Source organism: Poeciliopsis prolifica, unplaced genomic scaffold (assembly GCF_027474105.1).
Source record: "Poeciliopsis prolifica strain line A6 unplaced genomic scaffold, Auburn_PproV2 SCAFFOLD006, whole genome shotgun sequence".
Classification (NCBI taxonomy): Eukaryota; Metazoa; Chordata; class Actinopteri; order Cyprinodontiformes; family Poeciliidae; genus Poeciliopsis; species Poeciliopsis prolifica.
Window position 1 is genome coordinate 16,809,457 of NW_026562381.1, and position 124,538 is coordinate 16,933,994.

General features: G+C 36.9%; 3 protein-coding genes and 1 long non-coding RNA gene across 9 annotated transcripts in view; 1 reads left to right on the forward strand and 3 right to left on the reverse strand.

The window, feature by feature from the left end:
- LOC129360303 (glutamate receptor 2-like) overlaps positions 1-28,006 on the reverse strand; it is a 43,301-nt gene extending 15,295 nt beyond the window's left edge. For 2 of the 4 annotated variants that reach the window (XM_055030432.1, XM_055030433.1), the window contains exons 1-6: positions 27,570-28,006; positions 27,294-27,434; positions 8,697-8,936; positions 1,636-1,832; positions 447-500; positions 157-315 (exon numbers count right to left, since the gene is read on the reverse strand). In XM_055030432.1, the coding sequence (XP_054886407.1) occupies positions 157-315; positions 447-500; positions 1,636-1,832; positions 8,697-8,936; positions 27,294-27,434; positions 27,570-27,654 (876 nt within the window). In that variant the 5' untranslated portion in view covers positions 27,655-28,006. The remainder of the gene's footprint in view (positions 1-156; positions 316-446; positions 501-1,635; positions 1,833-8,696; positions 8,937-27,293; positions 27,435-27,569) is intronic. The other 2 variants (XM_055030434.1, XM_055030431.1) reach the window with 1 other exon arrangement.
- Positions 28,007-35,835: 7,829 nt separating this feature from the next.
- LOC129360721 (glycine receptor subunit beta) lies at positions 35,836-58,084 on the reverse strand. 2 transcript variants are annotated; one of them, XM_055031101.1, is made up of 10 exons: positions 57,732-58,084; positions 54,696-54,834; positions 52,868-52,974; positions 49,288-49,355; positions 45,516-45,742; positions 45,115-45,197; positions 44,793-44,933; positions 43,789-43,941; positions 38,336-38,628; positions 35,836-36,878 (listed from the first exon to the last, which is right to left on the reverse strand). In XM_055031101.1, the coding sequence occupies exons 2-10, from the start codon at positions 54,815-54,817 to the stop codon at positions 36,585-36,587; spliced, it is 1,488 nt and encodes a 495-aa protein (XP_054887076.1). In that variant the 5' UTR covers positions 54,818-54,834; positions 57,732-58,084; the 3' UTR covers positions 35,836-36,584. The 2 variants fall into 2 exon arrangements, with proteins under 2 accessions (XP_054887076.1, XP_054887078.1); XM_055031103.1 differs by lacking the exons at positions 49,288-49,355; positions 52,868-52,974; positions 54,696-54,834; positions 57,732-58,084 and adding an exon at positions 48,583-48,597.
- Positions 58,085-64,861: 6,777 nt separating this feature from the next.
- Positions 64,862-105,356, forward strand: LOC129360781 (platelet-derived growth factor C-like). 2 transcript variants are annotated; one of them, XM_055031185.1, is made up of 7 exons: positions 64,862-65,293; positions 65,436-65,636; positions 92,304-92,496; positions 95,629-95,809; positions 102,837-103,044; positions 103,265-103,482; positions 104,319-105,356. In XM_055031185.1, exons 2-7 carry the CDS (start codon positions 65,465-65,467, stop codon positions 104,430-104,432), a joined length of 1,086 nt encoding a protein of 361 aa, XP_054887160.1. In that variant the 5' UTR covers positions 64,862-65,293; positions 65,436-65,464; the 3' UTR covers positions 104,433-105,356. The 2 variants fall into 2 exon arrangements, with proteins under 2 accessions (XP_054887160.1, XP_054887159.1); XM_055031184.1 differs by having other exon boundaries at positions 64,862-65,636.
- On the reverse strand, positions 90,601-94,449 carry LOC129360782 (uncharacterized). The gene is made up of 3 exons (XR_008606092.1): positions 94,325-94,449; positions 92,338-92,477; positions 90,601-90,712 (listed from the first exon to the last, which is right to left on the reverse strand). It is a non-coding gene; the product is annotated as an uncharacterized LOC129360782 (long non-coding RNA).
- Positions 105,357-124,538: the final 19,182 nt, after the last annotated feature.

Consider the following 124,538-nt stretch of genomic DNA (forward strand, 5'->3'; position numbering starts at 1 on the left):
TGAATAATTTTGCATCATTATTTATTTGTTCCATTTGTAGGGAACACTTTTCAAAGGTAAAAAAAAAAAATAAGAATGTTTGTTAACAAATACATTTCAATAGAATCCTGTAAAATGAAATCAGATAAAATAAAACAGTCAAATGCTTAAGCTGACCCGTATTTTGCTGTCTGCTCCTGGATATTCCTTCTCCTCCAGTGCTTCCCATCGTTGGTTAAACTTTGAGACCAAAGGTTCTTCGAAATCAACAATCTGGAAGCCTGACACATTAGCTCCACCATACTGAATTTTGGAAAGGTCTCCGTCAACAAAACCCTGAAAGTAGAATGGAAATCATTTATTCTGGGATTGTTGTCTAAATGTAGGGAAACAAATTGATTTAAAAAACTATGCGGTAATATAAAGGAGGAACATTATACGAAATGGATAAACATGTTTAAACTCACCAGATTAGCAATGATGTAGTGATAGCCTTTAATATGTTGGCCAATTTTGATGACCTATGGGGTCATAAACATATATATTACATGGAAGAATTCAGCACATCATATTATTACAGTGACTATGACTTTATATGGGATAATTTGAGAGAATGTGTTGTGACTAAACACAGTAAATACAACATTTATTTTTTAAATAATGGAACTATTATTCTTGTTTTAAATGGCTAATTGTCATTCACAAAAAACAAATGTAAATCATGTCATATATAAAACACTACATACCTACAGTAAAGAAAAACAAATATTTCTAAACACTGATGTACACTGGGTAAAATACGTATTGAACCATCACCATTTTTAATTGTAAAAATATTTCTAAAGGTTTAATTGACAATAAGTTTTCACCAGGTGTTGTTATAACCAAACTAATCTATACATAGAAAGAAGTCAAAACAAGTAGGTTCAGAAATTAAGGTGTCTAATAATGGAAAATAACAAAAGGGAAAATTATTGAACACAGGCGAGAAATAAAATATTCAGTGATTAATGAATGAAGGAAATCTGCAACTTAGAGACTACAAAATAACGTCTAAAATAAATACAATTTTTGCCTGAACAGATTCTCTTAAGAGGCGACTGGCTGCAGACACTTGAGCCAGTGATTTGCTAAAAAGATGTTTCCAACCACTAATGTTAATCAAAACCTTTCTATAATGAGTACGAATTTAAATAAAAACACCTTGTTCATCTTCATTTGTATCATCTTTAATTGAAGTTTTGTTTACAGACTAAACATGCAATCAGTATAATTATTCTGGTTCAAATTTAAATCAGTGGAAGGTTCTAGTTCATCAGGAATTGTTTTTCTGAATGGGTTTATTATTACTGAATGTAATTTCTGGTCTAATGGGTAATTTTGCTATAATTGAGTTGTTATTGTTCCTTGCTTTAAAGTTTTTTTCTGTACTTGTTTTAATTATTGCATCCATTTCCACATTACTGAAATATTTCAATTAAATTGAAGGTCGAAATTCACTTAAACAGCAAGCAACAAAGAACCATCATGCTAAAGTTTCTGTAGTGGACTCATAAATAAGAATCACTACACAATTCATGATTATACCACACGCTGTTCAAACCTATTGCACACACTTGTCTGTCCACAGAGCACATTTAGAAAACTGCACAGCACCTGCTCCATGATGTCTTTCACTTTGTCCTGCTCGCAGTCCAGGATCACCCTCCTCTCTTTCTTGCTCTCCAGATCTTGGAAGAGTGAGCGGTAAGCTTCGTCCTTCTTCTCATCTTTGAGGTTTCCCACATTGATGGCTGTCACATGCCACTCCTTTATTGCTGCGATGTCCAGAACAACCTGCAGAGTTGTCAGACCTGGAGAAAGAATTAGCAGAAGATTATTTAATAAATTTCAGGCTGTGACGGAAACATTAAACAATTGTCTAAAGGTAATGTATTATTTTCCAAAAAGCTCTAACCTGACAAAAAAGTGCATGATTTTTTACCTGAAAGTATAACCGACCCCAAATCAACTTTTTTCAGGTGAACTGTCTAAATTGACTTGAAAGAGATCTACCGTTACATGTTTGTACAAATGTTAACATTTTTGTGTAAATTTGTTTAGTTCTGTGATATTTTGCCTAAAGCCGTCTCAGTGCTGCCCTGCCGGGGTTGAACGGTGGCCACTGCGGTTGGATTCTACAGCACCACGTTCGGTTATCATTTGGGTCCACATCACCCAAATGCGGCAGCTGAAAGAGAAAACATCTGACTGCAGCTGAATTCTGAGGATTTTAATTTCCCTCCTATCCACCACATGTGTAGCACCAGAATAAAGTGGCTTTTTAGGGCAACTGCCAAAATAAAGTAGAGACAGATATACAAACACCATCACCTCATGGTTCATGGAATGAACTCAGAAATAATGCTGATCAGAACCAACGCAGTAACCTGAATGCTTCAGTGTTCTGCATTACAGTATTTGTCACAAGTTCACTTGCACACAATGGCAAATATATATGGAGAGAGACTTGGTTCATCACTTCTAAAACCCCTATGGGATTCAATCTTCTGCAGTCAGACACATTTCTACTCAAGTCTTACCCCTCTCTGGATAAATGACTGTAATTATTCACAGTATGAACTCAAATTTGAAGTGGAGATTTTGCAATGGTTCCTTTTTGTTTTGTTTTTTTATGGATGTGTTATGTGTTGATGTCTGAGTTCAGCATTTGAAGTGCAGCATCTCTTTCACACCGTAGCGACTCTTCTGGAACTTTTCTTTGCTTCTTGTACATTTTATCACAGAGAATCAGATAATAAACTTTATGCATCATTAACTACAACTATCAACAAGACGTTCTCAAAAAATATACAGTGACTCTTTGTATCTTCATGTGAAATATAACATTAAGATTTTCATAAAAAAATAAATACTGAATAAAATGGCTGTTGATGTTTTACAGTCGCTTCCTAACTTATGTAAATGGCTCTGTATGATGAGTCACAGTTGCTCTGCCATGTACCTGAAAAACATGTGGGAGGAAAATGGCTGCAGCAAACAATGCACTCAACTCCATCAGTACTGCTGATGTCTGATAAGCCAGTATGTTTTTTCTTTATTTGCTTTGAAATGAGTTGCTTTAACAGTTTATTTGACTGTGTAATGCATGCCAAATGAATCCCAGAGGATCAACTCATTCCCTGTGATTTCACCTCAGAGACTTCTTAAGAAAGGAAACCACTTCATTTCTGATCCGCGTAATCATTTCACAAGAAAAGAGAAATTTTGTTAATGTAACATAAAAAAGATAACTGTTTAGAGACATATACATAATCAAAATAATAAAAAAAACTTAATTTCAGTATACATTCACTGAACAGAATTCATAAACATATATTCCTATCAACAACTAGTTTCCTTGGTAAATCTTTGCTGGTATTGACTGTTGGCCAACAGGGAGCAGTTAGAGAGTGGTTTGATGAAGGGCTTGGCCGTTTCACTCCAACTCACCATGGTGAGGTGAAATACAGATGTAATCAATTTCATCCGATACAGCCATAAAAGCGTGGCATTGGTGAAGAAAACTGAGGCTTGCAGTTTTATCTGAGAGGGCGGTACATCATGGTTACCGTGGGGTCATCATGGTGTAGTTAAATTTGGCAGTTTTATTAAAGCTTAAAAATGTGGTAATTACAGTTCAGAATGACTTACAGAAACAATAATAAAAACAAGATATTAGCAAAGGTTTAACACCACATTAAACCTGGATTGTAATTTTAGATAAATGTTGTGAGCGTGACTGAGAGAGGCGAAGTACATCCTGGTCAGCTCCCCATTCCTTCACAGAGCATCAAAAACATTATTTATAGAAAAACTGAAACGTCTTTGTTGCAATTTCTCATGCAATGCCGTACAGTATTTTGCAAAAATGAAATATTTGAGTTACTTGTATAAAAATACCTCAAATACAAACATCACTTCTTTATAACTCCAAATATTTAAAATTTTAATTCTTCGATTTCATGAATGAAACTCTTTGTAACTCAAAGAAATGTCTGAAGACACTCCAGCCAGTTTCATAAAAACACTTAAAGCCATTAGTTGGTCAGCTTCAAACTATTGCTGTGTGATTTTTGAAAGGACTGACGTGTCAGAGAGGGTTACAGTCAACCCTCTACTGTAACATCTCCATGTGTAAAGTCGAGCAACATGGCAGGAGCCTCCCACCACATCAGAATATATTTCAGTTTAAAACATTCAGATGTCAGACAGGAAACTTAGCAAACCTTCTCCAAACAAACATGGCTGACTGGGAAGAAGCAACATTTCAATATATTGTTAGATTTGTCTTTGGAGATCACCAAACATCAAGCCAAGACAATCCAGTATGTTGGATATTTTCTATTTCAACGCCCGTCCAGACAGACCAGATCACTGAAATCATCTGACAATATATCGCGCATCGAGACACCCTTAAGATTATCAGAAAGGAAAATCTGGCACAAAAAGTTTGCCATACAAACTAGGTATTATTTAATATTGAAAAATCAAGACTGTTAAAATATTTTACTAAATATTCCATTGCAATGTTAATATTTAGAGAAATAACATAATCCATACCCAAATTAGCTGTTGATGTATTGATAAAAACTCTCAAACAACCAAATACCATTTTAATAAAGCCATGTGTTTTCCTATATCAAAAAGTAAAGTAATAGACACGCATATGGATAGTAACATCTTGTGCATGTCTTTTGCTCTCCCAGTTTCTGCACAGCAGAACTGTTTAATGAGCTGGGAACAAGAACAAACTGCAACTTCACTCACTAGCAGTAAAAACCATCAATTTGTTAAGAGAACATTCCAGCAAAGAAACTGAATTATGAATTTATCCCACTCTTACTTTGTCACACCTGTTTACTGGAATGCTTTTGCAGATGGCGTTACCTCCATATATGGTTATTTGAGAGTCAAAGAAATTTAGAAAAAAAAAAAACCCTGAAGCAAAAATGATTTAGTTCATCCATTAGTTGGGAAGTGCAAATCAAATTCATCATGACCTTTAGTAACTCCAATGCCTCCTCACTGTTTTCTTGAGAAACACCCACACGCAGACACGCTCACTTCATTTACCAGCCGGCTCGGCCACATACAATCTCCCTCTGTCGCTCTCTCTCCTCCTCTCTCGCTACACTTTGGTTGCCATGGGAATGAGAGGATCACACTGACCTAATTAGACAGCCATGCACTGATGAAATATGCACAACAGGCTCCTTAGTGCTTCCTTGGACATACAGTAGGGAGATCAGGTCATTGCTAGCATCAGCTTGAGAAGATCTAAAACTGCTTGTTCCTCTGATTTTAGAGCACAGCTGTCTGTGATCCTCTGTTAAGTGGAAGGTAGGCAGCCAGGGAAGACACTCAATGAGAACAGAGGAGGAAAAGTACCAGAGAGACTAGACAACAAGCACAGGTTAGGAAACAAAAGGGCTTTACTATGTTCAATAAAAGGAACTCAAAGACTCTAAGGCGATACGTCTCAGTGGGAGAATTTAAGTGATGTAAATGATAAAGATTGTAAGCTGATCCCTCCTAATCTGTCTGCAGCTCAGTGAGCTCCATTCAGTCTCCACATGTAGCAATACAACTTGTGAGAACTGATTTTCCTAAACTTACCTTAAGCTACTGATGAGGGAATTCAGGAAGCAGGACCATCGCCTGCATTTCTGTTGATGTTTTGCTGAATCCGTTGTTTTATTTGTACAAAGGATTCACAAAGCAGTTTGAACTAATAACAAGAAGATGGGAGCAATTAGTGTCATTTTTTTGTACGAGGCCATAGTTCTACCCTCCTCTACAGAGCTGATAAAACATTTTCTTTTTAATTGTAATAATCCACTCAGGATTTTTAGGCAATTATTATTATTATTATTATTGCATGACATCGACTTTGCTTTGTAAGCAAACATTAAAACTTATAGAGTTGTATCAGGAAAAGAGAGACGTGCGCATAATTACAAACAATTGATTTTCGTTATGAGAAGCTGTGGCTGCCGATGTGTCAGCTCTGGTATAACCGAGACGGCGATTCACTACTATCTTGGCTTCACACAACTGAAATGTTATGCTTTATTCCAGATTCACTCTCCAATTAATCATTTCACAACAAAGAATGGAATTTAATAAAAGAACCCTTTAGATAATAATGATAATAGCGTTAAATTCAATATAAAAATCTCCGTCTACAGTTACTAACATAAAGGAGAAATCCATATCAACGAATGAATATTCCCATCACCAACTGGTTTCTGTGTTAAATCATTGGTGATATTGATCACAGGTCGTTAGAGAACAGTTATGAAGCCATTAAATGTGGACTGAGTGTTGCTTGAAGTGCTTTTCAGAACAGATCTTTCTTTATGTCACATTTCTGAATTGGAAGCATTTGCACATGCAGCAAAGGCATGTGAAGCCTGCAGCAACGGATATACAACGGCTTTGTTTGGTATTTACGGCCAAACAAATCCACCTTTATTTATTTAGTAGGATTTTGTAAGATATGCATTTTGCATATTGTGAGATACGCATTTTTTCAAAAACAATCCTGAAACATTTTCCTAACAAACTAAAAATAACCACTTTCATCTCTGTAATAAGAAGCACAAAACCTGGGAAAACCAAAAAAGAAAAGTGCAAAGAAACTAAAACTCAATGTTCTCCACAAGAACAGAACATAAATTAAGTCTTTATTCAATGTTTCTTATCACAGTAGCACTGTCAAAAAATGACACTATGTATGCAAATGAGTTTCGCTTTTTATTACAGGCTAGTCGGTCTTTACTAGAGAAGAATGTATTTTTCTGCAGAAGAATTAGGAGATGGCAGCAGAAAATGAGTTGCATGACGCAGTAAAGTGAGATAACTTACTAGAGCAATTTTTCTGTCATCTTTATTACAGGTTATTATGTGCAGCTTTCTTACCCATTCACTTTTTGTATTCTCTTGTCTTCTTTGTATTATGTCTTATTTCTAGTGGGTTTAAAAAAGATTCAGTCGTTTCAGCCTACAAAAGCCTCCTCTGTCTGATAAACCTTTCAAAGAGTGTTCAAAGAAATCCAATCTTACTTTCAGATTTTGACACAATCAGTGTGAAATAAAAATCAACCTCTGATGAAAAGGATCAAAGAATAGTGCCAGATTTGATCTATATATCAAATAACTCTGGATGTTAGTTTGAAGGGAAATTTCTTTTCATCTACTTTAGATATTCAATCTATGATCTTATTCAGGTCAGTAACCTCAGGTACACCTGCTTCTGACGGAAGTAGTTTGATTCATAAATATAGATTTATTTTGTGTGAATATTGAGTATATAACTGTTTTAATCTACCACCTTATGTAAATGCAAGCTGTTGGAATATAATTCACACCAGACTGTCAGCAACAATCCAAGTAAAACACATACAAACACAAAGTAGTACACAAATTAATTTGAAGGTATAAAAGATGTGTAAAAATGTCTAGAAAGCCAAGAAATCAGCTGACATCAGGCAGTAGTTTGAAAGAATCAATGCTGCTAAGTGCAAATCAATATCAGCTGGTTTAATATTAATAATCCACAAAAAGGTTTACAATGAAAAGTTAAGAAAAAACAACAACTTTCAAATATGATTTTAAAAAGCATGCTAATGATTAAGGTTACTAATGATTTTCTAAACACCTAAATGTGTGAATGCCACTGAAAACTAAAATGAAGATAATTTCACCAAAACAAAGCCAAGAGCCTCTCAAATGATTTTCTTACAGAAAAAAGAATAATCAAAGGATTCGAAAGAATAATCAAAAGACTTGTCCAAGACACACACAGATCTTCAGAGAGCACTGAACATAGCATGTTCAGTTATTCCTGTGACATCAATAATGGTACTCAAGTCATTAATACACATAATAAACAGGTTGGACCCATTACTGAGCCTTGTAGGACACCACAGGTAATATTCAAGTATGCTGAGTTGGACTGAGTAAACAGATGCTTCACATCCAGAGGGATAAGAACTCAAACATATTTCCAGTGAGGTGAGAGAACGGACCAGAGAGAGGACAAACAAAGAGGAATATTATGCAAATAAATCCACCTTTATTTATTAAGTAAGATTTTCTGGTTTGCAGGCTTTTTGCTCAGTCTGCTTCATGAATCTTATGAAGCTGTACAAAGTAAAGCAAACAGCAGTCTCCAAACAATTGTAATGTAGGAGGGAGATTGCATTTTTTTTTTTCATTTTATTTTACCATGAAAACAGGCTTTTGTGGTGAAAGAGCATGTTCACTTTATATACAGAGGAGATGTAAACAAATGCCACCGTTTGGAGCAGGTATGGAAATAAAGAGCTGCAGGTCATTTTATCTCCACTGTGTGGTATCAAGTCTCTGGCTGCACCTCTTCACCCACGTTACATAAAAACACCCTAAAACACATGACCTGCTGTAGCTGATTACACTTGACAAGCTGATTATCAGGATCCAACATGCCCTTTAGCTTCACCCTTACAGTGTTTGTTGGATTCTTAAGTGTTTTCTTCAGCAGCTGAATTGTTGCATATAATCATTGCAGCAAATTCCAGTCACTGAACTGGGATTTGCTTGAACCAATTGTTTTTGCTTCAAGCCTTGAACCAAAAACAATTCTGAAATAAATCCCTCAAGTTGTTCTTTAAGAGTTTTTGTTTGAGACTTACCTCGATCGCTGTCATACAGATAGGCGAACTTGTCCCACTTGTAGTACTCGATCAGGCTGAGGAGGGGCCCCTTGATATCAGGCCGCATCTGGATGACGAACTGCTGGTTTCCGTCCAGAGGGAAGCTGGGCGTTATGAAGGACACATGTAGCGTGCCACAAAACGACGTGATGGTGTTGACAGACTTCTTATCATAAAATCCAAAGATGGCGTAGACACCTCTTGAGAACTGTGAACAAACTGAAAAAAGCAAAATCACGTTAAGACATCATTTTTTTGTGAATTTTTAAGCAAACTGATCAATTTAATTCCTGCTGTAACTCAAAGTGATTTACATGGATACTTTTTAACCTTTTTTGTTTCACAAAACCAAAATCATCTGACTCAAGATTTCTTTTAACAGTAATCTAGTTAATTCTAACCTTTTCACCACTAAATGTGCAAAGTAATTGTGCCAAAGTCTGTTAAATATAGTCTTTAGCACATCTCTGAAGACAAAGAAACTGTGCTCTCTTTTTTGTAAGGACTTTTAATGCACCAACCCAATATTTATTCTGTCTTGCTTTATCATGTCATTGTTACCAGACTGTCATTCTGGTGACCTACCAAAATCAACTCGGGGATAAAAGCCACAGTACAACGTTTCTGGCCACTGGTATTTATCATGCAAAGACAATAAATATCTCATGTAAACTCATGTCAAGAATAAACTGCTCTTCTGAGTAATCCAGAGACTGCTGTTTCTTCAACACTGCACTCTGCTCAGTAAATTGGTATGCTGCCTGTAAATGTATATTGATCAAATCTGGAATAAGTTAGTGTTATTGATGTAGACATGTGTCTTGCTGGGTAATCAATCTAATGAGCAATTTCCTCTAACAATGGTCCAGAGAAGTTTTCAAATTTCTTGTCAAGAGTGAATTTTTTAAGAAACTGGAAGTCATCTCTTAGTTCAGGTAAAGCAATAATGAGCTGTGGTAAACAGACTGAGATTCTTCCAGAGTTAAAAGCAGGTATAGAAAATAGATGGATGTCTCCTGGCATTATTGTAAAGTATTTTTCTCAGATTGTCTTTAGTCAAGCAGTTCTATTCTTACCTTTTGGGCTGAATGTAGTAGCAGCTGATTAAATTTTATTTCTGGTTTTTAAGGTGACAATCCTGCAGTAAGATCTAACTTTGTTCAAGCTCAACTGATTTGGTTGAGTTTACTCCAAACTAAAACAAAAATGTTTTACTAGTTACTAGAATGTGCTAAAAGATGGTGTTGCCATGCCGTTGCTGTCCATCGATATTACCAGAACTTTCTCTGATGATACTTTTGCTGGTTTGCTTCCTGGCTTTGCCCAGGATTAAAACTCTCTAAGCTCATGCTTAGAGACTGGATATCCCCACGACTATGCTGTAGCTTATGCCAGAACAAACTCTGACAACATTTCATTTTATTGACCAAATATCGTATTTCACATTCATAATCAATGTGTGCATGCAGCAAGGGTTCTGGTGGTCTTTCTAGGTCTGACTGAGTCTGAAGCAAAATGTCAAAGACTTCTATGTATGATTTGTCAATGACAAATTCAAAAACTTTTAATTAAAGAAGAAAAGCTAAGCACAAACAGCAAATCATGAAAATAGTGAAGACTGCAGAATGCCATTAAGCTTCTGTTACATCTGACAGAAGCTTGTAAGACAATGATGACATTAATGCATTAATTTTCTTTTCACTGAAACTCAATATTCATTCTTAGAAATCTCACTCCAAACAGAGAACAAATAAGAGAGTGGCTAACTCTCTGTTTCTCCTGCTGAAGAGGTCACCCTAATTAGGCACAAAGAGAAAACTGCTGAAAAAAGACCATTCTTTCACTCTCCTGGGTCTGTTAATTGCAACAAAGAGGCTGTTTTTCAGTCTCTACTTTAAAGATTAAAACAATCCAACTGTTTAGGGAAAATGTGGAAAGAAGATAAATTAATTTGTAATCCCCCAAAAATACAAATGCAGTATTGCAGTTTATTTAATTTTTTCATGCATTTTTTTTTAAAGCAAGCCTGGAATTATGTAAATTCACATAAAATATCAAATATGTTTCATATTTATTTTATGTTTTTAAAATCTATCTCCCGGTGTCATCTAAAACAAAGCAAATAGCTGCAACAAAATAACCACTTTATGTATGCAATGAAGTACGATTATATGCTGCTGACCAAATTCAGTGGCACCCCTAGTAAAGAGTACTAAGATCTTTATAAGGTCAAACATTTATCTTCTTTTTATTTTTGATTGCAATACATTAAATTTTTGCTGAAGAACGACAGCAAAAAGTGAAATTCTGGGGTCAAAAGGTCAACAATAGCAGTCATTAGATGAGACCTTTACATTAGACCAATACTTGACAAAAGCTTTTTCTGTCCTCCTGTCGAATGAGAAGTGTGCTACAGTCTACTGGGACTTGGACTAGGACAGTGTTACTGTGCATCAGCATGGAATAAAATTCTGGAGAAGTTAACCAGTAAAAGTGAAATAACTGGATATATCAAGTAATTTAATGATTAGTGATTACTAAAAAGATAATGATCTTTTTGTAAGACAATGATGACATTAATGCATTAATTTTCTTGCCAGCCACAAAGTATACATTTTTTTCCATGGCCTTCCAATCCTAACCCAAGTATTGTAGAGAAGTTGTAGAATGAAGTCCAAGAGATTGCATAAACCAGAATGTTCACAGACCTTTTTGTCTGTCCTACAAGTCAAAAACTATACATGAAAACGATAGGATTATTCTGAAATACTACCTTCAGAATAGTGTTGCTACAATAAAAACTACAATAAAAACTTAAATTATTTTAATAACTTATTTATGCATCTTTATGAGGAGTGTCAACAACTAGGGCTGGAAATCTTTGAGAGTTTGACATCTTTGTGATCAAGCCAAAATCTATATGCTGACCCTGAGTCGATGCAGAGCTACAGTGAACAAATAAAGCCACGTTTTATTTGTTTGCCTTGATTTGTCTGAATATTTGTCTGACCACCTAATCATTGGGTCATTTATTTTATTAAACTATAGTGGGGTCAGCAATAAACCCAAAGTCTATGGTCATCACAAAGATGTAATGAACTCATTACACTGAGCTTTCTAAATCTGTTGCAGCAGTGACTCCTGCACCGAGTATCACCACCCAAGGAGAGGGTGTACCCTGCTAAATATATTTAGCTGTCCCAATTAGATGACCTCATTTTCACCATTATTGCTCCGCTGCTTTTCCACTGTTTACATGGGGGCTCCATTACTGATCAAAGATTAAACCTGCACCAATTAGCGGTTAATAAAACCAGCTTGTGTTAAATATCAGCAAGAATGAAAGACACTTAACTGCAAAGTCAGCTGATATTTGCTCCCGGCTGACATCCCAAACTTTATATGAGAGAATGAACAACTGCTCAGTGCCAAACTAGATGTAGAGCTTTAAACTTTTGCTGCGTGTTTTCATTATTTTTTGGAAAACAAACATTTACACTTGTCTTTCTACTGAAATACAAGGCAAAAGATGTGGTTCAAGTATCATATTTTTGTTTATTTTTATGGAATGCCTAGCTAATACAGAAGGAAATCGGAAGCCCAGTACATCAGTAAAACAATGAATCAGTGTGCAACACAAACTTGCATTCACACTCTCCACATGTCTCTGTGGTGATGATCATCAGCAGTCCAGTCACAGCTAGCAGAACGTGACTGTTACATATCTCATCCTCCCCAGCAGCAGCGTTCTCACCAAGAGGAAACGCCTCGAGACTTTGGGGCGTTTTATGTAAAACTGATCTGTCACTAGTCGGTGCGGCAGCTTAAAGCCACCAGCCTTTCTGTCATGCTATAGCCTGAGCAGATTTGTCACAACTATAATTGTTGAACAAGCAAATTTTAACCTTGAAAATCTAAAGGAAAGGATTGCTTCAAAAACAAAGTTGAGCAGTCCTGCCACCTCAATGTAAAAGCTGGATTTCATGAGTAAAAACTGTTTTTTTTTTTTTTTTTAATATTTTAACCAGATTTTTTTCAGCAATGCAATTGTTCATGTAGTTTTTTTTTTTTTTTTTTTTTGCAGTATTAAAGCTGCTTGGTCAAGATCAGATTTCTTGGTCATTCAGAGTCACTGGCCTCTAAGTAGGACATGAAAGTTTTTCCTCAGCTGGGAGATCGAAGTCAATGAAAGTAAAGATGGAGCTTAAATATGGGACAAAATAAAGGAAGAAAACTGGGGGCTCGAGTTCATCTTCCCTAAACATGAAGCTAGAGTCACAGTGAGATAGTTTAGAAACAAAAAATACTTAAAACATTTGATCCCAGTCATCTAGTTCAAAAGTAAAGCCGAGGAAATGTGTGTAAACTTCTGATTAGCAAATTGATCACTTCCATATTTCTTCTTTCATTGTTGTGGTAATTAGCAAATAGAAATTATGTTTGTAGTTCTAACAGACCTGAATCAAGAGAAAGTTGGTCTGATTAGCTTCATTAAGAAAAAAAGGTCCATGTGTTTTTTTTGTTTATGTAAACTTTCACTTTTAACTGCATATGCAGTTTATATGATTTATCGACTGCGTTTTGTCTCAAGCTAACTCTGCAGCATGATGTGGTCTCGTTCTGTCTGGGGACTGCTGCAAACGTCTATTTTAGTAACGTTCTTTCTGCACACTGAGGAAACTGTTCACCTGTGTCACATAACTGCATATGTTGAGGCTTGGAAATGTCACTTTTTCTGAAAACTAGAATGAGCGGACTGCATTTTAACTTGTTTCTGTTATCGTTATTGATTTCCTTTTTGCACCTTTAAATGTCACAGTCGAAAGTACTTCTTGAATGTGGACCAACGGCATTTTTTTTTAACTATGTAGACTAATGCCATGATTATGAAATGCAGGCATTTATGTCTGAAGCACATGCAGCAAAGCATTGGAGCAACAGCCCGGTCATGCATCTGAATGGCTGACTGGACTGTGAAAGGTTTTTTTTTGTGCACCCTTGAGCAGTTCTTCCGGCTGTTCGTTTACAGCGGCCCAGTTTTTATCACCTTCTGAGCTTCACTTCTCTCATTTCTCATTCCACTTTCCTCCGAGTCTTTCTCTCCTCTCTTCCCCCCTCTGGTTTTATTCACTGACCTGTATCCAGGAGGCTTCTCTATAGTGGAGGATTTAAATGCTACCAAAACAGAGTTTGCTGAATGCACATGCATTCAAAACCTCAGTATTAACATTTTAGATTCAGCTTCAATCTTCTAAATGTGATTTTTGTGTTTAAACTTTTCCATAAGGTATGCCTTCACAAGGATTTAGATGAACCTGGAAGCTGAGCCTCAGAAAAGCTACTTGCTCATTGATGGAAGAAAAATTAACTTTCAGAGCAGAAACTCCCAACCATCATGAAACAAATTCAGATTTTTTTTTAAATAATAAAACTTCTAATGTTAGGTTGAATCTATATAAGAGACAACATGGAGTTTGTATTCTCTTTTTTTTTACTTTTACTTTTAGAGCCCTGAGTGGTCAGGTAGGTCCCTGCTTAATATCTCTGACCTTCCAGAGTGCTGCACCTTTTCTCACAGTTTGAGGTCTTCCAGTCGAAGGCTGTTAAAGCTTCTGCAAACACATTTCACCACCGGGGAGGTCAGAGCTGTGGCCTGGCAAGAAACAAGGAGGCAAAAATAACTTGCCTTCATGTTGCTGCTGTCTTGATCATTTTAGGAAGTTGAAGATTACTTTATTCAAAAAAATATACAAATTTATTTGCAAAATACCTTTGGTGTGATTTTAAACAATGTAAACAAACAAACAAAAAAAAACAAAAGAAAACAAAACAAAAAAAAAAACAGACAGTATATTCTCAGTATAATGGCAACATATTGTTTTTGGACCAGTCCAATCATTTAACATCATCATTACTTTATTGATACTAATTTTAAGAAAAATTAAACTATCTTTAAATTACTGGATATATGAACAGGGTGAGTATATAATAAACTGGAATATTGGTGAATAATTGTATTAATATTTATTTCTCCGATTGTAATTTTTGGGGAGTAAAATTTGAAGTCTTGATGTGCTCAACTGTAAAGCATTTTTACCAGTGAGGTTTAATCCTTAAAGCCACTGAAACAATTAAGATTGGATAAAACAAGGACAGATTTAAACTAAATTGCAGAAAGTAATACACCAAATACATATTTGGATTTCTTATGGTAGCTATTTCAGATGACTTGTGTTTTTCTGGATAATCTAGTTTCCTCTCTTGGTACAAAAGCATGAATGTGGGTTTATTTAATGGACTTGACCCTGAGAGTAGTTGTGTGCATGGTTGATATTGGTTTTATGCTTCGTCTTAGCTGAGAAATGTCCCTGCAACCTGAAAACATCATTTCAAATTCCAAACAAGTTCACTAAAACTAGAAGTTCTCTATTCACTGCAAATGATATAGTTTATATTTTTCATCCATTTTAAGCTCAAGCAGTTGAATCAGCTATTCTTAATGACAGTCTTGCATGACTTGATCAGTCTTTCAGAAGAATAAAAACATCAAACATTTCTTTGTGAAAAGCATTCTTGGATTCTCAGATGCTGCACCTTAGTAAGGATATCTGAAAGACTACAACAAACAAATGCTCTGTGCTCTGCTGGCGAACCAATCTGTCCCACTAAGCTCATTGCAGATTTCTTTGACCAGATTGATCCTGCAAAACAAGCCCATTCATCACATACGGCAGCTTTGTTCCCATTTCATCTTCTTCCTGTTATAAAGCATATCATGTATCCACTGACCTTTAGTGGAAATACCAGCGCAGACTTTGGATCTGCTGTTCTGTGTTCTAATGATCTTGGAAACTGGCAGAAACAAAATGAGGGCCATCGATGGAGACACAGCTTTAATCAGGACCTGAAGGAACGGCTTCCACAGCAACCAGCTACGCAGTGTTTGTTGAAGATAAGCAGGAACAAGCTCACAGGAAAGCAAATAGACATAAAAACATGTGATTGTGCGTCTGCTATCACTAACTCCAGCAATAACAAAAGCTTCTTACTGATTTCTTATCCATTTTCAATTTCTATTTAGCAGTTTTAGTAAACAAGACAATGAAATTAATATTCATTTCTTGGCCACTTCTTTACGTACACCTTGTGTATTCACCTAATCTCTTGGACCTTCTTTTTGTGAAAAGGTCAACAAATTTTGCTGCACATTTATCACCTGTATATCAATATTGATATTGATGTGCATTCCATACCTGGTCTTCTATCTTGAGATATATTAACTATGGAGGCAGGAGTTTGTGAGCTATTCAAGGAACCAATTTATTTTAAATTCACTAGTATCTGACTCGAAAGCCTTCAAAGAGATGTCCAATTAGCTGCTTGAGTGCTTTATCCAAGAAGATCTGGGCATTCTTGCATGTAATCTAAAAATTTCCATTTAAAACAATGTATTACCTCATGTTATTTTGTGGTAATACCATAACTGAGTCTAATGGCAGAGACAGAGACATCATATTTGCACATTTATGAAATTGAAATGAGATGCAAATAATTTTCATTTTGCAGTGAAAAGTTTACCGAGTGAAATAGTGGAGCTCCGGAGAATTGCCTCATTTTTTTATCTAGTGCTCCCCTGAGCTGCTTAGAGAACACTCCTGACATCGTGTCTTTTCCAGAGCCTACACACTTTGAAACAGTGCCAGCACCGCGTCCCACTCGCAGAAGAAGATTTATACAACATTCCATCGTCAAGCGGAAGCCAGCTTAAGTTGTGACCTTCTGGAGGCCTCAGCTTTCAGCAGCAAAGAGAGCATTAAAAAGTAAAAGTGGGGCTGCAGCTGCAGTTCTTTCATGGCATTTGATGTCTTCCTCACTTTGGGAGACTTTTATGTAAATTTGACTGCTTTTGACCGAATAAAACACAGATCACTGCTTCACGGTGCAGTCAGAACACAAAGGGGAACCTGGAATGGTGAGAAGACACTTAAACATTACTAATATTGGTAAAAAAAAAAAAAAAAAAGATGCATCATGGTTATGTAAATTCTGTCAGTCATGATTTATTATGGGTATAATTATTATGGCATGGATTCCCCTAAGAGATTTAAAGATACCAGTTTGCCAGATATAAAATATTTATGGATTTCTGATTCCAGGTTAACCTGTGACCCTGAATAGGGATAGTAAATAGATGAACGTATTCCAGATCATTTTTTAATCACGTCTATGTATTCAAGAAAATGAAAGTTGAAGAAGCTCGCAATAGCATTTGAAAATGAGCTGCACAAACTGATTGCTGCAGCTTTAATGTCCAAATGCTGCAGAATGACTCTACCTTATCATGTGAAAGTATCAGCTGATCGAGAGTAAAACTGAGATCTATCTAGAATGATTCCTAATAATGTGTGAATAGATCAATAATCATTATTCAAAAAGAAAAACAAATGCAGTTAGCAATAAATCTGTTTACTCTTGAACAGAACTATTATCATAGGCGTCATTATAACATTAATAAAATTGCATTGTTTATGAATTTTAATAGTGGACTTGCTTAACCTGGAAAGAGGCTTAGTTTGTTCTTCATCTGCCTATAAGAGAAAAAAGTAATTTTTTGTCCCTTTGCATCAATTTTATTGTTCAAAACATAGTTTAACATATATCCTAAAATTAACAAGTGAACTGTTAAATTAAGTTAAGTATTTTAAAGTTAAAAACAAATGTGGAAATGTCATTTTTTAAGAGACAAAAATTTGGGATAAGGATCTGATTATATTTTGTTCATCTGATATGAGTTAATGCATCTGACAAGCCAACTTTTCTCGCTGTACTTCCTGCTGTTCTGTCACTGCGGGGCGACTGGAGCTGCCAACAGATGTGGGAGACATGTACTTTTTGCTGCTGAAAAGACTATACCTGTCAAATTAAACTACCTTAAAGCTATATTATCTAGACTCAGGCTCTATCTGTAACCACTGACTATCTTTGACCCACTCTCATTAACTTCCACTAAGTTAAAATGGGAGCTGACAGCCAGCAGGAGTCTGAAGCTGTCGCTTGCCTGCTGTAACTTGTCACTCTCTGCAGCCCTACCAGCTCAGTGTGTATTGGGCTGAATATTTCCATCCTGTTTGTGTGAAGTAAGCATCTGTTTCTTTCTCCCAGTCCAATACACAGCGATTCCTCCTGCCAGGGGACATGGGTGCTGACCTGGCTATTGTTGACGCAGCTGTTGGCGGAAACCATATCTCTCTTTGCCTTGTCATGTTTCTGTTTTATTTGCTTTCTTATCAGCCTCTAATTGTCAATGTCATTGTGGATTTAATGATTTTATCCTTGCCATATTACATTCCTGCATGCTGCTAGTTCCAGCTTCTGGTTTTTATTCTGTATTTTTCTTTAGGGGTTTGATCTTCCCATGGCGCCACAGATTTCTTGTTTAGCAACCAATTTATTTACTTGAAATCAGTTTTTGCATTCCAGCTTGATGCTTCTGGCTCCATAAAAGGAGCTGCAGCTCCCAGAGGCTGTAAGCCAACATATAAAGAAATCACCTACATACAGAAGAAAAATCAGCAAATGGAAAAGTCACTGATCGAATATTATCTATGAACACTATGTGCCCAGGTTTGATGGCCATAACTGCCAAAAGTGGTTCAGCATTGTATTTGTGAAATGAAAACGTGTCGTACTGCCTCCACATGAGCACGTCTTGGTCTTTTATCGCACTAGGACACTGTGTGCCTGTCATAAAGACTCCTTATAAAAGGCTCAAGGTGAGTCTCATTTTATCAAGGTTCATCCATTGGAAATTTCCAATTCACACAGGTGTCTGTCTGGCAGCAAGATGCCATTTAGATACCCTACACTTCCAACCGGGTCTTAGAAATTAGGAGAGACGGGCCATTTGTTAATCACTGCAGAAATACAACAATTTTTAAATTGCAGTTTAATAAGGAAGTGTACAAAGTGTCATAAGAGTTTCTAAAATAGGACTGTAAATGTTTTTTTTGTTTGTTTTGTTTTATAATCTACACCCAGCCACAAACATACATTGAGTTCTACTAATTTTGGTAATGTGTTCTTTAATAAGCTGCAAAGAAAACACACCTATCTGTGAGCAAGGCTGTGGCAGGATTCTGGTTGCATCACTCAGTGGGGCATAATCAGTGGAGCTTATATAAGGATGATGTTTTCTTAACCAAGCTTTTAAGCAAAGTCTATAAATTTTCAAAGCAGTTGGGTTCAGCATCACACCAAATGTTAATGTGAGCCTTCTTCATCTATTCCAATACCAACTATGATGTGTGTTTCGGGTCATTGTCCTTCGAGAGAATCAGTTGTGTAAAAGTCTTTAGTGTCTGACCAAATAAAACTTCTTAGAAATATCCTGGAAACAGTTAAGGTCCAGCCTATAATAAACTGAAATGTCTTTCTTCTCTCCTTTCTTTCTTTAAAGTTAAAACCTTCAAAGCATCTGAAATTTATATCTGTCTACATGGAAAGTCAATTATCTTATGGAGAAATATTGGAAGGTCAAAATTTGCAGATATTGCGATGTTTCACAACAGCAATGTAAAAATAGTTTGAAGGAATCAAGGTAAAGTTTTCAGACCTATGTACACTGCACACACTGTCAAGCACAATGGTGACAGCATTATGGTGATTGTCTTACTTAATGTCAGTCAAACAGGGGAAACAATGGGTGTCCTAATGGTGTCAATGACACTAAAAATGAAACATCAACTTTGATTAGAACAGAGGTCAAATATCAGGGAAGAAATGTCTTCTGATGGAGACAAACTGCAGACACTGGCAGTGGTGAATGAACTTGTATGCATACCTTTAACTAGGAGTAGATTAGAGGAAACTCCACAGAAAATAAAATACCCATAAAGTATATTATAAATTACAGAGTATTATATTAATTTTGAAAGACCAAAATCTGATGAGGGTGTTTTAGTCACAGAAAGATTCAACAAAACAGAGAAAATGTAAAAGAACCAGAGAGAAGACATCTTGGTATAAAAACATAAATATGCACTTTTCATTAAAAAAACAAAAATCTGTGCTCTGAAAGGCTCCTAATCTTCTTTCCTCAGTTGAATTCATGTCTGTCTGAGAATTTCATCAAAGAAACCACCTCCAGTCCCTGACTTTACAGGGCACCAGGAAAAACACATGAGCTTCGCTGAATGAAGACAAACACCCTCGCAGATCAATGCAGCAGAGCATCAGTGCTGGAGCATGTCTAGAAAAGCCTCCTGTTCACCTATAAACTCCCATCAAACATCTTCTGCCGACAGAAGCATGCACACACGTTTAATATTAATCAACTATATTGTAAGAAAGTAAAAAGATAATGACATACTGCTGTTTCTAATTTGCGGGATTTGTGCAAGCATAAATATATAATGTATGCAAACAGAAAAACAAAAAATCAGTTTCTGTAAAAGCCCAATTTAAAGTAATAAGACAGAGAAAATGTCCAACTAGGACTGTGTACATTGGTGTCAAGTTCTGAAACACATTCTGCATGTTTGTGGAAAAGCTAAGTGACATGACAAAAGCATCCAGGATGTGTTGGCTACAGTCCAGATGAAACCTTTTGTTTAAACAAAGACCATCAGGGAAAGAAGGTTGTTACAAAAGAACAATGCAGCCGTCTACCAAACAGACACGAGGCTAACAGAATCGCTGACATCACAACGAAGAGCTGCAAATGGATCAAAGCTTTAAATGAGCTGCTGAAATTAGGATCTGTAGAAAAAGTGTCAACCAGAGGGGAAATCTACCCATCACCATTCTATTCAAGTGTCTAGTATGTTTGGAGGAAAGACGTATGCAATTCTTTGAAGAAAGGGTTTAAAGCTAATACAAGTCAAACCTGTGGAGAATCAGATAGAGGAGGAACTGTTCACCTTACTCTAAAAATAAGAACAGTTGATATTTACAACGCTAATTAGTGCCACATGTTAATGTTTTCCAACATAGACTACCACCCTCTAAAGACATGTAAAGTACCTGCTTTAACATTTCAAAATACCTAAATTATTCAAATATGCATTAAAAGTGGAAACCATTTTGGCCCAAAAAAGAAGCCAACATCTTCAGTTTTCCTTCCTTGGAAAGGCCAGTTAATATCATGACAAGTGGGATTGAGTCAAGGTATTTTTGAGCTTCCCAAGCTGCATTTCTTAGATGTGATCAATAAAAAAATATCTGCAAACAGGCTAATTGCATTATTCAGAAACAATTGTGAATAGCTGGAAATCAATTAGACATCTATGTTAGTTAGAACGTCATAAAAATTTGAATGAATTACACACAGAATTCAAACTTTCAACCATTCTTTTCTTACACTTATGTCTTATGTCTTGCAGTTAATAAAAAAATAAAGTCCAATTTCTCATTTATCTGAAATAATGTCTATAAAAACAGTGTGCAGAGAGCAGCACAAAGTGATGCACAAGCAGGAGAGCTAACATCCAAATTCAGAGGTGCAGACCTCAGGTGAAGATGGCTTTTTTTTGTTTGTTTGTTTGTTTTCTGGGCATCACGTTGCAAAATTTCAAATTTCCCTTACAAGGAAATATACCACAACACCTAAATGCCTTATCTTATCACTGTGTTTGCCATCATGAATCATACATTTAAAATCCCTCTTTTCTAGTTTTAGATGTAGTTTGTATAAACTAGAAGTGTTAAAACTACTACTTCCACTAAATCAAATACAACATATCTTCCCAAACAGCAAAGGCATTTTCATACTGAGAAAATGTAGATATAAACTTAGACCTCTGCATCTTCCTGTATCTGTAGCTGGAACCTTTGAAGGACACAGTGATAAAGGCTCAGTTGGGGGGCTGTATTCAAGGCAAGCCAAGATCCGCAGAGGCTTTTTAGCCTCTTTTTATTTTTTTGACCAGCCAGCTGCTGGGCCCATTTACCATTTCAACACTCTCTGTGAAATGGCGGAGATGCTCTTAATTAGGTGTGAACAATAAATTGGCTTTAACCAATTCCCAGTAGCACATATAAGGAAGGTTCCTCCGTTTGATCATTTGGCCAGGTCCCTGAAATCATGCGCGTTCATGAAATGCTATGTGCATTCAAATGTATGAAATTGCAGTGTGACATGATTCAGCCATGACAAACAGAAACTTTGAAGTGTTAAATGGGTAGCTGGCTGTCAAAGACGTCTTCGCCCTCACTTGGCCTCAGTAAAAGTGAATATCAGGAATGAAGGCATTGAGACTTGCTGTTGCTGCACATTGACTCCTAGTTTTTATGGCAAACAAATGCAAAAGCAAACATGTGCACCGTAAAGTCCTTCTGTTTCTTCAGGATGACAGGAGTAGAGAGAACATAGAATTGGGAAAGGGATCTATACTGAGTCAAAGATTAAAATCTGTTGGCTTACTGATTAGTGTTTGCAATTGATTGTTTATGATCTTTAACAAAACTTATAATGAAATATTTTCTACATTTTAGGTTGAACAAGTGATGCTCCAAAAATATGAAATCAGAATGAAATATTTTTGTCAGAGACTTTGGATTTGTGTTTTCAGCTTCAGTTTTCACTCATTCAATAGCGACTGCTTTTGGATCTCTTGTTTTTTTCAACCTGGGCTAGAATTTGTTACAAATCTGCTAATAAAATTAAATGTTGGTGAAGTTTTATTCAATGTTTCTTTTTCAGGTATTTTTTGACATGATAATTCTGTACTGCTTTATGTTGGCCTGTTGCAAAATGGCCAATAAATACTTTGTAATTTGATGTCATAATGTGACAAAATAAGAAGTTCCATGGGATTTAAAAAGAAATCCAAAACACTGCACAATTACAAGGTAGACCTGAAAAACTCTAATTAACAGGAATTATTCAGGCAGGCAAAAGGAAGCTTTGGATAGTAAGAAAAGAGAGTAAGAAATTACTGATTTTTCTTTTAAACTGTGCAGCTTGAAACACCTCATCACACCTCACCCCTTAAAAATGGATTTAGGTGATCATCCAGCTTCAACAATAGAAGAATTACACAAGAACCTGCAAAGAATTGTTTTCACGCTTTGCTGCTTTACTATCAATTTGTACAGTTTTACAAAAGAAACTTTTAGCAATTTCCCATGCTCCCAATATTTAATGTCAAAAATATCCTGCTGCAATTGTTTCACATCAGTTGTCCAATAAGACAAAGAAAGGAAGGAAAATTTCAAAATAAGAGTTCTGGTATCTGCTTAGGTTATTAAAAAATTTGATTCTTCCCACTTTAAGAGAAACGTTTTCAAATTGTGACTGCATGCCAGAGAGTGAGAGATTTACTAAGTGTTCAGGCCTTATGTTCTCCTACTTTTTATTGAAGAGGATCCATTTGAAAAGTTCAGGAAGTAATTTCATTTTGTGGACTTTTAATTTAAATAATAACAGAAGGAGAATAGATGAAAACCTTTTTACAACTTTCCATAATAAAGTTCTCAGTTTCAAATTCCTACCACCATTCAGAAACTACATCATATCCAAATCGTCTCAAACTGATTAAGCTTATTTAAAAATGTAAGCTGAAAACATTATTAATTAGAAAAAAAAAAAACATGAATAAAACTGGTTAAACTAATGTTCTGTGTCCTGTCCTCAACATTACACACAGCATACTTACTAAATTAAACAAGAAAACATTCAATCTTGTTAAGAAATATGAATAAATAAACTAACACTGGAGCAACATAGAGGAGTGGTATAAGCTTTTATATTTGAACAAGTTTTAAAAAGTGTGATTTGCATTTGCATCCCCTGCCAATAAGTCAGTCCTTTATGGAAGCTCAGTCAGGATTTACACTTTTGGCCAATTATGGCTGCAGATCATTTCAGACATTTCTATCAGCCCGACTCATCAAGAATTTAATTTTTTTTTATTTCCCTTTTCAAATTACAATAAATTGGCTTTGGCCCTGGACTTTGACCAAACTGTTAAAAATTCTGTTATTCCTGATATTCCTTTGCCGTTTTGGATACATTTTGTATTTTGTTGTCTTGCCCCAGTCTCAGGTAGAACAGGTTTTGTTAAAGGTTTGCACTCTATTTAGTCATATCCCTGTATTCTAAGTTGAACTACCACAACTGTTTAAAAATTAGTTAATGGAAAAGTTCAAGGAAATAAGATGAAATATAAGGAAAAAAAAGTGGCTATCCTGCTCTCCCCCAACAGTGAAAAGCAGCTTTACGTTGTTGAAGTCATTTTCAGGATTAAGAGGTGGCTATAATCCAGGAAGTCTTTAGATTTATTGCTTTAGGGGCACTGCATATACATGGTCAGAAGATGAACTGTTATTGATGGAGAAATGTGTCATTCTGCCACCCACTGTCTCTGACACACTGTGTTGATGAAGTATGCTTCTGCACAGGCAAAGAGCAGCGAGAGTTTCATAAGTCTGAAAGGAACTCAGACACTTACGCAGTGAAATAAAAGACTACAGTTAATTAAAAGCTTAAATAAGTCAGCAGCTTTCAAGAAATGAACAGGTAAAAAAATCAAATGTAATACAGGCCTTATTCATAGGTACTGAAGTACTGTATTTTTTTCCATATTTTGGGTCATAGAAATTTCAGATCTAATTAATTTTAACAACAGACAAAGATAACCATGGTAAATTCAAAATGTAGATTTCAAATGAAGATTTTACATAATAAATCATCTGTGTTTAGCTGTGTTTTTTGTAAAGTTGGGTCCGGTTCCAGTCTTGTACAACAAACAGATTATTTAAGTAGAACATAAAGTAGTCTAATGGAAAGAAAAGCACCAATTTAAAGAACATCAAGCACAGATGAGAAGCAAATCAACTGGCATCTGCTGTGGATCTTCAATGAATCAGAGAAAGAGCCATTATTTTTAAATACAGAACCTTCCCAGAACTGACTGGGAATTACTCCAATAACTTAGTGGCTCGTCCAAAAGGCCAAAAACGAACCCAGAACAACATCTAAAGCACTGCACTGCTTTTTTTTTTTTTTTTAATAATAAAATATTTTCTCATAAGTGAAATAATCTGTCAGCAGAATTTTTCCTGTTCCATGAAGATTAAGGAATTATTTACTTAAAACAATCTCCTATATCTTTCTGAAAAACTACTTGTAAGTTAATTTTGTCTTATTTCAAGTGAAGAACAAAACGCCAACAAACTAGAAACTAGACCAAAACTAGTTGGTGACATTTTATGTTTTTGCACATTGGGGCATGCTGACTCAGAAAGCTTTTATCTCTAAATGTTTGAAAACTGTTTTTTTATTTTTTAAATAATTTTATAATACCGGTTATCATCGGTATTAAAATCTGTTTGGTTGAATTAATCTGAAGCATTTTGTGGCACTGTATTTGATCGTTGTTGTTCATAAGTCTATGTGTCGAGCAAATTTTATCATGAATTTTAAACACTGATATAAAGTTGTACCTTTTCTACCGTTTAATAGCTTCCTTTATCGTAGCCTGATTAATGAATGCCAAAGTACCTCTCTTCCCTGAGGTTTGAAGTGTGCCATTATGTAACAGAAAGCCTATCAGAACATGTCATTGCTTTTACAGCTTCATATTTCTCCCTTTATTCTCCCCTGAATGCAGTTTCGTGGAGCACATTTGAACAAAAGGAGAAGCGGTGGTGTTTAAGTGCTGTAATTTACAGTCCACCATGGATGGTGAGGCAGACTGCCATCTACTGGCTTTTAAAGCTTCCCCACAAACCCTCTCCCTCCATCCACACCTCCTCACCACAGCCAGTATCACCCCTCCTCTTCTCAACTCCCACTCAAAAACTCAATTAATATGAAGACAGAGTTCACTAAAAGCCACCAGATAAATCCATGGGGGACGCAAACAAAGCTTCTACTGACTGTCAGACCAGGTGACAGCCTGTAAATCAGCTCAACATCACATAATCAACATCAATCCACTCATTTCTTCCATGTCTGCATTTATAAGCAGCAGCTGCTGATGCTGAGATGAACCAGTCCTGCAGCTTGTCACCAGGGACCGCTAGTGTTTTCTAGATGGATGATTTAACCCTTAAATAAGTTCCATTGATAACAGCAGAAAGAAATTAAAGACGATATTCTGGTAAAGCAACAAAAATGAAATTCAAGACTAAAGCTATTAATGTCATTTTGATATTGAGAATGTCCTAAGTTCAATCATAAATGATAATATTATGGTTATTGTAAGAAACTTTGAAGATTTTCATCTTTTCTGTCATGAGTCATTTCCCCCCAAAAGACACTTGTTGAGGAGGGAAAAGTTGTAAAACATCCACAAAAATACCTGATGCTTCACATAAATTGTTATATATGACCTAGAAATGCATGTTAACACCATATTCTCTTATGTAATCTCCTCCCACTACTATAAACACCCAACAGTACATAATAATACATATTTCTAACTCTTAAAACCGAGACACAGAGCTGGTCGCCCCCATCAGGGAAGGCAATGCTGTCAAGTTCTTGAAACCAACAAGAAACAATCATCTGAGCATAAAACACACAACTGTGATCTGTTGGACGCACTGAGCATCTTCAAGCAGGAAGGTTTTATATGGTAATGGGATCGATTGGACCAGTGCTCGCACCAATGAGAAGCGTTTGATTTATGTTTAAGGGACTGTTCAGAGCAGCAGTCGCTTGGCAACCACCTAATGAATGTACGAAATATAGCGACCTATTTGCTGCAGCAGTTTAAAATAAATCTGTCAGGAGAACAGAGCCGATTCTTACAGAAACTCTGAGGAGAAAATGTCTTAAAGTGAAGTCACAGCTTAAATTGTGACTAGAAACCTTCGTTTGGACCAAAAGTAGGGATTCAAATCAGACTAAAAACCGTTCTGGCAATTAAGCAATGCATAGGAAATCCTTCAGTGCATCGGTTTTTAATTAATCGCTTCATATCAGCCCTCATTAGCCGTGTTAGAGCGTGTCACAGGCACCGAGAATGTCTGATCTGTTCTCCTGGGTGAACAGCGCTCCTCCTGAGCTGAGAAAAAACATGAGGGAGAACAAAATCTGCCTCAGTCACTCTTTACCTCAGATTCCTGCCCTGAAACATGATAGAAGACATTGTTAAAGTTGGGAGATGGTGTAAAAAATGTAAGGTGTCCTGTTTTTAATGATGCAAAATGAAAAGATGAATAGAGGATCAAATGTACCTAGAAAATATCCATCAGTCTTTCAAAAGACTGCAAAGAGCTTTTAAATAAAGCTGAATAGCAGAACTTTTATGATTGACATTTTTATTGTGTAGCCTCTTCTAATGAATGTGAAAGACTGAAAAAGGTATTGATGTGACGGTTACTGTGGAAACCAACTTTCCCTGGCTACTCAGCCTGTTCATCCTCAACTCCCAGCTCACAGTCTCAGCGTGTTTGCAGACAGAATATAGATAAGAAAGCATTGACAACCTTTTATTAAAATAGCAGAAATTATTTAGAATAGCTGCATTCTAAATAATTCTGAAGAATGATCATGATTGTTTTGTGGGTCTCATACTCCCACTAGATCTTAGTAAGAAATAATAAGACTAAAGATATTTTTTTACTTACAACAGTTGGTCACAGCGAAACTGTTGGCAACCTCCAGATTGTCAATATGGGGAGTCAGTCTGAATTCCGAGGTTCCAAACTGAACCATTCCTATCCGAAACGCGCTGTACTCTTGATCTGCGCCCCTTGGAAAAAGTCCCCCTGAAATCATGACAAAAAGCCTGTTACACTTCCACAAAAACAACATGACAGATCCAGCAACCAGAATTCATCATTTTATTTCATGCGAAATTATTTAACGCAATTTTCTTTTGTCTGAGTGAGTTAGCTACTCACCGATCTGAACACTGGGCGAGCCCCCAAACGCGCAGACCCATAAAACCAGAAGAATAGAAAAAAATAAATTCACTATATTCCCCATGTCTACAGTTCAGGTGTCCACATCCACCAGATGAATCTGGTCTTCCCTTGTTTCTCTTTGAAGGCGCTAGATCCAACACATATTAATAACCTTTCGCCTCGGAGAGAAGATAAGAGAAAATCTTCTGGGTTTGTGGCAGGTAAATGACACCAGTACAGGAATGGTGGCCGGCGGTGAGGTTCTGCTCTCTTTTTCCGCTCCTCCTCGTCACTCCCCTTCCACCGGCAGCTGCGCCTCTTCTGAACGCACGGAGCCGGTGCGCGTCTCCGCTCCGCGCCGCGCCACGCCACGCCGCGCCGCGCGCCGGAGATCTTCTCGGTATCACACCCACAACTGAGGAATGTTAATGAAAAGGCGGACAGACACGAACAGATCCGAAAGTCAGCCACATGGAGACCAAACCACACGACAACCTCTGAAAAAAATGGGAACGGAAGCTTCTGCTCCAGCAGTTGAGTTTTTGTTTCGCCTCTGGGTTTCAGTGAACATGAACACAGGAGACTGGTGAACATTGTTCAGTCATGACACCATAGCGTCATTAAGACAACTTAAATCAGATGTACTTGTTTTCCTCAGATAACCGGCCCCTTAGATTTCACATTAAACACTCTTAAAAATATGAAGAAATGTTTAATTTTCAAGTCTAGCAGTTGTTTTTAGAAAGCCTTTATCACAATTGCCTGTTCTGACGCGATTTCCCAGGGGATTTAATTGCAGTTATTTGCAACATACAGAGGTGTGAAAACAAAATCACAGCTGATTTTGTTTTCACTCTAAACACCACTGTATTTTGGTGTTCAGCCAATCAGTGATTTGTAGACTGACAAAAGTATTTCAAAATCTATTCTCTGGGCTACTGGGAGCCAGAATCAAATGGTAGAAGATTGACTTTGTAACTGCTTATTTGTGTCTGAAAGTGCAGGTCTGAGTCCATCATTATACCCACATTTCAGGCCTGATTACCAGTTTGATGGTTTCTCATTTAGCCCAAAAATAATAGCTTCAGTTTTTTTGTTTATATTATGACTAAAAACAGTTATGGCAGATCCATGCAAATTTAGCAAACCATGCTTAATTTGCAAAAATCATCCTTGATCTTCAAGCGGTTAACGGATGAGGTACACCCTGTGCATCATCAGTGGATTGCAGGGCAACACAGACAGACAGGACAAAACATCCATGCATGCACACACTCACACCTAAGGAGAATTTATGGAGACCAATCAACCTGACAGCCATGTTTTTGGACTGTGGGAGAAAGCTGCATGCACAGGGAGAACATGCAAACTCCAGAAAGACCCCAGGCTGAGATTCAAACCCAGGACCTTCTTTCTGTGCCATTGGGCAGCCCAGTAACTTATGTTATTTGCTATTATCTTATCTAGCAGAAGCATGTCAATATTAAATAAGAAGAATCCCAGGAATAGAGCAACATGTGATTTATTTATTTATTTATTGTCGATGCCAAAAGTTACCCACTGACACAAACAAGTTGTGTCAGTGAATGTTTGTGGTTATAGTGTGGAAACAAGCACAAACATGAACAATAAGCATGAGAGAAGCTGACAAACTGTAAACCAAGAGAAGGCAAGCACTAATCTATGTAAACTAAATTCAAATGCAGAAAAACACAGAAAAAATGTAGAGTCCCACTAAAAAAGGAACAAAGATACAGCAAGACCTTTACAGCAATAATAATCAACTATGTGTGCCAGGACTTTTGAGCAATACTGAATTCAGAAAATAAGAGGAATATGGCAAGACCTAAGAAAGTAAATAAATAAGAAAACTGACAAAATGCAAACAGAAGAAAACTAAAATCCAAACACTCCAGCATCATGACAGACCTGCTCTGGACTCAAACCAGTCTACTTCTGTACCAGAAAGTTCAACCCAGTCGCTCCAGTCATAATCCTTTGTCAACAGTGTTGAATGCTGCGCTGAACCCAAACACAACAGCATTGTGGTTCTTCCAGTCTTCATTTCTTCTCACGCCTTGAACACTGACAGTTTTCAGTCCAGTTATGTGCTCAACACAGTGCAGACTGCTCTTGTCAAAGTGGCTGTTCAGTGTTAACCTACACTGAAGCCTTATTATGGAATTAAACGCCCTGATAACTGTTTGAGCCACAGTTTGAGGCAACAAGTATTTACAACTGACAATTGCTGTGGAGAAATTTTGACCCACTGTTTTTTGCAGAATCATCTTAATTCAGCCACGTTGGAGGTTTTTCAAATAGGAGCCAACAGAAAAGCTCGAGCATCTCAAAAAGATTTTAATCTAACTTTTGACTTTGTCACCTCAAAACCTTAATTGTTTTAGTCAGAGAATACTAGACTTGCTGTCTTTCTCCATAAGCCAAGTTCACTAGAGCTTAAGACAAACCAATGGCCAAATGTCCTTTTTATGCTCGGTTTATGCTGTCAGTTACAGAAGGTCATATTAAAGTGATTTCTTCATGCTTCTGGTCTGACAGTAACCAGGCCTGAACTGGGCTAGTTAAGCTGAATTCACCCGTCCAAAAATTGTTTTAACAAGTAACAGCAAATCCTTCTTCTCATGGAAGCAGTTTGGATTGGACAGCTTTTTACTGTCTCAAGTTAAAACAATGTTTCAAAACTGCTTTTTGTATCTATTCTGACATTACTTCTGTTTTGAAAATCCAGACTCCTTTCATACAAGGAGAAAACAGCAGAAAACAGTTAACAAGGTTATTTTTTTTTTAACAGGATAAGGACCCCTCCTCACAACAAAGTTATTTTACTTTTGCACTTTTTGTAAATGATCACACAAGGAGCTCATTCTTCACTCCATTCTTTTCATCTGCACTGTACAAATAAAACCGTTTAGTTTCATAATGGAGCACAAATTATATTGAATTTATGACTTACGAGTACCTTTTAACTCGGTGACGTCACACGCTTTCAAGACTTCCGGCTTGCCAAATAAGTAGACGCTTTTTTGTTGTTGTTTTGTCTTTGTTTGTTTTGCGATTTTAGCTTCTCAGCATGACAGCGATGCGATTAGGAACAGGCCAGGGTTTGAATAGCCTTGGTTTTTATTGTAATAGTTCCTGTTAGTTAGGGATGGTGTTCGCTAACACCCGGTTTGAGTTTGGAGGGAAATTCTTCTTCTTTGCTATTATGGAAAATCGCAAGCAACTTTTATGTACACACCGTCACCTACTAGTGCACGAGTGTGTAGCAACACTACCTTACATCCATTAAATTCTATTTCTAGAGGGAAACTGCAGACGTCACAAACCGAAAAGACCTAGCTTGAATAGCGGACCAATCAGGTGAGCTCAGGGGAAAACTGGGCGGGATCAGGGGCGTGTCTGAAACAGTGACAGGATGGGAGGGGCGCAGGGAGTGAGAAAAATAGTGCAAGCAGCTCTGTGCAACAAGTGGATGGTCACATGTCCTACAGGGACAGCTATCAAATTAATCACCTCTTTAACTTTAATCTATCTCCACCTTTTGCATACAAATCCTTTTCAAATTTATATGTCTGCCTCAAAGTGCCATTATACTTCTTCTAGGTGAGGTGAAGTGTGCCTGCCAGCCATTAGAAAATGAGTGGCAATTTTGTCTTGTGGTTTTATATAATTTAACTCTCAGTGTGAACCAATAGATTCACATTAATCATTGTCTGTATTTGATCTGGAAATAAACTAATGCAGCTGGTGGAGATTAACGGCCAAACAGGAACGTTTTTGTCAGATTTCAGCACCTTGGACAGCACATTGCACAGAAAAGTGAGGCTCCTGCTGAGTGGATCACAGAAAACCTGAGGAAAGGATGAGCTTAGTGTGCAACAAAACAGTTCTGTTGTAGCCAGTTCTCATGAATATTGATTCAAAACATGTAATAAAAGTCATTTTTAGAATCTGGAAAAAATAGATCACTGCAAAATGCTAAATAAAGTTTCATAGTCTTTGCTTTTCACGTTTGTTGCATTGCACCCCCAAACTTAAATATGTTTTATTGGAATTTTATTAGATAGACCAACACAATGTAGCCTGTAGACACAATATAAAGGAACATTGATATATTTGTTTGTGGCCATGTTTACCCTGATGCTCCTAAACAAAGCCTAGTGCAACCAACTGGAAAAGTAATTTATTAAAGAGATCTTTTATTGCATGAATCATGTTGGTGTAAATGCAGTTATAGAGATATCAAATGTTTGTTACAAAACATTAAGGGAAAAAAAAACAAAGACCAAGAAATAAAGGAGACAGGTCAGGGATGAAGTCGTTGAAAAACTTGGAACAAGAATAAAATAATATCCCAACTTTTGAGTATTTTTGTAAAACGTGTCTCGTCAGTTTTCAGAAAATGTAAAAACTATGACAACTGCAACCTACAAAGCTGGTCAAAGTTGATGGAATTATGGATGAAAAATATGAGACAGCATGAATAACTTGTTAGAGGATGTAAAAGTCTCCAGACTGGATGACGTTCACCTTCCAGAAGAACAAAGAACAAATCCACCAAGACACATTGCAGTGAGTCACATGTGAGTCGCAAACCCTGTTTTTTGATTGGCAAACACAAGAATAAGGGATGTGACAAGTGATAATGTGTTTCCTTTTTATCACGTTTTTATTCCTGCAGCTGATCAATGTTATTCTCAATAGGTTTAATTTATTCTAATTGATTTTTTCACCAGAGTTCATTCAAGTCATTTTCAAAACATTAAATTCAAACAAAGAAATTCTTCACTAAGGTAGTGTCCTTTCTGGTGAGTAACAAAATATTTAAGTCCTCTAAAGTAAAAACAACAAAAACTGAGCGCCTACTGAGTTGCAGTCAATGTTTAAATTTTTTACTTTGTTGCTAAGTTGTGGGTTATACATGTTCGTCTGCCTTCTTGAAGGTGAGTTCTTGAATTTTTTATGTTTATAAATAAACATAAAACACTGACAGTAGCTTTTTGTGAACTGACAGCAGCTTTGTGGTTTTCTGGTGTGTTGGTGGAGGTCATGACCTCATGGTTTCAGTTCTGGGTTTTTCAGCAGGAATGTGGTTTCGCTATTGGCAAAACGTGCTTCTACATTTATAGATTTGATACCTCAGCCTTAAAAAATGTCTTTTGTCTGATTTAGAAATTCATTTTGTTCTGTGTCTGAAATACAAGCTTGCCATGTTCTTGATAGGATTAGTACTGCAACGGAAAAGATGTGAATCTCCAAATATTATTTCTAGTGAGACAAAACCTGCAAAACTGCTTCACTACTTTCCCAATTGTAATGCTTTTGGGGCACTTATCCCCTGAAAATGGAAGATTGTCCCACAAGTAGCAGGATACAGAGAGCCTTGATGAATACAATGACACAGGAGTAGTGGGTTAAGTAACAGGCAACCAGAAGATGTTTTCCATTGTTAGCCAGAGTGATGTTGTCACATAGTGATTGTCTTAGAATTTGAGGCACAATTCTTCATTCACTGCAAAAGTAAAGCCATGATTATTAAATAATTTTAGCAGTAAACAGCTTGATAAAGGTAACATAAATGTTTCCACATCTTGTCATTTTACTACAAACTTTAGTGTATTTTATTTGACAGAGCAACACAAGCAACACAGTATCTTCTTGACACTGATGTGGAGTGTCAAGAACGGGAAACATAGTTTTCACATGATTTTTTTTTACAAACAATAATATAAAAAGTGTTTTGTGCAAACATGCATATCCAGTCCCCTTTCAATCTGATACCCCTTAAATAAAGTTTTCTGTGTTTCTGTCTCTATCAGCTTGCGGTTATTTGGATGCTTTCCTGATTCTCTCTAACCTCTTCTATAATATTTTGTAGCTAATTAAAAAAAAAAAATGTTTGTCTCCTGTCAGCTGAACCTAAAAACTTACACTGACAACTCAGTGTCAAATTTATTTTTGTAGCACATATAAAAGTGGCATCAGCTGATCAAAGTGTTTCACTGCTATTTCCACTATCATAAATCAATACAAATACACGTGTCACTTTTCAGATTTTAATGTCATTTGTAAAAACGTTGAATGCCATTTATTACTGTGTTTTCATTTCAGTTATGCACTTTGTGTTGTTTCACATAAAGTCACAATTAGGGTGACTTTATGTCATTTGAGGTGATCAAATGTGAAGAAGTTTGAGAGAAATGAATACTTTCAGGAGCTTCTGGATAATCATGAAATTCTTATGATTTGAGTAATTTTGTTTCATTTGAAACATTTGCAAAGATCCTCATGTGCTCACAAGATCTCAAAATAAAATTTCCTTTAATCAAGCGGATTAAAGAAAATCACTATTTTCCAACAAATTGTGAATAAAACTGCAAGAGCCATAATTTCCCAGAAGCATTACAGGTTGTTGTAAAGTTTAAAATTTTTGCATTCAAATCCACATTTTATATTCAGAGGAAAATAAGTCAGGGAAATTATTCACAACATTGATGTGGGGACCTTGTCCACCATAAATGGGCCTGCAGTGAGCCCAGTAGCGTGTCCTCCCCCACGGCGCCTTCACTAATCATCGCCTTGACTGTCACGATGCTTTTCTCTGTGAGTTGGGTGGGAGCCTGGTGAGAGGCCTTGTTGGATTAGAAAGAACCTGTTTGATATAGGTTACTGCACTGTGGCACTAGCAGGGTGCTGTGGTGTGTGGGTGGAGCACACGCACACACACACACACACACACACACACACACACACACACACACAGTCATGAGTCATACCTGTAACTGATTTTTAATTCTGATGCTGCAAATGTGATCATATTGCTGCTCACCATTACTAATCACTAAATATTCATAACATAAAATAGTTTGTCCTTTTAAAATCTGAGAGGGTAAATTAAAGATAACAACTTACTCACCTCCTTAGACAGCTTGATGTTTTTTAATAACTTTCATTAATATTCAGAATCACAACAAGAAAACCTTAAAATTAGATTTGCCTTCAAGTTCTAAGTTCCGTATAGAAGAACTTGTTAAGCAGGCGTCTCATCTGCTAAATTGCCAGGAGAACATTTTCTCTCCTCATCACTGCATGATGTCGCCATAGGGGGGCACTGCAATGCAAATTCTTTGCTGTTAGCGTCTGAGTCAGACCTCAAGTGTTTAGAGCAGTCACAAATAACCACCAATTGATTTGAGTTTTGCAGATCTGCATGGCATTCACTTGTCAGTATGACGCATGACTGTAGACGCCTTTTCTCCAAAATGATTCTCGCCTTCATGTAACTTCTGTTTTGTGTCCCTGTGAGATTATTGGCCAGTCAGACAAAAATTCTCCTCGCTGTCTGTAACCATGGCAGCTGCAGAGAGAGAAACAAGTCTTGTTTTCTCATTTCAAACCAATCCATAAAAAAAAACAGATTACAGAATTGAGCTTTTTATTTTATTTTCATCACTGATCAGACTTTGACTAAATGACTTCAATATTAATAAATAAACACTTTGTGCTTGAACAGAAAGTCAGCATCTATTTTGGCTCATTAAGCTAGAAATGAATTTTATATGAGAAGCTTCACGTTGATTATCAGGAATGATTTCCTAAGCAGATTTGCAAAATAAATGATTTGGCAAATTATCAGAGGTCAAGCAGCTGTTGTACTGGAAGATATAAATAGACAAACATGCAGAACATGAAGAGAGAAATAACAAATTATTATTCCCCTTATCTGGAGAACAGCGTTCCAGGCCCTGTTAACTTGGTTATGCTTCTATCTTGACTTTCACTGATTGACATAATTTAGTCTTAGTTTTTAACTCCAGTTCATTGTGTCGATAATTTTATTTGAATTATCATTTTATGTTATTTGGCACTATTACTGTACCATTAAAATTAGTTATTGAAATTTGATGTAGATTTGACTGTTTTTTCTTTGTATTTGCATACTTTGGCCATATTCACAACAGTTAGAGAATACAACCTCCCATTAGCTGAAGCCTGTTTTAGAGCCGCCCTCTAAAACACTGATATCTGCCTATTTCAATGCCTCAAACACTAAATATACTTCAATATGTATTAAAACACTGCAGCAGGAGTTAATGGATACTTGTGTTCTTGGCATTGTTTGGTCACAGCATGTGTGTTTTTCTGATGTAAAGTACATTGTCTTCACTTACTTGTGCCAAAGTAAGGTGTTCTAAAATTATTGATTGATTAATAAATATTGAGACCCACAGCCAAGTTTCTTGTCATTATTTTTAATAACATCAAATGGTGGAAAGTCATTTGATCATTTATTTTCTTTGCTTGAAAATTTCACAAATATATGGTCACAGCTCAGAAGTGACCCGTTTACACAGGCTACAGGTTGGATGAGTCAAGTGTTGTATTAGTTGTAGGAGTGGCAGTGTCACATGACCATCTGGCAGGAAAGAGTGCTTCACATATCCACAAATTTTCTCAAAAGTAAATCATTGGAATATTAACGTTTCATAAATATCTGATATAACTTTTTAGATTTTCTTTTCATATACATGCAATATTTATAACATGCGAGGTAATTACAATGTAACACTTTGCAAAGGAGCTAAAATAAAATGCTTTGACCAATAAACTTTACACAAACAAAGCAAACGAAATAAAACTGAAATAAAACAGTGATTATCAAATCATCTTTGAATTTTCAGTTCCCCTCTTAAAAATTCTCTGTTTCACCAAGACTATTTTATTTCAGCAAATCCTTTGAGTATAACTCAATGCATAAAGTGTTTAATTATAATACTCTTTATCTTTATTCTAAAATAAATAAATAAATAAATTATATCTTATGTAGAAATTGCATTCAAATTTTATTTTTACTTCCTTCACAGCACCAGTTCTGTGGGGGCAAGGTTCCCATTTCTCACTTCTCAATTGGAAATGCAAGCCTTTTTTTATATAAGCCAGGCAAATAAAGAACTCAAGAAACTCTAGCATTGAGATAATAATTCCAGATAATCACAAGTATATGGACCAGTAAATCACATTGAAGAAGAGGAAAGAAAAAGGGAACAGTGCTCTGGAATACAGGTCAACTCTTTTGGCAGCGGAGGGGATGACTGGTTTTGGAGGAGGCGGTTTCTTGTTCTTTGCCTGGGATTTACCGAGAGCAGAGCCGGTGTCAATCGGTTTCCCGTAGCAGTCAAAGTTTGACAGCTCAAAGTCCCGTGGGAGAGATCCCACGATGCTGAAGTCGTTGGTCCGCAGGTCTGATTTGGATGTGCACACCTTTTTACAGCGGGTCTCACCCACCTGAGAGGCAGCAAGAGAAAAAAGAAAAACATCTTGTTCTGTATGATACAGAGATGTTGCACTTTTTCATTTTTTCTCTGGAACAAACAACTGGTGAAAAAGAACCATCTGGACAACTCACTATTGCAGAATTACAAGCCAAACTCTGACGTTCCATCACCAGTAAATTGATGGAGAAAGCTGTTTTAACCATTTCCACATCACATTACTATAAGAACAAAAGATACAAGAAATGGCAGGAGATAGGAGGCAGAAGGTTTTTGTGACTTCAATGGCAAAAAACAAGTCAGTGGTTAGTGACTTCATGCATTGAGTCCTAAACAAGCTCTTGATTTATTTGGTTACCTTAGCATGTGATGCTGAAAAGTCTGCTTGCAATAGGTACAATTATGCATTTTGTTCTAATACATACGTGAATCAATTGGTATAACTAAATGTTGGGCTTGCACTTGCCAACTACACAATGGTCTGTGTTTCTACTCCAGCTATTATCCAACATCTATACAGCATTGTTCCAGAAACTGAAGGAATCATTTATCTGAGGCTTTTAAAAATGTTTTGACTCGACTGCAAACACTTTGAGAGTGCAGTAAATGAGCCGCTTGATCAGGAAACTTGGACAAATCTCCCACTGATAAATCACCTGCTGCTATTTTAAGAGAACACGAATGTTTGGAGTCAACAAAGAGAGTTTCTTTGTTCTCCATAACGTTACCTAATCAGAGGGGTCTTTTAACCCCGGCTATTTTACCCGCTGTTTTTTTAAGTTGAGGTCACCTGAAAGAAATCCTTTTTGCTTTGCTGACAGCCTGCAGGGTGGACAGGATCTAATCAAACTGAAGTCATTAAAATAATTAAAGCTTTGTTATTTTAATTTTCTTTTCATGTGAAAACAGACTTAAACCTCAAAGGAGTAACGCTGCGACTCAGACACCAATATAAATTTATTTTGTATATAAATGTTGTGGATTTCTAAGGAAACTGCTACAAATGTTCAAGCTGAACTCTGACCCCACAGTTATTTGCATTGGGACAAAAACATTTTAATGAATATATTTTCCTGATTTGCATTTAGATTTGATCTTTACAACAAAACAGCTTGAAGGTGTCGGATCTGCAGTCTGGGCTTCATTTGACTGTATGCTGTGTGCAGTGTGGGCGTCTGCATGAAATTTTATATGAAAATGGAAGAGCTCTAGCAGAGGTTAGGGTATTTCAGGTTTTGTAGTTTGCATAATTAATTTGGAAGACTGATTTCTGCAAAAATTTACATAATGTAATTTTCAATCTCTTCAAGATCTCACAACTCAAAGAAATGCAACTTCAGACTTTCAAATTGAACCAGAATTGTGAGATTAATAATTAAAAAAAACTTAATTGTAGAGTTTAAAAATGACAATTGTTTGTGGTTATATCTTAATGCTTTCCTAACACACTCTCTTAAGCCGGTTACTAACGTGTAAGGTGCTGACGTGCAGAGGCGTCCCTCCGGTCCCGTTGATGGTGTTGTTTCTCACACCAGGACTCTTCCCTGCAGCCTTCTCCTTAGAAGCTATCTTGGCCTTCTCCGCCTCAATGTGCTTTGGACTGTTGAGCATCACTTGAACCACAGCGTACTCCACCAGCGAGGCGAAGCCAAACAGCAGGCATGCAATGAGCCAGATGTCGATAGCCTTGACGTAGGACACTTTGGGCAGCTCTGAAGCTAACGAGGTGCATTCAGAAGACAGGGAGAGCACCGAGAGGATCCCTGCATACCGAGGAGCACAGATGACCTTGTCAGTCAGAAATATGCATGAAAATGAAGTATAACTCTCTTTAGAAGGAAGGTAACAGTTTCATTATTATGATGTGGTGGATAGCAACAATATGAACAAATATTTATTCATATCAATGTGGACAAACAATGACTGGCAATATGTTGTAAAATTCTGCCAGCACAACTCATACACTGAAAAAGGAAAATTGTTGTTTCAACAGCGATGTGACAGAGGACACAGACGCTGCCGTGACGCAGCAGGATGCTATGACTTTCACCCCACTGATGACCGGCATAAAAAGGTTTTTACAATCAGAGCACTTCAAATACAATAATCTAAAGCAAGGGTGACAAAGTCCAGTCCTCAAGGGCCGATGTCCTGCAGTTTTTAGATGTGTCTGAGGTAAAAAACACTGGAATGAAATGGCTTAATTACCTCCTGCTTGTGTAGATCAGTTCTCCAGAGCCTTGCTAATGACCTAATTATTGTATTCAGCTCTGGTGCAGCAGAGGCACATCTAAAAGTTGCAGGACACCGGCCCTCGAGGACTGGAGTTTGACACTCCTGATCTAAAGCATACAAGCATGTCCATCTTTGGATTGCAAAAGAAACAGATTTAGTGATTCGGTCAAACTGCAGACTTACATCTAAGAGGCTCCTGCATCACGTAGAGCATTGTGGGTTAAAAACATTCCAGTGTGGCTGATTTAAAACAATTCTGCAAAGATCAGAGTCAACATTCCTCTGCAATGACGTAAAAGATGTCAATATTCCAAATACTAAAGGTGGCTTCACCTGCCACTTAGATAGTAGATAGTAGCTTTTCATTTAATGCCAACTGCAGTTATCATCTGATATGGACATTTTTAAATTTCTCACTATAAAAAAGCAAAAACCAGAGGAAATCTGTAAGGGATAAAGTAGTTTTTCACAAAACCACATGATGAGTGAATCAGATGATGGATAATGCATTTCTCAGGTACTTTGTCATAAATTTGCTGTACTTTCTGTGTTTCTAAAAGACATTACAGTCAGATAACTGTTCATAACTGATCGTCTTTTATGTCTCATACTCCTTCTGTCCTTGACTTGCCCTTTTATTTTATGTTTTTGCACAAGCTTTATAATAAGCTGTGATACAACCATTTGACAGATAATATAAAAAAAATAAAAAATCTATAGAAACACTTCCAAAAATCTAGATAACAATTACTCAAGACATCTTTCAAAGATTACAGGAACGACTGGCTCTTCAGATGCAAAGTATTTAAAAACAATGCTCCCATTGTTATAACATAAAATAGGACATCTAGAATTATAGAAACATGATGTTTGTTTCCACTCAGCAACCATTTGTAGTCAGTTATCAGTGAAGGAAAATTAAAAGCATCCTTCCTGTCAGCACAAAAAGCTGTAATTAAACGGGTACAAAAGGTTTCTGAGAACGTCACTGAAATCAGCATTCAAAGCCCATTTATTTTTCTTTTTGTTAAAAGCACAGACAGCCTCTAATGAGTACGTAATTCCAAAGAGTTTTCATCTCTCAAAGCTTACATCATTACAGGTTAGTGATCTCCCCTAAATAGCAGCAAATCTTCTGGGCCGAAGTGGAAACAGCAATTACGACCAACGTTAAGAGGTTATTCCAACGTCAATGAAAGGCGCTGCAGACTTCTCTTCTTAACATCTCACTTTTTACTGCCTTTACAATAACTTTTAATACATACAATACAATAGATGCTGCTATCAGACTTAATTAAGATTATTCAAAAAAAGAGAAGCTTGCAACAAAGGTCTGATAGAGAGATGTGGACACCCCCAGAAAAGATGCTGAAAAAAATGTCTCAATACAAATTCATTGTTAATTGACCCAACATAATTCCACACACAAAAATGCAAAGAAATCCAATGTTTAACTTATTTAAATTAATTCAATGTAGGAAAAGATAACAGTGTTTAACAAAATTATGGCTGGTTTCACTGTTGGAGAACTGCAGCAACAAGAGGCACCGTGATGTCACCAAATCTCCATGACAATCGTTAATTTTAACATATTATTAGGATCTAATGACAGATATTTTTTGTCATACCATCATACATGAAAAACATGCTGCCTTAGTGGGTATAAAATTATGAATAATGGCCCAAAACTTCACCAAACGTTTGGATTTTTTGACATTTTTACAGTGTGTTCTTATCTTGCTGCAGTACAGACTGTTATACATATTTATACAGTATCCAGTAAGTCTTTCCTCTTTGTGAATATAATTTGATACAAAAATGAGCAGGAATGCAAACCCACAAACACACCAGGGCGCTGACTGACCTGGAGCCATCTTATTCACAGAGAAGTCAGAGCGGGCCTCCAGGAAGGATTGAAGTGATGATGGAATGAAAGTGGTGATAAACAGCTGGAATGAAGATGGAGCATAAAGGAGGCAGTGGATGAATGAGGTGGGATAACAATGGATTGTCTTATCCTGTGCACACACACAAGGGTTATAGGCAATAATATATGAGGCTGATACTGACATATGAGGGTGATACGGACTTATTATATGTGGGCTATGGTGTGGAAGAGGAGTAAATATGTGTTTTTATAGCTAACGCCAGGCTATAGTGGATGTATTTTGGAAAGATAGGACCATGTGTGAGGAAGCATATCTCAAACTCCTCAGGGCTGCTTTCTTTACAAGCAGAAAATTCCTGGAAACACTTTCTGTGTCTCAAAAAAACAAATAAATAAATTATTTTCTTATAATTGTTCATCTTTAAATTCCTAAATTATTTTAAACGTTCATCTTTCAAAATGTATTTCTCTTTTGTACTTAAATGAAGTTTATGACGTTTTAATTTCTTGCTTTTCATCTTTTTCGACTTGATAAAAAAAATAACATTGACATAAATATCAAATTAAACATTAAAAATCCTGTTAGTTACATTTAATCTGTGAAAATGCAAGCATGTTTTGTTTTTTGTTTTTTTTCATAGCTGCAGTGATTATATTTCTACTGTTGTCATTTTGGGGGGATTTGAAACCCAAACTGCAGAGAGAATTCAAACCTGAACTGAAAACTCTTGTTAAATACACATTTTTGATGAGCCTCTGTTTACTTACACTGTTTATAAAGCAAAAATAATCAGGATCGTTTGCTCTGGAGTAATCACAGCTGTTTTTCAGTCTTGTTCCCCTCAGTATTTTAAGATTTATCTTTTTTATCTTTGATCTGTGCCTACATGATTACATATCACTCCATGTTGATTCCAGCAGTTAGAGCATCTCCACCATTCTTGTTCTAACAGATCCTTTCTCTCAGCAGCATTTTCTCTATCAAAAACAAAAGGAGGAATCTGTCTGATGGGTGCTCTCCTTACTGGTGTAAAGTATCAATAAATGCAGTAAAATGTTTGCTGGAAAATGGTTAAATAGGACAGTGTAATGCAAGAGCAAAATGAAACTCATTTGCTCTCCTATGTGCACAAAATATTCCACACCTTTCTAAGAAGACTTCAGCAGATGGTTTCGATGAAAATCTGAAAAAGGTCACCAATTGATTTTCTTCTTAAATTCAAGAACAGAATGTGTATGTAAAGATTTTCTCTGTGTAAAAGTTGCTTTCAGTATGTGTTTTGGTCTTATTAGTCGAATCACGTAGAGGAGGCCCACACACTTGGCTTCCCTCAAGATCTTTTCAGGATAAGAAAAAAAATTATGACAAATTTAGAGAATTTATCACACTAGCAAAGCCAAGTTATCTATTTGATCCAAGTTCTGCCTGATGAACTGATCCAAAGGCGTCATTTAGTTATTGCATGTCACTGTCTGAATGAGATTATTGATACATGTAGAAATCTATCGTCTTCTGCACTTAGAGCTAATATCCATCTGCTCAGCAGACATTGATATCCCCTATGCCTGCACTGTCTTTTAGCAGGAGACAAGACTTTTGGCGCCAGGGTGTTTCTGATTTATACAAACAGTTTGAAGAGCTGATCAATCAAAACTCAAAAATTATTGATTTCATTTTAAAAACAGGCAAATGACCAACAAAATCCCAAACAATTAAATTGAAATCTAATTACTTTTACCTTTGTATATTCTCCATCATCCTGGTCACTACTCTTTCTTTTTTGATTTGGTATTAAAATATTTCTTAATTTAATTTAGTAAAAAGCATAGAAAATCCTCTCTGTCGTTTATAATACAATACAATTTAATTTGAGAAGCGCTTTAAAACAACACTGTTGTACACTAAAACAAATAAAGCAGACATAAAACCAACAAAACGTTAAAGCCAACACCTCAAGCTGTGTCAAAAGCCAAAGAAAAAATAATGAATTTATTGAAATCCATCCTGACAAATAAATAAATAATGATTGTCATTGCTCTTCAGAGGTGAAATCATTTGTTTTTAAGACTACTCTAGATAAATGCATCAGTGAGTGGGCCCCAGCTGTCAATTACAGCCACATTTAGTGATTTATTATTCACCACAAACACAGGACAGGGAGCCATGCTTCACACACAAAGTCCTTCACGGTGTCAAAGTGACTGATGATGTCATGATGGGAGTGATTGGAGGTTACAGTGTGAGTAATCCCTGAAACCTTTAGAGTGCTTTCTGTTTATGTGTCTGTTTCTCTTCATAACATTCCTCTTTAATGAACCTTTGAACAGTAAACCCATTCAGAATAAATCTCATCAAAAAGTTGATTTGTATTAGTAATAAAATTCAACAAGTTAAATTAATTTCATACTGAGTTTAGGTTTGATGAGAATAGATAATGCAAAGGAAGTCCAGATTCTTTAAAATCAGGACAAACTTTACTCTTTTTACAAGGTGATTTATTCATCTTCCCATGATTGCTTAAGCTACAATACTACAATTCTTCTCTAAAATACATTTCCATTGGTTTTATGTAAAATTCTAGTATTTTGACAAACTAAAATGTGAGTTTTTCTCAGCTGTAAGCAATAATCATCACCACTGACAAAAATAAGTGCCTAAAAACATAATACCTCCTATGTGGACCTGTGAATGCCTTCTGACTGCAGTAACACTCGCTAAAAGAGCAGGAAGGGTGCTTACAGTGTTTATGTCCTTGCAAATAGAAGTGGAATTTGTTATAGTTGGTCAAATGGCTCTTACCCAAAGGAACCCTTGCAGCACTCGCATCAGGGTTGATCCAGAAAGACAGCCAGGAAAGGACCACTATGAGCAGCGTGGGGGCATAAACACCCATCATGTAGAAGCCAACTTGTCTCCGTAGGGTGAAGATAACCTCTACACAAGTGTAATACCCTACATGAGGAAGAAGAAAACTCAAACATCACAAGGATTTCATCTGGTTGGTCCAGAATGGTTGAGCTGAAGTAAAGTTTTAAAAATGCAGGATTCTCTCCATCTTTTAGATGAAGCCTGACAGTGTCATGCACAGACTCAAACCAGCTGAACGCAGAGACAATCTTTATAGGTAGCCATGGTAAGCAGGTAAAAACCTGACTCAGCAGGAGCAGGGCTTGTCAGTAGATCAGTAAGAAAATGCAGCTTTACATGCAATGGTTGATAAACTGGTTCATCACTTTAAAGAAAACAAGGATTCATTCATTGAAACTGAGTTGTTTTCTCACCCTACACTTTCAATATTCAGAAGAAAAGCAATGCTTCTAGCAGCAAAGCCAAAGCCACAACTTGTTGATTTATTGATTAAACAAAAATATTAAAACACAAGTAGCAAAAATTAGCTTTAGATTGTGACTTTGCTTCCACATATTTTAAGCTATAAAGGGTTTTCTTTGTTCAGAGACTCTTTAAGGCTACAAACTATAAAAACTCCAGATTTTGAGACATAAAATACTGAGAACATGATAATCATTTCCAGTTTTGTTCTACCATTAATGTGAGATATATGATGCTCACCTGAAAAATAAAGTTTTCTCTCAGGCTAAGACATGCAAAAAAATAATGAAATATGTAATAAAAGCTTTGTAGCAGCACCTTCCAGTTTCATTTTTTATTGAATTTAATTCTATTAAATCAGACAAATCTGACATTTGTAACTTCCAGAGCTCAGATGAATATGTTTCCAGACTGCATCTGCTTTCTCTCTTTCTTTGTATATGAAAAACACTTTGTTAATATAAATCCATCACCTGTTCCTTCATAGAATTTGGTGCAGTTTCCATAATCAATGTCTTCTTGTCTGATGTCAAACTGTGGAAGAGCGATAGCATCCATTTGGACAGGGTCTCCTGTCTGCCACATGAACTGCAGGTCATCTGTTGTGTACCCAACTAAAAAATCAAATTAAAGAAAAATACACTTATATCAAAACATAAATATGCATGTTAAAAAATAAAATGAAAGTCTAACTATAAGAACTAACAATATTCTATCAGTATAATATCTATTTGAGTGATCTAAGTGCCTGCAGGCTATTAGAAGTAACATTGTGAGGTATTTTTCTAAACGTACAGCTTTCAAGTTGCATTTTACACCTCTGTGTATCCATTGGAAACAAGGTTAGATCCAATGGGCAAGAAAGGGTGATGGACAACCTGGAAGGAGATGAAAAGCAGCATATTTTAGTTTGATGAGCTTTGTCTGCCTCTCTGTATATCTACATGCAAACCTTGGTTGTATAACACTGGTGTAAACTTTGGCGTTTAAAAGGCTTTCACTGGATTACATCAGTGAAAACCTTTTAAACACCAAACAAACGCCACACTTTACAACAGTTTTTTGGTTTCTGTGTTCTCCAGACTCAGTTATAACAGAAAAATAAAAGACATTGGTTTACAATGTATTTTTTGAAAAATATTTTAAAAAGGAAATGTAACAAACAAATAGACAAGTAAATCAGTAAGTAAAAGTACCTCATACTAATGAGGACATCTCCATTACGGAAGATGAAGAGGAGGATGTTCTCTTGGGTCACATCGTGAAAGTTTGCACTCTTCTCATTAGCAAAGAACAGGTCAGGCTTCCAGAGACATTTGAACATCTTGGGATCAACAGTGAGCGAGTCTGACTTGAAGTCCTGCGGTAACTTGAGCCTGGGGTCATTCCAGCGCTGCCGCAGGAAGATGTTCACCCTGTAATCCTGTCAGGTTTGACAACAGACAAGTTCAAACATGGCTGCATTTCCAGTAAACTCTTCTGGAGACCGGCTGGTTATTTTCAGACACATAACTCAGCTAATGAGTCACTTTTCCACATCAGAAAACTGGAATAATTTGCTCTGGAGCTTTGAACAAGAACGTGTTGAACAATTTTTCAACTGTGACAATTAACATAGGTTTGTTAATCTTGAAATAAAACCATTTTAATTATTTGTTTTACTTGTTTTTAAAAACATGCCTTCTTCTGATTGTGTAACTGCTATTTTCTCTGACGCAGAACTAAAACAATCCAAGATGCAAAGCAAGTCTTTGCGACTGAAGGTCAAACATAATAACACGTAAAAAGCTGCAAAGCCCAAAGGTCAGATGTTATCAGGACGCCAACACTGCTGACGCCGTTAAGGAGCTTAATGATGAAATCTCCACATTCCTGCTGGTCTTGTGCTAAATTAGGCTGTTTGAAGGTGAAGATGGATGAAATGTGAACATTTGATAGAACTTCCAACATATTGGCAAAATATATATATATATATATATTTAAAATATAAACATATATCACCTTTGTTTATATTATTTCATTATCACTTGTTGATGCAGTCAACTTTAATAAAACACTTTTATGAAACATTTTCACATATTTGAAGAAACTTTCACTATGTCGTCTCCCAGTGCTAACTAGAAATAACCAATCGGTGGCGGGATTGGTTGTCAATCAAGCTTGTGTACATGCTTTCTGCTAAACTACATCTTCTTTCTGATCGCGAAGCTCATCATAAATGCAAAGGCTAGTTAAAATGGCCACTATTGACAACAGTTGAACAGTTTTCTGCTGTCATTAATAAGTTGTTTCTCTGTCATTAGTACATTTAGCAGTCCACACACAAGGATGATAGGCAGCACTATCTTTTCACAGATAATCTGTCTTATTCTGTCACAATATAGCTGCCAATTTGCTAATATTTGTTTATTAGCAAATATCCAAAAAAGTATATATATATATATATATATATATATATATTTTTTTTTTGTTTGTTTCATACTGCAGTTTAATAAATGCAGCCTGACTATCCATTAAGCTTCAACATTATAATGAAAGCCTGAGGTCCATTTGCTCCACATTTAGAAAGCAGGCTGTCATTTGTGCACCACCCTAATTTCAGTCTCCGGTGTCTGTCCAGTTCCACAAACAGCCTCTGTTGGATTTTTTTTCCTGTCTGAGATGCAAGCCAATTCCCACACCTTATCCTTCCTGAAAACCAGACAAGGAAATATATCTTCCTTCTGGCTCGGTATCAAGCTGCCAATGCGACATTCGATTCCAGGGAGATTTAACACGGCTGTGTGTTGTAATCAGCAAGGAAAACTCAAGCTGGGAGGCTGTAAAAACATAGCTGCAATTTATTCTGTCTCAACAACATCATTTTCTACAGAGGTCTACGCAATCTTCAAGTGAAAATTGGTGTGTTAAATACGGCAGACGTGTGCTGCGTGTTAGCCTGAGGAAGGTGTAAATGATGAGGAATGGCTTTTAGAGATCAAACACCCCACAGAGTGATAAATTGAGGGGGCAGAGGTGACCAGCTGTTGTTTCTTTCTCCTCCATGAATCGTTTCAAACCTTCTTAACTTTCAGCGTCTTGGGAAACCCATCGAAGAGAGAGAAGACCTTTGGGACTTCAGTCTCATTTTCCTTCATTGCCATTTTCTTGGCTCATGTTTCTATTTCCAACACCTGTCCTTTTCTTTTTTCGTCTTCCACTCATCTTGCTTTGGGTAGATACTTTCCTATGTTGCTTTGATTTTCATGGCTTTGTGAAAATATTTTCACATTTCCTGTTATATTATTCCTCTTTGCTCAGACTCCTTATTATAGTCTGATTCTGTCACTATTGCCAAATTCAGCAAATCTACAATGAAGAGAGATCCACAATTCAAGAAAGCAAGTGATCAATCATTTTTTTTAATAAAAAAAGATAAACTATTTATTCTTGTTGCTCTGTTTTAATAAACAGAGAAATCTGGGAACCAAATGTGATCTAACCTGAATGTTGGTTGTCTTAAATCATTGCTATGCAGAATAAACAATTAGACAGAGGTTATCTCAGCGAGCCACATGTTTTATAATGGGAGACATGGTTAAATCAATATAGAAAAAATATGTTTATTTTTTTTTTTGTTTCTTTTCAAAAATCACATTTAAAAGTATGGATTTCTTAATGTCAAGCAGGCAGTAAAAATAAAAACAGAAAAGAATAATATAACAACAATATATAACATAACAAGAATAATATAACAATATAATTTGTTCAATTTGAACAAATTGTTTGAAAATGACCAGGTAGAAGATATAATATCTTGTTTCCTGTCCCTCTCTTCTATTAAGTTTATGTGTTTATTTGTAATTTTTAATCACATTTGCAACCAAACATTGAATTATTTCTAAATTTAGTAGATTGGGGCACTTTGGCTCACACACCTTATTCTTAGTGAAAAGTTGACAATAAATCTGTTTTTATGACATTGAGCCTCGTGATAAAACACGAGGCACGGACATGTCTCCTCCCATTCCTGACTTTATTGTTCTTTCTTCCTGTTTTACATCCTCCTTTTCAGACGGGGAAGCCATCAATGACAATCAGGAATGCTTGCATGCAATCTATCAAAATGTGCAGGAATGCAAGAACCTGCACATCACATCTCACAAAAGACTACTGTTCTTTTGTGAGAACAGCTTCTTGTATGATCCATACAAGAAGATGATGATCTTCTTGTATGGATCATCATTATAATCTGACTACAGTGGAAGCAGAGTGGATTCTCACCATGGTTGTTTCCTGAATTGAATTGATTTGATAAACCACAGCAGATGACACGGCTCCCTGTGTTTTCTCTCCCTGTCATCATCTATAAAACTCCATCTCCATAATACTAAATTATAAAACTGCATGTGAAATTTCAAAAATTATTTAAGAAACACGAAGGAAGAACGTCTCAAATATACACTAAATTATACATAGCAGAGCTAATCCAAATGGTGGATACTGTATGTCACTGAGCTGCAAGGCTTGAAATAACCTCATAACTAAGCACTGCTTCTCTCCCATCAGCTTTGAGAAATCACACAAATCAGGTGGCCTTCTTGAATCCAGAAAGTGTTCTGAAATGTTCCAGACTGTTCAGAAGTTGGCCCTGCAACGTCCTTGAGTTTAATCTGGTGATTAGCATTCAAACAGCGCTTCTTTATCTGCATTTAAGTCATCAGATTAATGAGGCTTGAAAACTTGCCTTTTCCATCATGATTTATTTTAATGGTTCTAAAACATGTCAGAAATCACTAATTTCTTCGTTCTTTCTAAGACACCCACATTAGAGTAGTTTTAACCCTGTCCAGGCAGATGTTGCATATTTGCAACAGCTAAATGCTACTTAGCTAGTCTTTGCAAGTAATTTGAGCCTGAGAGGGTTAAAGCTTCTTGTATGGATCATCATTATAATCTGACTACAGTGGAAGCAGAGTGGATTCTCACCATGGTTGTTTCCTGAATTGAGCCAAAGCTGTTGATGAAAATGTTCACTCTGTCCTCCACAGGAATCCCTGGATTTAGAAAGACAGAAGATATTTTAACATTTAGTGTCATCTTTAATCACTGCTGGTTGGAAGTACGATTGAAGCATCATGCGTTCAGCTACAACTCACAAAATGTGAATGTCATCAAAAAGTTTAGTGATTTAGTTTGAAAACTTTATCTCCTAAATCATTTAAACATGTTTATTACAGACTAGTTGACAAACGTATTCATAATAATAATTTGAATTCTACACAAGATCAGTGTGTGTATTAAACAACTTAATGTAGATGCTCTAATCACGTGGGCTGGGCTCCTTTTGCATGAATAAGTCCATCGGTGCAGCACAGCAGGGAGGCGACCAGCCTGTGGTTCGATCAAAAATACTTCACAGATTCTCTGTGAAGTTTAGCTCAGGCCACTTTGCTGGCCAATCATAGTGAAACCATGATGACTAAAGCAGGCATTGTTATTCTTGGCTGTGTGGGCCAGTACCAACCCCTTCTGCAAAATGAAATCAGCAGCGCTTATCAAGCTTTTCAGCAGAATCAAGCATGAAGTGCTCTGAAATTTCCAGGTTCCCAGCTGAGCTGAGTTTGGATTTGATAAACCACAGCAGATGACACGGCTCCCTGAGTCATCACTTTTCCTTTATACATGCATTTTCATTTGAAAGGAGAATTTTGTTGTATTGTTATTTTTTTCTCCTTAGCCCACTTTAGGTTCTCCTGATGTTTCCTCACTAACACCCTGAGTATCCAATCATCGACGTGGTCAATAGAGATGTGAAACCACTTAGTACATAGTAATAACGTTTTCACTCTTCACAGGTGGCCTGGGACTCTTGCTTGTATACGAACACAGGCCATGCTGAGTGACACTGAAAGACCAAACGCTGACCTGATGCAATTCGGCTCAAGCAGGAAAGTTCAATAAAAGTTTTACTTGCTGGGATTCACAGTTCTAAAAATAAATAAACATGTTGATACCAGGACCAAATGGGACCATCTGGTTCAGGAGTGACTTCACATATCTCAGTTATGTGTCTCAACTCTTAAAGCACTGAGTCCAGCTGCAGTCCAAGTTCCTCAAACGACTTTGCTTTTCAGTCCTCTTTAGATAGTGGTTTTCCATGTCTTGAGCACCTTTTCCTGTCTTCATTTTTGCTTCCAGACAATTTACATTAATATCCTTGAATAAAGTCCCCTTTGAGCAGCCAGCTTCTTCAGCAACCACCTCAGCTTCGTTTTGGAAGGTATCAGTTGTGTTCTGTTGGACAATTGTGAGGTCAGCAATGTTCCCCCAGTGTTTTATTGGTTCTATGAAATATTACAGCTTTCTAAGGCCCTGAATTTAAGTGAATTGGCAGAAATAAATGTTTGAATTATAGCTCTCAGATTTTAATTTGAATTCCTGAGTCAGACTAAAAAAAAAAAATCCTCTAATTTATTGAGATGCACTTTTTTTTAATGCAGTTATAATGCTGAGAAATAAATCTCTTTTTTTTTATCAAACACCTAAAAGTATTGCTTCAGAGTTTTAGGTAGTTTCCTGTGTGATAAGGTGGAAGACTAAACAATAAAAAAACAAATAAAAATCTATTTGCATGAGCCACCCATCCGTTTGTGACACTAAACCTGCGAATGTTTGGGCTGGCATCTCGCTCTGCTTTACCGTTTTGCATAAACTAATAAAACTTCTCCTAAATGCTGACTCCTCACCCAGCTTTGAATAAATAATTTATTTTGAGGTGTTCACTGATTGCGTCAAAGAACAAACTTTTCCCTAAAATGAGTACACATAAAGCGGAGGTGGCACAGGGCTCGTGTCTGCCTTGCATTTATTACAGAAATTGAGCTAATTAATATTCCATGAAGCACATTTTGTGTTTCCTCACACTGTGTTTCCTCTATATGTGAGAATATGTAAAAGCAGCTCGCCATTTTAAAGCCGCTGACAAAGCAATGCCCAATGTGCAGCTTAGATATTAATGTGGGAGATTAAGACATGGCTGTTAATGGACAGGGAGCTTTTAGCTCTAAAATCAAGAGCAGATGTCTGGCTGCTGGACTAGTTGGAGGCGCTCAGGGAGGGAGACCGTCTGCTCGCTACATATCAAAAACAGCCTCAGATTCAGCTCTGCCAAATGCCAGAGAATGGAAACTATTTGCAATCCACCTGAAGAACGGCAAAACCATCATCCAGACAGACGAAACAGTCAAAAGTTACTCCTCTCTAGTTCTTATAGCCATGTCTGGGAGGGTGAAGCAGAGTAAAACGTCTCTGTGAAACGAACAGTAGAATATAAACACTGGAGACAGCTGCTTCCTGTTGAGTAAGAACTGAAACTAAAACTGGCACACATTAGGATTAAAGGGTTCACTTTAGCTCCAATTCCCACACAGATCATTTATTTAGAAATAGAATACTTATTCTATTTTCTAATTGTAACTTGTAGGTGTCCAATTCTCAAGATAAATGTAAACTAATTGAGCACATCATTATGACCACTCACAGGTTAAGTGAAAAAAATAAAATGTTTGACACCTATTAGCAGAGGTGGTTGGTAGATAGTTGCATCACTACGCTCGTCTAGGAGCAGTTTTGCTGTGCTTCTTATTCTTGAGACAAAAAAATAAAGTTATGAGGAAAATCTGGTAGTTCAGAGAATAAAACAAAAAAAATAACTTAAATTATTGCCAAAATCAGGCAGTAGATTTTAGAAGTAGAATAAATTGGCAGGCAGAAGGATCTGAGTGAATTTGGAAATGGCCAAATAATCAGGTGAGAGCATCTCTGAAACTGCAGCTCCGGTGAGGTGTACCTGATCTGTGTTGATCAGCTTCTGTCAACAGTGATTCAAGACTGAAACATTGGGGAGCTCGAAACAGCATCAGAAACCAACACGGCTAACTGATTGGTATCTGGAGCGATCTGATCTGATGCTGACCCAAATGAGCTATCTTTCTTTATTATGTAAAATCCAAAAGAGTAGGAGATTTTTAAAGAGACAGAGGCCTAATTTCAACTTACAAAATCAAATTTCTTTTAATTCATGTTTGATATATACACAATTTTTATAACAACTAAATGAAACTAATTGATTGTGCTATAAAATGGCACTATGTGCCTGGAAATTCACTGCTGTTTTTTGACAAAATAATCTCAGAATACCCAGAACCTCTCAGTAGACCAGTTTGGTTTTTCACCAACAGAGGAAAGTGGTTTTGTATGATGCATCACAATTTTAAAGAAACAGTGATCAAGCACTGTTTAAGGGAGCACAACCACAAGTTAAAGTTCTGAATTTGCTCTTAAACTCCCCAGAACACAATCCAATTGAGCATCTCTGGTATGTGCTGGACTTTGTACATTTGCAAAACAGAAACTCTTTCTCTGTTCCTTTACATTTGTAAGATACTTCCAACAGAACTATATACAAACAGACTGAATGTGCATGTTTGTATTAAGCATACCAGGAACTCAGTTAAATTGTAAATAAAATCCAAAGCAGGCTGGTTATAGATGTGACAGGACTTGCCTTTGAAGTTGGGTCTTATTCTGGGATCGTAGCTGATCAGTAACCTGTTCAAGATGTTACTGGTTGAGTTTGCAGGGACTCGAGCCAGATCCTCAGACGACAGCTGTCTGCAAACAAAGAAGGCGGAGAGGGAAGTTTAGCAGGTCAAATTCCTGGCAGATGAACAACACAAATGGACAGCGCACCCACTTCTAGCCGCTTTGTGTACTTTTTGATTAAACTACATGCCGAGAGAGGAACCACTTTGGGATTAAATTGGCTTTTAAAATTTGGACCACCCAACAAATGTTAGCGTGAAGCAACGTTTAAAAATGTGATCTGCTGTTATTCCGAGTTGTTCCCAGATCCTGACTTAGCCTTGGATTGATGGATGGTGTTTTGTGATCATCTGGGACAAATAGGAATAATCAGGGCTTTTACAACAAATACTCACTCAAATGGTAATCTTGCCACCAAATCAGTCCACCCACTACTTTGATACATATTACTCCTAACATCAATTTTCACTTACTTTAAAGTTCATAATGCCATATTTTTTTTCCTATTTCTATCCTAACCAACCTGAGACTTTTCTTTTCAACCACCCTAAACCAAAGGTAGTAAAAACAAAGAGTTTCCTAAATGTGAGCACTCTGGAAAGGCAGGGGATTTCATTGACATCCAGCCAAACATTTTCTGTTCCTACATCTTAAATATTACAGAACTAAGTGACAAAAACAAAGACTGAGCCGTGAGCAGGATCTGGCAGGGGAGACAGGAGAAAAGCCTCTTCATGGGTGGCAAAGAATTTACCCCTCTCAAAGGCACTTTACATATCAAGAAGTAAACTTTATGCTCTGAGGATGATTCAAAGTCTTTCACAGGAATGATCTACTGTGTGTATGTTATGCTGTTTCCTTGATCAAAGTGAAACACACAATTCCCACCCACAAAACCTCCCTTTCTCCTCTTTCTGCTTTAACCAGCTCTTCTGACAGCCTCAAGCACCAGAGCTTAGCTAGAAGCAAGTGGTTTTCTTGATCCACAGTGGCATCCACAGCATTAAACACGGAATATGTCATGCAGCTTGCACATGCCAGCGCATGAACCACATCAAACAGTTTACTCCTCATTTCAGGAAGCCTCAGTGTGGATCCAATTGTTACCATTTAAGAGAGCAGACAGAGCAGTTTCTCCATGGAAAGAAAAATGGATATGCTAGAGGAGTAAGAGATTATGTTCTAAGACTATTCATCATGTCTGTAATTTATCAATAAGATCTAAATCAGATTTATTTGAGTTTGGATTTTGAATGCTCATTTCTTAAGAGTTCAACAAAGTCCGTTTCTTTCTTTGAAATGCAGCTGAATAACGAATAAAGTTCAGTCTATATAAATGATTAATAACATATTATTGAAATATTGCCTCTTAAATTACTGTTTTAACATTTTCAATACGCTGATTAATAACACAACAGATAAAAGATTTAGAACTTTTACTTCTTCTCAATCAATAATTTTATAAAAAACTATTTATTGTGTTCTGTTGAACTGAATTATAATTATATTTAATTGGAATATACTGAACTAGAATGAACTATCTAGATATTATTGGTGTGCAAAAGAAATTACATTTTATGTCAGAAGTTTATATGCACTCATCATCGGCATAAGTTGCATGATAATGAGCAATTTCCCCATGGTTGACCAATTTTACACTTTTTGACGTGGTGAAAACTATAAATAAAGGCTCACATTCACACACACATTGTTTCTGTCTGGTAATATACTGTCTATGAAGGATGTTACCCTGCACAGGATAACAGATGTTGTGTTTATCTTGTACTTACGATGGACAGTAAACCTGCTTCCCTTTCTTTTTTCCCTTCTTAGTTCCTTTTTCTTTCGCAGAGCCTCCCTCTAGACAAAGAGAGAGGACTAAGAGGAAGATGGCAAGCTTCTTCATCGCCATTCTGGTGTGAGTGTGGCCTGTGGAGGACAAAGCAATTTAAGTACAGAGAAGACAGATTAAAAATTGTTCAGTCAGGAATATGACTCAAAATATTCTAATGTTATTTTCATTTCAGGTTAGGAGTTACTTGTCCAAACCTGATGTATTTTCCTTGTTTCCTTTGCTTTTGTTTCTTTGAATGAATGAATTTATTGTTATTACAATTTTACGATGAGATTTAAATGAAACAGACTTCATCTTTTCAGATCTCACACATTCATATCTGACTAGCATAAGTAAGACAAACTGCAGCAAGAAGAAAATATATTGCATTAAACTTCTTTTAAATTTGCTGTGATTTATAGTTGTTGTAGTGATATAAAGCTCACTATATGCTAAATAGGCAATTTACAGGTAGGGTCTTAATATGACAAAAACAAAACTACAAAAAACTATGAGGGCAGAAATGCTCTTGTGCATGCATGGTGCATTTTTCCTTTACAGAAGCCATTAATCAGAGAATAACAATGATACCTGTATGATTCATACCATGTATTAGAAAGTTGTGCCCTTTTATTGCATAGCGATACTGGAGACAAACAGTAAAGCCAGCAGTCTCGCCTCCAATCCCAAACACACACTCTGCCAGCCAGCCTGTATATTAACTGAGGCAGTTTAGTGTCTAGACAGAGACACACTCTTTACTCCTCAATGCCTTGGCTATTTAGGTCCCTGTCTGCTCCTGGGCTGCACATGGATTATTAGTTTATGTTGGAGAAATGTATTTCTTAAATCTATTGCGTTTCTTTGCTCTAAATGCAAACTTTTTCTGTTGACCAGATAAAGTAAACAACATTTTATCAGGCAGATAAACTACAACACTGAAACTTTCTGGCCAAGTATGTCATCAGTCAAATGTTGGGTGGAGCAGCAAGTCAATGTTTGACTTGACAAAAAGATTCACCTCCACAGATCAACAAAAAACAAAAGGAAAGTCAGGGTAACGATGCTAAGTTTATAAAGGTTCACAAAATTAATTAAATAAATTAAACATTTATTGTAAGATCTGAAGATCAACACAATCTTTAATAAGAGCTGATCCAACATTAGGGGGATTACTGAGGTTCAATAGGAGGAAGAGTCTTCTCTTAAAACTCTTCATTGCATTGTGTGTGTTAGTCAATGTGATAATTAAGGTGATATTGATTTTTGTGTTGTTCAAATTTGTACAACACGTTTTTTAAGAAGTCTGTGAAGGATGAGCCTTGACGAGCTGGGACACAGTAAAGTCCGTGTCTACATGCAAGGACACACTTTCACACCCGACATGTCTAACTTTTTGGTTTCAGCACAAACTGCCGCGGTTCATCGTGGGTGCACACGCGTGTTCCTGCCTCAGCTGTCCTTTCCATACTAGCTAGCTTGTAATTTTCATTGTCAAACATTTTCCCGTTCAGAATGAAGCTCCGAATGGGAGTCATGTGATGACATCATCAGGACGTCTTAATTGAATGTTTTTTTTTTTTTTTATTATTATTAAATTGAGTATTGTGTTTTTAGTCATAAGTTTTTTTCAGTGTTATGATTATTTTATTTCTTTAGTATACTTTGATAGTAGAGCACTTGAATTATAGATAGTTTTTGTCTTCTTCTGGGTGGAGCTTGTGACCTTTCACATATGTCGTCATGCTCCCCAGAACTCCGCCCACTCCCCCATGACAGAGGTCAAAACAACGTATGCGCTCTTGGAAAGCCTGCCAAAACACAGACAGCTGTTAGCCTCGCTTTCACTTGAATTCACTTTAAAAATAGTCACAGGATGCTGCGCGGTCAGCTGCATAAACAGCTGCATAAACAGCTGACTGCTGTTTATGTCATTTTATTGTGTAACTTTTATGAGGAAATATGGCAGCTAGTATTGCAGCCGTCAATCACAGGAACTCGGGATGCAAGTCAAACAACCATTCATCCTCATATTTATGAGAAACACAATGATACACCTAAGAACAATTTGCATGTACATGACATGAAGGCCATGTAAATAGCATTCATGTCATGTACTGTCCCAGTACTAAAAAGGGCACCTCTGTATTTTTAACATGGACATATGAATACATCCTGACAGAAATATGACTTGATTTAAAAGAGTTTACTCAACCATGGCCATGCAGCAGACTGAGGCTTATCCAGCTCTGTTGTACTACGAGCAATTTTAAACATACAGAGGTTGTGTCACACAGTGACTCACATTGCTTGCCCAATGGCACAACTGTCATGTCCAACTCATGTTCAGGTCCAGATATCCACAATCTTAAAACATAAATGCAATTAATCCTTTTTCTGCCAAAGCCAAATGTTGATATTATGGTCAAGTCTGAGAGCTTAAACTTGACTTTTCAACATTTGGTTACACATTATTGCACATAATATGACATTTTCAACATTTTAAAAGAAGAGAAATACAAAATTACTTTTTAATTGTTCATGAAATTTTGATTTGATATCTGAAACATGAACCTGCAAATGTTCAAAATAATTTACCAGTGATATGTTTTGCGTCTAAAACCAACAACATATCTTTCCTAACATTTGAAATGACAAAATCCTGGTTTGAACATTTCAATCCACAAAAGTATTTTTGACCAAAGGCCTGTCTCACAACAAAGGTTGAAAAAAAAAAAAAAACAGCAACCCGGAGCTCCCCCAACCTGTAGCTGCTCATCACCTCCATCCCGTTTCTAACAGGAGAAAAGTAGGAGGCTGACGCTCCGAGCATCTGGAGGGAGACTGAACAGCAAACAGCGACCACCATGACGGGGGTCGCAGGAAGGAGATGCCCATGCATGTGAAGGCGATGCTGTGATGTCACGTCATGCTATGAGCATATCAAAAACATGTTAGCCGTTCATCTCTGAACATGCACCGCTCCACTCACCGTTTTGGTTTTCCTGTTGTCAAAGATAAATCCAGAACAGCTGACAGTTAAACAGATGAAACCCTTTCAGAGCCTTGCAGACCAGTCGCTGTCTTTCTTTGCCATCCTGTTCTCCGCTCACCTCTGAGAAGCAAATTGTTGAGCGGATATTTTCAGGGAAGAAAAGTTACATCTCGGCAATGTGCCAATTTTTGTGTTTATTTCCCGGTTGTTGTAATTTTGGAATCAGAGTGTATATGGCTGCTGCCCTTTCGCCTCAGCTCGGGATGCCCAAGATGGAGGCTTGCGTGTACCTGTCATGCAACATGCGCAGTAGCGGCAGCGTGGAGCTGGAGCGCATCACCGCCATCAGCACCACGGACAGCCGCTTCCCCGCCTCCTGGTCGGCGGCGGCGGCTTCATGATGCCAGCTGAGCGAGATGCTGTCACACACGTGATGCTTCACTGTCTGTAGTGAAATCCACGGACGTGATCAGACCCACGGAAGGAACATGTCCTGTTCCAGTTAGCAGATAAGGCGGACAAGCCATTCAGATCAAAATTATTTATAGGATTGAAATGAGACAATAGATGAATGCCATTCTTTAACAAAATATATTTTCCAATTATATTACATTGCATTAAGAACATTTCAAATAAATGATTGAATTCAAGTTTTAAAGAGAACTTCATGTTTGCAGTGGTTGGTAGATTTGTCTTCAAGTAGAACTGAGGATCCAAATGGATGAAGCTGGTGGGGACAGGATCTGCTACTTTTAACATCAATCTTTCAAGAGTTTGTTTTGTGGATGATCTGCCCACAGTGTGACTCTAAAATATTTTCACAAATATACATTTATTTTCCAACACAATGCCATTGCATTTAAATCACATGCACCATTTATGAATGTTTATTTTTGACTCATTTGACTCACAACCAAGAAAAAGTTTTATAGTGAAGAGTTAGATGAAGTGAAGAAATCTGAGTCCGTCTTCATAAATAAAACTTATTTGACAAAGATTGATTATAATTTTCTGAAAGATTTTCATCTGTTTCAAATCCTTTTAAATCCTTTTCATCATCACAAAAATTCTCTGGATATTATTTGCAGCGCTAACTTTTCTACCCAGAAAATGTGTTTTATTACCCAGAAGGCTTTGTGTCATTTTTCAGTTATGAGAAGAAACATACAAGTCTGACTTTTTATCTCATCAGTGAAAATGAAACATTTTGGAAAACAAAACAGAGATCATTTAACCCACAATTTTAATTCACAGTGATGTTCATAGTTTGGTCCCGCATCTTCTGGCTTTATTTACATAAACAAGTTAATCAAATCCACATGCATATGATAAATAATCCATGACCCAAGCCATGGTTTTGTTACACTAAAGATACAATTAGTTGAACTCAAAGACTCCTTTGTGTTGGTTAAAAAAGAAAAATCTGGCTCTTAAATCTGGGTGTGCTGCACAACAGGGTGCAGATCCAGGAATGTGTCAGGCTGGATTGATGCAGTCTAATGTGATCTAATAATATCTGGCATGCAAATCCCCCCTGTGCTACTACTTCAGAAGATACTTAGACGCATGTCTAAGTGTCTATGAACTACTTGGTACTGTGTCTGTTTTTATTTTAGAAGTGAGGTGTGGATCTTTGACTAAACCCAGAGAGGCTTAGTGGACAAAACTTCAACATTTATCACAGGAGTGGAAGATAAAGAAGCTCATCTTACTGGAGAAATTACATCAAAAAGCAAAGCACCTAGTGGAATCTGTAAGACATTTTGGTTATTGTTTATAATTTGCTTACAGGTTGTCTTGATGTGATAATGAATGTGTTAATAATAGAGCATAAGACAATACCTTGTTGTTCAGTTGTTGATACCCTGGATTGAGATTTTGCACAACTGTCTTTCGTCTCATCCTCAGAGCTGGGTAGGTAGAGCCTGTTGTTTCTCTCATCCTTTTCTCCAGGGCGTGACCGCAGCTGCAAGCGCCGCAGCTTGCAGCTCATTAAGGTTCATCAGCAGGTGCTTAAAGAGGAGTTGACTCCCTGAACCAGCTGCCAGGTTGTTTTGCTCACCAAAGTTGTAATTGGGCCTCTAATTTTTCAATTCCAAGATCCCTGCAGTCCAGACTTGAGCCTTTCTTGTCTCCACTGACAGAACTGTATTCCTCTGTTTATGTATGATTTCAGGACTCTAACAAGCTGCTTGCAGAGTCCTAGCATCTGAGTGAAGACCTCCTACCTTAATCTTTCCCCATCTTTGCCATTCTCCAGACAGCTGCTCCCTGCTCCACTGCTATGCTCACCTTATCATCAGCTCCAACCAGGGCAGAGGAAACAAACCATTACTGGACCATCAATGATCAAACCTGCCAACCCCAGGTCTGTGCGTTGACTTGCCTCCTCCTGGAATTTCTGCCATTCTTCATCATTGAACCTTTCTCATTATTATTATAATGTCCAAACCTCCAACTGATCACTTACTGCTTCTCCCATAGGCCTTTTCCTCCAAGAAAACTCTAATCCTTGAACTGGTTTGGTTCAGGTACCTTCAAACCTAAAAGTCTTTATCAGCTTCCACCTCTTTGGGGAACCGAGGATGAGTCAACAGTGGGCGTTGCACAATACGGTAGGAGAATGTAGTAACAAGATGGCGGAGCTATGCTTGTTGTTTTCACATATCTTCCTCTTGATAGCAATCCACAGACGTTTCAACTCACGGTTACTGCACATAATAGAGAGATTGATGTCATAAAACAGAAAAGGTAACAACTTCAAACGGTGTGGCCTCCAAACCACATTGTTTGGCAGGGCTTACGCATGTCCTGCTGGAACAAGCTGTGATGATGACAGAAAGGTCCTAAGAACCCATCTGTCATCATCACTGCATATTCACTTTTTTGATAAATCATTTTGCATTAACCTCCTTTGCTGTCTATAATTTCTCCCTGCACCAGAGTCCAGCCCAAAAGATTGATGCCTTTTGCCAACTGAACAGCATTTTATCTTTTCCTGTAACATTTTGCATTTCTGAAGCATACAGAGGGCTGGAACTTTGATCTTTCTATGTTGCAGAGTTCTGGGGTCTCTTCTGTGATTTTCTGAAAGTCTGTCAGATTTATCTCAACTCTTCTAGAAATTCAAAAAGTTGATGATGCAATTCTTCTGACAAGAAGAAAAGCAGGCTCACAACATTAGTTAACTGTGGGAATAAAGTGCCTTTATTTTTACTAATCCTTTGATTCAAACGGATTCAGTTTGTTGTGAAGGTAGAAGTTCACAACAACTTCTACCTAAGGAACTCTGATCAACTTAAAGCAGTAAAGGTAAGATTGTCCTGAACCATCGGCGGGAAAAGTGAGATCTTTGCTTATCAACCTGACATCAGTTTCAATGATAGTGTCATCGAACTATTTTATCCTTGAATTTCTCCCTCAAATTAGAAATATAAAGGCATCATTTGAACCCTCCAGTTACAGTCTGAGGATTAAAGTTTGAAATTGAAGATATTTCTGAGTGCCTTATGAATGGGTTATAGTTGTCCATTTGCCCTGAAGGTTTCATGTGTCCTGTAAGTGATTCCAAACTCATAGCATACATGCTCAAATAATGCTTAGCTAATTATGATCTTGTTTTTAAAAAGAAAAACACACTAAAATATAAGCACATTCCTTCACTTCCAATCTGTTATGTACAGGCATACTGATTTTAAGATTTCTCATTTGCAGAGTGCAGGTTCTCAGAATAATTAAATTTGGCAGACCAGTGCATCTGACCTTTCAAACATTAAATAAGCAGATTGTTTTAATGGAAGCTGGGTCTTCCCCATCAGCTTATGTCTCATAAGTACAACACTAACTAAAATGTTGTACAGTAGGGGCACCGAGCCAAAATCTGAGTCTGGAGGTTACTTTGTGGGGACAAGTTTTTACTTTATAGAAAAACTGAGGATAGAAAATAAGAATGACGGTCCTAAAATCTAACAGGTGTAAAAAGAGACTTTATGTTTACAGGAACATTTAGCTGAGAATGATTTGGTACCATTTTTTTAAATTGCTCACTTCAGTTTGAATTATTTTTAACTGAATTGTGAATATTAGGACAACAATATACAAGGATAAGGCTAAAGAATAAATATGCAGAACCATTTAGTTTCTCATTGGGCTGTTTGGATGACATTAAATAGTGGATGAGATTTAACTTTCTGAAACCAAGTGACGGAAAAATAAAACGGCTAATATTCTTTTGTCTACAGTACTGATCTTTGATGTTTTGACACCTTCAGAAAAACATTTGGTGTAATCTTTTATGATCTTTAGAAAAAACAATGACCATTTTTCTTTTTTTTTCAAGTTTAGGTCTTTCGTGAAGGTCGAGAGCTCTTTTGTTCCCAGAGTTTGAGTGATATAAGCCTTCATCTTCAGACTTGATTATTGCAGCAGTACAGATTATTTTGTAGGAGCCATTCCTCACTCTCTCATCTGCAGCTGGTTAAAAATGTTGCCTAATCACTTCTGACAGCCACATGTAAATGTGATCGTATCGCTCCTGTTTTACTTTCCCTGCACTGGCTTCCTGTCTATTTCAGAAATGATTCAAAGATCTAGTTTTGCAGGCATGAAATGGACTGGCATGTCAAGTCAGGAACCCTCTGTCACATATTTAAATCTCACTTAAAGGCTTGTTTCGATTCTGTAGCTTTCAAACTTGAGTGAGTTTTTTGTCTAAATGTATGCTTGCATTTCTTTTATTAGTGCTGTTTTACAGTTTTATTAGTTCCTGTTCATGCTTGTTGTTTTATCTATTAGTAGAGCATATTGGCCAGCTCTAGTTTTCAAAAGCAAGCAGATTAATTTGAATTGGTCTTTGTTTGAGCCTCTACATGTAAACACTAAAAAAAACCCAACTAGTTATTAATCTGATTGACTTAAAGCCTTTAATAAAAATGAAACAAAATCATTCAAAAAGTCAAAAATAATTTGCTTAATCTGAATTTGTACTGTTTCACAAAGAATGACATCAAATATGCTTAAATGACAGCTGCCCAATCCTTAAACAAGAGAAGCAGATTAGAAAATAAGATTATTTTATTACAATAAATTAGAATATTTAGTGTAAAAAAACTTTTGACATTTCATTACCAACAATAGAAAAACCAAGAACTGGAAGAAATTCACTGCGAGGGCCAGTGCTTGTCTGTAGCCCCGTGGGGCACCACCAGGGGGCTCTGGTTTCAAAGCCAAGTGCAGCTTGGGGCAATTGTTTTCAAAGATTCATTCATTCATAAGCAAGAGAGTTCATCAGAAATTCACTGATATAATAAAGTGGCTACATGACCAACTATTATTATTACATGCCCCTCTTTGTTGACTTTTATGATATAAAGATGGGATTACAACTTTTATCTGAAAAAAATCTAGAGATGTTAGTAATCTCAAAAGTCTTGCCCCCCTGAGCATAACAATTTTGGAATAAACACTAACTGCTTTATCAATTATTGTACTATTCTTGAAACTAAACTTTCATTTTCTATCATGTTTGATCTAGTCTTTAATAAGAAATTATTGGAAGAGGGCAAATGTTTGTTTGGCCAATTAGTATCCAAAGTAATCAAGCAAAAATATGAGAGTTATCACCTCTCATATTTGTATGAGGTGATAACTGATTTCTCTATTACACATGTTGACTGGTGACCCCTCCCACCAGTCGACATGTCTCTGCCGATAAGCTGTGACCCAAATGGTTTACCTTGTCCCTAATTTCCTCTGTTTATTTCATTCATTGGTATCAAAGCCTGTGGATTTTGTAAGACCACCCTGGAAGTGATGATCAAATGTTGAAAAAGAGACAAAATACTCAACTTTAGGAGACAGAACCTCGCCCGCACACACAAAATGTGTTTGTGTGCGTGTGTGTGCGTGCGTGTGCGTGTGTGTGTAAAAGAGAGGGATTCCACGAAGTGAAGTGCTGACATCTGCTGCAGGCCCTTGCAGAGCTGGAATGTGATACTCTCCTTTACACAAAAGCGCCTTGGCCCTGGCAGAAAACACATGAAAACCTCCACTTGCCCCCTTCCACAGGGGCAATACAATTATGAAATGACTGCATCAATGAGCCATGCTTTTTTCTTCAAGCAGTTCACTTAGATTAAAAGCACAAAAACTCTCCCTTAAACCTTGGTGCCACAGAGAAGACTGCTCTTTGCTCTCTTTGAGGTGGTAGTGCTGTGTAGTTCTGAACTATGTGAGACTGGGGGTAAATTGCTGTAGCATTGCATCATGCGTCTAACTCAATAGGTTCAATATGTCTCCAGAACTCCTTTGATTGTTGTGTCTGTGCTGCAGCAGATTTAACCTACAGCATGGGGATACTGGTGGGTTTAGCCAACAGTGAGGTGGGAGGAACCACATGAAACACAGTTGATGAGGCACTGCACCATGCTGGAGAGAAAAGGAAATTGGGAACAGGAGGGAGTATTGTTCCAAGCAGCGATTCTGCTTTGATACAACAAATTGGGAAGCCCTTTAATATTTCCTTCCTCAGAAACATGAATGATAAAAGAATTTAGTGTCCAATTTGATGGGTTTTTTCACTTCAATTCACTGAACTGAGAAGTTAAAGCAGCTTGTTAAAATTATTTTTAAAAATGTGCTTTTGAAGATAATTCAGTTTCCTCTTTGAGGAAGAATAAAGCATATCCTATAAGTAACATTGCAATATCTTCATATCATTGCAATCAAATATTAAAGATTACAGATATCACAAATCCTAATGAAGAGGATCAAGTTGAAACTTAGCAGTTGTTAGTTGTTCCTAATACAAAATAATATTAAAAAAGCATTTTTCTCTCACATATAAACCAAAACTAACTATTCATTTTCTTAGTTTTATACTTTTTTATTAAGTAGTTGTTGTTCATTTATGTAGTTCTATTGTCATTAACTAATTGGACCACGTGACATTTCTTTCTGCAAAGCTATTTCAACAGCTTGATCCCGACTTCCTTTTGCGAGCCAAGCTGACGTGTTTTTTTTCTCTTTTTGAACCCTGAAGCTTGAAAACAGTGGAGGTAAGCCATTGGAGGACAGAATGGGACGGACAAGGACATCAGAGACCCAGACAGCAACGTAATGGTTAACATCCAGGGGAGTTCCCTTGGCTGGAAAGTTGTGCTTTATGCGCAGCACCTGTTGTGCCGTCAGTTGCCAGCCTCCAAAAACCCAACCCCGTCCGCGCAGCGATATTTTATCTCAGCCTACAAGTTATGACTCCTGACTGCGCCAGACAACAGATCTCGTCTCGGAGTTCCGGATAGTTTTCTCTGCTCGGACTGTATCGGGTTGCTGGACTCCCTGGCAGTCTCTCTGTGTGTGAGAGCTTTGGCTCTAATGCGTAAAGATCTGACGGGATTTATATGACGAAGTGTGGAACGCACCATGAGCGCGCAATTGAGCCGAAATGCATCTGTGTATTTTTGATCGCCCTGTGCCATAGATGATACGCGTGCATAAAGGCGATTTTCAAACCATGTTGCTGGGATTTTAATTGCTTAAACTTTCCTCAGAGCCAACAGGTGCGCACCCGCACTGCGCAGCAGAAACGAGTTTGAACGTCTTGAGAAGATTCTCATTCATCAGTAATATGTTTTCTCGCGTTTTGAGGAAGAACTTATGATTAAGATTATGTGGATTTTACTCATTGCTTGTACTCTCCAGATGTGTCCAAAACTACACTTGTGTCCCGCATGTTTGTGGTGATCCAGACCAGAGTCCAGCTTTGTGATCGCAAACTACCACTCATCCAAATGATCCTTTTATTAATATTCCTTCTTCCATCGCTTCTCCAACAATATGGCACCGACGCCGAATCCAGTGATGTCAGCAAATTACAACTTTCAAGTATAAAGGAGCCAAACGGTAAGCGTGTCTTTCTTAAAGTTATTGAAGTGCACATTGCCTTGCAACTTTCTCACACGGACATCGCAAAAGATTCCTTCTTTAAGTCACTCCCAAATGCATGTGAAATTGTGTGAAAGGTTGCATTTCAGTTAGTTCTAACAACATTACTCAGGTTGAGAAGTTGAAAATGACCTCTTACCTTTAAAGTTTACCCTTGTATGTATACATAAGAGGGGAAACCCTCCTGAAATTCTGCATCCCTGGGGAAAAGTTTTCCCTGTGAGGATAAAAAAGGCTCCATTCATCCAACAGAAATTGCTCCAGGCCATGTAATTTACTTACCTACTGAACTGACTGGGATCGAGAGCATTAATTCAAAAATGATGTTTTCTTATGTTTTATGTTCTTCTCATGTTAAGGGCAAATATGTTTCTAGCTGGAAGCGTATATTTTTGTCATCATGGGATTTCTGACAACCAAGTTCTTTGTTGCTTGGGGAGTTGGGAGTGTGCAGCATTGGCTGCAGACAGTAGAATCTTTCAGGCCTTGATCAAAAGTTCTTAAGCTCTCATCATGCCATTGTATGACTGACATTTATGACCTTTGATTAAAGGTATCCTCTTAAAACGAATTACACTGACTGTGGTGAGCATGTCTAAAAGCTGAAAGCAGCATGAAGCAATCAATCATGCCAACAATTAATAATCAGAAATGTGTAAAATTGTCGTGTTTTAGTAAGATCATTAACAGACCCCATCACCAGGGCAGGAAGGTGTTCAGTGGGGTGAGAAATGTGGGAATGAGGCATTACACTCTCCTTATCCATCTAGCTCAGAATTCACTAAATGACACAATAAATTAATCATTGTCAGTAAGTTAAGTTTTTTCTTCTTTTGACTGCAGAGTGCTTTTAATCTGAGCAAGTCGTGTGCTCCACAGTTTCAAAACCTTTGAACCAAATATTTTCCTGCTGCTACATACTAACGGCTTAAAAATAATCTTACTTTCACAAAAAATCAAATGAGTGAAATCAACAATGTAGTATTAGAGGATTTTATGTGTAGGATGATGAAGATGTATTTGTTGTACGTTCCAGTAGATATGTCAAAATGCATTTAACAGCCAGGAGGAGGACATGCAACAGTGACTTCACTACAGTAACAGTCAGGGCTGAGAAATCAGAGCCCCTCAATGGGACTTCCAGGTTTAATCAGGACAACTGAGGAGGGAAGCACAACAAAGATGAGAGAGGAGAGGATGGTCAGGGAGCATGTGATCTTTCACCAGTGTCTGAATGCTCACTGTGCTGCCCCACTTGATTTCTGACGCTTTGACACACATTGTGATATCGATCGGATTGTGGGGAGAGAGCCAAACCTGTCAGGCATGTTTAGTAGTATTTGCTTTGAGAGTTGCAGTCCCCAGTCGTATTAAACTTGGCAAGTGGCTGCTGATGACTCCATAAGATATCAGCTGGGAACTTCTCCAGCTGAGAGCGAGTGCTGCGTAGATAACCATCAGTCACCGTAAATGACTTTGACAAAACTCAAGAAAGAAAAAGGTTCTAACACTGCAGTCTAAATATTGCACATTGTCCTCATGAATTAACATTTTTCTTCCTCCTGCGCTGGGAATTTAATATTGCACTTGACATTTCTCTGTATTACCTGCATGCCTAACGCTCACAAGATAAAAAAATAGAGATATATCATTTAGAAGAGCAGCTTCTGCACGGTTTGCAAACTGAAAAGGATTAAATGTCATCTGGCCAGATCAACACATCATTTTAGTTTCTGTATTTCATGCTTTTGTGAATAAAAGATTCTGTCCCTTTAAAAAAAATGCCAAAATGTCTAAACCCATATTTAAAAAGGATTTTGAAAAGTAAGCAAAGCAAATTGTAATAAAAAAAAAAAAACTTTGAAAAACTGAAGTTTTTAATTGTCCTGGATATTAAAACTTTTACAGCTTAGAGTGAGAAGAAGAACATGCCTCAAGTTAGATAATTAATTATAGAAAAGTAGTTGAAAAACAGCTGCTAACCTAGTCATAACATAGAAAAACAGACTTTTTTTTTATTCATTAAGAAGTTGAACATAAACATATTTTAATCTATTTCAAATATCTATCTTTCCAAATTGGCAGATGTTATATATGAACAATTTTGAAAGTAATATAAAACAGTCTAACATATAGTTGGATAGTAAATTAAATGTGAAATAATAAAAATATTGCTGTAAATACATATTAAAATAATAAAATGAGTTGTTTTATGTAATTAAGGCACAAGGACAAATGGAACAGGTTTGTATTTTGAACCTGGAGCATCAGGGTTAAAAGTGACCTGTATGTTTTTTCAGTCATTAGAGAATTGACACTTGTCTTGAATCAGAGCAAAAGACTTGAGACTTGATTGGGACTTAGAAAAAACGATTTGGGAACATCTCTGTCCTGGACACACCATCTCCTCTGTTTCAGGACTGAAAAGAGTCCTGAAACAGCCATTACCTCTGTGAAATATGGTAATGGCAGTATGATGCTGTGGGATAGTTCTTCCTCAGCAGGGACATGGAAAGTGGTGGTTTTTAGACGAGTCTGAAAAACGTAAGTGTGATGTTTACTCATTGGCTTTCAGACACCCAGCCATCAGTTTTATCAAAGCACAGCAAATATGCCTACATTTATCACCAGAGAGAGTTTAGTAATAGTAACATGTTGTTCTATGACTTTATTTAAAAGGTAACAATTCAAGGATTCCCTTAAGAACTGGAAAGTATTGATCTGTTAAACCATAATTTATGTGGGTACATTTCAAAACATGAAAGATTCTGTCCCTTTAAAAGACAGAATCATTATTTATACGTTATTTATTTTCGATAGCCAGTTAAAGAAAATCTACTTTAAGTGTTTCTATAAAATGTGTTTTATATTAGATAAGGAAAATGATAGGCATTTATATTTTGATCATTAAAATGTTTTGCTGAGATAAATTAATGCTTTCAATCTTTGCAAACAGAGATTTTATAAAGCTACACGTCACCCTGACTTCTGTTTATTACCTCCTGGCCTATATGAGCTTGTGCTATTAAGCTATGATGGCTTTTCTTAATGCTATAGAGTTCACTGTGCTCTCTAACATTACCGTAAGCTATGATTTGCTGGCCGAGACTCCAGTTGTCAAGACTGCACATCCAGCAGAGAATGCATCTCAGCTTCCCAATCAGACAGGTCATCTCAGAGGGCGCCTCCTCAGATCACCTCTCTGAGTTAAGTGGTTTCTCTTGTGTTTACTGTGGAAGGTTTGTTTTCATCCCTGCCTCACTCTGCCATCAGCACAGGCCCAGATCTCATCAGAAGAATCTAGCAGGAGATATTTGTAGGAGATAAGGATTACCTGTGATATTCCGATATGGTACACCCTGAACCATCAGAGGAATGTATGCACCGCACTGGACCAACCAGTGATCACAGGGACTGCTGTTCCTCTAAAGATTATGAGATTAGGGGGGAGGACTAAGGTTAAGGGGGTCACAGGCCTATGGGGAACATGTGCACTGTCCCACGTATGCATACTTTCAGGGCAGAGGTGCTTTACATACTAGGATATAAAAAAGTAAGATATTTTCAGTGGGTTTTTTTTTTAACACAAACAATCAGTCATTCATGTGACATGAACTTAAACGGTAGGGTATTATGTAAAATCTAAGTTTTTAATCCTCCATGGCAAACATACCTGAAGTGTTGCTTTGATCTTTTTATACATGTTTGAAGAATCCTCCAATGATAAATAATTATAATCCATCTCCTCGGAGCTGAGCTTCCTCCTTACAGAGTACCTCACACTCACAATTTCCCTCTCTGTCAACACCCCCACTCAGTTCCTCCAGACTAGCGGTAGCGGCAATTGGCAAACACCTGGTGGAATGTTGCAGCTTAGCATATGAACTACTTCTTATTCCAAAATTGATAAGAACATTTATAAATGGCTTAATGGCAAAATGTCGTTACGATGACACGCTTTGAAGACGGAGTGTAGAAAAGAACAGGAGCTTCTTAAAGAGACAGACTCGATTTCAAGGCATTAAATAGGAAAGTAAAAATCTTTTAAGCTATGTTATGCTTAAAAATATGGCATTTTAATATATACTGAAAAGGGAATACCCACAATAATGCTTTGCAAGGTTGTACACCTCAAAGTAAAATACATATGGAAGAAATCAAAGTATTTGATCTTTTTGCGATATTGCATTAGACTGCCATGTGCTTCTGAGGTAACCATTTATGTGACGCCAAAGAAAACAGGATTTGTAAGACCAGCTTTCCTCCATCCTCTGCTCTGCAGTGCAGCTTTGATGCTCAGCTGCATAGTTTTGGCACTAAAGGCAGAAGGGTTTGCTGACTGGACTGCAGCTTTCCACCCCTAACAAGCTGATTCTCTGCATTCACACCAATGAATTTCTGTCCCATTCATCATCAGTAAACCTCATCATGGGTAACATGGTTATCCATGTCTGGTGAACTCTGTTCATTTTCACATGACCACTGCAGACCAGAAACATCCAAGGTGCAGTTTTGGAAATCCTCTAACTCAGCCATGATTTTCTGGATCGAAAGAAACTAAACTCTCTTATAAATGCACATACTTATTCCTCCCTTCAACATAAGTTGTCCATTTGATACATACAAAGTAATGCTGTTGTTTCTTTCTTAGACAACATGTTGCAAAATGTGTCCTGTCCAGAGCAGACATAGTGATTTATATAGTCAAAGCTCTTCTGGCAGGTATTAGAAGTGAAACCAGCTTTCCTCAATTCAAATTTTCTCAATGCCATTTTAAGGGTTTCCTGCATTGTGCCTAACTTTTAAATTACAATGTGACTCTTAAACTAGTGAAATAAAACTGGCTTCACTGCGTGTCTCCATTCATTATGTTACACAGGTCAGATGCTTCTTCAGCATAATGGAAAAGCTTAGAATAGTCTCCACTTTGATGCTTTAGTGAATGAAGCACTATGCAGTTCATCATTGGGTTGGGTAGCTTTATATCAGTGGGAAAACTTCCTTTTAATTAAAGCCATCCAGGAACCTGAATGGTTTCAATGTTCAATGAAATCACTGAAAGGCAGCAACAGTCCAACTTCTCCCCACACTGGCTGTGATGAGGTCTGTTTCTTTCCATGCTAACAGTTTTACTGTAATATATCATGATTGTTTTCTTTTTATATTTGTAAAAAAGAGTTTTGAACATCAGCATTTGTTCATAGAACATTTTTTGTTACATCTAGGAGGACCATCTAATGGTGGTTTATCTGACCACCATTAGAATGGTGGTCGGATAAAAACCACATACCCAAAGACAAGTCAAACACAAAAACATTTTCCAGAAAAAGTAACATATATTCCAGCTTATGAAGATTATTCTTTCTACTTTTACTTTAATGGATATCCCACACATAATAATTATCTTATAAAAGTCAATCTGAGTGCAAATGAAAATCCTTTTAGTAAATCTCTCTATTACTGCCAGCAATTTTCAGAGACGACCGAATGCGGACAGCTCTGTTGATGTGTGTATTTTTTTCATGAAACCTCCTTGGAAGACCATGTATAAAAGTATCTAAGTTTTCCCTGTCAGCACTATTTGAACATGCAATGATGTATTTGGCAAGCAAAGCATGCCAATGCGTGCCTGCTGTTTGTCATTTCAGGGAGTCCACACTCCAGCTGTCCCAAAGTCAGGAGTTTTCAAAAAATGTTTAACTTGTACTGTCAGAAAAAGGTCCACACAAACTTTGCCTGTGCCATAGTAAATTAATGTTTGTCAAGCTGTGTGTGGTTAGGCCAGGCTTTAGCCAGAAATGGTTGTCTGAAGATAAACATCAAATGGAAATACTCTGGTCTCCAATAAGAAAACAGTTTAAAGTTCTTAATTTATGTATGTTGCTAAAAGTTGGCAGAATTACAGGCAAACAAAACTACCCTGTTATGAATCGTGGTTGGATGACCCATAATCAGAACCAGGAAGGTGAATTGGCTGATGGAAACAATACTCTCTAATTTTAGTAAGACACAGAACATAAACTTTGTTTATACTCTGGCTCGTACTAAAATTATATAGAGCTCTTGTTTTCAACTAACTCAGGTCTTAGTTCTGCTGTTTCTGAGCGGTGCTGCTTGCTAAAATCCTAGGCTAATTCCAGCATTTCTGCTCTCAAAATTTGATACGCCATGTTAAAATTAGGCTAGCATCACATTTCAGTGTGGTGATGGTTAATTATGTATGCACAAAAGTTTTATGAAAAGTGCTTTGATGTGCAACAACAGACGGGGAGCTTCTGCTGCCTGTTTCTTTCTGTCCTAAACAGAAAGCCCACATTTCACAATTTCTAAATCAATGTTCAAAATAGTTTAATGAAGTTTTTCCATCTGTGCAGGAAAATTTGCTGTAATTGTAAAATAAAATAAAAAAATTATACATGAATACATAATGAAACACAATGTGACTTGTCTGGTGTGAAAATGACACAATCACAGAATGTAAACCAGAGATCCACCAACCGTTTCAAAATACTCTAAAAACAGAGACGGATTGGATTAGGACATCCCAAGCTTTGACCATTTATTTTCTTTAATAGCAGTATGCTGGGGTTTTCTGTGCTTCACTTTCTGAAATATTTCAAATAACTTCCAATTCATAGCTTATTTTTTTTTTAATGTCACTTGTTAAATGGTTTTACTAAAAGCAGCACCAGTGTCAGGAAAAATGAGTTCTTAAATAGTTATGCCCATGTCGTCCACTTTGACCACACTGCAAAAACACGCATTTTTTTCAGTCTAGTTTCTGGTGCAAATGAAAAAAGAGCAAACTATTGAAGCTTGTTTTAAGAAAGTAACTCTTTTAATTTTGGTATATAAAACTGACAGATTATTTCAGTCATTAGAGTACTTGTTACATCTGATTATGGTGATCTTTCCTGATTACCGTAATCAAACTATTAACAATAAGTAAATATGCATTCCATCGTGAGGGAAACATGTTCACAAATACATGAGGGACAGTACTGGTGTAATGAGATGTAAACCCAGAAGTCTGCATAAAACTGTTCATTTTAGCAGCTTTCATCTTGTTGGAGGCATATCACCAGTGTGGATTTTGAAATTGTTGCTGGGAAGAAACCTCCAGCTTTCCATGTTGAAATTCCGACCTCAGGTGGAGTTTCAGTTGTTTTTCCATCTTGGATCCGGGAAATTCCAACTTCCGAGTGCAGAGCACAGCCTGAGCCTCATAAATTTTGTTTGGAAAATAAATCGGCCTCAGGGTTGCAAGGAACAGTGATTCTCTATTTATTGTGATCTTCACCTAGTTGCAATTTTCCAAATGATGACAGGACAAGCTCAGACAGAACAGGAAAATGTGCTGTCCTCCAATGTTTAATCATATGTACAGTAGAATATAAACAAAAATAATACAATCTGAAGTATGAGCTCAGAGTGAAGACAGGGATATTTAATGATCCTTAATTGATGACAAGAATAATTATCTTTCTTGCTGCAACAGATCTTGCTTCCTCTAAAACAGGATCTTAACAAATCTTGCTTCCACTGTTTAAACAGTAAAAGCATCCTATGGCTTTAAGAAACGCATCCAGTGCACCTTTATGCAACGCTTAGTAGCTTCATTAGCACTTGTGAACTTTTGGCTGCCAGAATTTGAGATGGTCAACTTAAAATGGAAAAAAGTTTCTAGTAGAGAGATTTAATGGTTTTGTGCTGTAACTCAGTGACCTTGTGTTGGAGTAACATGGAGTAGAAGCCAAAAACAAATTTCTGAAAAATGCTTTTATGGTGAAATTTGCATTGAGATGAAAATAACATTTATTCAAAAGATAGATGAGGAATGCAGTCAAAAACAGGGTATGATTTATGAACATCTTTTAACTTCTGTTGAATTAGTTGCACACTCTGTTAATTTGTCACAGACTGCTTGCTGCATACTGTTGATAAAGCAGTATTTAACCCAGTGCATTCTTCACATTCTTCCCCGAATATCCCAAACTATCCCAAGTTAATCTAGGAGCAAAAATGTAAAAGTATTCCCTTTCAACAATCTGACACATCAGAAAACTTATTTTTAAATAAGGAGGGGGAGGTATGTAAAATGTTCTTTTTTCAGCTTTACAGCATGTTATATTGTTTATTTTACATCTTATTTTCTCCCTTTTTATCTAAATGTTGTATAAATACTGAATCTGCAGTGCTTGATGAGCAGAGTGTCTGAGCTCACAATGCTGAACGTGTTTCACCTTCCTTTCCTCTCTTCCTTCCTGTGATGATCTGCAGAACCCATCATGTGAAAAACCAAACCACAGTACATCTGATGCGGCAGAGGCATTTCATGGTTATCAAGCTCCATCATTAAGCGGTCTAATTTTAGAACGCATCAGTAAACATTAAGTATGTGTGAACATCCTCATGCAGTTTACATACACACATATCTACAGACCAGAATAGGTTTCAGCAGTAACGAGATGACCCCAGTGTTGGTACTGATTGCTCCTTGGAATGGGTCTTAATAGATAACACGTTTTTTAACCATGTTTTATATTTGGTAGCAATAAAACACAAATCCAGTGAACTACTCCTGCACTCTTAGTCAGATTGCTGCTGTCTGACTGTTTGCAGTGTAGCTACAATAAAATACTGGCTTTGTTTGTCAGGTCAAATGCAGACATTTTTTTTCTGGGCCTGTTGTGCTAAATGCTGTTCATTGTGCAAATATCATTTCTGGTTGACTGATTAGATTTTTTTTTATTAGTTTACAGATTGAAGGGGAGCTAAATGCCTTAATGGGGATATTAGTAGCATGAAGGCTCATCAGTATTCGACATGCTGCTTTCCACTTGATTACCTGTCACTTAAAGTGCTTTGTGTTTATGTTATCCTTTAACTGTTTATGAAAAAGTCACAATTCACTGAGTGTTTCAGCAGTTTGCTGCTTATTGTAATATGCATATATTGAAAGTTTTTATTTTTACACCTACTTTAAACATTTCATGTTTCTTGTTTGCTTAGTACATTAAGTTAATTTTATTAGATGGTTTCTTTTTCATTATTTATCAAGAATCTTTTAAAATTAATCTTATCTTTGAAGGTAAATTAATACTTTCAGTTGAATGTGCGCTAAACTTACTAATGTTAATTTAGGCAAATCTGAACTTATGCACACTTGTGTACATTAGTACACTACTCTAGTTTGGCTATAAATATTTTTATTTAAAACAATATGCAGTGCTAAGTAAGAAGTTTCTTAATACAGCAAACAACTATTCCTGGCTAACTATTTGACCACTTCTCTTATCAGGAACAGTTTGTCTTATTGAAAGGATTTAGGGTTAGATATATTGCTTAAGCACAGTCATTCCCATGCATTTTTTATTAGTGCTGAAATCATTCCAGCAACAGAGATCCCAGAATGGATAAAGGTGGTTCATATTAAGGTCTTGGAGTATTCCTGTCCTCACCTCTATTAAGTGTGCAGATTGTGCTGAAAAGGAGGTTCTGTTTCAGGAAATCCAGCAATGACAATAAGCTCTACTGATTCTACCAGCAGTGCAAAGAATAACAGGATCAATCATGCGATTCCTATCAAGGTTCTATTGTTGCTCTTTGCTTGCTGTCATTTCTCATCACCAGCTATTAGGATGCGAGCTCTGATGTCATTCCAGCAGGAAACAGGAATAAAACCAACACTGTATCTTCTGAAAGTGTCAATGATTGTAGAGAGAAAAAAGAACCAGAAAGTATTGAATGTAAATGTGAAATATATTACCCATGATACATTTAGGGTGTAAAATAAAACACACAAACGCACACCTGCCACAGTAATCATCTGCAGTTCGTTTCCTCGTGATGGTTGGATTATGTCACCTAGCACCTGGTGAGATGTGATATATGACACTATGACAGTGGCACACATAGCCTGTAACCCAATAACGCACACTATTTTCAGAATGTATGGCTTTTCCCAAAGCACAAATAGGTTTCTGGATATGCTCTGCCATAGTATGCTTACACTTGGATCCCCCTGGGAGGGTATCCATTTCTACAGCCCAGCTGGAATAAAATTGCACATTAGCTATTAGACCTTATGACAGACTGGAGTTACTATGCCCACTGTGCAAGCATTCAGACTTTGTGTGTAGCTGTCTGAACATAGAATAAAACTGAAACATCTCTATTTGATGAACAAGGTTAGCGATATTTTTTTAAGCAGTGATTCCAGAACTGTTCTGAGTCACCTCTGGAGCTGATTATCTGCACTTCTTACTAATCAGAAAAAAATAAAGCAAGGACTCTAGAGACAATGATCTCACATAACTTAAGCTGTTCTTCAAAAGCATGGTAAACATTTATTTATTGTATAGAAGGGATTTTGCTTTGAGGTACATCTTCCCCATTCACAGTTGGAGATTGAATAAACTTAGGAAGAGTATTAAACTGTCACTTTGTTGCAGCATGAGAGTTGCTGTCCTTGTACAATGTAGCATGTTACTTGGCAGGAGTCCTTTACTTACTGGAAGAATGCATTTTACTCATTCTCCCTGTCTCTCTTCCAGTAAGTTAGAGACAAGCCTTCAGTTTTTCCTCCCTATGTGGTTTTGTCACATGGAATCCAGTTGATTGCCGAACATATAATAATGACTGTTTGTTGCTTTTTCATGTGACATTGTGCACATTAAGTTTCTCTTTGACTGTGACATCTTTAAATTTGCAACACATTGCAGTTTCGAAGTGGTAATGGAAAGGTGAACAACAACAAAAATTGTCTAAATTAAATATTAGAAAATAAAAGTTGCTGTTTAATTGGTGGATTCATTTATTCAGAATTAGGCTACCACAGCAACCTTTACGAGGATAAAGTTGCTTATGTTGCGTCAATCATCACAATGCACAGAAATCAATTTGTCAGGACAATGATGGGTTTGAACATTTTGGGACATTTCGTGGGGCAGCAAAAATACCCACCAAGTAATAACCTTGGATGTAGACACACATTATTTATATCTGGCTAATATGAGTTTGGGGAAAATAGAAAATTGAAGCAATAAGTTTCCACTACTGAATGAGTGAAATTTCTATTTCATTTCAATGTAATTCAGAAATACTGTTTTGATCCTAAAGAAAAATTTAATGTTTCTACTATGTTAGGATTAAGGTTCTTAAAATAGTTGTTTTAGAAGTAGATGGCGGTAGCAGGAAGGTGTTATTGCGCAATAGCCAGTCCCGCCCTAAACCTCACAACTCCCATGGAAAGACTGCTGACCAGCTCTCTGTCCAGTAAATCTCTGAAACCCTCGAGTCTTAACCTGAGACGGGTCTAACAGAGACAATCTGTCTAAGCTGGTGTAGAGAAAGACTTATCAAGCCTTTAACTACTTTCATACCAAAAGTTATGACACTTTTCAGTTGAGAAGCAAACAGCTGAGTAGACCTGGCAACTGCAGAACTTCAATAACTACTCTTGCTCTCTCTCTGCCAACAAATAGCACTTGTTACTGGCTAGTATCTTTAGTGGCTCAACAAAAGCCCCAAGGTCATTATTTCACCAACCCTAAAAGAACATCTGAAGCCACCACATTTCTAGAAACGTGTTCTTAGGTTTTACACTAATTAGAAGAACCAAAGACTACAGATTACTCAATTAATTTCACTGTCCACAAATCTCATTGGAATTTTAATGCATCTTTACAAAGCAAGCTTTCAGCAGGGGTAATTGTCAGACACGATTAATTATCAATGATTTCAAATTAAGAATAAAAAATGAAAAAAATACTTATTGTATAATCATCAGTTAATCAAAATACAAGATTATTTATGTCTTTCAAGCTTTTATGATCCGTTTTCTGCATTAACCTGGAGCGTTCTCACCAATTTATGCCAGTTTTCACAACAAAGGAGGGTCTGTATTACAGCGGTTATGAAAAGGCCTCTGACTGAAGACATTGCTGTGATATAATGGCCTCATGAAAAGGATGCTCAGGGTTGTACATTCTTTTTTTCATGTTATGAAGAATCCTTCTTTGCACCATCATCTCCATTTGACCCAGTCATTCCCAGAACAGAGCCAGCCTTCTTCATCAGGTTGTTGAGCCCTTTTATGCTGCCACAGCAGGGTTAGTGCTGAAGTAGTAAACACAAAGGAATAATCACCCAAAAGCATGCCTTTTATTGCTATTGTACAGTCAGCTGCCTGTCTATGCAGGGTTGCAGAGGAGCAGGCCGCTGTGGCCAGCAGCCAGTAGGTCAGAGAGTATCAACCCTGACAGAGGCAGCACAGTCAGATTTTTTTTTTATCATTATTGCTTTTGAAGAAGGTTCAGTCTGAGTTTGTGTTTCAGTCTGGGTAATTTTTAATCAACAAACTTTGAACTTTCTTGTGAGAAATTACGATCGTTACATTCCTTTCCCATCTTCCAGTTGGTTTGAATTCAAAAGTCTAATTTTTTTTCATTTCTTAAGTGATGAAGCACAACCTTTTTTTTATTCTGTTTCCCAAAATTAGCTGATTCATTTTTTTTGTTGTATTTTGTGGTTTTCACAAGTATAAAAAGGGGAAATGATGTTCATTGTTCAGCAAGAAATGGAGTTACAGAAATATTTCCAGCTTTGATCCTTCTTTTAAGTCATATTGTCTATTAAGTTTGGCTGTTTATTCTTCATGGAGCAGATTCTGAGGATTTTGTTTAGACATTTACATTTACATATTTTTGGTACATAAACCAAAAATAAAACATATTTAAGGTGTTTGAGTTGAAATGAAAAAAAAAATTCATTCACTACAATCTACAGGGTCCTTTTAATAATAAGCCTAACTTGACTGCACTGTTCGATATCTAGGATCAGTTTGAATCTAGACTTTTTTTGTAAGATGCCTTGTTATGTGATAGAGTTGAACTGGAGTAGATAAACCAACGTAAACAATACTGAGAGAAACTATTTGGGTTGAGGGAAGTTTCTTGGAAATGCTCTGTCTCTCACTCCACCTCTCCTGTTTCTTGACTTCACGTCTCTTCAGCCACGTCTAATTAAGAGTTTCCTAGACAACAGATAAAAATGACCCATGCAGTTAATGAGACACCACTGACAAGACAGACCTTTCATGCTCAACTCCATTTGTCAAATTCTATCTTTCATTTTCTGCCTTGACAAGCAAAGTTTGTTCAACACGCTGTCTGGCTGCACACCTGTCGACAGGCCTTAGCTGAAGTTTGAGGCAGTCGCTGCTCTGGCTTGTCTTTTTGGCATAAAAAGAGCTGCTGTTGCAGAGATATGGTAGTTATGTTCAAGAATGTTACACATGTTTGCAAACTCAGAAATTATGATTAAAGTGTTACTCGTGGTGAGAGGCTCCCTGGTGTTATTGCTGATGAAGGTCTCGCAAAAGTATCCATACCCCTCAAACTTTTTCATATTTTGTCAAATTACAACCACAAACTTTTTGATTTCAATTGTATACATCGTGACATACAAACAGAAACTGAAATGATACATTGTTTTGACATTCTTTACAAAAAGAAATGAAAAAAGTATGCAATGTGTAAGTGTTTGTTCTCCTTGCGTCGATAGTTTTGATAACAGTCTGTGCTACTGTTAGGCCTACATCTCTTTCAGAGGTGCTTCTCTACCACCTAAAAGTTTTGCCCAATTGACCAAGCAAAATACCTCAAGCTCAGTCAGATGGAGCCCATCAATATAAAGCAATCTTCAAGTCTTCTTACATGCACTTTGTTGGCTGTAGGTTTAGGCTTTGACTAGGTCATTGTAATATGAATTTGCTTTGACCTAAGCTGTCCCATTGGAACTCTGGCAGTATGCTTAGTGTAATTGTCCTGCTGGAATTTTAAACTTCACTGATTCTCTACTGTTTTAAAGAACTCCAGTGCAGCATCATGCTGCCACTACCATGTTTCTCAGGTTTGGATTGTTCAGCAATAGGTTCTTTTAGGCCACATATTTTTGGTCTTTTCTGGCCACAGCACCTTCTTCCACATGTTTGCTTTCTTCTTGCCACTCTTTCATTAAGGCCAGATTTTTGGATTAACTGACTAAAAGTAATCTTGTCTGCTGCTCATCTTGAGCTACCATGAGCCTCTTTGCTGCTTCTCTGACCATGTCTTGTTCATCCAATCACCAGTAACAAAGATTTGATTATTGATATTTTATCTAAATATTGTCATCAGCACATTCAAACTCTCATTGTTTGATTCAATCATGTCTATTAATGAGACAATAGAGAAAATGAAATGTCATTGTTTTGGAGGAAGTTTTTCCTGGTGCAAACACTGTGGAGAATGGCATCTGTTTTGTGAACTTTTATCTCAGCAGGTAATGAAGCAGCTACTGTTCCCTGATTTAAGCTTTGCTACCACTCATTGGGTCCAGAAGTGAAATAGAAAGTTCTGCAGTGTGCTTTCAGCTCTTTCATATGCTTCAGCTATAAGTTGCTAGTGAACCAAAAGGTGTTGTTGAAGAATAAGTGGATAATGATGATTGAGAGTATGTTTAATGAGCAGAGCGAGCCACAGAGGAGCCATTTTGTCAGACAGCAGGAAGCCAATGACCTGTGTGGTCATTGGCTAGGTAAAGTGTTTTGACTTCATTTCTTTGTCCAGTTCTGAACTGCTTCCAAAAATAATCACAGAGCAATGCTAAAGTATTCACAGCTCAGGAGATCTTTAACATTTTGCTTTTTTTACAGCTACAAATCTGAAAGGCGTGACCTGAATTTGCAAATGATTCCCTTAATTTTACAAAACCACAAATGACATTATACAATAGAAGACAAACAACATCATGAAGTCGAAGAAACACGGCAGACAGAGACGTTTAAAGCAGGGCTGAGTTCTGAAACCATCCTGAGCTTTGAACATTTTTACTGAAGGGCAAATTTTTCAGGACATGACCGTCCACTTTGACTGATGGGCAAGCAGAGATTTTAAGACAAAAAGCTAAAAGATGCATGTCGACGCTGCAGAGATCCACAGCTAAAGTGGTGGAGTCTGCAGGCGGGACAACGGGGAGTCTTGCGCTCCACAAATCTGACTGTTAAGAAGAGTTCTTAGAAAAAGAAAAGACATTATAAAAAAGCATTGATCACTTATTTAGAAGTTTCTCCAAGTCACGTGAGATGCACAGAAATCAGGTAAAAGAATGTAGTGAAGTTTGTGACTTACATGCTAATCCTTTGTTACACAACAACCTTCCCACTGTGTAACAGGATGGTGGTAGCATCATGCTAATGACTCCTTCAGAAGCGAGTTTATAAAAAGATGTGTGGAGCTAAAAACAGGCCGATACAGTGGCAGATCTCTGGTTTAGAATAAATCCATTAGAGTTTGAAACACTTGATATGAAGGATCATCTACCAGGAGAATCAGAACCTCAGAACTGATGGAGATACCACAACACTTTTTAGATCCACAATCTGCAACTCAAGTCCTCAAGTGCCACAATTCTGCAACTTTTGGACGCAACTCTGCACTAACACTACTGAATCAAATCAATGGCTGAAATGCCAATCGGGTAAATCAACCTTTTGATTCTGGTGTGTTGGAGCTGGAATGTAGCCAAAAGCTACAGGACAGTGGCCTAGTCAAAGACCAGATTAAAATCCAAGACAGAACCAGCAGCAAGACTGGAAAATCCATGTTCACAGATGTTTTCTGTCAAATTAGACTGATCTTTACCAAAGGAGAATATAAAACCATAAATCATTTCCTTCCACTTCATGATGACCTGCTCTTCTCTGTCAGTATAAAGTCCCTATGTGAAAACAGAACAACATGACTCAGATAGTCAACTGTTTCCCTTTTAAGTCATAAGGGGAATATTGTATTATATTTCCTCCTCTAACAAATTTATGTACCAACTAAATTAATTCATAATTCAAGTTAAAAGTTTGAACAAAAATTACCTGAAGAAGTGAATGAAATATTTTAGACGTTAATCGAAAAAAGTTGTTAGAACTTTTCCCAAAGAAAAATCCCTTTAACCAGAGTTACACTGTTTCCTGTAAGTCTTTTTATTTTATTATTTTTGTAATTTTTTATGTAATTTGATGGCTGGAAATGAGTTTTTTTTTATTTTTTTATCTCTCTCTCTCTTTTTAATAATCCATAAATGTGTACAGGATCCATAAGTTATTCAATAACTATAAATTATTAAATTGCTTATGGAAATTGAATGAATTAAAATCATCATCATGCAATAATTTGAAATATCAATATTTTCTCTGTTATTTTAAGCGAATTATAGTGTTTAAGTTTTAATTTGACCTCAAATGAAGTTGTGATGTCAAATATTTGATGAGATAAAAACACAAAACTTATATGGTGCAATATTAATAAGCCTTCATAGTGATCAGAAATGATCACTGTACTACTACAAGTGATTAAAGCAGCTTTGAAAACAAGCCTGAGATTAATAATCTTTATTACTTTAGAGTATTTTCACATTTTCATAGTGATTTTCGTAATAAAAAGGATTCCTGAATCTGTCAGTCTTTAGACATGAACCTGCCAGCTTTACTTGCAGACAGCACCCCTTCCCCCGAAAAATGTCAATTTTCCCCTTTCTCTAATCCTCAAATTGGCACTCATGTGAACTTCTAGCCTATACTTGCTTAGTTTAGCACAGCCAGCCCCTTGGCAAATATCTGTTCTCAAAGCTCTGGACTAGTACTTAAATTGTTAGCACAGCGAAGGAGGTTCAGGGGGGCTTCATCAGTTTGCATTTTTTCAGGACTTTGGTTTGACTGCTCAGGGGAGCGACAGGTTTGCATTTTCAGGATGTCGCAAAAAAGAATCAGATGATTTGGACTTTATGCTGGTCTGCTCTATAAAAATGTGCATAAAGGTTTAAATGAATATTTGTCTCCTTCGTCATTGTTTAACACTTTAAATATTATTTGTTTTAAATCTTCACATTTTTAACTTTTTTCCAAGTCTAATGAGGTTTTTAGGAGATTCTCTTTTCACCCTAAACTTGGAATATCCTGATCAGGAAGTTTTGTCCTCAAAATCAATCTTAGTTACTTAAGTATAAGCATAGCTAAAGTACCAGGTGGAAATTTTCTTTCATAATTGTATCAGCTTGTATTTTTTTTAGCTTTTCTTCTTCGTCTTTTACTTTGACAACTCATCTTTCAGTGAAATGGAAACAAGGTTAAGACATTTCCATTCTGTCCTTGAGAAGAAGAAAATGGCTCCGATTTAGTCAACAAACTAATGTACACAAGCTGTCATTCAGGCTTATTAGCTGTGCACATGAAAATCTGCTGTGATTGTAAAATATTGATGGTGCGAAACCAAAATGACATCATCAGGAATGAGGGCCCAACTGTTGATATCAGGAATTGAGTTTCAAATGTACCAGTCATATAAAAAGGCCAGGATCAACAAATTCATCACTTAAACTGTTATATATTTTCATATATTTTTTGTTCTGCTCATGTGCTTCTATTCTATTTGAGTGTTTAATGACTTTATATAACTTTAAGCAAAGTAAAGAGTCAAATTTGTAAGGACAAATTCAGGCTAAGGTAATTGTACAAATTATGGTGTGATTTCAAGTACATGGGGTCTGCAGTAAATTTAGAGATAATTCCTCACAAACAGTGACAAACTCTTCTGAGCCATTTCTGGCTAATTTCACTGATTCTGTCTTGGAGCGATTCAGCTGCTGCTTCGTGATCAGCTACCAATCCTTGTAGCTGTGTTTAGAGCAAAAAATGGATCTTTGATCAGTCCTAATTGCAGTGTTTGAATATGTTCTCCAGTCTGGCTTGCCACAGATCAAACTGTAATTTTCTCCAAATATCCAGCTGTCCAGCATACAGATGTGACTACAAAGCAGCCTGGAGCTGCCGTCCACAGCTGTGAGGAGGAGTTTGAAATAGACATGGTTCATCTGTCAACACATGTTCTCCAGCCAGAAGGGGAGGCAGGAACTGACTGGATGAAATGTTTTCCAGCCTTTACGTTCCTTCTTCTTCGATTTGCTGTTGGTATTCGCATCAACATTTTTGAATTTTAATTTGGATCTCTAGGAAAAGTAACAACTAATGATGCCAACTTTAGCCCTGTTTGCAGGGATGGGCATCATCTTGGGACGCCGTGTAATAAATAAATTACTCCCCCAATGTGGCGGGATAATTGAAACCTCAGATTTTTGCTGAAATTTATGCTCGTCTTCCAAATATGATGTGGATATGCTGTTTCGCGTTGACTCAAGGAATGACTTGAGTTTATGTTAAATCTACTTTTCTGGCTGCAGGCTATAGCTCAGTGCACTCCTCAGCTGTGAAACAGGAGGCTGCAAACAGAAGAAAATGATTCTTACCCAACAGTGCAATAGATGATGTGAGCCAGCATTTGCATCCTTCTCTTCAGCTTTTTCTTTTTCGTGATGTATGTTACAAGTAGATGGGGTTTTGCTGGCCTGGGACCTGAAAGTTTACAATCCACTCCCATTCTTAGTCCAATGGCAAATAAAAGTACGCCCGGGAAAGCAAAAATGGCCCAGTTAAATTTTGGATCCTGCCCGTTTCTGTCCAACTCACAGAGATGCCTATTCTTATTAGATTAGTTTCGTCACAGAACCTCTGAGTTCAGAAATGTATAGTAGCTCATTTGCGTGGAAAGTCTCTGCAGTTATTGAAAATAGCATGTGGTCCCTACAAAAAACTAAAACAAAATTGATTTTGTCTTTTTTACCCTTATAAATTAAGTAAACATTTTTTTCCCTGATATTGTGTCTCGAAGCTGAGTTTAATGCTCAGGCTTAAATTTTTAGAGGGTCAACACAACGGCTGCAGTTGAGAGTGACACTTAATCTTACATTTCCTGGATGCCAAACTGTGGGCACTAATTAGAGACTACACAGAATCACTGAGGGCTGAGGAGGCATTGTAATCTGAGGAGAGGTTGTATGTGTGTTTCTGTCTCTGGGTAGGATGGACCCAAAGCCTGGGGTGTTAAAAAAATGAAACTTCAGCATAGCTTTGGTGTCTGAGCTTTTCACACTTCACATGTGCACACTCACTTCTGTCTTTCCTATCATTAGCAGCTGTGGCTTTGGAAAACCTTATCGCAATTTGTAATCGCCTCTGCAATAACACTTTGTACATTTCATTTCGGAAATGTTTCATAGCTGTTACTGCAGTTGCATCCATCATGGCTTGAGGGCTTCTTGTTCTTTCCACCTGACAGTAAACGTGGGATATTTTCAATTTACTGGAAACTGGAGCATTTTCATATCTAGAAACTCTGATCTTTGAGTTATGTTACTTTTTTTTTTTTCCTAAGATTTATAAAGTGAATGTGCTTCCTGGTACAAAAAATGGCTGTCTTAACACTGTTTAGCAATACACTGAGCACACAAACATGCATTATAGATTGTTCTGAAGAACAGAAATCAGATTCTTGTTCTGCAGACAGAGTTACGAACATGAGGTGTATCAGGTTGGGTCATCTGATATGATGGACAGATGTCTGATGTGACCTCTGCAGCAGGTGTTGACAGATGTTTCTCTTCTTGTCATGGTTGAAGTTGACCTTTTGGTTAGACCATGGAGACCTTGGACCAGATGACTCTTTCAGTCCCTCCCCCAACAATGTCTCATGCCTCCAGTGGGTTTAGGATTACTGTCATGGTTTTTCTTAAAGTTGTGCATCAGGGGAATTTTAATTTATTTAATATTTACTCTGTTGTAGTGCAATTTATTTTACCCACCTCATTCGTGGACTGATTTTCTTAATTTTTTTGCATGTGTTAATTACTTGACTTGCTATAGACATCTGGTATACATTTCATATCTATGTTTACATTAGACACATTTAAACCAAGAGGTTGATTTGTTTAATATTTATTTTACCTGCTTTGGAATCACATTAATGCCTAAAGGTCATGTCTTCAGCATGGTGTTCAATGTTGAAGTGACATTGACATTAGATCTTTTGAAAAATGTCACTACAATTGACCCGTTTTGTATGAGGTCAGAGTTTCAGGATATGTTCATGAAATGTATCTGAACAATAAATTAGCTCTAACTATTACAGGTTTATCTCGAAGTCTATCTCCATAATGGACGGTAACGATAATGGGTAGGGTCAAGCATGCTGAGGAGAACTTGGACCTCAAAAATAAATGACAGAACTTTTAGTTTTCCAGTTTTTGTTACTAACTGGATTGTCTGCATTGCTAAATGCATGATCTGCTTCTGAGATGTTATTTTATTTGTGAATCTTGGGAGCCATGGTAAACCTTCTGTGACTGACAGATGAGATTTTTTCTCACTGTTTTCTTTTTCTAATATTGAAAACTAACGTAACTTTAAACCATATCAGAAGGAAGGGATGGTGAACCTTTACTGAACCTCTATAACAGTGATGGAGCTCTATATTCAATCAGACAATTCTCTAATATAGAAAATGAACATATGTATTTTGGTTGTTGCATCACGATCAGAGCAGAATTTATGCATCGTTTTAGACTCCTGTGAAATATGGAGAACAATATCATTGGTTAATGTTCTGATGACGTTTAACTTCGGTCCAGATGTGAAGCATCTCGAGGATATGTTGCTTCACTCCCTCTTTTTCAAACAACAATTCATTACATTTTTTGTTTTTGTTTTCCATTATTGGCAACATCACCCAGCATTTGTATTCCCAACCACTCCTTCTTTGGTCAAACATGCAGCACCATATGCTCAGCAGATCAAAGAGCAACTGAAAGGCTCCCATGCAGCCAAATTATTTTTTAATGGTATAGAATTCCTCTGGTGTGTTTCAGCTCCCTTCCTTGCATGACCTACTGTAAACCTAAAAGCAATAAATATCCTAAGCATGGTTGTGAATTTACTGCACCTGCAGTATCCACTGCATGGTCTTAATAAGCTGCAGATGGCGGGGCACTTGAATGAAGGCCCAAATACACACTCTTAAAAGAAGGAAATTCTTTGTTGGGTACAGTTTCACCACCTGAGCAGAGCTCTTTCAGCCATAAACCGCTCAGTTTCCCATTCAGTTTGATGAGGGAGTATAAGGCTGAAATTAAAAGCAATTTGGATTTGGTGTCACACTGACCTGGTTGTCAATTACGGAACAGGAAGTAGCTGTCAGAAGCTCTTATGTTTGATCCATGAGGCTGGTGGGAAAATCTGGTGTATAGATGGCCAAATACTAACCTTGTAATGTGCAAAATCAATTTTAAGAACGTGCTAATAAAAACAATGCTAATTAGTGGATCCTCACATTTCTACCATTCAGAAATAGATTCTATTATGTTTTTAATTACATTCTTCAGTGCTGGATAAACCATAAACGTCTGAATCAATGTTGTCAGCCACAGTGACTGCCTGGAACACAGCATTGTGAATTTCCTGAGTCTAATGAGCGCTATTCAGAAAGGTTCTTATTTCTCCCTAGAGTTGTTTAGGAGCTGTCTGGGCAAAGAGGTCAGTATCAGTTAATCTTTGCTTAAAGCTATTTGAACATTTATTAAAGTTCAGGTATGCAGGAAAACAAATCACTGTGTTTGGGTCAGACCTGTGAGTCTGCATGAGCATGCGTGATTATTGGGCAATGGTATGGGCACCAATCTGTGGCTCTCTGCATACACATCCCTGTTTAGTTTTGGCAGGGGAAAGGTTAATGTTTAACAGCATGGTTGGTTCAGCCACTAACGTGTGAACAAAGCACAATGGCTGCACTGTATTGGCTCGTATTTATTCAGAGTCACTTCCTCCCTCAATAGTCGGCTCGACTTTCCTGACAGGGGAAGAAAGTAGGTCAAGGAAAAGTCATGTTTGAGGTAATTCACTCGAGGGGACTGCTTCTGTGATCATTAGATGACACTGGTTAACCCGAAGAGTGAGGTCATATTCAAGGCAACGTTACACCCAGAATCCTTCCTGACTGGTAGCGTGTCTGAGACATTTTATTGTGTACAGAATAAATCAAACGAAGGCGATCAGTGAGAAGAACAGCTTGAAAAGAAAGACATGATTAATGCTTACAAGAAATCAGAAGTTTATTTCAACCTCCAGCTTTGTTTTCCGCTGCTGTGCTCAAATGAAGGTCACTTTTAAGAACTTTCTGCTTTGATGCAGGTGAACAAAAGATCCAATATGACAAATCTGTTGGAAGATATTCTTGAGTTTTGTGCTGAATGATTTACGCCAAAGACGAAGCTAGTGTAGCTATTTGTGTTAAGCTTGTGGGGATTATGCTGCATACTAACAGAACTTTTGGATCAGACATTGTTTCATCCATAAAGTAGCCTGGAATGTCTGTTAGTTGAGACATAATGCATTCTTTTTCCTCTTCAACGGTGTCCTAAGTGTTTCACTTCATGACTCTTTTAGAATCTTATAAAACAGACTTTCTGGTCAGCATTTATCATTTTGCCAAATAAGGAATAATGTCCTGCATGTTTTCAGAATGATACAAGGAATTCCCACCTCCTTTTTATTCATACCATCTGTCTCTGGAGTCACACATTAAAGAATCATATACTTTTCACATTATTCATAGGGAGATTGTTTGCTAGAGCCAACAGTAATAGAGATGTAATTAAAAGCATGTCACTATGATGGAGGGCCAAGCTTTAATCTCATGAAAGCTATTGGCTTCTTTCCTCCTCAGCCAGCACGGCGTGTAAAAACTGCCGATCATTTTTTTATGTTGAAAGTTTATGCACCACAGTCAAAAGATATTTAAAAATAAAATCACATTTCAACAGAATCCATTTACTATCATTGCATCAATAAATACACTAAACAGCATAAAAAATTGCAGCATTTTTGAAAGACAAAGAGGGATGAAAAAAAATAAAGCTATTGGACATCTATTTTGTAGCCTTGAGGGAAGCTTTTTCTTCTGCACAAAATGGTAGCATGTATTTGGTGAGGCCTTTTGTACTACAGGCCAAACTCCTCACGCATTTATGAAAGAGCCTGTTCATTGAGGAGTCATGCCCGGGCTTTGTTTTCCTTTGCATCTGGCACATTCAGCCTGTTCCCTCCTGGATCATCACCAAACCCAAATGAAAACATCAAAGACATACTGTCAATAAAGAAGAATCGGTTAATTTTTCAGGAATCATTTTCGTCATGCCTCAACTATCCCACTTTTTCTTTATTTTAGAAAGTCTCAGGAGAAATTCCAAGCGGGGATCAAAAGGAGCTTCATCATTTCACTCGAAGTCACTATGAAATTTAACATTTAGTTATAAGGATATTTGTTTTACTCTTAAAATAAAGCCTGAAAAAATATAAAATATACTTCACATTTACTTTTAATTACCCATATCTATCTCAGTAATCCTTCACTGAATGTTGATTTCTTCTTTACCAACTGTAACAGGTTAATACAGGACTTTGGGAATTTCTTCATAAATCGAGATACTGTCCACAGAACGCTGTAACACTTCAGTTTTAGAGCATTGAATGTTGCTGACTCGACAAAGTATTTGTTTATCTTTTACGTTATTTTTTTTGTTTGTTTCTTAAGTATACCAAGCCAAGTTGTTAAACAGCTACAGTTTGAAAACCATCATGATTCTCTGTTTTACATTTCCTACAAAGTCTGTTAACTGATTCACAGAGACCACCTGAGTGACTGTAGAGTTTCACCAGGAATCTTCTTCTCATATGCTGCTATGCAGATGATATTTAACTGTACAACTTCTGCAGGCATCAAAACTGCAGGCTTTAAAAAGCACACAAGTGTTTCCCTAGTAAATGAAGACAAATCTGAAGTTCTTCTTCATGCTCCAGAATAACATAATGTGACTCTTCGTCCTCTTTTGCAAAATCTTCCATCAGGAGACTGGAGGAAATTCTGACCACTTCAACTTTATCTGGTTATGTTCAGTCTCTGGTCATTAACTTTTATCAGTTGTGAAAAATTGCTAAGCTCCATAATATCTGACAACACAAGATTGAAATGATTATCTATCCACTGGTTTCTTCAAGATTGGATTACTGTGATTTATTTTTCACCTGCATTACTGGATCATCTGCAGGTTGCACAGAATGCTTTAGACATCTGACCACATCACAGACAGTTTGTCACATCACACCAATAATCACGTTGGCTTGTTAATGCTTGGAGAAACCCCAATTAACTCACTATGCCATAATTTGTGGTTAATTGACTGTTTGATCATTTGGGAGAGTTTATAGAATGTGTATTCTATAAATTGGATTAGACTTTCAGCTCCTGAGTATAAAAAATCTCAACATGTTGCAAAGTTTTGATGCCGTATGTCCCACACTATTCCTACAAAATCAATGCAAATGCCAACTATTCTCATCACATTGCATAAAAACCAACTGTCCAGGAGTTGCTCACCTCGGCATGCCGACTGTCCAGAGCAGTTCAAACTGACCCACATCCTGTTTGCACTGATATTTATTTTAACCAATTGGAGACATTATTAGAATCTAGTTGAGGCGTTGAACTTTCACCTCCAGATTAATATGCATTAAAAAATTAAGAAGCCTGCTTTATGCCATCCAGGATGGAACAACATCCTGGATGGCATAAGCGAACAAAACAAATAGATCTTTTAATATAAGCTCAGATATCACTGTCATATTTTCTTATATATGTTAAGCTATATATTATAGATCGACCAATAATAGCAATCACATTTGATCTGTTTTCCTGATGAAGTTTAAGTTTTCATTTTTCTCATAATTGTTTCAAGTTGTTTAAACTAAAAGCGTAAATTGTTAGGAAAACTAAATAAGTTTAGATTTATGTTGTGCTTCGAATTATCCAACAAAATGTTTATACAACCAAACCTGAATGTGTTTTTTATTCTCTTATAAAAAACAACATCGAGTTCATGTGAAATTAAAGACAGCCTGGTCTCAATATGCATCTCGAGCAAAAAGACTCTTTATTGCACAGGGGGAAAAGGTTAGTCATCCATTTATTATGCTGTCAAATGTCCAGGAGGACAGTCCCTCGCTTGAGCCCATTAACCTCCTCCTGGTTCTCCTGATCATCTCGTGTATTAGACTCCTGCGAGAATACAGAACGCTCATTAGAGATACACAACACATTCATCTTAACAGGGACCTGTCATACATGAAGCAAGTAAACAACTTTTTAATAAAAGCAGCAATCAGTGAGAAAATGAGCTTTTTGAAGATAAATTTCAGACTGTTTGAAGGATGTAGAAACAACTTTTTACAGCAGAAGAAAATCTAGAAAAAGTCATTCAAATGGAAATGTAACATTGCTTTTCTGACCAGATTTTTCTCATAAGCTAATTGTGATAACATCATTATTAGAACTCGATCAATTATTGTTCTTCATACTAATTTCACCAGAGTTTTTTGACAAAGGTGCTAAAAATGAAAATAAGTCCTTCTATAAACACCAAAACTTCATCCCACGAAATAATACTCTGTTTTAAAACGGATTATGTGAATTTAACATAATAATCATGTACACCACCTTCTAAACTTATTGGCACCCTGCTAACGATGTGTTAAAAAACTCAATCAATGTATTATTTATTGAAGCAGTAGAATGTCACAATCTGTAATTTATTACATTCATTTTGTTATGCCTGTTATGTTTCCTATAACACAGGAGTAACAGAAAAACTTTATTAATTCTTTACCTGTTTTAAATGAAAGTTTTTAACATTTAATTTAATTTCCTCATGACTTCCTTCTCCTCTAGTTTGTACGTATATATTTCTTCAACATGCCATTCATAAGATTAAATAAGTTCATCTTCACAGAGACAAGAACATTTCCACTCTCAAGTTATCTGCTAATGCAAAGGAGACAGACAACAGGACTTACACTCACAATGAATTTAATGAATATCATCTTCATTATCATTATCTTCTTCATCATCGTATCCTTTTTCCAGACACATAAAAGGTCCATAGTAAAGAGATTAAAACACACACACACACTACATACAAACTCAATTTTATTAGTGAGGTTGTGTTTCCACCAGCAAGGCTTGTAGATGAAAATATCCTTTCAGCTGTTTTGCTATGAATCCCTGGCAAACTGAGTGATTAAAAGCCCACAGCAGATAAAGTGGGCTTTATTAAACCCAACAGACTACGCCACATTTAATTTACGAAGTAGCCAAGTAATTTACTAATAATGTGTGTTTAAAGATGAACTTACATGTAAGGCACCGATAATTTAACGATATCTGCTTGCATAGTTTAATGTGAGAAACACATATTTTAGTTAACGTTCTGGATTTCCTGAGGGAGAGTTGAGAAACGTATTAGCATGTTTGAATTAGAATCAAATATGCTAATTTAAAAAATTCATTACCAAAGGAGTAGCAGGTGAGACATAAAATAGAAATAAAATAATGAAAACTTGATACTTTTTTGAGCAAACAATCAGGATACAGTTTGCTTATTTATTCAGGTATAGATTTCACACTTGGTCGCTTTCTATTTGCTCTGTCACTTACAGTCCTAAATACTTTGAACTCTGTCTTTATAAAGGTTTAAGAGATGTGAATACTTCACAGGGCACCATGCATGATGGTAGTTATCTGATCTGATCTGTCAGTCAAACCAGAATTTGTTAAAAGCCAACATAAATCAAATATTTGCTTTCCGTTTCAGGAGTTCAGGAATCCCTTCAGGAAAAAGTCTTAACTGTGTCTGGAGAGGGAATGATCCACAGCCCAGACTTCCCACACACTTATCCCAGGGATACCATGCTGGTCTGGAGACTGGTGGCGGCCGACAACATGAGGATCCAGCTCACATTTGACAAGAACTTTGGCCTGGAGGATCCTGAAGATGGAATATGCAAGTAAGACAATAAAGTCATGATGTGATATTTAAAAAGGTCCCCCTTTACATCCCATCCAATGATGAAAAAAAAAAAAAAAAAAAAAAAAACACAATTAAAAAAAAAAAAATCACACACATTAAGAAATATAGCTATTCTTAACATAAAAGACCACATTGCACATTTGTTAGAAAATTAACAGTTTTGGTCGACGACCATCACACATTGGCTTTCCTCAAAGGCATGTCAGATACATGTTGTTTGGTGAAAAAAAGAGAAGCATGTCCCATCTGGATTGTTGTCCCGTCTTTAAAGATTTAAAGTTGGTGTGTGGCCATTTGTGAAATTGCCTTCAGCCTGCCACATCAGGCCCTGAATATCGAAAACTCCCACAGCAGAGTGATTTGTTCTGCCTGAAACGCCTCAATGACGTTGATCAGAACATCATATTTCACATGATGAGGTCGACAGTTTCAGCTGCTTACTAAATAGTTTGAATGACACGCCCTGAATGGAAACATACAAACACAACTGCATACCACAGTATATCATCAGCTTCATTGACTTTCAGTTATTGGTGGGCTTCACTTCTGTTGTCATTCAGTTTAAATGGACTTCCCAATTCCTAATGATCGATTTATTTGGTCTGCTTAAAACTCAGTGCCGGGATGTCTGTGAATCACTGGTTGGAGAAGTGGAGCTTTACTAGGGAAACGTGGAGTAGACAGGAGGATGGAGAGCTCGGTTGAAATACCTGGAGAGCCCTCTAATGGATGATGAATGGAACTACTGCTTCCATCGGAGCTGTAAAAGTTGTCAGGTCATGTAATAAAACAATTCACCAAGGTGGAATAAATACTATGAAGCTTTAAATACAGCATGTCCTCAAAATATAGCCGATAATAGGAGGTGTTTTTATTCCGGTTCTGATCTTGATCCAGAGTCTTGTTAAAACGGTGCTGCAGGTTTTCACTGTGGATGTCGAGCCTTTAGCTCAACATCACTTTTCATTTTTATGTGTTCATTTGCTGCTGACTGAAGGAACCCACACAGCTCTGGATCCACACACCTGTGTAGTTCTTGTCTTGTGTAAACAGGACTGATGTCCTGTTTACACAAGACATCAGTCTTGCCGTCAAAACCCTGAGAGTGAAAGTTGCTCCATGATTCAGAGTGCAGACTAACAGCGCTTGTGCTGTCCCTTCTTTACCAGCCTGAACATGTCATAGATTTTAGAGACCATCGTAAGAGACAATAACATCCTTTTCCAGGTCCAGAGAAGTCAGCACCTCACCATCACCTTCCTCCCCCTCAACTCAACAGGTTTTGGACAGATGCCAAGATGCAGACTCCTGGCAGCGTTGGCAGGCTGAATGAATGTACAGGAAATGATGTACATTTACAAACATGTTTCAATGTCTTTTTTCTTTCATTCCCTCAATTTCTTCATTTCTACTCCACACTCAAACATACATACAAACATATCCTCCTGGCCGTTTCTTCTTTTATATCTGTGTTTAAAAATGTATTCACAATTTTTTTTTTCCCTCAGACATTCCTAACACGGCTGTTAGAGGAAAAAAAAAAACAATCTAACACAAAGCTATTGATGCCAGGCATTTACCTTCGTGTCACTGCTTTGTGATTCAAATAAACAAGCATGCCGTGTCCTATGCAGTGATCCACAGCAATGACAGGGGCCAAAGCAAACAAGCAGTGGGAGACGTGTTCAGCTCCGGTTGCAAGCCTGGAGCAAGATCTGTGTGTTAAGATGTGAGAAAGGGGCTGTATAGTTGAGATCCTCATCTGCTATTCTGTTTGTCTGTGGCGAGATGAAAAGCATTCTTACCAAATCCACTGGAGGAGAAGCATATTGAAGAGGGATTGCTCTCGCTGCTGGTTGGCATGGCAGCAGAGTCGTGCTTGTCAGCTCCCAGACACGACTGTTTCCAGAAATGCATTTGTGCCCTGTGTCTTCAGTCTGAAAAGAGAGGACTAAAGAAAATGTGTTTGTTCTGTTAATATGCGTCATTGCCGTGGCGGATTCTGTCTATTAATAATTGACGAGGTGAAAACAGCGTAGGAGAAAGCTTTTTGAATATTAAGTACAGTTTACTGCACACTGCTGCGTGCATAAGGCATCGTTTTCATTTCAAATTTTTATTTAAAAATATTTCAGTTCTCAACAGTTTATGAAGTTTGGTACATTCAGTTTGTCAGTGCTCTGGATAATCTGAGAAAAAAACTACTGTTTAACATGGTGAGTCTGAACACATGGTGATGCGTAATGATCAAGCAATTCTGCATAATTGATAAGCCATCTGTCAGAACCAGGGATTTGTCAGAGTGGCAAGTTTTAGAAAAAGGCTTTTCCTCAGGAACATTTCACAATGTATAAAACAGAAAAAGGTATAAACTGATGGATTCCAGATGAAGTTAAAATGAATGTGTTTTTGCAAAGGATCAAGGATGCAACTTGAGTTTTTCTGATAGTTTTTTTTTTTTTGTTCAGACAACAGCTTGCAGTATATGCAAATCCCCAACTAAAACGGTGGAAATTAAAACGTTCACCTTCAAAGAAAACTCAGTTAAAGCTTTGCTCATGTCAGAACAAGTTGTTTTGTAAAAATAATTTTGAACTGAGCCTGCAGGAAAAATAAACAATATACCTAAAATCTAAATATCCAAATTGACAGCAGTAAATGAGAGGTTAGCGCTTCTGTTGATGCAAATGGCAAAGTGATTAGGAGTCAGAGACGGCTGAAGTGGAGGCAGTGCAATCTCCACAGGAGTATTAATAATAAAATGCTGAACTCCTGAACTGCAGTAAACAAGAACTGGAGACACTCAGTGTTAGCACTGACACAACAAATGAGACTGGATTGGGGCTAAGAGCATCTGCACCTTATACTCTTTACTGGATTTATGGGTTTAACAGGTTGGCCCGTGGAGAGAAATCTCTGTAAAGATACAAGATGACAAAGTTCTACAGAGCAACCAAGAAAAGCATCTTTTGGCATTCAAAAATTTCAAGAGATGCTTTACGTTCATGATTTAAGCCAGAAAACACCATATTTCAACATTTTAACTAAACTTTCTTACCAGAATAAGCAACATTATGACTTTCTACCATTTTCTGCCCCACTCTCCTAGATATGACTTTGTGGAAATAGAGGATCCCACTGAGAAGACGATCCTGGGTCGTTGGTGTGGGTCACAATCTGCACCAACAAGTCAAAAATCCAAAGGCAGCCAAGTTATTGTTCGTTTCATATCGGATGAATACTTCCCCTCTGAGCCTGGATTCTGCCTCCACTACTCTCTGCTTCCTGTGGTAGGTAAAACATCAGTGAACAGGAGTTGAAGAATGATCATTGCGGGTACCTAAACCATTTATGCCCACCCGGGGAATTCACCTGACAATAAGCGATGTCACTCTGTGCATGCACAATGAAAAATCATCTGCTTGGTATACCCCACATGGTGCCTTGATTTGCAATAATCTATTTCTGACTCTTTGGTCTCAAGGTTTTATGTATCATTGGGGAGAAATTATGTTTAAGTTATGTTGGAATGTAGCAACATCTGGTACATGTACTTCCATTTATTACAGCTGTAAAGATCACCAGACTCCACATCACTGCACACACATTTACAGAAGCAGTCAAATAAACAAAAAGAAGTCAACATGTGCTGCAAGGAAATTACTGACAACAATTTACTTGAAAATTGGCTTTTAGATGTTAGACCCGGAAAATTACCGATGTAACTAATACACTGAAGTTAATGTTGTTTTGATATATTGCATAGTTTTGAAAGCAGAGCCAACTTTATCTAGGATTTCTTTTAGCAGAACAAATTCTGATGCAATGCATAGACTCTTGGGAGAATTTATTCAGCGGACTGAAATAAAATGTATTGAGCGTTAAACGCTTTATCCATATATAATTTTACTGAAGAGAAATTACATTTGCTCCATTTTCATAGCCTTTGCCAAAGTTGAATACAAAGTCATTCATCCATTTGGTGAATTACTTTATATTTCATACAATTCAAACTATTTGACAAACTGAGAGCACATGCCCACTTTTAAAGTGGGTAGCGGGTGCAAGATTTTTACATTATGATTTTACAAAGAATGTCAAAATGTTTAAATAAACTGAAAAGAAGAAGAAAACATGTGACACATTTGAACATTTTGCATATAGATAAATCAGGTGATTTTTGTCTTCATCTGTCATCTTTTCATTTATTTTTGTTCCTCTGCAACTTCTTTCCCTCAGTACAGCAGACCACACACAGCGATGCATGCTCCCGGTCCTTTTGTCCCGGTTTAAACCCAGAGATAAACTCAAGAGACAACTGCTACGTTTCAACCTGTCCTGCTCTGTTTACCTGCTTTAAGTAAATAAAGTTATGCATTAATCCCTATTGGTTGAATTGAGCAGAAGTAGATAGGGTTAGTGTAAGTGCATTCTAATACTTATGTAACTTTTATTCTGCTTCTTTTATTGTTGCCTCACCAATCTTTCTACATTAAATCCCACATCAAGATTTATGACGGGAACATGAACTAAGAAGGAGTTTGTGGATATTATAAAAATTATACAAAGGTCACGGTGTACTTCACACTGATAAAAGAGCAGGGCATTGAAACTTTCAGCAGGAAAAGATAAAAGCCTGCACTGTTACTTCTTGCTATAGTGAAGATTCAACTGAACTTGCCTGTTTGATGGGTTAAAACAGGATAATTAATCCAGAAATGTAATTCTCACTTCTTTCAAGCTCTACAGAAAGTTTATGTATTAATCAAAATAAGTTATTCATTATTGTGGATTTTTGTAGCAGAATTGTGATCTAAAAAGACAACACCTGCAACACAGTGACTGCAGGTGCAACTCAAATCTCCCAGTGACATTAATTAAACTCATTCAGAGTCACATAAGGAACTCTGCTGTGATGAAGACTCCTTTACCTCAGCATGTGGAATGATGTTGGTGATGACTCAGCAGAAAAGTCTGAACTGTTTTCTGATTCTTTCAGAGAATCAATAACCATTTAGTGGCACTTAAAGACAGCATACATACCAATAAACTTCCAGTCCAAGATGGTCAAGCAATTTATTAAATATGCAAAAAAAAGAAAGGATTAACTCATCTTTTCTACTTCGCTTCACCTGAGCACCAGATAGTTTGAACTTGGATGCAGTTGGGTTTTCCTCCACATAAACGATCCTAAACAGGCATCAAAGCTGGTTTTGGAATAGATAAAACAGACAAATATTCAGCTTCTCTATTCACTCAACCCCACTGAAAATTTGTTAATTATGGGTAAAAGTTGTATAGCTATAAACCTGAGTGGATTAAAGAATATTCCCACTAAATTTCACCTTATACTTTTAAAATTCATTAAATCAGCTGTTTTATTATCTTTTATACAAAAACAGAATGATTCAAAACAATTATTAAAAGCAAAAACAAATAAAACGTCCATGTTTTTAAACCTTTAACATTTTGCATGATTGGACCTGATGCTTTACAAAATCTGCTTCCTTTCTTTATGCTCAGATCCACTTAAAAATTATTCATCAAAATGATTCACCAAAATCTTCAACAAAAAAAAACAGCTTGACTGCAGCTACACGGACAATCTACGGACAATTTCAAATGATTTATCTCCATTACTAAAATAGCTTTAAAATAGTGAACAGCTTCGTCATTCGAGACAAAGTTTTTCTTTCATAGTCAAACTGTTAAAGGTGCAGGAAACCATTTGGGAGAAAAGGAAAGCTTTGGGCTTCAAATGCTCAGTTTGTCTCCCCTTTGAACTCGTGTCCGACAGAGGAGGAGCCCGCTGAACAGCAGCGCTCTGTGTTTCCTCTGTGGTCAACCAGCAGCTACTGGAACCTCATGCCACGCAGAGGCCAGCTCTGTAGTTTCTATTTAAACAAGCAATGATTCCACCCTACCACTTCCATGGAATGGGAAGAGGGGAACAAAATAAAACTCTGTCTGTAATCCACAGGAAGAAATTTTAAGAAGAAAAAGAAACAGTCGAGGCAAAAAGGTTGTGAAAACATGGAGGAGAAGGGGCCTGTTGAATGGAGCGTGACGGGCGCTGAGTGGTGGGCGTTGTGGGTTAAGGGAGCAAACAAAACATACATCATTGTCTTGGGGTGCTGAGGTCTCAATCCAGAACTGAGCGGCACTGGCCCAAGAAATCACTCAACTGGCTTGTTTTTTAAGGGATAAAAAGGAGTTGTACGCAGCTGAGACGAAACAAATGCAGGTTTATTTAAATAGTGGCGCATGCTGCGCAGAGCTCATAAGATCTATTTAGTAAAAAACAAACAGAAGCTTTTGAGAAAGCTTCTGTGTAAAACTTGGTTAAAAATCAATGCAGGAGTCTTCTTTGCCATGATTAAACTAAGGTCTGTTTTTACACTGACCTTAATTACAGTTTATTATGTGTAGTGAAAGAAAGTAAACTACTTTTTCGTGTACAGAAAACCTTGATGCTTACTCAAAGTTCTGTTGTGCAGGGAAGTGGTTTGCAGCTGCATGTGAAAGAATATATTGTTTTCAAAAGCTTTCCCAGGATGCTATTTCAGAATTGTCATCTCAACATGGTCAGTTGAACCTGTCATTTTAGCTACCAGGAATAAGATTATGGGCTTTTGCGTGAGAAGAACACCGAGTGTGGAACACCGCTTGGAAACGGGCCTGTTCTCTGGGGTCAGAGGGCAAAATGTTCCACTTTCATTCTGGCCCGATAAACAGAAACGCTCAACTTTTTACAACCAGCACACACTTGCTAAACCAAAACAATATCCCTGCTACTCTTTGATGCTTTTTAGTATCTATATATTACACCTGGCAGAATTGAAATTAATATCTTTTAAAGAGCCTCAAGAAAACATTGTGAAATGGGCCTATCAAATTGAATTAGTGATATAATATACCTGATTGATTACTCCAAGATGCTTTTTATACCTAAAGCATCATCTTTTTAAAAAAATCAGCAAGGATGTTCTTCCACTGATTTTATTCTGTTTTTTATTTGACCTTTGACCCTCAGCTGACTGCTGGGCCAGTGGGTCCATGTACATCTGTCACTTCTGCTTGTAAAGTCAAATCAGCTTGCTGTTTTTGAATCTGCACCAAGCCAAAGTTAAAGGTTATTTCACTCACCTTACTTCAGTCTGTACTGTTTATCTTGTGTTGCTTTTTGTCTTGATTTTGATTTTCTATTGTTCCCATAGATGCACACTGACTGATTTTAAAGGTCTCAACTGAAAATGAGGCGTTTCAAATGTGTCAAATGCGTCTTCTGATTTTCTAATGAAACTGACATGTTTTTTAAAGGACTACTGTCTGAAGCTAATCCTGAAGCATGCTGTGGTTGCATCATTGGCATTCAAAAGCTGTAAATGGTCTTTGCCCTTCCTTACTTGTTACTTGTCATGTCATTTCACAAGTTCTTTTCCCAGGAGACAGAAAAATACAAATACGATTTTAACATAAATACAATTTATAGTACACAATTCTAATCCAGGGTTTTTTTTTTATATAAGTCTTATGTATTTCAACTTAATCCAGTTCAATTCAACAATATTTTGTTAATCTCTAAAAGCTTCTATAGCTATCAGCATTACAGAGGTCTTAAAGAAACCTCTGACTGAACACACTGTTGTTTTTTTATTTCATGCCTAGGTTGACTCAAGTATTGGTTTGTAATTTTCATATTGAATAGAGATAAATCCACAAATATTTGCACTGTTTTATTTTAAACTACTCACACATCTCCAAGCAGCATTTCTTCATTACTAATTTAGCTGTATGAATTACTTAGGAGCCATATTGGTTCCCAGAAATGTCTTTTCAATCTCTTTTTTTTTTTTCCTTTCCTTTCCAAAAGCTTTTAGGCACAGCTGCAAGAAGCGTCTTAAATACTTGTGACAATGTTTCCTTTTACATGTCAGTCAGATAAGAGAGTTAGGGTTAGGAAGCCAGCGATTTGACATTTTGCTTGAACAGAACTGAAATCAGTCTCTTCTGTTGTGGGAGGACCAAAGCCAAGTTTTCAATCTTTTGTTTGAGAGTTGCAGCCAGGAGAACTGAGAGCTGGAAACAAATAACACTGTGACCCATTCAGAGGCACAACAACATGCTGCTATGCAAAGTGGGCAGAGGAGGTGAAAGAGATGTAATGACATTTGACAGCTTAATAAAAGTCTGTCGTTATTTCATATTGCTGTTCTGTCTGGAGGGTACAGTATTTTGAATATAGTCACAACTATATGCATCTACTAGAAATATTCTGAATGTCTTTTTTTGTCAAGGAGAATGTAAATTGTGAAATGAATAGTATTTAATATTCACTAATCAAATAAAACGAAAGTGTAAAGAATATAAAATTTCTCAGCTATCAAAGCGAAAGTTCTTGTATGTTTTGGAAACGCATGATATAAAAAGGCTTATAAAATGACAAAGATAATGATGAGACTGCCTCTGTCAAATATTCAAATGTTTCAAATACATCAAAATGAATCTGGCTGAGAAATATTCCAGTCAGAAAAAGAGTTTCTTTATAAACAGCTGGGAAACCTGTTCAACGTCCAACAATGTCTGTTTCTGAATAATCCGTACCAGTTCTGACTGGTCGCTAATTTTACTCACGAAAACTTGGTCGATTTTTTTTTTTAACCAAATAATAAGTGCTAATAAAAGAAGAAAAAAACTCATCTGAAGCTCTGATAAATAATAACTGTGGTCTTATGAAAGAAAAATAGCCATTGGATGAGTTACATTTTAATGCTTTACAATCATTTTCTAAAATTGTATTTTAAAGTAAACATTACAAATAATAATCTAGTTAAAAGTTAAAAACAAATGGTCTGATGAAGTTTTATAAAAGCAAAGAGTATCACAGCAGAACTTTTGTTCATTAAAATGACTCACAAACATTGTTTAACTTTTGGTTATTTAGAATTATATTAAACATGTTTAGAGTTTAAAGGAAACATTACACATATCTTTAATTTTTAAAGGAAACATCAAACATTTTTTTTATTTTTAAATATATACTAGAAAAGTTTTTTTCTAGTAAAACTTTTCCATTAACAATACTAATTATTTGTCCAAATTTTACCCATATCTGACTTCTACTAATATAAAATGGTACATTTTCAAATAGATTTAATTCTTATGGTTGCCAAACATAATTAATAGAATTATGTTTATTTATTCATTTTTGAGAATTAGAAGTTCAAAGCCTTTCTCTGCTTTTGCATTTAGATAATTCCAGTAATGTTGAGGTTAATAAAATGCCCAAAAAATGTAATGTCATTTAAATCAGCACTTTGCTGTGGATATTTCACAGCAAACATATTTTTCTTTTTGAAGACTATTTTATTTTCCCATTTTCACTTAGATATCCAAAACATCAAGTTTCTACATGTCAGAGAAAAGTCTTCAGATCTCGACCTCGTATTAATTCAAAGGGAAACAGACTGCAAATCAGAGATTTATGTTTAAATTCTCTGTGCTTTTCACTTGAAGTTCTGGTTATTTGTATCAAATGTGAAGCTACAACAGTTAGGATTTGTAGACAAATTTTGCATTCCTTCAGACCTGTAACATGTTTAATTAGAGTATAGAAAATCCTTCACAACATATTCTTTTCCATTCTTACTTCTGCATTATTAACCTTTCTGAGTGCAATAAGCAGAAAGTTTATTGCTCAGGGACTGACAGCGAGGTCACTGACACAAAAAATCAAAGCCATCTCCATAAAATATATAAAGTATCTTTACTTTTTATGTTATCAAGCTACTTACTCAGTTTTGCACAAACTAAGTAAATTTCAGCATTAGTTCACCACACAGTATTATTTGCTATTCACTGACTTCACAAAAAGAAAATCAATTTTCAATCATAAAACATTTTAAGATTTGTAAAAAGCAAGAAACAGCAATTTGTGTCGATGTCACAGAACAGCAACGAGCAGAACCCAAAAGCAGGCTGGTGAAAATCAGCAGTTTCACTTTAAACGCTTTAAAAAACTAAGGACTAGCAATACATGATACACAAGAGTAACACAAGGAACCAATAATGGAATATTCTGACCAGGATAAAATAAAAGCAATCATAAAGGAACTGACAATGACAAGCAATTGACAAAACCTAAAATATCAACATTTTTAATGCTTTTCACATTTTTATTAATTTTACATGAAAATATAATCAGATTTTGTAGACAACTTAAAGAAGGTGAAGTCAGATTGTCGTAACTGTTAAAGATTGTCACTGAATCATCATGAATATGGAGTAGATTGATTTATTTGATCATTCTTTGTGCAGAGTGCATCAGAGCCAGAGGCCACCACGCAGCCCCCTCCGTCCCTGGAGGGTGTTGAGGAGTTGTTGGAGGCGGTGGCGGTGCTCAGCACAGTGGAGGACGTCATGAAGTATCTGGAACCGGAGCGATGGCAGCTGGATATGGAGGAGCTGGACAAACCCACGTGGCACGTCTTGGGGAAGTCGTTCATCTTCAACAGGAAGGCCAGAGGTAGAGCATTTCATCTTCTAGATTTTAATTTCTGCTCTAGAAACATGTTTAAAACCTTGCTAAAAGAAAACTAAATAAATACGTGAAAAGAACAAATACTAAAACAGGAATTGAATGCAAGCTCTGTAAACTTCACCATAAATTTCCTCTCTGCTTTGAAACTGGATAAATATTTTTTGCACTGAGGTTATTCTGGGTCTTCTTCTGTGTCTTTGAGAAGGAGCTGATCTCAATCTGCTGAGGGAAGAAGTTCGGCTGTACAGCTGCACGCCACGCAACTACTCAGTGTCTTTGCGAGAGGAGCTGAAAAGGACAGATGTCATTTTCTGGCCCAGCTGCCTCCTTGTAAAACGCTGTGGTGGAAACTGTGCCTGCTGCTCTCATCGCTGCGTTGACTGCCAGTGCGTGCCAGCAAGGGTCACAAAGAAATACCATGAGGTAAGCATCACTTCAGAGATCAAACTTTAAAACTTTTTTTATCTTGTGAACCAAAAAGGAATTTAATCCTTTTTCTATGCTTGCAACGGCATCACACAGTCAACTCAGAAACAATCAAATATTTTACTTTCTTAAATCTTATGAAATCACAATGTCCTGAAAATAAATATTGGCACCCCTGGTAAAAAATACATAAAAGGTGTTTGATTGAGAACATTTTTAGTGTTTAATGTTGATGGAATTATGTGACCTGTGACCTCCTGAGTCATAAGGGTAAAAATATGATCTGATACATGGGTGCCTTTTTTTCTTCCTTATTATGAATGAGCCCAAGAAGTCTTCTTTTTTTCTCCATTCAGCTGAGTCAAAAACTATTTTCTAATTTAATTTAAATTGAATTGAATTGTACTGTTATCACATTTTTACATTTCTCTGCTAACCAACCATGAAAAGTCAAAGCTGCATACAAGAAAACTCTTATTGACAATGTTATGTGCCAACTTATTCAACTCTTTTTTTTTCATTTTCAATTCATGTTTTTAATTGCATCCAACTAAAGCACTTCTGATCAATAATCAACTCTAAGTTTTGAATCTTTTTATACTGTTTTTTTATTATTATTATTATTATTTTTAGTACAGTAAGAAAAAACAAAATGAAGGGAAGAAATGTATTTATCCACCATTGTTTTTCTCTAAAATGATTTGTATTTTTTTCATTCCAGTTTGTTTAGAAATTATTTCTGTGCATGTTTTTAAGCGGATAAAAAACGAAATGTGCTTCAGTGAAGTTTTGTGCACCGATCATCTCATGCACTGTATGCATCTTCTCAACAGGTTCTTCTGTTGAAACATCGAGGCGGAGGGAAAAGCCTGCAGAAGTCCATGACGGATGTGGCCTTGGAGCACCATGAAGAGTGTTCCTGTGTCTGTAAAGACAACCGGAACTGATCTCAGATCTGCATGGAAGCTGCCAACAGTAGCACCAAAACATCAGACATGAACTCTGCAGCCGTTCTGAATCTCATCCACTTTCATTGAGGAGCTAACAAGATTCTTCTCTTGTCCTTTCACTAATTGGATGAATCAGAACAGACTGCAATCTAATAAATCTTCGGTACGGACGTGACCATCGGGGAATACAAATAGTGTGCTCTGAGTGCATTTTAGAGGAAAGGAAAATCACTGGAGTAAATGTGGACTATTACCAAACAGCTCCAGAAATGGAGATAACTCAGAGACGTTGTCTGCTCATCCGGAAAATGTTTTCATTCAGTGTGGACTGTTACATTTAAGGGAGCGTCTTGTTTAAGGGCTTCTAGTCTCTGTAAGTGAGCTGCCTACTGCTGCTTAACTCCCACAGTTTCATGGTTTTTCACCGTTGAGCCAAAGAGAAGCGTGTTTGGCTACTTTCCTTTACCATCTTTGAGCTTTGCTACAGATTTGTCAGTGGTAAAATGCAGTGGGATACAATCACATTATGTGTAAATATTTTTTTCAGTTTTGTTTTTTATACCAAAGATTTTCAAGGAGAGTTTGTTGCAAATTTTGAACCAGTTGGACATTGTCTAGAAACATTTCTGTTATCCATATCAGCAATATCCACTTTGCTTGCTTGAGGAATATGTTGCATTTTGTTGTTTTTGCAGAATGATTGTTCATAATAAATATTTATTTCTAATGAAAGTGAATTTAAATATAATGTCCCTTGTTTGCTACATGTTTGCTGTACAGTAGAATTAGTTTTCATGTTCTATTCTTAATCATTTTTATTTTGAAATTTCATTGAGGTTGTTTTTTATTTCAACACCAAAGTTATTTAACTGTTTGTGTATTTTCTAATACTGAGCTTAAAGAATAAATTTTTCAATTTCTGCTTGAGTTTGAACTTCTTGTGGCTCCTCCAAAATAAATTTAACAGACAGACAGGAGTCTGACTTGTGCTGGATGTCGAAGGAGTACGGAGTGAAAAGGAATGGTGAGAGTACAGAGCCCTGTGGAACTCCTGCTGCTGATCACCTGCCTACACACACAGACCCTGAAGTCCGTCAGGTACTCACTCCACTTGTGTTTTCTTGATTTCAATAGGAAAAATGCTTAATAATATATTACATAGTAAATATAGAATCCAAATTTCCAACACAAAGGTCAATGGTTTTCAGAAGAAAATAAATAATTTCCAAAGTTTAACACCAGTAATTTTCTTTTTCAGGATTTTATGAATGAAAAGTAGAAAAGTTTTAGTGCTATGCATGGTAATGAGTGAATATAATATTTACTCAGAGGACAAAGGGTTCAGAAATGTATCTTTCCCATGTGTGTATTCAATATGACCTTTCTTTAAGGATAAGAGAAAGCATTGTTTTTAGATACAAAGTGTATTCTATTGTGTGAATAATGACTGAAGGAGTCTAAAACTTCTGTGTTTTCTGAACCCCCTGAACAAATTGCATGTTTTCACATTCTTCTAAAAACTAAAAACTTCACTCTGAGTGTTACTGCAGTTTTATTATCATTACTCAGTAGATCTTATAACGTGACTAACAATTATGACTTTGTGCAGATCATTCAAATTAAAAACTGTCAAAGAATTAATTATTCAAAAACTTAGAAACATGCACGGAAAATCTGATGAAATTTTTGCACATTTATAATTCTGATTATAAATGTTCTGCATGTGTTAATTCAACCAGTCTGTTGCTAAAGTGCTTTATTACACCCAGAGAGTGTTGTTCCTTTTTCTTTTGGCCATCAGGTCACCCAGGAGGAGGGACTCATTTGTTCATCTCACACATTGCTGTCCTGGCCAATTATTCTCATATAATGTCCACCCTGGCAGGCATCTGAGGCGAGGCCAGATGCTACTGCATAAGCCCGCCGGCTCCCACTGTGGCTTTTCGGACATTAAACAGGCGGCCTTTCCTTGGCTGTAGAAGTGTTACTTTGCAAAGGAAACCTCACTGCATTGGCGCAGGATGTGACACGCCGTGGTCAGTTGGTTTGGCTCTGGACTGTGTTGGTGGATTTATAAGTGTGTGAGGAAGTTTGTAGCTATAATCCAACAGTTGACACTTCCAGGTTTCCTCTGTCTTTGCTTCTCTGTTGAGGACCAATCAGCTGCAGGCCAGAATACACACATGCTGCATTTTTCTGAGCATTTTTCATTTTAGACTTGCTGCAAGGATAAAAATACTTTGCTTTGGAGTGTGCTGGCATTCAAGTGGGTACATAGAATGAATTAATGGTATTATAAACACCACATAACAAGAAGTTTCACAAAAGCCCTTGGACTTCCACCCTCCTCCACAGCTGAGTCATGTTTCCATACTGATTCTCAGAAATACTTCTGAAATGAAACAATTAACTTATGCAAAGTTGAAGGTCTGAATCTGGAGCAACTCCTTTGTAAAGCAGTAAGAATATAAACCTGTTCTTTGGTGCAACATTTTGTAATCTGGATATTAAAAAAAAACAAAAGAGAAGTCTAAGAAAATAAATAGCAAGGATAAATTAATTTATTTTATCCTTTGATTTCAATCAACATTTCAAAGTTCATAAAAAGTTATTAAAATATATGTTTTCATTGTTTAAAATAAGTTATTTTTGTGGGGAATTGTATTTTCTTACAGGACATACGGTCTGTCAAGGTAGCACAGGTGTGAGGGAGGAATAATGAAGAGGAGAGTTTGGTCCAGCATGAGAGGAGATAGCAGAGGAGGAGCAGTTAGCTGGTTTCATAGTGAGTAAGCTCAGACTTGTCGTCTAGAGAAGTTATAATATAAAGTATGCAAGTAAGCAGGACGCAATAGCGTTTCGGACTGTTGGACTGTGTTTGTTGTTTTTCTTGTTGCTGTATTTAGTCGAGAGTTAGAGCTAAGCTAACGTAGCTGTTCACTAACATGGACAGCTGTATGCTGCTTTTTCTCTGCTAGAGTGGAACTTAAAAAGGTATAGATGATTGTTACCAGACTGAATAATGAGACGGACTCCAGACAGACACTCTGAGCGCCCGGGTCGCTCAGAAGACCTTTGGCTCCTGGGAACTGAGGGCCAGTAGATGTGGAGCACATGGAAACCATACAACTGCATCATTCCTGAGCTCCTGTATTGCCCGGACTCCTACATTCATGAGCATCTGCACAGGCCTGCAAAGTTGCGTAGTGTATTTTCTGCCAGCATTCGTTTTAGTTTTTATAATAGTGGGTTATATAACTGGTGTTTTACATTGTAGATGTAGATTCATTGTATGGTTGGACAAATGTTCTGTTTTTCTGTTTTGTCCGAAACCCCCAAACCTGCCATTTTCTTATTTTATTATTATTTTTGCCTAATTAAAGGAGCGTTACTGTGGTCTACTTTACATGGTGTGTAGTGTAATTTTCTTTAGAAGTGTCCAATACTGATTGAGCCAAAAGCATGAAAGAAAGATTCAGATTAAATAGTAAGAGTATACTGAAACCCAAAACTCACTTATTTCTCACATTCCTTAATTTTGCTAAAATTTTGTAAATCATATGTATAAATTCATGGAACATTGTGTTGTTTGCTCTTCAGTTTTCACTCAAAGCAACACATCATCCAATTTGTCTGCTGTATAGCCCACAGGAATCGATTCATCAAGTCCTTTATATTCCTATATGACTCAGTGGATACTGTATAAAACTCTACTGTTGCTTCAGGCTGCAAAAGATTTTGCACAAACAAAACTCTCATGTAGGATGGTTGTTTTCTCCTTTGGTACAACACTAGAGCTTTCCAGCATTAAAGAATAAGTAGTTTTCAGATGTTTTCTTTCATGCACTACAAAGTTCCTTTAAAAACAAAAATAAACCTAAAGGGGTTTTTTTTACACTGGAAAAAAAAATCACTGCAATTTTATTGTTGAGGTCTAATAATACTTTAAAAGCTCAAAAAACCTGAGCAAGAGCCATTATTTCTGAACGCCAAATTCAGTCACCTGTGATACAAAGTTATTGACATGGATTACAAGTTTCATTTCTCCAATTTTTTCTTTCAGCTGTTTAATTACAATCACAATCCACTTTACTACAGTCTCTGCAGCGCTCCTGTGTTTGCAGAAATGTCCTTATACTGGCAACAAGTTCAGACTCAATCTGAATCTCAATCTCAATTTGAAGAACAACAGAAACTTGTTATACATTTCTCTCTGGAAATTGTCTTTTCTCTGCCTTTTACATGCACACCACACCTTTGGAAGGAATGGCGTGTTCTGACTTCATAGATGACATGCATGTGTGTCCTTCGATCTTCCTGGAAGAGCAGAGGAGGTAAAATGTAACAATAATATTCAAGACATCTGTAGATAATCATTCACCTTTGAGCTTCTTTTGGCCCCGAGAGATTTGGATCCTCATTCTTCAGTGATTACAGACAGATATCTCTCTACAGTCTTTGTGACACATTGGTGCTGGGAATGTCAGGAAACTTCTCTTCTTCATTTTCTCCATCTGTATTTTAGATAGAATGGTTGAAATTGTTGCGGTGGATTTTTTATGGAGATGAGCCTCCAGAGCAATAATTTATAGCATCAATAAACTGTCAAAATTGTCATGAAGAAAATGTAATTTTATTTTTACCAGTGACAAAATCTTATTTCTCTTTTCATCACTACTTTAAAATATTGCTTTTGCATCTTTGTGTGTTATTGAGCTCAGATGGCAACTTTTAGATCAAATCTGCAGGACTAAATCATTTTTTAATCCAGTTAATTTTAGAGTTCAGTTAAGTGTATCAGACTTTAATCAAAAATCATGTATAGACAAAATAAGCAACATTCTTGCTGCTAAATATTTGAATAAATAGACACATGAGCTCAACACAGGAGATAACCATTGTTTTTCATTTGTTATTTAAGTTTAGTCAGTCACCAGTTTAGTGCAAAATGCTACTTTACCCATTCAGCATTCAGGGAATCCCTGATCATCCATGGAAACTTTTGGGGGAAAAAAATCTTCTTTGTGGACTGTAGACGCTGATATCAGTGCTGGGGATGTTTGTGCTGCTGCAACATGTTTTCTACTGAGATGGCATTTTAGGTTTGAATAGCTTTGCTGATAGACTAACTACTTTTACGCAGCTTGCACACAACAGTAGTCCTTTCCAGCGTCGAATTAGATTTTTTTTATAAATAAAAATGAACCTACAGTGTGGCAAGAGAAGCAACTTTGTATTTAGATATTGCTTGTGCATCAGAGTTACAAGCATAACCAAATGCAAAGGTTCCGCCCAGAACCTTGTATGAAATGAAAAGTGAATAATTGTATACAATATTTAATGTAATTAATTCATCAAAACTGCTTACCTGTATGAAGAAAGGTGTTGTTTTCAACTTGTAAAGGCCCTGGAACTTGTAACCCTGTAGAGTTATTTTATACTGCATGCATGACGCAAAAAGGTTAAAGTTTTGAAAATGACTAATGCAGTATTTATTTCCAAAATATAAGCAGCTACATTTCTGAGGCAGAACCAAGCATTTGTGGCGTACATGTCTGAGGAAGAAACAAGCCATAATTTCTCAAGGAGTAGAAATCCAGATAAGAACATTTCACCATATCCAAGATTAAAGTCCTGCAATTCATTTTGCTTCCAGTACTTCAGCCTCCAAATAAAAGTCTAAATCAATGTCAAATGTTGCTTCTGCACCTGATGCGATCATGTCTTCAGAGCCAAAGGACACTGCGGTTTCAGAGATTACTCGCTTTGAAGAATAAGTAACTTGAAATGCCTTGGGAATGAAAATGGGCTGGAGTTTAAGAGTTGCTTTAGCTTCTTAAATGGAACGCCATGGTCTGTTTCTCAAATATCATCCATAGAGGTTTATGTTTTAAATGAGAGGTTTTTGAATGGAAATAGCATGTTATCATTTTGTTTATGACATTTGGGAAAAATAGTGACAGATTCTGGACTGAAAGATTCTGGTTTCTGGAGCCAAGAAACTTTGCCATCTGTGATTCGGGCTGCAGATAAATCCTGCACATGAAAGGACAAAGAGTACAGCTAATATTTTGGAATGTGATGTTTAAAATTCTGAAGCTTTTTCCAATAAAAATGATGGGAAAGAACCAAGTAAAATCTTTACGGCAATTCCAAAAGAAAACTAATCAGTTTGTATTGAACAGTATTTAAAATACCACAATGGAAACGTGTAATATTTCTATACAACTTTTCCTTCTTACCTTGTTACAGTTGATAAGATAAAAACTTGAAGTTCAGAGGAGCAGTGGTTGAATGAGGTTTATGTGTTGGTTTTAAGTATCTAACTTCATGGATGTTCTGCAGCTTTGACTTGTCTTTCAGCTGCTCATCAGTTTCATTCAGTCCAGTCCAGATTTAATTTTGAAAGCAACTTCATATGGGACCAAAGTGGCACACATGAAAAAGACATTAAGATGAACTAAAAGAAAATTCCAGGACTTACTGAGAAACAGAGAAAAACTGACGAAATGACACAAAAACAAAACAGAGTAAAATCAGCATGTCTAATGTTTGTTTAGATGGTTTTTAGTGGTGTCTGATCTTGACTTCAACAGCCCTGTAGTGTCTGAATTGACTCCTGTATTTTATCCTTTTTTCTATTTCTTCTCAGCTCGATGATCCTGACAGCTGGAGTTCCATCATTCAACCAGGGTTCAGGTTCAGTTTTATGCAGCCTGGTTTTCACTGGAGCCACAAAGTCCAAAGCAGTCTGAAAGGTCGAGTGAAACCACCAGCTAAGCTGCTTCATGTCTTCTGCTCCTCATCATGCATTGCTGTGGTTCGGCTCACATAACTCGTTTAGTATCCCCAAACTTAAAGTTCTACAGAACTTTAACTTTAAGCCCTTCTGGCTTCATTAAGTCTGAAAAACAGTTTAGTAAAGTTTTCTTTCTTTGTGTTAAAAGTGCATTTCCAATGATGCTGATTGCAGCCTCATCTGTTGCAATCTGAGCAAGATCAATGTAGTTTTTCCTAAAAAGTTGCAAAAAAAAATTTAAATCATGGGGAAAAAACCATGATATAAGTGGGTTATCAGTAAAGTGCAGCTGCTCTAGAAAGATTATTTCAATCTTTCTTACTGCTGAAAGTATATTATTGAGTAAACAGATATAAAGTGATAAAAATAGGGGGGAAAGCTAGATAAACAGTGTTATCTATACAATTACAAAAAAACAAATAGGTCAGAAATTTTATCAAAGTTTTCCAAAAAGCATTCTGTGAATTTAAATAAATAATTTCCCCTTCAAAATGAAATATTGCTGAATCATTTTAAGGACAAAGAAGTTATTTCTGATGGTGTGTATTATTGTTAAACTGTTAGTGAAAAGTTTTATCAGATTTTAACATAAATAACAGTTTTGTGAAAATAGTGCTTTCAGAGAAGAGGTGGTAAAGAAGTAAAACATTCCATAAAAGCAAGTTATTTTTTAATATTTTAGTTATTAATAAATTCTTCTCCTTTTTGAAAACCTGCATCTGCCTCATCACCTCATTTTTAGTCACTCGGACAAATAGGCTGAGTGGAACGGTTTACACATCCTGTTTTCTTTTCTTCCTGCACCGTTTGAAACGAGGGTCACAGACCACAAGGGAGGCTCAACACAGATCCCAGTCAGGACTCCACTAAATGTCTCATTCATGTTGAGGCGCTGCCAGGGCAAATCTTAAAAGATCGGTGTGACTGATGTGGTCATGGGGGGAAAAAATCACAACAACCAGGGTCAGTTTACTCACTACTAACAGAGGTCTGCAAACTTAGAAAACCAGCCACAGAGGATGACATGAGCCTGTTTCTTCCTGCACACTTTCCAGTCATTCAGCTTCTGGAAAACCTCAAAAGAAACATCACTCATAATTATGCAAGGTACATTAAAGAGGAACACCCAACATCACAAGTTCAAGCACAACTTTGAGTAAAATCAGTCAAGCAAACAACACAAACTATTAGAGACAGCTGTTAACTGACAGTTTCATTTAGGAAGGTGGAAGTGGACTTTTCTCTGATTGCTTCTCAAAAATCTAGACATATTTCAAATAAATCCTGAGTGATGGTAAAATAAACTTTCAACTCACATAATCTTACAAACAATAGGGGAACAGTCTCCCATCAAGGGGAGGAAAACCAATGCTTGAATGTGTTTCTTCTAAAATCAATTCAATTCAATCCAATTCAATATGAAAGTTTGAAATTCACACAAGCCAAATCTCTGTCATCTTTTGAATTTCCTCTGCATTATTCTTCTTGTTTTGCACATTTTTGCCATTGTCTTTTATATTTGGTACCACTGCAGAGTCTGATCCTAACAGGAACCAACAAACCCACACTGCTTCACTGACACTGGACTCATGCAAGCGTTCATTTTCTATTTTCCCCTTTCTAGATCTGTAGTCCAATCCTGTTACCTTTTAGCACTGGCGCCTTGCAGCCAGAAGCTCCTGGACTCGTTTTGCATGGGGTTTGTTTGTTGTCTCCATGCGTCCATAGCTGTTCACCAGATGCTCCAGCAATCTCCGTCCCAATATCGCTCGTCAGATTAACTTCTCGCACCAAAATGCCCTTTGAGTTCATCCTTCTCATGTCTTGTGTTACCTTATCTTGCTGTATTAAGTAGATAAATTGTGTGTCTTAAGCAGTAAATCAAAATTTAAAGTATTTTTTAAGTAAAATGGACCAGAATATTTTACAAAGCAAATACACTATAAATGAAACAGAAAACTCTGTTACTGCAATTTATGCAAAGGTTTCTGTAATACTTGCATCATTTTGTCTTTTTTTTTTCTTTTTTTTGTCTGTAGGTCCATGCAGTCTGTTATCCCTGGCCAGACTTTCCTTGTTCTTTGACCACATTTGTCACATCACATTGTGTTCTGGTTGGCATTCACATCTTTCTGCTGAACAATTATCTTTGATTTTTGAATGATGAGTGGCCCTGAATCTAAAGCTTTGCTTTTATTCATGAGACAAACTGGTGCTTAGTAATCTGCACAGTTTTTAAACACCAAATCAAGTTTTCAGATAAAAATATCTTTGAAGATTCACTTGGATAACATCAAACATTATGAATGCACCAAAAAGACAAGGATACATATTTGCTCTTTCGTCTGAAAAAGTCTCTCTTAGGTATTGTCTCAAAAAAGGTTCAAGCTGAGCCTAATCACAGTGTTTAAAGGAAAGACAGCAGCTGATGAGCTCTGCCCAAACAAACAGACAGAAAAACAGCATCGTAACACTAAGATCAAATAAAAAGCAATGAAACAGCTTGTAGAGAAAAAGGGGAAAAGTAAACCATTTATTCTAGTGCCCTGCCATTTCAATGCACCTCCATACAGGAGGTTTACCTGATTGGAGGTTGTCCCTTTGTTTTTCTGTTTCGCATCTTCAACAGTTTCTGGACAGATTGAGAACCAGGAAGTCATCAGGACATGAATACAACGTCTGTGTTTTACTCCTTGAGCCACAATTTGGTCACTTTTGCCTAAAGACGTGAAACTGTATCATACTTTGTTCATTGCTGTTTTCTGTCTGGATCACAAACTGCTCCTGAATGATACTTTGAACAACTTTCAATCAACAACTCAAATCTGCACTTATTGTATGCAGATTTGAGATCAAACTCATTTTCTTGAATAACAAACAAACACACTGCTTCACTGACACTGGACTCATGCAAGAATTCATTTTCTACTTTCCTCTTTTCATATCTGCAGTCCAATCCTGATACTTTTACAGAATTTCAGACTTCCATATTTTTCTGGAAAGTTGCTTCTTGTTGTCCTTCCAGCTACCTGAACAACCTCAACGACTCTCAGACACGCTTGCAACACATTTCCACCTTCTTTCCATTCCTGACCAATCTGTACTGTTGTACTCTTTGAATCCTCTTAAGGAGAAAGTCTTGATATTTTCTCTGGCACCCTTGATGATTTGATAAAAAAATGATTTGGGTGCAACATTAACAGCAGAAATCCTCCTTTCTGTAAAACCCTATTGATGAAAAGCAGAGATGAAATCTTAGGAGTGATGACAATTGACAAAAAAAGAATAATTTCAAGCACTCCTTTGTAACAGTTTACTCTGAGCTAAATAAATTCAGATCAGGTTTCTCAATTTAACTTATTAAAGAAACTAAAAGAAAAGAAGATTAAAGCCCAGTCACCATACCCAGCTCAGCTGAAACTTTTCATCAATGGGGGCACAAAACTCTTCCCCTCACTTTCAGCAGCACATTCTACATTGAAAGATCTCGGTGTTGAATCCTCCCTGGAGGACAGAGAGACACTGGAAGAGGAGCTGATACGGGATGGATGGACAACCCAGAGAAAGAGCAGAAAGAGCCAACAGCTGAACCCTGCTGAGATCAGAGCCATTATCCATGGAGACAACAGAGAGGAGCGAGTCCTTGGTCATGAGTAAGGTCATCAGGTCAGGTCTAGACTGGATGGAAAGTAAACAGAGGCAAAATCTGTGATGCAGAATATGGAAGACTATAATTGTGGAATAAAAGAAAATGACAATGGGGAAGTATCAGTGTCAACTCTTTGGGAAGCTGGAAAAGCGGTGCTGAGGGGGAAGTTAATGTCTTTGTCATCCCAAATCAAAAGAGAACGCAATAAAAACAGAGTTAGAAAATTGCATATGACAATTGGAGGAGGGACATAAAAGTAATAATGATAAAATTACCTTAAAATCTCTTGGCGAATGCAGACAAACACTGGATATCTTGTTGACGCACAAGGCAGAGGGGGCTTTGCGGTTTGCTAATCAAAAGTATTATGAATCAGGGAATAGAGCCAGCAGGCTACTAGCATTTTAGTTGCTCAAGAAACAGGCAGATCGCACAGTGGAGAAGATAATGAATCCTTTTACGAAGAAAATGCTGTCCCATCCTAAAGACATTGCAGAAACTTTCTCAGCTTACTATGAAACACTTTATGACTCAGAGGAAATAGACAGTAAAACAGAAAAGATTAAGAATGTATTGGGTAAAATCAAGTTACCAAAGTTAACTAAAAATGATGCCAAAGCAATGAGAGATCCAATCACAAAACAGGAAATTGAGGAGGTCATAAAACATTTAAAGAATAGTAAAGCGTCAGGAGTTGATGGATTCTGCAGAATTTTATAAGCATTTCAAAGCGGAGGTCACGCCAATACTACAAAGAGTGTTTAATTACACCCTCATAATATGGACCCCCAAAAATCTTGGTCAGAAGCAATAACATCTATAATTCCCAAAGAGCACAAAGACCCCATAAATTGCTCATCCTACAGACCAATAAGTTTGCTCTGCTGTGATTTAAAAATCTTAACTACAATACTGGCGAACCGAATTCAAAAATGCATCCACACAATAATTAAACCAGACCAAACAGGGTTTATAACAGGACGCTTAGGGATAAATAAGATTAGGAGAACCTTAAATGTGATCTCTGTGGCAAGACAAAAGCAGGATCCTTCAATGCTTCTCAGCCTTGATGCTGAGAAGGCATTTGATAGGGTGGACTGGCAGTATCTGAAACACACACTGGCAGAAATGGGATTTCATAGAGACTTTATCAAATGGATTGGGGTGCTATACTCTGGACCCACATCCAAAGTACGGTGAATGGATGCTCCTCAAAGAAATTTGGTTTAAAAAGAGGAACTAGGCAAGGATGTACCCTCTCGCCTCTACTATTTGCCATTAGTATCGAGCCCCTGGCAGAAAGAATACGGACAGACCCTAGAATTCATGGAATAACAGCAGGTGGAGTCACCCATAAAATTTCACTTTATGCAGATGACATTATTTTGTATATTTCTAATCCTCTGAGCTCAATCCCTTGGCTTATGACTTGTTTAAAAGATTTTGGAGAAATCTCAGGCTATAAAGTTAATGAAACCAAGTCAGAAGCTATAATGTTGGTGGGGAAATGGCCAACTGGTTTAGATAAAGAGGTCACCTTTAACTGGTCCAAGAGGGGATTCAAATATTTAGGTGATGATTACACCACAAACCTCACAACTATTTAATGGAAATTATAGCAGATTAATCACACAAATAAAATCAGACTTGGCTAGATGGGAGATTCTCCCTCTGTCCCTTCTGGGCAGAATAGAAACAGTGAGAATGAATTTGCTCCCACGATTAATGTACCTATTCCAGGCACTCCCGATTTGGATACCTGCCTCCACTTTTAAAATTTTGATAAAATTATTAATAACTTTATTTGGCAAAGGAGGAAACCAAGAATCAGACAGAAATTATTATTAAGCCCAAGAGAAAAAGGTGACCTTGGTCTGCCTAATTTGAAACTGTACTACTGGGCAGCACAACTTCGTGTTGTGGTCGAGTGGCTTGGACAGGATGAGGAGACAAACTGGATTAGTCTGGAGAACAATGCATGCCCACTGGTACCTCTTGAAGCCATTCCATTTATGGAGGGAAAAAATTGGAAGGATTTAAAAATTGAAAATGAGTGGATTAATTGTAACATACAGAGTTTGGTCTCTGGTGAGGAAGAAATTGGGAGCACCTTTAACAATATCCCGCATAATAAAAATAGCCAAGATTACTGACTTATTTCCAAACAAACTGGATACGGGTTTTCAGAGATGGGCACAGAAAGGACTAATAAGAGTTAATCAGTTATTCAGTGGAGAAACTCTTAAGTCATGGATTATGCTCAAAGGATTTCTATAAGTACTTACAATTAAGGGATTACCTTTTATCACACAAAGAATGGCCTACCTTGAAACAAAATATGTCACCCGTAGAAATATTTCTGATAAAATGTGTAGAGGACCATAAAGAGGAAGATTATATCTAATCTATATAAACATTTACAGATGCATTTCTCTGACAATTCTACAGACATAAAGCAAAAGTGGGAACTAGAAATGAATATTGTTATTGAAGATGAGGAGTGGGAGGAGATTTGTGAAAAGGTTTTAAGATCACCAACAGCCCAGTTTGGAAGGAATTTGACTGGAAATTAAAAATGAGGTTCTTCAAAACACCTTTCAGTATTTCAAGATATGACAGAAGCGCCACAAATTTGTGCTGGAGGGGCTGTTATCAGATTGGGGATCACACTCACATTTTTTGGGACTGCCCAGTGCTGATTCCATTCTGGCAGGGGGTTCAGACAGAAAAAAAAAAAAAAAATTTAAGTTTACATTACCACTGAACCCACTGCATTATATACTGGGTTTGACCTTAAGAGAAGATGAAAAGGAAGCCCAGTCATCACAGATTCTGTTAATAGTAGCAAGGAAAATGATGGCTCTTTCCTGGCTAAAGCCCTTATCCTTCAACAATGGAAAGAAAGATTGAGGAATGTGTATATAATGGAAAAGATAACAGCAAAACTTCATGTAAAAATTGACACTTTTCTGAGATTATGGACCCCAGCTATTTCCCACTTTGGATGGCCACATAAAGATGTTAATGGGTTATAAAAAGATGTGTCAGCCCTCTTTGTATATCTCTCTTTCTTAATGGAATACACTGGATATGTACACCTCCCCTTCACGTGACGAGGCCTTTTGTAAGGAATGTAAATTGCCGAAATGGATCTACCTGTTTGCTGAGCACCCCCCACCCTTTTTTTTTTTTTTCAGTTTTTTTTTTTTTGTCTCTTGTGGTATTATGTAAGCGTATGTATAAATGTGCATATGCATATATGTTGGATTCATAATATTGTTAAATAAAGAATGTTAAAAAAAGTTTTACTTAGAGTTGGTAAACTGTATTTTTAAACTGTTTAACAGGCAGAAATGTAAAATTTAAAAAAAAAAAAAAATTTCTCAGTTGTTTAGGTTTTCACAAACAAACATAACTTTGACAGAGCAGAGAGACTCATTTCATCTGCAAGTGCACTGAACAGCAAGGAATAGCAACCTAAATGAGGCTGCTTTTATTGGCTCTTTAGTGTTAAGCTCATGCTGGGTTCAGCTCAAACAACCATAGCCTGTAGAGTTAAAGAGCTTGTGAGGTCTGGACTTTCAGCTTCTGTGGTGAATGAGTCAGTTTGTAATTATTTTACCCACAAAACAATTATTTATTCTCTGTAGCTGATAAAACCTTTACCGCCAGATGTGTTTGGGGTCCCTGCAATCTCTAATGATGCCTGAGGTTTCAGTAGCTCGCACACATAGACCCTGGTAATAGACATCCTTAACATAACTGTGGTAAAGGTAATTTCAGTTTTCATTTAAAAAGCTTCCAATTTGGCAGACTAATTCACATCCTAGTGGATGTGCGGTAAGAGACTTTATTTACTGAAAAAATATATTATGGATGAGATAAGTTATGGTTTGCATTTTAAAGATGTGAAAAGAGAAACAGTGACTCACTCAGTCAATTAGCAGCAGTGTGAAATGCTTTCACACGGTCAGTGCTTGAAAAGTTTTGTGCTATAGCGACAGCAATGAATTGATAGATTCATGAGGCAAAGGCTATACACATCTACAAAAAGCTAAAGTTCAAAGTTTGGAAATATGAAAGCATAATGCAGCATGCATGTGAATGCTGCAATGCACACCATCTCAAACACATGCCTTTGCAGACATTAACCTTGAAGGCAGGACAGTTGTGCCCTGTGGGGTCTACTTTTCAATCACTGAGTTTCCCATGGGAATATCTCCTGAGCAAGCCACTCAACAAACAAAGGAATGTCAGTCTGCTCTGTTTTTTGTAGTGACACTATGATAATTGAATTTCAAACAGTTAACAGAGCCGGAACTTTTCTTACCTTCGAGAATCTCAAAGTTTGGTGCAGGTGTTTTGTAATGAAGTTAGGGTGCAGCCATCAGATCTGAGGGATAAGCTGTCACTGCTGCTCCATGCTCTCCCTTTTCACACTCAGGATCACAGGGTGCTGCAACCATGAGAATAAACCATCTTGGCCTCCCTTTGAAAATTGGCCAAGCTCAAAACTGTTCCGACTCTCCAATGTGAAAAAAAGACAGCAGTGCATGTTTGATGCACCCCAGAGGCTCACATCCCAACTCTGAAAACTGATGCATTTTACCATACAGTTACACCAGGAGGTTCTTAGCATTGCCTATCAAGCTTGTGTATGCTATGCTGTGTATGCAATGTTCTTATAGCATAGAAACAACTTACTGTTCCAGGAAAACCTTGTATCCACTATGTCATAGGCTATGATAACTAGCCATTCCAGTCCTTGCAAACTCTGCTTTCAGGGAGAAGCTGTAACATATCAGAGAGCAAGGGGGTTAGTGTTGTGTACATGAGCTTGATTTACAACACTAAGATTCTCCTCCTGGCTTTGACTGATTGCTTCTAGTTACTACTGGGAACAAGCAGAAGAGCTTGACTATATCACAGATTATCTATCTCATATTGTCATGACATAGTGACAGTTTCAACAAATACATAAAAAAACAAACTGAAAGTTACCTACTGCAGCTTTAACTGACCAATTTGTTCAACTTGTGTGTTCAGTTTATGCATCTCTGCACATTTCACTTTTACAGATATTCATATTCATTGCATCAAATGCAAGGATCTGTTATTGTTAAAGATTTAGTGTGTGGTTAAACAACACAGGCATAACAGACTGATTATAGAGCAGAGACAAAATAAAAATGAACTCTGTGGGAGGAAGCATGCAGGTTGGTGGTCTGTCGCTGTTGGCACAGACAGAGTTTTTCCACTGGAGATGCCAAATGGTCACAGGTTGTGCCAAGACAGAGATGGATCAAGGCAATGGGCTGCGGTATTCCCACATCCCTGATCACAGAAGGTACACTCTGCAGGGAAACTGGGAAAATCCGGAGGTGGGAAGGGTTTCTAATTCGCTCTGAACAGAACTTTGACTCATCAGTGCAGCAAACCCCTGCGGTACATTTTTTTTTCTTAGATCAAAAGGACCAAACCCCAATTCCAAGCACACAAACAGAGTGAAACATCTGCAGCAGAATTTGTGATATTTCCCCCGAGGATTTTCCAAATGGACATATTAAAACAAAGTCTTTCCTGTCGCTAGCCACACCTTTGACCACTGGAGCGCTGACCACTGCTTGGCCACATCTGTGCAACTTTGAAAGGAAAATAAGCAAAAATGTTCTTCTTAATGCTGAGAAAATTTTTAAAAGAAATGCTTTTTTTCCCCAAACAATTAACAATTTCATATATCACATAAGCACACAATGCTTTCTCTATAACTCAGCTGGAAAGAAGCTTTTAAAAGGCCTTCACACAAAAATGAACTGAAATATAGTATTGTGAGTCAATATACGCCCCACCCCTCTTTTCTAAAGGTCCATAATCGAATAAAGTAACTTCTCTGCCATTGAGCCGGTATTTCAGCAAATGACTGGAGGGATTGCTGCAGCAGCCTCCTCTGGCTCTGTGAGAGATTGTGTTGCTATGGTAATAAGCATCCTGGCAAGTACACAAGGAGAAACTCCCTAAAAGCAGAGTCTGTGAATGTGAAGATCACCCACAGGCGGAACATAAATGACAGAAAAGCTGCCTGGAGGTGCAGCGGTTAGAAGGGATCTCACTGCCATCATACACTGAGGGTTTGCTCTAGAGTTCATGGTATGGTGAAGATACAGCAGTAAACAGCACATCTTGGCTTCTTCTGTGTTTTAGGAATGTAGCACTTGGGAAGAATAAAAAAAGTCATAGTTCAAGAAACCATAAAATATGTAACATAAACATGTCAGGATACAGAAACTCAAGATGAATAAGTGGCCAAACAGTGCAGAACAAGCATGAAACACTTCAGAAAAGGTCAAAGTACGTTTCAGATTCAGCAGTTTTAATTAAAAAAAAAAAAAAAGCTAAAAAACATTTTGCACCATATCATCCTCCATAATGTTAATCCTGTCATGTTTATGAAATATGTATGTGGCAATTGATGGATATTTTTAGCTGTTCCATGCTGAACATGTTTTGGGATGTTGGATGTAAGAGTTATGTCATTTCTCTGGGAAAAAAAAACAAAGTAATTTTTTCTGTCTCTTTTTAATCCAGGAACACTAAACAATTTCCATCTGCTGAAGTTCTCTGCTTAAAACGTAACAGCTGAATCAGTTACCAAACAGTCAACTCTCCTACCACGATGGCCACTTCAAGCTCTCAGCATGCTGATGTGAGTGAAACTTCATCAGTGCAGACAGAGAAATTGCATAGCTTAGCAAGATGACTAAGTAACAGAACATATAGACAGACAACATTTTGTCTTTACCACACAGGGTTGAGAATATTTTATGGTATTTTATGACCCTACAATTCACATTATTTAAAATACCCTGAAATCCATTTTTCCACATCTTTGACAAATTTACCATAAGACCAGAGGCAGATATGGATCAAATTATGAGGATATCAAAGCAGTTTTGCATGAATTGAACTAAAGGTGTGTTTTAACCTCTTTGGAGAAATGTGAAAATAATATGCCAGAGTTGGAACATTTGAGAGCCAGTTTAATAGAGATAAACTCCAAGGTTTTAAACTCCAAAGGAAAAGGTTAATAATTTTGAGTTTGCAGTGTCTAATCTGAGACTACAGAAAGGGTTACCAGGCAACTGAGAGTTGATGGCACAGATGTATTTTGTACAATATTTTTCTGCCCAGTGAGATCCAGCAGGAAGTCATACAAACAAAATGAGGAGCTCCATATAAGAAATATAAAACATGGCTAAAAATAAAAACAAGTTAAACCAGAGGAATAGCAGAAGATAATTCTACTCAGTCTGCATGATGGTATAACACATTTAAGTTTTTCTCCTGCGTCAAACTCTGACATTACAAATGTTCGGCCTGTGGGTGACTATGTCCATTAAAATGCCTGGATGTGATTGAGACCTTGTTGAATATCCGCTGTCTGGTCTGGAGATAAATTTCCTCCCACACCAACTTTCTGTCTGTGTTTTCCTCTTTGGATCCTTTATGGCTGTGCTTACCCAGAGGTTTCAACATAAAAGCAGACAGATGATTTACAGGTACTCTGAAGGCTGCAGAGTTTTTATGTCACCCTTCTGGACTCTTCTGGACTCTGTCATATTTAGACTTTTTCCATGCTCATTTCTTTATTGCACTTATTTCACTCTTTCCTTTTTAATCCTTCACATTACCAACTCAGAAACTCTAAATGCATTTGAAAATGGAAGAGTCAGTCTACTTATATGCACTAGTTTCATAGTTCTTGCTCACTGATGTTTTATCTATGGTATATTTTTGCCTTTAGCAGCTTAGATGTGATGCATTATGTACACATCTTTTTACATGCTTCTGAACCCTTCTTTCTGCACAGATACTAACATATCTGAGTAGATTGCCACAGTCATAAAAAGATGGAATATCGCTGTTATTTTACAGGTAACAGAACCAATCAGATCCATTTTTGGCGACAGAATTGATACTGATGTCATTGTTGGATTGGATATCAGGCCATTGATCTGGTTCTGTGTTGCTGATGGTCATATATTGACTGAACCTAATACGAAGAAATTGTTGCATACTTATATAATAACATTTTTATAGTAATCTCTTAAATTATATATTAACTGTCTTAAATATGTCAGTGGATTTTGTTTTTAGATTCAGCAGATTACTTAGAAATGGGTAGAACCTTTTCCAAGCGTCTGCAGTGAACAGAGAAAATACAACATAGACTGACTCTGGCATGTTTTCCAAGTATTCACAGCAATAGATGTTCTGTCACACTGTTAGAGTAACACTAAATGAGTAGAGGATTCTTGGAGCTCTACAGAGTAACAGAAAGTAATCCAATAGTAACTGACTGTAATCCAACTGGTTTATAGCCACGGGGGATCATGCCAGGATAAGTAGAGAATTTGGAAATGGTGGTAGCCTGTCTGAAACGAGGTGGAATATTTATAATCTAAAAAGTACACAGAGACAACTCTTACAGCAGAAGATGCTGATGGGTAATAAAGTCACAAATAAAAAGTTGTTAAAATGATTTAAAGATGCATCATGTGTTACTGACTTCTTTTCAGTAAAGTAGTGAACTTCCTCTGTAACCTTCTTGGTGTGAGTTATTTCAGTTTAAGCTCGAACACAAGGCGACATTTCCTCAGGTCTTGAACAATTCTTCACTTCAGAAAGGATCTGTTTATGACACCGTAAACAAATAATGCTAGCACTGTCTGAAGCATATTTTCAACCTATTTTACCAAGAAACCAGCTAAAATCGGTCAGCACTTTGAAACCATTCCTGCTGTGTGCAAATCAGTCAGCTACAGTAACTCTAGGTAAGCAAAAGCTAAAGAGACCCTCATAAAGAGTGCTACAAAACCTTCTAATGGCAATGATTCCTGCTGAATTTCTAAACTTATGTGAAGAACAGACCAAAAGTTTGGACACACCTTTTCATTCAAAGAGTTTCCTTTATTTCCATGACTATTGACATTGTAGATTCACACTGAAGGCATCAAAATGTGAATTAACACAAGTGGAAATATGTACTAAACAAAAAAAAAAGTGTAAAACAACTGAAAATACACCTTATATTGTAGTTTCTTCAAAGTAGCAACCTTTTGCTGTGATTACTGCTTTGCACACTTTGCATTCTCTTGATGAGCTTCAAGAGGTCGTCACCTGAAATGGTTTTCACTTCACAGTTATTAGGTTAATAAGTGGCTTTCCTCCCTTATAAATAGTCATGAAAATAAAGGAAACCCACTGAATGAGAAGGTTGTGTCCAAACGTTTGGTCTGTACTGTATGTTCCACCAAATCCTGCTGGAACCTGAATGGAAACAATATAATTTTATTATGTATACGTTGCTTATATCAGGAATCAAAAGGACAATTAAAAGTTTTATTTGAAATGAAAGGAAAAAATACAGATCTTGGCTTTAAGAACACAGGGTGAAGACAACAGCAGAAACCAGGAGTCAACAATGGAAACCAAAGTCCCTAAATACTGAAGAATAAAGACTGGCAATGAAGTCAGGTGTGTCTTGTTATTGGAATGCAGAAAAGCTGAGGAAGAGTGCAGAGCAGGGAAACTGAGGGAAGGAGACTAATTAACAGAAGAAGCTTGTTAAATACAGAGAAAAATGGCTAACAGCAAC

Coding starts and splice junctions, on each gene's coding strand:
- LOC129360721 (XM_055031101.1), bottom strand. CDS start 54,817: ATGGCGATGAAGAAGCTTGCCATCTTCCTCTTAGTCCTCTCTCTTTGT. Junction 43,942..44,792: donor CAAATTCTATGAAGGAACAG/GTGATGGATTTA, acceptor TTCCTCATGTAG/GGTATTACACTTGTGTAGAG. Junction 38,629..43,788: donor TGCTGCAAGGGTTCCTTTGG/GTAAGAGCCATT, acceptor CTCGGTATGCAG/GGATCCTCTCGGTGCTCTCC.
- LOC129360781 (XM_055031184.1), top strand. CDS start 65,465: ATGTTTGTGGTGATCCAGACCAGAGTCCAGCTTTGTGATCGCAAACTA. Junction 95,810..102,836: donor ACTACTCTCTGCTTCCTGTG/GTAGGTAAAACA, acceptor TTCTTTGTGCAG/AGTGCATCAGAGCCAGAGGC. Junction 103,045..103,264: donor CTTCAACAGGAAGGCCAGAG/GTAGAGCATTTC, acceptor GTCTTTGAGAAG/GAGCTGATCTCAATCTGCTG.